The sequence below is a fragment of the Phoca vitulina genome, unplaced genomic scaffold (genome assembly GCF_004348235.1).
Source record: "Phoca vitulina isolate PV1807 unplaced genomic scaffold, GSC_HSeal_1.0 scaffold89, whole genome shotgun sequence".
Classification (NCBI taxonomy): Eukaryota; Metazoa; Chordata; class Mammalia; order Carnivora; family Phocidae; genus Phoca; species Phoca vitulina.
Genome location: NW_022589792.1, coordinates 2,985,212 through 3,107,107, shown reverse-complemented (window position 1 = coordinate 3,107,107; position 121,896 = coordinate 2,985,212). Strand labels below are relative to the sequence as shown.

Genomic DNA, 121,896 nt, shown 5'->3' with positions numbered 1-121,896 from the left:
GTGGAAAGTATTTGGGGACCAGGCTTGGGGGCGGTGGTGGTGGCGCCCCCGGCGGAAGCTGCCCCTGATTCATTCTTGGAGCATGGGGTTGGGGGGGCAGCAGTACGCCTGCCTGCTCTGTCTCATGCCTCCACGCCCTGTCTGCCGAGCGTACTCCAGCATACACGGACACATACATACATGGACACATACATACATGGACACATACATACATGCACACACACGGACACATACATACACGCACACACATACACGGACACATACACACACACATGCACACATACATGCACGCACACATATGTGCACGCACAATACATACACGCACACATACATACATGCACACATACATACATCGGTGTGGCTCGGGGCCTGCTTTGCTCCCTCGGCCCAGGGGCCCATCTTCTCCCCAGGCTTCCAGCTGCCAAGAACTTGGCCTTCCCTGGACACCACCTCTTGTGAGCCCGAGAGGCACACCATTGGTAACGGGGGCCCTGGCTCCTGGGTACCTGCGTGGTAGTGCCCCATCCATGAGAGACCCAGGCCTTTTGTGCCTTTAGGGATGGGGAGTGGCCTTGGCCCCGGCCCGGGGCTCTGTGCAGGGGAAACCCCACAGGAAACGGGCCTGGCCAAATGGCCGCCCTTCCCGTTCTCGTCCCTGGGACACGAATGTGCTGTCTCACTTCCGGAGGCGGCCCAGGGAGGCCGGCCGCCCTGCAGGGCCTTGTCTGCTCCCGGTTGGTGCCCCCAGACCCTGAGGGGACAGGGTTGGGCTGGGGCCTGCTGGGAAAGCCGGTGGCCAGTGTGTGTGTGTGCGTGTATGGGACGGGTCGGGGAACAGAGCAGGACATCTCTCTCCACCTGTCTCCCAGTGGTGGGTGCCGCCGGCTCTGGGCACCGGGGTCCCGCCAGTGTTTGGAGTCCTCATTTCTACCATCTTTTCTGTTTCTGCCTGATGACAACAGCCCAGCCCCATCTTAATTACACGTATCACTTCTGAGATCCTTACCGTGACATCCCTGCTTTGCAGATGGGGAAAGGGAGGCCCAGAGAGGTTGAGTGACTTTCTAGGAGTCACCCAGCTAGGAAGCTACAGAGCCAGGGTTCAGATCTGCCCAAATTGGCTCCAGAGTTGGGGTGTCCTAGCCACAGGGCTCTTGCCATTAAGGAGATCTCCATTTACTGAACATAGGGCGGCTTCATGGGCTTGTGACCATGCAGCTCACAGGGTCTCTCTTGCTTAGAATGATCTGAAGCCTGGATTAGTGTTCTGCTGTCAGCGTCTTGACATTCTTAACTTGTGAAGAAGGGGTCCCACAATTTCATTTTGCACTGATTCCCGAAAGTTCTGGAAGGCGGTCCTGGTGCTGGGCACTTGCTGAAATGACATACGCACTCCCGGTGAAACTTCCCTGTGCTATGCAGTTGAGGGCCTTGGCTCTGTTTTACAGATGGGGAAACTGAGGCTTGGAGGGCATTTGGGAAACTGCTGAGTGGGGATTTGCACCTTGAGCCTGGGTCTGGTGCTCTTGGGGACGTGTGTGCCCAAGGGGAGAGCTGGACACCCACTGCAGGCATCTGCTCTGCTGGGGTGCAGGCTGAGGCCTGGCTACTGAGGAGACGGGGCCACGGGGGGAGGCCCTGGTGGTTTCCTCCTGCCCTTCAGGCTTCTAGGAAGTGGCGCCAGCTGGGGTGAGATCACTTCCTCACCCGCCTGCCCGCCACCCCCTCGACTTCCTCTCCTCATGGCCCCATTTAGCCCGCCCAGGGCTCGCTGGTGGGGGGGGGGGCGGGAAAAGCGGGGGGGACCTGGCTCTGGGAGTCCCTGCAGCCTCCTTGGCCCAGAGGGATTTGGGCATCTCTGCCTCTGGGACTGAGGGCAGGGCTGCGGTGGGGGCGTGCAGCCCGATGGTACAGCATTCTCTTCGGCGGCTGCTGCGTGCGGGGAGGAGGGCTTCCCTCCGTGGGCAGCAGCAGGCGGGGGGACCCGCAGGACAGACAGCTTCAAATCTCATTACCTCCTTTGCTCTCTCTCCCCCCCCCAGGTGCCAGCCGCTGGCCCCACCCGGTGCCCCCCCACCCCTGTGCCACGGCCGGCTGGGGTTCCTGGGGATGGGATTTGCTGCCTGTCACAAATCACATTGCCAGGGATTTCCAACCGACCCTGAGCCCTGCCTCTGGGGCTTCCACCACCACCACCACCGCTGAGGACACTGCCCGAGGATGGGGGCGGGCGTGGGTGGCACAGAGGCCCCTGCTGTCTGCGTCCGGCCTGGGGAGCAGGGCTTAGCTGCTTGTGAGCAGAGTCCACACCAAGTCGTGTTCACAGTGGCTAAGTTCCGCCCCCCGGGACCCCGCCTCCTCCGGCTCTGCGGCTGTGCCTGCCTGTCCCACTGTCGGGGCCTCCCTGGGCTCTGCCTCCCGTGCCTACTGAGCTGAAACACAGTTGATTTGTGCAGACTGGCTCAGTTCAGCAGGAACAGGAGTCGAGCCCCCTCGGAGCCTGTGGCGCCTGCCTTCCTTGGGTGGGCTGATGCCTGGGGGGTGCGGGGGGAAGACCCAGACCTGTGTCTGGAGGAGGGACTTGGGGAGGGATGTAGCCTGGAATGGGGTAGGTGGACCCAGCTGTCTGCTGCAGGCCCCCTCCCCCAACAATGTACTTGGGGAGGGCCTCCCCCAGCACAGTCCTACCCATAGCTGGGCTGTACTCCTGGGGAGAACGGGCAGGTGGGTGGTTGCCCTTCCATGAAAAAGGGAAAAGCTGTGTCTGCACCCCCCAACCCCCCACAACCCTCCCAGCCTGGAGCCTTTCTCTCCCAAGCCTGGTGGGGCATGGGCCAGGCCTGTACCTTCCCAGCAGCCAGTTACTCAAGAGGAAGCTGCCTTAGGTCCCCAGACCGTTAAATGCCAACTCCAGCTTCCGGAACCAGGCTGGCCTGACCTGAGTGTGCCTGGCCCCTTCTCACTGAGCCCTGCAGCTTCCTAACTCGGGGGGAGGAGCCCTGACACCCTCCTGGCACATGGGGCGGGGAGCAAGGTCCCTGTGAGTCCAGAAAGGACACAAACGGGCCTTTTCAGTCCTCAGGTGGTGCCAGGGTGTCCAAGAGTTGAGACTGTCCAGTATCAGATGGGATGGGGCTCTTTTTGGAGTGAGACTGGGGAAACAGGGAGCAGCCCCCTAGGGCGTCAGGGCTGGCCCAGCATTCCTGTCCCACCTGGGGTAGCGGCGGACATAAGCTTGGGGCAGGGGTCTGTGTTGTGTGTGGCTCCTGTCGTCCAATTAAAATAAAAGCTGCCCCCTGCCTCATTCCTGAAGGTCTGATAGTTTGTGAGTTTGTGGTTTACTCCTTCCTCCCATCCCTGCAGTTTTGGCCTTTTGGGTGGGGAGGGTTGATGGCCCTGAATTTACTGTTCCCGCACCCTGAGTTCCTGACCTCACAGGATCTTCATCTCTGTCCCACCTGTTCTGAGGAAAGCCACAATTTCGTCACATGGGCAGAGAAGGCTGGAAGGGTGACCTTGAGGGGTGTCCTGGGATTAGGGGGTGACCCTGAAGGAAACCCTGACTTTCAGGGCTGATGCAATGACAGAGAGCACTGTTCTGGGAAGGACCTAGATGGGGTCATCATGAGGAATGCCCCAAGCCCAGGACATTGACCCGAGTGTTCCTGGCCCCAATGGGGGGGGGGGGCGTCAAACCCAACCTCTGGTGGCAGCCAGCGGTGACCCTGAGGGAAACACTGGGCATTCAGAGATAACTGGGACCTGAGGGTCCTGAGCTAGTGATATTTGGGGGTGGCTGAGACATAAGAGAGAGCTCTGGCCTGAGGAAGACTTGGGGTGCTGGTATCTGAGAATGCCGGCAGGGAACTTGGGCTTGAAGTGTGCATGTGTCACGAAGGAATCCCCAGGCCCAAGGGGGACATTTTTGGATGACTTTGAGAGCTGAGGGGCACAGTAAGGGGGAGAGGCCCAAGTCCGAGGACGGCGTCTGCAGGCAGCTGAGACTACAGGGTGAAGGAAATGCCAAGCACGCCGGGACTGCCACCTCTACCCGAGCAGGCCTCCAGGCGGCGCAAAGGAGCACGCCGGCCAGCTGGAGTCTGCCGGCACATACCTGCGGGAACGGGCGAGGCGGGGCGGGAGATGGGTCCGTGTCCAATTGGCCCTCTTTGGCGGAGGGCGTCGCCACGAGCCAATCGCTGTGCCCAGCGCAGCCGATACTCCGCCCACGACTGCGCGCGCCGCCTTGGCGCCCTCTAGCGGCCAGCCCCGCCCCTCCGGGAAGCTTGTCCTCGCCTGCCCCGGCCCTGACGGCGACCCAGACACACTTTGTTCACCCATCTGTCACTCTCCAAAGACAGGCAGATCCCAAGGGAGGTCCTGCTTCTCAGGGAGCCAGGGAAGGAAGGCAACCGAGGGCCTTCTTCGCAGTCCCCCAGGCCACACCGCTTCCTCTATTTGGGGACTCGAAAACCTCATCCGCGGCGTAGGAGTCCCGGGCCGCACCCGGGCCGCGCCCCTCACTGACCACGCCCACCCTTTCTCGCCAACGCCAGAGCCCGCCCACCAAGGCCTAGCCCAAGCCCAGGATTCCCATCTTTGTTTGGTGGGGAGGGGTATGTCTTCCCCTCCCAGGTGCACCCATTAACTGACACGGCCCCGGTGCTCAGCAACTTGGGAGACAAGTACCCCCAGTAGCGGTGTCTGGAGCCAGGGCACCCCCTAGTGGCCGTTGCCAGCACTGTAAGGACCGTGAAGCCTGAGGTGGCCAGGGTCAGTTGGCTCCAGCATAGTAAAGCTCTGTCTCTTCCTAAAATTGGTACCCTTTCCTTAAACTTTGGGACCCCAGTTTTCTCCTCTGTAAAATGGGAAGGATATTCCTCCCGACTCGTAGGACTGTTGGGACAGGCGTTGTAACAGGTGACAGGTATAAAGCACTCCTCTTGGGGGTCAGCCCTATCTGATAGTATCTACACTAGAGCCACTGGGTGAAACCAGCAGTCTGCACCCTTCCATCCCTCTCTTGAAGTTGTGCCCCGAGCAAGCAAGGCTGGAGATTTTCTGTGGAGGGATCAGGGAGCCCTGGTCTGGGGTGGGGGAGAGGGGACACACCTCAGTCTCAAAAGCTGTGTTCAATATTTAAAAAAAAAAAAAAGGAGAAAGGAAATACAATATACAGTTCAATAAATAGAAAAAAAGTTACAAAATGACATGATTTTGTCCTTAATTACAAGAGGAGAAAAGACAGAGGGGGGTGATCGGGGTGGGACACTCTCCCTCCTCGTCCCTGGGCCAAGGTGGGGCAAGGGAGACCCAAGAGAGACAGCAGCTGCGATTCAGAGCCACAAATAGGAGAAATAGAGGGAAATATGGAAAGGGAGAGTAAGATGAAGGGGTGGAGCAGGGACATGGAGGAGGAGAAAGGCAGAGCCAGAGACAGAGCCAGAAAATACCAAGATGCCAACCTCTCTCCTCTCCAGATCTGGGGTGGGGGTCCCTGGCTCTCCTGGGCTTGTCTCCCCCCAACACCAGGTTTGGAGGACAGCATGAGCCTGGCTCAGTTCCTGAGTTGTATGTCCAGTGACTAGCAGGTAGGGGGAGGGACAGTAGTGACCCCTCGAGCCCACACTGGGACCTTGGCATCCTCGGGAATGGGAGTCCTGGCTGGACTGGGGGGGTGAGGTATGTGGCTGAGGCCTGAGGCCTCTTTAAATCCTTCAGTGGGGATGAGCCGTCGGTCCCAGCTGGGCAGCCTGGCACGGGCATAGGGCTGCGGAATGGGGCCCCTGAGGCAGTGAGGGGAGGGTATAAAAGGAGATTTAGATGCCCTAACACAAGTCCCCTGGCCACCCAGAGTGGGGTGTGGGGAGGGTCTGCTACATTGACTTTAAGAGCCAGTTTCTGGAAAGTCCTGCCTTGCAGCCCCCACCCCCACCCCCAGTCCAAGCCGGGCCTGCGAGTTTGGGGAGGGAGAGCTTGCCTATTGCTTTTGGGGTGCCCAAGGCGGGGTCATACCAGCTGCCCAAGCACACACCCCCTTCCAGGCCTCTGTGTGGTGGTATGGCTTCTGATCCTTGTGTCTCGCACACTCGCTCACACACTCCTAGGCACGCATGTGGCAGGACATCACCCCCCCCTCCCCGTGGTCCCCCCTCCAGCAGGGTTTGGTGGGGATGGCAGGTAAGACCACCTAGCTCCGGCCGGGCTCCTTCCCTGACTTAATACTGAAATGCCACATGGGCCCCCAGTGTTGAGGCCCCTGATGGAGAGCTGGCGCCACAGGAGCAGGGACCAAGGGGGTCCCCGCCGCGGCCTGCTGCCCCTCAGCCGAAGCGCTCCCGCACCAAGAGCATGAGCTTCTTCTTGCCCTTGTAGGTCTGTTTGAGGTTCTCCAAGAACTGGGCGAACTGCAGGTGCCCGTCAGGCGCCAGCAGGAAGGTCTCCCGGGCCTGGCCCAGGAACTCGATGAAGTCGCCATAGTGCCGCGGGCTGATGTGCGTGAGGCGGGAGTGGCTGGTGGCGATGTAGGCGGCCACCGCGGCGTCCAGGAGCTGGCAGAGCGGAGCCCGGTCGGCACCCAGCGGCTTGGCGGCGCGGCGGGCCCCCAGGGGCCCCAGGCCAGGTGCCGCGAGGGTCCAGCGGCGCAGGATGTCAGAGAGCATGGGGGCGCAGTGGATGCTGCGGATGATGAGGGGGACGATGGCGGAGAGCTCGTGCCGGCCCAGCGAGTGGCTGAGCGAGCAGGCCCAGAGCACATCGTTGACGGCGGGGTGGCTGTCCTGGTTGAAGGCGATGCTGAGCTGGGCCAGGGCCAGCGCGGCCAGCTTGTAGGCCCGCAGCGGCAGGCCGCGCTGCTCCATGTAGCGCGCCACCGGGAAGAGGTGCGCGTGGCCCAGGCCGCCGGCCGCCGCGTCCAGCACGATCTGGTAGGCGGCCTCGAAGGCCGCGCGGTTCTTCTCACACAGCGTGAGCGCCGGCAGCGCGCAGTTCTGCGGGTCTTTCATGGCGCACTGCAAGGCCAGGGTGCGCGCACAGGCCCAGAGCTCCTCCCGCCGGGCCGCGTCCAGCTGCAGCCGCGACAGCGTGGCGTGCGTGGTGCCCGTCACCGCCACGATGGTGGCAGCCTCCACCGGCGTGAATAAGGAGTACCAGTTCTGCATGATATTCATCAGGGCTTGCGGGCCTGGGGGCGGCAAGAGGGCAAAGTTGGCCAGGAAGGAGGGCAGGGGCCGCTCGGGTGTGCCCGGGTTTGCCCTCAGGCCGCCATCCCCGCCCGCTGGGGCTGAAGACACAACCCCTCTGCTTCCACCCCCAGCTCGACACAAACCGCACTTCATCTTCCAAAGGGGGGTGGGGAGAATGCGTGGGGGGTCTACCTATGCTTCAGGGCTCCTGTCCCTTCTCCAAGCCACTTCAGCCTGGCCAGCTTCCAGGCCTTCGTCCAGCTCTGTCCCCCCAGCCCGCCTCCCCACCAGCGTAAGCCCTGACCTCGGGCTGGAGCCAGGGAAAAGGCTCTGCTTCTCTCTCCACAGGGAGATGGGTGGCAGGTTCCCTCGGGGACTCACCGATCTCTGTGGCACAGCTGACCAGCCACCGCACCATCTCCCGCCGCCGCCAGGTCATGGTGTTCAGGGTCATGCGCATCACCTGCGGCCCGGGAAGGGCGAGAGAAGGGGATCACCCAAAACCTCGCGCTGGCCTACAGAGGGGATCAGGGATCCTGAGGGGCCCAGGAGACTTGGGCGTTAAGGGTTGAATCGGCGGTGAGCCACGTGATCCGGACAAGTGGCCTCACCTCCTGGGCCTTCATTTTCCTCCTCTGTAAAATGGGGATTGAAAACCTCTACCTCAGGGCTCTAAGAATTCAGTGCAAATTTTCAGGTAAAGATCTTGCACAGGGTGGCTCAGTTGGTTGAGTGGCTGCCTTCGGCTCAGGTCATGGTCTCAGGGTCGTGGAATCGAGCCCCGCGTCGGGCTCCCTGCTCAGCGGGGAGTCTGTTTTGACCTCTCCTTCTCCCTCTGCCCCTCCTGCTCATGCTCTCTCTCTCAAATAAATAAATAAAATCTTAAAAAAATAAAAAATAAAAAATAGTTGTTTTAAAAAAAGATTTTTTTTTTTTTAAAAGATTAAAAAAAAAAAAAAGATTTTATTCATTCATTTGACAGAGAGAGAGAGACAGCTAGAGAGGGAACACAAGCAGGGGGAGTGGAAGAGGGAGAAGCAGGCTTCCTGCTGAGCAGGGAGCCCGATGCGGGGCTCGACCCCAGGACCCTGGGATCATGACCTGAGCTGAAGGCAGACGCTTAACAACTGAGCCACCTAGGCGCTCCCTTCCAAAAAAAAGATCTTGCACAGTATCTGTTGCTTCTAAGTGCTCAGCCCATGCCAGCATTACTGTTACTGCTATTATTGTGGGTGTTATCCTGAGGCTCCGTGGTGCCTACCCCAGACAGCAATCCAACCTGCCCCTTCTCTCTGGAAAGTTCCATGCTTCACGTCAGCAGATTTCCCCCTGTGGGCCCCAACAAAGCACCTGCCCTTCAGGCCCCTACCTTCTTCAGGTCCTATCCCCAATAAGCACCCTCCCTGTGTGCCTCCCCCTCAGGGCCTGTCTGGTGGACTCTGCCACTGGAAGCTCCTAAGGAGTGGGTCACCTCTCTCACCTCTCTAAAGGATCCCTCCCTCATCTCACCTCCCCCAGACCCCCTACAATGATTCCACTTCCCCACAGGAGATTGTTCGGGACTAATTCCGCCTTCTGCAGGCCCCCTGAGGGCAGGTTCTACCCGGGAAGGTCCCACCCCACCCTGCAAGCCTGCCCCAAACTGTTCTCCATTCTTACTTTACTTTGGCCACACTCTTGAGGCCCTGCCCCCTCCGGGTCCCATACCCTGCAGCTGACTCCTCACCTATAGGCAGCACCCATGGTGGTCTCTGACTTGCCCCAGCAGGACAGCCCTTGCCGGGCCCCTGGCGAAGGCCCCAGCTCCCAGGCCCTGCCTCAAGGACTTTCAACCACAGACCTCATCTGCAGAGGCAGCTTCTCGCCTTCAGGACCCTCCCCCTCAGCAGCAACCTTTCCTTCTAGACTGGTCCCCCACAGGCCCTGCCCCCAAGCAAGCTCCTCATCCAGAGGCTCTGCTCCCTGGGCTTCAGCCCAACCCACCCAGTGGGCACACCAGCTCCAGGCCCCACCCCAAGGCCAGCACCCTAGGCCCGGCTTCTTCCTGTGGCCCACCCACTCACCTACAGGACCCGTGCCCCGCATCCTCCTCCTCAGCCACACCCCCAGGAGGGGATGCTCACCTTCAGACTCTGCCCTGGAGTCCCTCATTCACAGGCCCATCCCCCACTGGTGACCCCAGTCCCCCATTCCCGGGACCCTTACTCCCAGAGCTGCCACTGCCGCTGAGGCCTGTCCTCAGGCAGCATCCCCCCTCTGACCCTCACCTGCAGGCCCAGTTCCAGCGCAATGCCCAGCAGCGTGGTGTCGGGAGGCGCACTGGCCGGGGTGGCCGTTTTGCAGGCGTCCTGTGCCAGCTTGAAGAGCAGGGCAGGCGAGTGGATGTTCTGCTGGATGGAGCCCAGTACCGCATGCAGCCACTTGGGGTCTCCTGGGGTGCAGGGAGGGAGGAGGGCACGGTCGGCACACCGGGCACCAGCCCCTGCTGCCGCCTGACCTGTCCACCCAGGTTCCTCCACCCAGGTGCCCACGTGTGAGGAGGCAGAGGTAGCCGGCAATGGCTCTGGGAAGATCCAGACCACTCTTGCCACTCCCTCTCTCCTCTCCTCTCCCCACCACCCAGCAGGAGGAAGCCACCTAGGGACCCCTAATTGTCAAGGGCAGTGATTCTGGTCCCAGAACACCAGGGTTCAATCCCCGTCCCGCCATTCACTAGCTATGTGACGCCAAGCGAGTCGCTTGACCTTTCTGTGCCTCAGCTGCCCGATCTGTAAAATGGGTCATACTAGCGCAAGGGTACCTGCCTCCCAGGGCCACGGTGAGCCCGTACTCGAAAGGCTTTCATGGGTCAAGAGCATACAACTGTGAGCTTTGATTGCTCTTATCGTTGGCCCAGAGCCTACAGTTCTGTCACTTCGCTCCTGCGCTCCTCAAACATTCTAGGCACGGTCCAGCCTCAGGGCCTTTGAACTGGCTGTTCCCTCTGCCTGGAATGCTCTCCCTGCCTGGACAGAGCCCTCCCCAAATTCACGGGGAAGCCCTCATCCCCAGCATGATGGCATGAGTGTCCTGAGAAGAGGAAGAAATCGGGAGCGCTCTCTTTCTCTGCCTTGTGAAGACACAGCAGGAGGGTGGCAAGCCAGGAAGAGAGTCCTCCCTGGGAACCCACCAAGCACCCGGACCTTGGACTCCCAGCCCCAGAGCAGAGCTGTTATGGCGACTCAAGGTGACAGGGACACCAGATGCAGGCAACAGCTCCGCCCTCTTGGCTTAAGTGTTCATCTGCTTTTCCTCCTCCACGGCCCTTATTCCCTGCTTGCTCACTAAGTGACGTCACTAAGTGTTTGGCCTTGTTTAGGGTCTGTCTGCCCCCCCTAGAATGGAACACCACAGGGCACAGGCCTTGGAACAGTGTTGGTCACTCCTCAGCACCTGGGACAGTGCCTGGTCCATCTAGAAAGTGCTCAAGGAAGACAGAAATTTGATGAAAGGATAAAAAGGAGAGGGAAGGGATGAGGGAACAGAGGAAAGAGAAGGCAGAGGACAGGGGAGCGGGGGAACGGGACAGGGGGCAGCCTCTGTCCTCACCCTTGGCAGCTGTCAGCATGGCAGAGGCCAGCTCGCACTGGCGCGTCTCCAGGTGGCCAAGGATAAACCAGCGGGGGAAGCGGTTGCTCATGATGGAGTCCAGCGGGGTGGGGTGAGCTTCTCCGGCTGGAAACGCTGTCTCCAGTACAGGCAGCCTGGTGGGAGTGGAGGGGGGAGAAGCAAGCCCATGCTGAGAGGAGGTTGGAGCCTCCTGCCTCAACTGGAGCCTCCCTGCTTGGGCCAGCAAAGCCACGGGCACGCAGGAAGACGGAAGATGTGTGTGCCAGATGTTCACTGGAGTACTGTTTGTGCTCACCACCTGGGGGTCGATTAAATAAACAATGCTCTATTCATGCACCAAGGGCTGATAAAAATGTGAGGAGATTGTTTGTGTCCTGATGCAGCCCCCCAGTAGTCCTTCTGTCACCCCCCTTCCCATTCTCACTCTGCTCCAGCCACTGTTCCCCTCAACGTCCCTCAAATACAACCAGGCACAGTCCTACCTCAGGGCCTTTGCATATGCTATTCCCTCTGTCAGGAACACTCTTCCCCAGACATCCTTGCAGCTTCTCCCTCACCTCCCTCAAGTCTCTCTTTTTAAAAAAAAAAAAAAAAAAAGATTTTATTTATTTATTTGTCAGAGAGAGAGAGGGGGAGGGAACACAAGCAGGGGGAGCAGCAGACAGAGGGAGAAGCAGGCTCCCTGCCAAGCAAGGGGCCCGACGGCGAACTCGATCCCAGGACCCTGGGATCATGACCTGAGCTGAAGGCAGACGCTTAAAGACTGAGCCAATCAGGCGCCCCTCACCTCCCTCAAGTCTTAACTCAAATATTTTTCAGTGGGTTCTTCCTTGACACCCCCACATGTGAAATTCCCACTCCCAACTTCTCCCACGCCTTCTTTGCTATAGGTCACCACCTGACACACAACATAGTTTACCTATTAATTTAATACTTATTTAAAATAACTTATTATTTTATCTCCCTCACTAAAGCGTCAGCTACATGAGGGCAGGCATTTGTGACTATTCTGTTCACTGCTGGATCTCCAGCAGCAGTACACAATGGGTGGATGGACAGCAAACATTTTTGGAATGGCTTTACACACCCACTAGGGGTATATTGCTAGACGGCCCACTCTATGGGCCGTCTAGCCCATATATATGTATTTTATATGTAGAAAGTTCTTCAAAGTTGTTAGATGTGATCAACAGCATGCAATAGGAGTTAAGACTATTCTGGTTTCAAATATTATCGAAATTTCCTCGACATGTGACTCTGGACACACCTTAAGCGTGTTTATGTGTAAAATGGGGTAAACATGCTTATTTCTCTAGGTTGGTAAGATTACATGAGGTAGGGGCGCCTGGGTGGCTCAGTCGGTTATGTATCTGCCTTCGGCTCAGGTCATGATCCCGGGGTCCTGGGATCGAGTCCCGAGTCGGGCTCCCTGCTCAGCGGGGAGTCTGCTTCTCCCTCTGCCTCTGCCCTGCTCGTGCTCTCTCTCTCTCTGTCTCTCTCTCAAATAAATAAATAAAATCTTAAAAAAAAAAAAAGATTACATGAGGTGATGTGAGTCGTGGATTTGGACCAGGGATCAGCACCATTTTTTTTTTTTTTGCACAGGTTTGGACAGTCAATATTTTCGGCTCTGTGGGGGGGCCATTTGGTCTCTGTCACAACCATTCAATTCTGCCATTGCCACGCAAAAGTAGCCCCAGACAATACGTAAATGAATGAGCGTGGCTGTGTGCCAATAAAACTTTATTGCTGGACACTGAAACTTGAGTTTCATATTACTTTCCATGTGTCACAGAATATTCTTTTATTTCTAAACACTTAAAAATGTAAAAGCTTGATCTGATCTCATGGGTTTAACACGTGGCAGGCCACATCTGGCCCAGGGGCTGTCATGTGCTGGTTCCTGGCTTAGAAATCACAGCTCTTCACAGATTACTCTTTCCAAATATTCTGGAAAGATGCACCCTAAATTGTTAATAGGTATCTCTGGATGATGGGATCAGAGACCGGGGACAGAATTCACCTTGTTGGGCATGATGTACTACCCAGGGGGGCCTTTAAAAATTCTGCTTCTGTGGTCAATTGGTACATGAAAAATGATAAGGTTATTCACAGCAACGTTTTTGGGGAAATAGTGTCAATTGTCTATCAACTCTAAATTGGTTCTTTTATGATACATCCTTATAGCAGTTCACATGCTATTTGATACAACCAAACCTTTAAGATGCCAAGTTCAGTGAAAATAAGGAGGAAGGAACAGACACAGGACGCATCATGGGTGTAAAAGGAAGACCAGCCTTCAATTTCCAGATTATGGATTTGCAGAAATCTTGATTCTTGTGGGATAGATAAGAAGAAAGTGGTGACACTGCTTGTCTCCAGAGAGATTTGGGTAAGCAAGGACAAAAATGTTTGGACAAGAACTCTGAATTCTGTGCCATGTGGATCTCTCTCAAATTCAAAATAATAATATACATGTTTACTTAAGAATCAAAAACACAGGGCAACCTGGGATGCCAGCCTGGGGGAGACGGAATCAACCAGCTTGTGAGTTTCTGGCGGGAGGATGGGGCTCCAAGGGTGACTGTCACCCTCCAATCCTGCCCAGTCCCCTGGGCCGAGTCCCCAGCGGCCCATTCTCACCTCATGGCTCTCAGCGCGAGGCGGTAGGCCAGGTCGGGGTCGTGGGGCAGCAGCGCGGTGAACAGGTATCGGGCACAGGTGTGCATGGGCACGCTCTCCCGGAAGAGCCCTTCTCCGAATCCGCTGAAAGGACCCCCTGCAGGGGCATCCTGAGCTCAGCTCCCCCCGCGAGGGCTCATCACCCCCCCCCAGGTCTCCTCACACCCCAGGCTCTGAGGAGGGGATGGGCTGGTCCCCAGGTAGAGCGGCTGGGTTAGGGGCTAGAGAGGTGGGCGGGGGAGGTAGTGCAGGGCTGAGACAGTAAAGCCCTGGAAAATCCGAAGAAGAGACCCTGGGCACCCCTTGGTGGGGGCGCAGGATGCAGATGCAAGGCGGGGCCGGAAGGTAGAGGTGGGGCTACACCTGCTCCAGGGGTGGGGCCTCACAAGGACCAGGCTTCCTGACGCCAAAGGGGGCAAGGGGTGGGGCCTCCCCCCCCCCACCCCCACCCCCAGCCCTATTGGCAGCAGGCACTTTCTAGGGCTGATCTCACCTTTAAGGTAGCAGCGAACTGTAAGGGGCAGGAGACGCGGCCTCCTGATCCAGCAGCCACCAGGCCACTAGAGGACAGGGGCAGGACCCCCCCCCCCACCCCCGGCTGGGGGCGGGGCCTCACCTTCCAGCAGCAGCCCCGCCTGCTTGCGCAGCACCTGCACCAGCCGCTCGTCCAGCTCCACCTCCTCTAGCAGGGCGAGCAGCTGCTCCTCGCTGCGCACCACCTTGTCCTGTGCGTACAGTCCCTCGGGCAGGGCCCGCTGCTGCCCCAGGCCCAGCAGTGCCACCTCAAGGGCCAGCGCCAAGTAGGACTCCCCGGGACTCCCGGGCACCGGCACGTGCTGGTAGGCCGCCTTCCGCTTCTCGGGCCCCGAGTCTGTGGGAAATGGGTTCCAGGGCTGCTGGGGGCGGGGGGGGGGCGCCCCCTCCGGGGACCCCGGGGGCTCTTCAACTCAAACACGGGGACTGGGGGGTTGGGCTTATGGGGAACCCAGCAGCTCCCAGCACTGACCAGACACCTTCTACCAGCAGAGAGGTGGGTCTGCGGTGGCCTCGCTTTCAGGAGAAGTGAAGTCTGTTGGCTCCTGGCACTGGCCAGGGGGTGTGGCCAAGTGTAGAGACGTCACCAAGGATAAGAGTGTGGCCCCACTTTCTTGGGGTACTGGGCTGGGGAGGGGGAAGGGGAAATGTCCCATTTCCTCCCAGGGGCCCCAATGTAGGTACCTGGGTAAAGGGTGAGGGTCTCCTCCTCCAGGCGGCAGGCTTCCAGGAGCGCCCTGCAGAGGCAGCCAATGGGGTCCAGGGGGTGGCCCACCCAGCCTTCCGTGTTGGTGATGCAGCTGTTACCTTTCTGCAGCAGCTCTGCAGGCAGTATAAGGGGCTCAACGCCTGTCCCCCACAAGTCTAGGTAGGGGGGCTTCTCTCCTTGAACCCCAGCCCAGCCTCCCGGTGCCCGCCCACCACCTGCCCACCAGGCAGCCATCCTCTCTGCCCAGGAGCTCTGCAGCAGCCCTCACCTCCACAGTCTTGGCCTCCTGTCCCACAGCCAGACCCTGGCCTGGCAGGGACACAGGGGTGAAACCGGGCACTTCGGAAAACAACCACTCACTGTCTTTCTCCTCCCTCCCACCTCTCGAGCCCAACTGGCTTTCAGGGCCCCATGTGGCCACCTGCCCCATCTGAAAGCCCCATTCTCCAATCTCCTCCCATGAGCCGTGCCCTCTCCTGCCTCTGGGCTCCTGCCCCTGCTGTTCCTTCTACCTGGAACACTGTTCCTCCTTCCTCTCCTCCTGGGAAGCTCCTGTACATCTGTAAGATCTCAGCATAGCTCTCACCTGTTCTGGGGGGCTTTCCCTGTGCCTCTAGGCCGAGGCAGGACTCTGCTGGGGTCCCAGGTCCCCCAGGGTTCCATGACACCTGGGGTTCAATTTCCTGATAACTGACCCATCACCCAGACAATGAAACTGGTGGCCTCCCTTCTGCCTCCCCATAGCTTATCCACAAACATGTTCTTTTTTTGACCCATACGGTCTGGCTTTTTTTTTTTCTCTAACACAAATTTGACTTTGTTTCCCATGTTTAAAAATCAGTAAATTGTACATTGCATAATGCAGATTTCTGGCCTGTCTTGGAAAATTGGGAGATCTGGCCACACTGCGTCCCTGTTCCTGAAAGACTTGTGACTGGCACCCGCCCCGTACCACAGGGGCTGGAAGCTTGGAAACTACAAGTCCCAGGCTCCTTTGTGTGAGGTACGGAGGCTGGGCCAGGAGGCCCTGATTCTCCTGCAGCCTCCGTGAGCAGGTGTGTGGCTATCTGCAGGGCACAGACAGGAGGTTTTGCCAGCAGGTTCTGAGTATTCTCTTGGGAGTGGCCCCCCAGCCAGGGCTGCAGGCTGCTGAGCTCACTCACTGTCAGCAGTTTGCTGCAATCCCTGTGCTTCTGAAGTTCAAGTTCTTGAACCTGAGCAGTGGCTTCTCTGATTTTCAATCCTACAGCCCTTCCGGTACTTTTGTGAGCCCTCAATCCCCCGTATTAAGTTCTTTTTGGCTCAAGACTCCTTCGGGTGGCCTGGCTTTCCTGATGGGACCCCGAGTCGGCGTCTGTGCCTACGGCCCAGGGGAGCAGGGCGGTCGTGGCACCCACCTTTTTTCTGCTGCTTGTAGCTCTCGAGCTGATGCCGCCGCTGTAGCCGGAGCGTGTTGATGATGGCACCTGCCAGCCGCAGGGCCTGGTGGGGGTATCCGTGGGCACGCAGGGTGTCCACGCGGGCGCAGGCGGTGGGGAAGGGCTCGCCCAGCCACAGTGGGCGGCCCTGGGGGTCAAAGGTTGGCTTTTCACTGCCCATGGTGCCTGTGAGGCTGGGGCCATAGGAGTCGCTGGCCAGGATCCTCTGCAGGTGGGCGTCACTCCAGTGCAGCGACCCGGCCTGGAGGGCGCGGCCGAAGACGGTGTGGCGGGAACCTGCGGCCGCCGCCTCCTCTTCCTCCTCCTCCTCCTCCGGGCCTGCGGGAGGGGCGCCCACATGGCCTGGGTAGGGGGCCCTAGCGCTCGGGCCGAGGCCAGCTCCCCTGACTGAGCACCAGCTTGGGACTAGACCCTGGGCACAGCGATGGCAGTGTGTCATCTGCCCAGATCCTTTAAACAGCCTTTCAAAGATGCGTGAGCGCGTGCTGTGTGTGCATGTGCGTGTGCATGTGTGTGTGCGTGTGCGCGCGCGCTGCGTGTGCATGTGTGTGTGTGTGTGTGCGCTATTACAGCCCTTCGTGTCAAATGACAATGGAGGGTGAATAACTGTCCGTATGTCTATCCATCCTGCCCCCTCCCCAGACTTCATCCCTCTCTTCCTCCCTCCGTCTCTCCCCATACCCCATTCCTCTTTCTCCTGTCTCTCTCTCCCTCCATCTCTGCCTCTCTCTTCTAAATATCTTTTTCCTTTTCTCCCAGTGCCCCCCACCCCATCCCCGCCTCCACGGCCAGGAGGAGGCTGAGTGGGGAGACCAGCCCAGAACTACCGGCGTCTTAAGCCTTTCCCTTCATGCACCTCGAGCTGCCCGCCGCCCTGGCCTGGGCACTCACTCCCTCCTGGCGGGGAGGACAGGCAAGGGCCGGGCGCCCCTCTCCTACCTGGGCTGAGGGCCACGGTGGGCTGCAGGCTGGGCCCATCGAAAGAGTAGTTGCCCTCTTCCAGCGGGCACACGTCCAGCTTGTCCCACTTGCCAAGCAGCTGGAGCCAGCTCACCCGCTCCTCTGGTTTGCAGTGGGGGCTCAGGACGACACACACCCACAGGGCCCCTGGGGACGGAGGGTGGCCGGTGAACGTGGGCATGAGGGAGGCTCGACATTCACGCCAAAAGTAGCCACACACACGTGTGGAGTACCTAGTGTGCGCTGGGCACTGGCCTCTGTTTACCCCTCATCTCGGGCCTTGGAGGTTGCAACCGATAGTCTCTTCACGTTACAGCACAGAGAGGCAAAAGCAGTTGCTCAAGGTCACACAGCTGGGGAAGTGGGAAGGCAGGATTCGACCCCAGGCTGTCAGACTCCTCTTGCTGTTTTTTTCCCCTATAGCACTTACCACCCTGTATTACAGGGGTCAGCAGACTACTGCCCGTGCATAAAACTGAACCTGCCACCTGGTTTTGAATGGCCTGCAAGCTAAGATTTACTTTTCCATTTCTAAATGGTTGAGGAAAAATACGTCAGAGGAATATTTTGTGACTTGTGAAAATTACATGAACTTCCCATAAATAGAGTCTCTAAATACGATTGTGTTGGAATGCCGCCAGAGAAGCTATGACAGAGACCAACGGCCCACAGAGTCAAAGGGACTGACTACCGGCCCTTGCAGAAAAGGACTCATGCGTCTGTAGTATTTTTTGTCCGTCTCCGCCGCCAGGTGTCAGCTCCGCAGCTCCGGAGCGCAGGGGGTCAATCCCTTGTTTCCTGCCCAGGCCCCCACCCCCCACAGTGCCTCCAGCATCAGAGGTGCTAGCGAACACGGAAGGGATTCGGGGGCCAGAGGCTAATGTCGGGGTGAGCACGACCTGGCAGCCAGAGCCCGCCGGGCGCCGAAGCCCCGCTGCGCGCCATGCGCCTCGGGCCAGGCCTTACCCAGCTCGTCCCACAGCTGCCGGCACTTGTCGGTCATGCCCGCGCCCTGCTGCCGCCACAGGGCCAGGCGCGGGTCCTGCAGGAACTGCTCGGTCATGAGGATCAGCATGCGCGCCCCGTTGGAGTCCCGCATCCGCAGCATCTCCCGCACCTGTGCCGAGATGGGGGCAGGGACGGCGTGGTGAGGAGGGGGCGAGGTGCCAGGGCCTTGAGTCCCGGGCCGCCGCGTGCCCGCCGTGCCCGCCGTGCCCGCCAGCACCTTGCCGAACATGGAGCGCAGCTGCCGGCTGGCGCCGTAGTAGCCGCCGTTGGACAGCAGCTGCTTCACCTGCTCCTGGATCTGCTCCTCGTCCAGGTGCCAGCAGTTGGCGTCCTCGATGCCTGCGCCGGCCGTGGGGTCCGGGGCACCTGCGGGGAGGGAGGGACAGTGAGGCTGGGGTTTCCAATCTCCCTCCGGCCCCCTCTGTCCACCCCCGCCAGGCCACGTTGATCCCGATCAAAGCCCCTCCCACCGGAGCCCGCCAGCTCCAGCCAGCTCCGCATTCACCTGCCGTCCTACTTGACCATCCGTGGGCTCAGCGCATCCGCTTTTCCACACCCGCAGGTCACCCCAACACCCCATCATCCACCCATCGCCATCCTCAATTATCCACCACTCATCCATCGCCCCCACCCTCCATCCTCCCCCATCCTCCCACAGCCTCTTGTAGCTCCCAACCCTCCCAAGAGCTCCCAGTCTATCCCCCACTCATACCCCACCCCTGACACCCCCATGGGCCACACATACCCTTCATGCCCTCTACCCACCCACACTCAGGCTGGCTCCTGTGCTCTTGGGGCACCCACACCCTGGGGCTGAAGCTCCCCGTGCCCGGGGCCAGGTCAGATCCAGGATCTGCCACTTAGTAGGTGTGTGACCTCGACTTCAGGCAAGGGCGCCCTCCCCACCCCCACTCAAGGATCAAGGGGACCTGAGGATGCCGCCACCATCAGGTCCCCGGGGGGCCCTTACCGTGCACCAGGTTGATCTCGGAGCCCAGCAGGAGGATCTCGTCAGCCAGGCGCTGGGCGGTGGGCAGCACCTCGGTGTGGTGGGCGCTGATGAGGTACTGCACGAACTTCTGCAGCTGGTCTCTGTTCATCTGGGACAGCGTTTCGGAGATGGGCAGCCGCAGCTCCACCTGGCGGGCATGCCGAATGCGGTACAGCGACAGGGCCACCACGTGGGCGCAGTAGAAGAGGTCACGGTTGTCGCAACCACAGCTCACAGACGTGATCTTGCAGCGGTCAAAGCTGATGGAGACGTGGTAAAGGCGCTCGGGCTCTCCGGGGCCCCCCAGCTCCCGGATGTTTCCGCTCAGATGGAACCCTAAGACCAAAGCCAAGCCAGCCACCGCTGTGTCACCCCAGGACAGGGGTGCTCGTCCATGGTGCACGGCAAGACCCAAGTGCAAATCCCATGGAGTAACCTAGCGCGCAAGCCACTTAATCTCTCTGTCCAATGGGAACGGATAGTGACATCTTCCTCATGCGTCTGTAAGAGGATTTAATGAGCTAATATTTGGTAAGTGCTTAGAACCCTGTAGGCATACAGTCAAATGCTTGCTCCTGTTCTAATTCTGAAGAATATCATAGTGATGATGCTGAAGGTGGTTTTCTCAGCCCTTGGGTTACTGTGAATACGGCCTGGGCTCCAGGAGTCCCGTAACTTCCTGGGAAGATGCCCAAGGCCTGTGACACTTGGGGGTGAGGGGCTGATATGGCAGGCGAGGGGCCAGGCCACTCCATCACCCCTCCCTGGCCCCTGGGGAGCCCAGATGCCAGGCTTACCCAACTGGTTGGGCAGCTCAGGCCCCATCTGGCCCTGACTGCGTCATGCAGAGAGAAGGCAGCTTCCTCATACCGGCTGAAGATAGCCAAGCCTGTGGTGGGCTGGGCCATGTCCAGGCAAGGGGGCCCCCAGGCTGACAGGGTTCAGGGAGGGTCATCTTAGCCAAGCCCCTGCCTCCAGCTAGGAGGTGTACTGTTCCTGGGCTTACTCGCTTTCTGGCTCAACCTCTACTTGTCCCCTTCTGAGCCCCACTCCCTGGGGTCTAGAATCCTCTTTCACCTCTAGTTCCAAACCTCTGCCCCCTACCCTCCCTCACCTGGACCCCACTGCCTGAGGTCTAAGACCAGCCCTCATAGCTGATCTTAAACTTCTACTCAAGGCTCCCACCTAAGCCTTGATGTGACACCATCCCTAAACATCTGATCCCAACTTCCACCCGAGTCCCTCTGCCTGAGGTCTAAGACTACTTCTCACCTCCGGCTTGAAACCTCGGCCCCACAGCATCACTGGGTCCCTCCGCCTGAGGTTTGAAACCTCCTCTCACTCTGGTTTACAAATTGCTCCTCAGCCCTCCTCCCAGCGTCACCACCTCTACTCCCGCCCACCAGTCAAGCTGTCTGAGGACTCTAGGACCACCCTTGCCTTTAGCTCAGAATCCCGTACCCAACCCCCATAGTGGCCCTCCACCTAGGATCTAGAAATAGCCTCAGTCCTCCGCCCTTAGCTGGCTCTTGCCACCTAAATTCTGACACCTCCCCTCCCCTGCTTTCTGGATCACCATCCTTCCCCCGAGCCCCGTCTAAGCCTGCGGCCTGGGGTCTAGGCAGATCTCTGATCCTAAGCTCACAATATCTTGTAAAACCCTCTCTGGGCATTGAAGCCAGAGGTCTGGCACCTCCCCTCGCCTTGGCCCAGGCCCCCCCTCTACTCCCTTCTCCTCCACATCTGCACTGGACCTCCTGGCCTCCCTGGCAGAGATGGGGGCAAGCACTCACCCACTTGCAGCACTCGGTCTACGGCCCCGGTCTGCAGCAGGTGCAGCCCGCGGGTGAAGGGCACCCGGGCATCATGCTCGCCCTCCGGGGGCTGGTAGCCCAGGGACGAATACATACAGATCTCCCGTTCGCTGCGTGGGAATGACCAGAACACAATGCGCTTCTGGACGGGCTCTGGCACCCGGGAGAACCGCTCTTCCACCTGTGGGAAGGGCGGTGGCTTAGAAACCCGGCTTGAATCCTGGCTTTGCCACTTACAAGCAGTATGACTCTGGGCAAGTCACTTTGCCTCTCTGAGCTTGTTTTTTCAAGTGTGAGGTGGGGATGTTAACAGCACCTGTCTCCTGAGTATCGCGCTTGCAATAACACCTGGCCTGTACTCAGTGTTCTAGAACTTTCTGCTACTTCCCTCCTGGATGTCAGGTCTGAGGTCCTGACGTAACATAGTCTCACCTCCCAGGCTTTGAAGGGGCAGGAGAAAGGGAGACAAAAGTGATAAGAATAGTGATGAGGCCTCCACATTCTAAGTCTACACTATGCTAAAAGCTTTGTGTATGTGATTCTCCATAATTTTCATAGTAACATCTCAGTGATACTAGTTATCACCGCATTTTGCAGCGTGGATAGTCTGAGGCTCAGAGATGGGTTGAATTCACTTGCTCAGTCTCAGCTGGCAAGCTCGGACTCCCAAGACAGGCTCCGTTCTCAGCCTCCAAGGGCCTGCAGGAAGGGAGGGATGTCCTCACCACCCCTGTGGGATTTGGGCAGTGAACCAAGCTGGTTGAACCAATGTTCCAATCTGGGCTTACTACTCACTGGCTGAGTGACCTTGGGCAAGTTTCTCAACCTCTCTGTGCTCCAGTTTCCTCAAAGTGGGAGGGAGAACAACAACTCCAAAGGGCTGCAGAGGATTCCAGGAGCTTCTGAGGGCCAAGAGCTTTCCTAGCACCAGGCCTGATCAGGGCGGGTACATGGGAACCATGAGAGATGGTTTCAGGATTATGCTGGGTGTCTCACGCACAATAAAGGGGCAGCGACCTCCCAGAGGTCCCAGGCCTGGGTTTCTGGGGGAAGTGGGAGGACCGTGACTGGCTCAGGCCTCAGGGACAGTTGGCAGATGACTAAGGAGGGATTTTCCAGGCCGTGAATCAGAGCCTGCCCCATCCACACTTGGCCCAGACTCATCGGTCCCAGCAGGCTTCCTAACTCTGGAGAGGCCAGGGAGCAAAGAACCCCCCCCAAAGCCAGATAGAGGACAGAGCCTATGGGGACTGCAGCAGGCTTGGTCAGAGCCAGGCCACATCTCCATTCCCCAGGGGCACACTCTGAGGCTGGAAAAGGGGACTCCAGCCGCCCCATCCCTGAGGCATTGTGGCAGAAGCCCCAGAAACTACAGAGGTGGGATTCCAGGGGCACCTGTACAGGTACTATGACCCAAGCCTTGCCCTTGCTGCCGACCTATGGAAGGACTAGAATGGCTGGGGGACAGAGGGAGGGTGAGCATCGGGGAAATAGGAGGAATGTAGGAGGGTACCCTAACACTGGAGGGGTTGGGCAGCCCCAGGTGGGAGGTGGTCCCAAAAGTACTGAGGGAGGGGAGCAGGACTCCAGGGAAGGATCTGGAGGAGGAGGGGGGTTCCCCAGGGGACAGGTGGATTCTGGAGGCATGGATCGGGGACAGAAAGGAGTATCTTGAGGCTGGGGTCTGTAGAAATGGGGGAGTTCTTTACTGGGGGTGTGGGGCAGAGATCTGGAGTCTCTAGGGGATGAGATGGGGGTGTCCCCCAAGTGGGGGTGGCTTGTAGGAGTTGGAAAGAGGAGTGAGGATTGAATGGGGTGCCTTAATTGGGAGCTGAGGATAAGGTGGGAAAAGAGGGTACCCAGGGTTGTGCGAGGACCCTGGGGCAGGAGAAGAAGGAAGTGTCCTGAGCTAGGATCTAGGGCGCTGAGGGCATCCCTGTGTCTTGTGGGATGGAGGGCGGGGATGGCAGGAGGAATGGGGGTGGGTCACAGGGCTTGAAGGAGTGAAATGGGAGGATGAGAGGGTGTTTCGGGGCGGACTTAAGGATCCTGGAGGGGATCTCTGGGGATGTCTCGTACGCGGGCAGGTCCGGAGGCTGGGGGTTGGGCAGGGGAGGAAAAGGCAAGTCGGAGAAGGGGTTGGGGGTGCGTCCCTCCCCCCCCCACCCCTCGTCACCTGCTCGAAGGCCCAGGTCTCGGCTACTCGCTTGGCACTGAGGTCCAGCAGCGCCTCGGGCCGGCCCCGGCCGCGCACGGCCCCGGCCCCGGCATCGCGCTCCTCCGGTCCCGCGGGGCAGCCCCGGCTCCGCTTGGCCGCTGGGGGGTCCATCGGCCGGGCCGGGGCCGGGGCGGGGCCTGTTGGGGGGTCAGTCCGATGCCCGCTTTGCGTCACCTGCTCCCGCGCCCCCTACCCGCTTTCCAGTGCGTCTTCCGCGCTCGGCCGCCCCGGGACCCCAGCCGCACCCACCCCCGCCCGGCGCCGGGCCGGCCGGGTGATGCGGCCCCTTTAAGACTCTTCACAACAATGAAGCTGCCTCAGTCGCCGCTTTATCCTCCGCCGTCGTCCCGCCCCCACCGCCCGTCCCCATTGGACCCCCCTCGGCCTCCGAGAATCTCCTCCGCTATTGGCTACACCGCCAGACTCGTCCCAAGTTCTCGTTGTTCACTCGCTGGATATGCTGCCTGTCCTTGCGCGGAAGCCCAATCAGAGCGCTTATCGGGCCGGGCTGTCAATCATGGGGCGCCGGCGGCCAATAACAGTGGGAGGACCCCCGCGGCGCAGGCCTTATGCGGAGTTTCGGGGAGGGCCCTGAGTTCATTCACAACATTCCTCTCCCGCCCCCCTCCGGCTGGACAGCGCGCCCCGGGCAGCTGGGGCTGCGCCCACACACGGCTTTGTTTACTGAGGGTCGCTTCCGGGCTCCGCAAGGGGACAATCAACACGGCTCGGCCGGGGAGCGAGACTGAGCGGCGGGATTCCAAGGCAGCAGCTCCGCCCCTCCTCCCTCTGGGCTGTGTGAGGCGAGAAACTCTCTCAGCCTCTCTGTGCGCGGAGTCAAGTTCTGATGTTTGGGGGCGTGGCGGGGATCACAGGCCCCTCGGTAGAGCTCTTGGGGGCTACAGACCTGTTCTGTAGCAACAGGGCCCAACCCATGCCCCAAGCTGAGAACCCTCAATCCATTCTGTGCCCTGAATATTACGTTGAGTCATATGAAATTGCTGATTTTCGACCTACTATGATGGCAATTTCATAAGATTCAACTAATACTTGTCACATCCGATCACCTCCGATTGTTTTTCTGACCCATTTTGTCCAGGCCAGCCTCTCTTGCCCGGAAGCCGCCCGTGGTCTTGATCGCCGGCCCCGCCCCCCCCTCCCGCCCCGCGGCCCACGCCGTCCTTCCTCTCCCCCTGTCCTTAGAAAACTCTACATTTCCTCTTAGCCATACTTTTCTCCAGGATCACTACATTTCTTTATCTAGTTCAGCAGTTGCTTAATTGCGGTCTCTTCCCTCTCCACGGAGACCCCCAGTGGCTGTAGTATGTGTAATCGGAGCATTGCTATAGCTCCCGCACACGAAAAGCGCCCGGCATACAGCAGTCACTCAATGTGTAACTTAGTGACTGAACCAACTCATACTCTGCTCCCACTCCGCTGAAACGTCTACAAAGCAGGAACAGCCCAAGTTGGTCCTAACGTGGCCTGATTGCTGCCCCCAGTCTCCCTACCGCGTCTGGAAACTCGGGCTTTTTCCTTCCAGGAATTTCCAGCTGCACTTTCTGGCGGGTCCCCAGCTCACCATTCAGGAAACTCCCTCCAACCTGTGCTGTCCAGTAGGGTCACCACTGACCACAACTGGCCTTTGTGTCCTTGAAATGGGGCTGGGCAGAATTGGGTTATGCTGTAAATGTAATTTTCAAGGACTTAGCTGGGGGAAAAAAAAAAGGTAAAATAGCTCATTAAGAATTTTTGATATTGAAAAAAATTTTTATATTGATTACATGTTGAAATGATAATATTTTAGGTAAGTTTGGGTGAATAAAACACATTATTCTCATTAATGCCACCTGTTTCCTTTTATGTTTTGTATTTTATGTGGTATCAGGATGTTTAAAGTTATACACGTGACTTGCATTGTAACTTCTGTTGGACAACGGCGGTCTTGAGACACAGCCTGCCACAGTGACAACAGAAAGGACGCGGAAAATGGCAATGGTGTACTCACTGCTCCCACGCATTATCACGCTGAAGCCTTCCACCAGTGCTGCAAAGTGGGGATCACAAGCTCCATTTCTCAGATGAGGAAACTGAGGCTTGGAGAGCAAAGTGCTTGCCTGAAGTCACCCAGACTGGGAAGCCCTAGACTTATGCCACGTGCCTTTCTTGCAAAGGATTGGAGGCAAAGATGGACCGATGGGGAAGGAGTCACTGGGGTGTGGGGAGAGGCAGGGAGGACTTCAGCAAAGCCCGTGTGTCAGCCGCTCCCCTCGCCAACAGGACTGCGGGGGCGCCCTTACCAGCAGTCCTCTTCAGCATCTGGTGCGTGGCTATATCCCCTAAGCCCGGGTCCCGGTCCCCGAGGATGCTTCAGTGGGTGTCCCGAGATGTTGAGGTCACTCAAGGCTGCTCTAGTCGGTTGACTACTCTAGGAGGAACCGAGACTGGGCTATCACAGAGTGAGGATGTTTATTGTCTAACAATAGATACTAACACTGTCATCATCCCCATCTCCTGGGTGAAAAACAGGCATAGAAAGGTCAGGTGACATGCTCGAGGCCCCCAGCAGGGGAAGGATAGGGCCAGCATTCAAGCCCTGTGGGTGGGCTGGTTCTGTCGCAGTGGCTGGGAATCAAATGCACAGTGTTTGGGAAGCACCAACATTCTATTCCATTTTCCCGATTTTACGAATGAGGGGAATGAGGCCTGGAGAAGGTCAGAAAGTTGCCCAAGGCCATACAGTGATCTCCGGAGAATCTATGAGGTCAGAAAGGCCCCTGGGAGTCTCTCTCGGCCAGCTCTCCTCCTAGGAGAGGTTGGGAGCAGGGTTCCAGCCATCCACATGTCCTGCCTTCTCCATGCAGCCAGTGAGCTTGGGCTGCAGGGAGATGGAAGCCGCACTTACCCCGCCAGGCCTCTGTGAGCTCACTGTCTAGGCATCCACAGCTCCTGATCCCAAACCCACATGTCCTTGAGACCCATGGGAAATAGGGTGGCCCTGGAGGCTCAGTTGGAGGGGAACAGGGGCCCCCCAGCTCTGTGGCCACCCCACCCCAATTTCCAGGGTCCCTGTCTTCTGCCCGCTGCCCCCCCCCCCCCCCCCCGCCCCCCACACAACCCCTGCCCTTGCTGACTCAGGCGGGAAACCAGCCCGGGCAGTTTCGCTTCCTGGTTCTGATGCAGCCCCTCTGGCCTGCCCAACTGGCAAGATTTACCTCTGTCACTTCTTTTTTTCCCTTTTGGAACACAGGTTCATGGGCTGAGCGGCAGGACCCTGCCAGGAGAAGTGGGCATTCAGGTGGAGGGGGATGGTGGAAGCAGGAGAGGAAAGGCTTGGGAAGGAATAATTGTGTCTCAAAAGCCGTATTTAGTGGCTGCCCTGGCCCTGCAGAGAGGGCCAGTGTGACAGGCAAGACAGGACAGGCTGAGTGGCTAGTCTTGGGCTCCACTCTTTGGACAAAAGCAGCCCTTACAGCCCTCAGGCTCCAGAATTCTCCACACTGAGCGAGGGGTGTTAGGATCCCCATTTAATAGATGGGCAAACAGAGGCTCAGAGAGGGGACAGGACTTGCTGAAGATCATGCAGCCAGGAAGTGGCAGAAACTGGCACTGAACTCAAGGTGTAGTTATTTTCCAAAGTCTGGGGCTCTTGGCTTCGGCACCATTGGTGGGCTTTTATGGGCAGGTGGAAGGAACAAGCAGAGGGAGAAGTCATGCGGGCCGGGAGGCTCTTTGGGGAGGCCGAGGGGATGGGGCCAAGGGGGAACAAGTGGGTTGACATTCCAGACCTCATACCTGTTGCGCCTGAATGCCTTTCCTCGCCCCTGGGGTCCTCCTCCAAAGGGCTGGTGTCAGAGGGACAAAGGAGCCAGTTTACAGGAGTCCCTGGCCCGCCTGGGCGCCGCCGGCCCCACGGGTTCCAGGCACCCTGTCCCAGTCCTCGCTCTTCTGAGATTCCAGAAAAAGGTTAACAAATAATTTCCAGAAGAGGGAGAAATCATGATTCCCGTAGATACATAAAGATGGACACGTGTTAACGTTTTTATTGAACTCATGTGGGAACCAGGCAGATGTTACACGCGGCTCAAAAGAGAATCTGGAGAACAGGTACTTTTACATTATCAGACTATTTGTGCAAATAAACGTGCAGATGGGGGCAAATTGTTTTTTTCCATAGGGGAGGAGGGTTGTCATCGAAACCTCTGCTGGCCGGGATGGAATTTGCATGTCTACAGATAAGTGGTTTTATATCGCTATCAATTGCTTACAATTTACAGAGCTGAGAGTTCAAGGACAATGCTATGAATCAGATAACCCGGAAGGGCGTGTTGTATAGAGATGATGCACTGAATAATCAAAACTGATTCATTGAAATGCAAAATTTTCCTTGCAAAAAAGGGGAACAATTCATTACTTCCTTCATTCAATGAACACCTGTTCATTAAGCGCCTCCTGCACACTGTCCTTGGTGTTGGAGACACAGCAGTGAACAAAGATGCAAAGACCAGTCTAGAGCGAGTGCCGAGTGACCACTCCTGGGGCTGGAGGTTCGGGAGGGCAGAGGAGGGCTCTTGGAGGTGACATCCGGGAGGGGGAGGGAACCACAGCAGGAGGCAGGACAGAGAGGAGGTGGGGGTTTGGAGAGGGCAGCCTTGGCGGGTTTTCCTGGTTTTTCTGTTTTCCCCACTACAATGCCAGTTCTCAGCTCTCCCTAGCTGAGGTTGGCACGGGGCAGGCGTACAATAAATGCCCAGTGGGCAAAGGGGCTCCATCTCAAAAGGCAGAAGCCACTAGCTGCCTGCTTAGGGGAGACATTGCTATGCTGTGGGCAGATGGCACGGGCGTCGGGGCTGCCCGAGTGGGGCTCAAGGAAGCGCGCGTGCGCGTCACACCCCTGAACACAGCCCTACCCTCCAGTCCTCCAGCCCCCCTTCCCCCACCCCTGCCCCTGCTGAAACCTGAGCATCGGGCCTGGGGAAACCCCAAGCCAGTCTTTCCATTGAATTTGGGCTCTGCTGCCACAAGTTCTGATTTTTCAAGATATAAATAGGATTTTTTTTGGTGTGAAATTGCTCACATATAAAACCCACCATTTAAAGACATACAGTTCAGGGGTGCCTGGGTGGCTCAGTCGGTTGAGCGTCTGACTTTTGATTTCAGCTCAGGTCATGATCTCAGGGTCATGGGCTCGAGCCCCAAGTGGGGCTCCAAGCTTGGTGGGGGTCTGCTTGGGATTCTCTCTCCCCCTGCCCCACCCCCCTGTGCTAAAATTCATCTTAAAAAAAAAAGTGTACAGTTCAGTGGCATTTCACTGTTTTGCAACCACTACGTCTGTCTAGTTCCAAAACTCTTACTCCAGAAGATGACCCCAGCATCCATTAGCAACTCCCCCTCCCCCGGTCAACCATGGACCCCCATATCAAGGTCTGTTCTCTGTGGATTTGCGCTTTCTGGACATTTCACATCAATGGAATCCTACAGCACATGGCCTTTTGTGGCCGACTTCTTTCACTCAGCATGTTTTCGAGGTGCATCCATGTTGTACCATGTGGGCGCTTTGTACCTTTTTACGGTGGAAGCACACTCCTCGTACAGACACACATGCTCCCCACCGTCTGTTGGGGCCACCTGGGTTGCTGCTATCTTTAGGGGACCGTAACTAGTGTGGCTGTGAACGTTCATGTACGAGCTGTTGGTCGAGTCCCTGTTTTCAGTCCTTTCGGGCATGTGCCTCGGAGTGGAATGGCTAGGTCAGGCGGTAATTCTAGGCTAAACTTAACTGAGGAGCCACCGAACTGTTTTTCACAGTGGTTGTCCCCTATCTTGTAGAAAAATTTTAGTAGTTCAGAAATTTTTTGACCACCACTGTGTGGGACCCAGAAAAGCCGACTGCGGGGGTTCGCTGGCTGGGGGCCAGTCACTCACAGCTGTGGCTGCCTGTACCCATGGGTGCTGCCACCTCCCCCCAGGCAGCAGCTCAGCGTCACCCCGACTACAGCCTTGTTCCTGAGCCGTGACCCGCTCCCCACACCCCAGCAGGGGGAGGGCAGGAAGGCTGTCAGATTCTTGGCTGATTCACAGGCACGACTGCCAACGGGGAATGACGGAGGGGCCCAGGAGGGAGCAGGAGAGGGTCTCGGTCTGGAGGAGACAGCGGCTGGTCAGCGGGGAGCGGGGACCCTGCTGGTGGCCGTGCAAATCCCTGCTCGGTAATGTTGGCGACGTGACCTAACCGGGCCATCACAAGGGAAGCGCTAGAACGGTGCCTGGACCACTGGCGGTGCTACATAAATACAAGCTGTTAGGGCTTTCACGATCAAGGTGGCCCCGAGCAGTTCCCAAGTGCATTCTGGTTGAACTAGCACTGAAACCCCACCAGGTGCTGTCAGCATCTGTCCTATGGATGGGAGAGTCACTCCCGAAGACGCCTGGCTTGTCTCCGGTAGAGGTGCTGACCTGGGCATGCAGGCAAGTGAGGGGGTTGGTGGGAGTCACCCAGGGCGGGAGGGGTGAAAAGACTCTCCTCCGGCTCCCGGGCTGAAGGTGCAGAAGCCCATTAGTCCCTCCGTGGGCACATGGCTGGTCTCTGGTGGGAACTGCTGGGACTAACCTAGTTGGGGCACCTGGTCCCCAGCCCCAGCACTGGCCCACTCACAGGAGCATGGGAACGCAGGAGGAATCACAGTCACGTTTATTGCTCTGGGTTAAACCAGGGGAGACAAGACCGGAGGAGGGGGACAAAGGAAGCCGGTGAACATTCCTTCCCCTCTGGAGTCCTTGGCACCCTGGGAAGCTGACCAGTGCACTCCAGATCTGCTGATCACCTGCTCATGGGCTAGGCCCCCAGTGCAATTTGAGGGGCATGCCACCCGAGGCTGCGGGGAGCACGGCTCCTTCTCGCAGTGCCGCCTGTGGAGGCTGCGGCGATGGCCTCCAGTGGGCTGGTGTCCTTAGGAAGGTGTCTTGGCAGAGGAGGAAGAGGCTGCCTCCTTCTCGGCGGGAACCTTCACCAGCGCCAGCTTCTTGGGCAGGCTGCTGCTGGCTTTCATTACCACGTCGTGTTCGATCTTCTTCCGGATCCCGACCTCCAGGTCCTGAGCGGGGGCAACCACAGGGCAATGAGACTGGGACCTGAGGTGGAGGGAGGGGGGCGCCTGACCCGTTGCCCTCTCTCTGGCAAGAGTGCACAGAAGGCTGGATGAGCAACTCCCCCTGAAACAGCACCTGAGGGTCTGGAGTTTAAGTCTTGTCCTGCACTCTTTAAGGTGTTACACACAAAAAATCCCGTTCTCATCTCTGGACCTCAGCTTCTACACCTCTACTCATCTCCATTTTACAGATGAAGAAACAGGTTCCTGCAGTGAGGAGGCACTTGCCCAGGCTTCCCCAAACAGGTGAAGGATGGGAGACTGGAACCCTGCACGCCCAGAGCGTTTGGTCTCAGCTTCCAGGCAGCAGTCCCCTCCTGGCCCATGTCATTTCCGCCTGGCAGATGGTGGAACTGGAGCTCCGAGACACAGAGATGTGAGCAAGCAAAGGCACAGGGGTTTGGGTCCAAAACTGGTAGTTTAATCATATTTCCCAAACCGCCCTGTCCTGCCTTGAGTTCCAAGGACCATGACCACCATGACTGTCACATACCTGGGTGCAGGGGACACAACAGCAAACAAGACACAGAAAAACCTATGCCCTCTGAGAGCTGGCACTCAGCCATACCCGTGTGTATGGAGACGACATACACGCCCATGACCCACGAGGTTAAAGTGAAGGTAAGTGCTGCTATCCAAGAAAGAACATGAGACGAGTGAGGGATGCGTGTTATCGGGGACAGCCGCTCAGGAGCACCACCTGCAGTCAGACTATGAGAAAGGGAGCCGTGTGGATTTCTGGGAGAAGAATCTGGGCAGAGGAAACAGCCAGTGAAGTGCTGAGGTGGGGTAAGAACAGTTAAGGGGCCAGTGAGCAAGGGGGAGAGTGGCAGGAGATCAGGAAGGATGTCCCTGCACTGGTCCAGGGGGTAGCTGATGGGATGGGACCAGGTAGGGGGGAAATGGGTGGATTCTAGATTAATACTAAAAGCAAAAAGGATGGGACTTGACCCAGATATGAGAGAAGGGGGGAATCAAAGATGATCCCAAGTATCTGGAAAGACAGAGTCTTCCTGAATCAAGACTGTGGCAGGGTCATGTCTGGGAGGCTGAGGGGAGGATCAGAAGCTTGGTTTTGGATATGCTGAGTTTGAGATGCCCATGAGACAGCCTGCCTCCCGCTGCCAGATGGAGGTAGGCAGATCACTGGGTACCCAGGTCTCAAAAACCGAGGCTCTGAGGAAACGAAACGATTTGCTCAAGATTACGCATTAGTTAGTGTGGAGTACAATTTGAACTCAAATCTGACTCCAGTAAAACCAGTTTCAAATCTCTTTAAACTTCTCTGTAAACTCAGCCCTACCCACCTATATAAAGAAGCTACATTTAAACACAACCACAAAAATGACAACCAACGCAGCTAACGTTCACTTGTGTCCTGTGCTGTTCTCGGCGCTTTACAAGTGCCCCATGGCATTAAATCCTTACAACCCTGGGAGAAAGGTGATATTACTATGACCATTTTACAGGTTAAAAGACTCAGGCAGTTAAAAGACGCACGCAGCACTGCCCTTCTGCAAAGCTGGGGTTTCTACTTTGCCACGCCACCTCCCCTCCCCACTTCTATTAAAGAACAGTAACAGCGAGAGCAGCTAACGTGCGTTTAACACTTTCTGCGCGGCAGGCCTTGCTCCTTCGAGGCCCGCCGAGTGTGGTATGTGATGTTCCGCTACCCACGGCACAGGGGTCGAAACTGAGACTCAAGAGATCTGAGTTGTCCAGGCTCCCCCACCGGGTCCAGGCACCATCCTCCGCCCCCCACGGGCCTCCAGGCTCCTTCCCTCGCTGCTCGCACGCCCCCACTCACCTTCTTGAGCTTTCGCTGCTGCACGATGCGCGACTTCTTGGGGGCGATCACACGACCTGGGAAGAGACGCGCTAACATGAGGCCGGGGAGCTCCAGGCCCTCTTCGCCCCCCAGATCCCTGACAGCTCCTCACCACCCTTCCTCGGGCCCCGGTTCCGCTCTGAGGCCGCTGCCGCCGCTTTGCTCTTCCCCGGCTTCCGCGCCTGGAACTTGCGCTGCCCCTGCGCCATGATCTGGCATGCGCCGGAAAAGGCGGGGTTGTAAGCAATTGCAGCCGGAAGGCGCAAGGCGCGACGGGATACAGCGGGGGCCGCAGGGCGCAACGGCTCACGGGACACAACGTGGCAAAGCATTAAAGAGACAGGCGCCCATAAAAGCAGATCTTACGCAAACCTTCGCAAAAACTTCCAAGTAAAGGTTATAATGATAAGATAACATTTACTGAGGGCTCATTTGTTTTGTAAAACTTACTTTTATGCCCTTTGTACATAAAATTTACTCTAGGGTGAGGTGACTGAGGCACTCAGTGGTGCAAACTTTAAGGGTGCCCAAAATTCAGTATCAATATAAATAGTATTCTCAACATTTAAAAATAAAATTTTAGGGCGCCTGGATGCCTCAGTTGGTTAAGCAACTGACTTCGGCTCCGGTGGTGATCCCGGAGTCCTGGGATCGAGTCCCGCATTGGGCTCCCTGCTCGGCAGGGAGTCTGCTTCTCCCTCTGACCCTCTCCCCCTCATGTTCTCTCTCACTCTCTCAAATAAATAAAATCTTTAAAAAAAAAAAAAAAAAAAGAAGGGGGCGCCTGGGTGGCTCAGTTCGTTGGGCGGCCGCCTTCCGCTCGGGTCATGATACCGGAGTCCCGGGATCGAGTCCCGCATCAGGCTCCCTGCTCAGTGGGGAGTCTGCTTCTCCCTCTGACCCTACCCCCTCTTGTGCTCTCTCTTTCACTCTCTCTCTCTCTCAAATAAATAAAATAAAATCTTTAAAAAAAAAAAAAGAATTTTAGGGGTGCCTGCTTGCCTCAGTCAGTGGAGCATGTGACTCTTGATCTTGGGGTTGTGAGTTTGAGCCACATTTTTGGGTGTAGAGATTACTTAAAAAAATCGGAGGTGCCTGGGTGGCTCAGTTGGTTAAGTGTCCAACTCTTGATTACAGCTCAGGTCATGATCTCAGGGTCATGGGACTGAGGCCCATGTCGGGCTCCATGCTGAGCATGGATTCTGCTTGGGATTCTCTCTCTCTCTCTCTCTCTCTCTCTGCTCCGACCCCCAACTTGCGCTCTCATTTTCTTTCTCTACAAAAAATAAAAAATAATTCATGAAGCTATTATTTATTTATCTTGATTACTGAGCCTTTTGGTGTCCCCTCTAAAATTCTGTACCCCAGGCACTGCCCTAGTTCTAGCCCTGAAGCAACCTAAGAGGGCAGTGCTAGTATCGTCCCCATTTTATAAATGAGAACACCAAAGCATGGAAAGGTGAAGTGACTTGGCCAAGACCATACTGTAGAGAAAGGGGCTGAGCTGGGTTTTGAACTTGGGCAGACTGGCTCCAGTTAAAGGGCTCTTAAGAGCCATGCAAAGGCCCTGTGTGCTCTCCCTACTCTAGGAAGAAGGGTGGTTGGGGGAAGAAGGTCAGTTTGGGGGCAAGCCATTCATTAAGTTTATTATAAAACCTAAGGGAATGGGGGCAGACTATGGAGAGTCAGATTGGTTACTTCTGGGGTCCATCTAGGGTCCCTACCCTCAGGAGACGGTGGTGTTTAGGGCTGCCCGGAGCTCCTCAGGGGCAAAGACCCCCAGCTCTGTGATGATACCGCCAGTGATGAGCTCGTGGGGGGTGACATCAAAGGCAGGATTCCAAACCCCAATGCCTGCAGGAGAGAAAGGGGAGGCAAGAAGGCAGGTATTTGGCTCTGAAAGTTCTCAAGCCCTTGTCAACTGTCTCCTCCATGGTGGTTCATGAGTTGGGGAATCCTTGACAATCTGGGGATGCTCACTCTGTAAGTGCATGAAGGCATTACATGGGGCTTTAGCACCCAGTAACTAGTTTAGACCCCCACCCCCCATTCCTGGGCTGTCATTGTCCAAGAAAGCCACTTTTGCCGGCTCCAAGGGTCTCTGTAAGAAGCTCTAAGAACCCACCTCAGAGCCTTTGCACGGGCAGTCCCCTTTGCCTCCAGTAGTCACATGACTCACTGTTTCATTTCCTTCAGGTCTTTACTCAAATGTCACCTTCCCGGCGAGGATTTCTCCAATCACTGTGTCTAAATCTCCCCGCACCGACACTTCCCATGCCTGTCCTTGCCTTGTTTATTTCTCCTGCGCTCGCACCCGCTTCTAACATACACTGTGGTTTTGTTATTTATCTTGTTTGCTGTCTAGCTCTCCCACTGGATTGTCAGCTCTGCGAGTGCAGGGGCGTTTACATCTTTTTCACTCCTGTGTCCCCGGCACCCTAGCACAGCACCGAGAATCGGCCAGGTACTCAAAAATATTTGCTGAGAGTAACAACCTTTTACACGAGAGGCTGCAAACTGGTGGCCTCAGTTTTCTCTGCTCAGTGATTTTGGCCAGTGCTCATTATGCCTCCAGGAAAGCAGGGGCACCAAAAACAAAATGAAGGAAAAAACTTTATAGAATTAATGTATCTATTTTTAAAACGCTGTAAGGAATTGGAGCACAAAACAACAGAATGTTGGGACTTCCCTCTGCTTAGCTGTGATTTTTACCTCAGCTCCATACTTGGACTCTGGGGTAGCGGCCCCACAGTATTTTTGGCACTTAGGGATCTTAACTGGTCCTCTTCAGAAAAGATTTCAACCATAATTGTTACCATCTAATGAGCGCTAAGCAAGGGTCAGGCACTGTCCTCCACGTCACGTGGGTGAATTCACTGACAACCCTGAGGTTTGTGAGCTGGGCTGTAGTAAGCGCTCATCTTACAGATGTGAACACTGGGGCCCTGGGGGATGAGAGAATGCAGACATCTTGCGCATGGCAGCCAGGCGGCGTGGGGAAGCCGAGAACATCAGTGTCTCTCCTAGGCACTAGGCAAGGCAGTATTCTCATTTCTTCTTCAGGGAGGAAACCCAGATGGAGAATAGCAGGACAACTTGCCTTAAGTCTCCTAACTCATTAGTTGTACACTCTGACCTTGAATCTGACCTTCAAGGTGCTTCTGTTCCAAGAAATGGCTGGAAAGAACTGCTTATGCCCCAGAAGGCTGATTCTACCCGAAATCCACCGGCCCCCGTGAAGGGGCCACGGTGCCTAAAGGGGGGTGCCCAGGCGCTGTGGTGATCCCTCTAAGGGGACAGCTTACCAGGGGCTGCAATCCTGATCCCCTTGACATCGGTCAGTTCCTGCCCTGGGCGCTCCTCGATGACGATCTCCCTGCCCGTCTCCAGACGGAGGTCACACGAGGAGCTGGGTGCAGCCACGTAGAAGGGGATGCCGTGGTGCTTGGCGGCGATGGCCAGCTGGTAGGTGCCCACCTTGTTGGCCGTGTCACCGTTGGCAACCACGCGGTCGGCTCCCACGACGACAGCTGGGGAGCAAGATGCTGGGGTCATAACCTGGTCCTGGATGCCCAGAGCCCCAGCCCCCGGCGCCGCGCCCGCGCACCTGACACGCCCCGGTGGGCCATGGCAGCTGCCGCCATGCTGTCCGCGATGAGGGTGGCGGGGATCTGCTCGTACACCAGCTCGAAGGCGGTCAGCCGGGCTCCCTGGTTGTAGGGTCGGGTCTCCGTGCAGAAGGCATGATCCAGACGGCCCAGGGTGTGCAGTGAGCGGATCACACCTGTGGGGCCCGGCCCACCAGGATGTCAGGATGAGACGGAAAGCGACACACAGGCAGGGTGGCTCGTTGTTGAGAAGCACAGCTCAGGGGCGCCTGGGCGGCTCAGTTGGTTGAGTGTCCGTCCCTTGATTTCGGCTCAGGTTGTGATCTCAGGGTTGTGGGATCGAGCCCTGTGTCGGGCTCTGTGCTGAGCGTGGAGCCTGCTTGGGATTCTCTCTCCCTCTCCCCCACTGCTCTCTCTCTCTCAAACAAATAAAATATTAAAGATTTTTATTTATTTATTTATTTGACAGAGAGAGAGGGAACACAAGCAGGGGGAGTGGGAGAGGGAGAAGCAGGCTTCCCGCTGAGCAGGGAGCCCAATTGGGGCTCGATCCCAGGACCCTGGGATCATGACCTGAGCTGAAGGCAGACGCTTAATGATTGAGCCACCCAGGTGCCCCCAAATAAATAAAATATTAAAAAAAAATAGAAGCACAGCTCACCAAAGCCTCACCAGGCACAGTCCCATCCCCAGGCCCTTGCAGTGGCCGTCCCCTCTGCCGGGTACATGGGTGCTCAGAGAACATCTTCTCGGTGAGGCCTTCCCTGATCCCTCGATCTCACCCACCAAACCCCACACCTCTGACTCCTTCCCGGCTTTCTCTTTAGTACTTACCACCTTTGAACACAGCACACATATTTATTGATTGGTTGTGTTTGTTTCTCCTACTTTCCTAATCCTTGGGGCAGAGATTTTGTCTACTGTGTTCACTGGTGGGTCCCCAGTGTCCAGAACTGTGCCTGGCACACAATAGGGGCTCAGTAAGTGCTGAGTGAATAAAGAAATGCGTGTATGCAGGAACGGTGGGGCACTCTGGTTCTTAATCGATGTTTGTTTAGTGAATAAATCGGTGTCTTGCCATCAAGGCCTCAGTCCCCAGGCACAAAGGCAGTGCCCAGGTAGGTAGTCAAATCTCTTGGTCAGAGCAAATCCCAATCTTTCTTTTGGGGAGCCCCCCCTTCTCAGTCCTCTTGGAGTTCGCATCCTGCCCATTCTCTAGGCATACGGCTTGCGCTGGACCCACTGATTGATCCTGGATAGGCCAGTGACCCCATCAAAGCCCCTGAGATACGAGGAGACTTTTCTGGCACTGTCAGCTTAGAGACTTTTGGCTCTTCATGATCTGAACCCTAGCAGCCTCCCTGCTGACCTATGGAGCAGAGAATGATGCCGCCATGGAGGGCAGAATTTAGGAACGGGGACAGATGGATCCTGATGCCACTATTTGACCCCCGGATCCAGCCATGCCTGAAGCTAACACCCTAAGCACTTGTGTACAAGAATAAATTCACATCTTTTTGGTGGGTAAAGTGGTTAGGGTTTCTTTCTCTAGCATCCAAAAAGGCCCCTTCCCCATTCCCATGGATGCCCACTCACCCAGAGCTGTCCCATAGCCAGCAGTGGCCAGCGCACCAGTGTTACAGTGGGTCAGCACGGTCACCTTGCCACCCCCAGGAGCTACCCGCTCCAGGAGGTGGTGGGCTCCTAGGTCCCCGATGCTCCGATTGTCCTTGAGGTCTTTCTCCAGCATGTCCTCAGCGCAGCGGATCACTCTGGGGCCGACAAGAGGCTCTCAGCACCAGCCACCAGGCCTTGGTGCCCAGGCTGGCCCCTCTTCCCTGGCCAACACTCCTGTGCAGGAGCCCTCTTACTCAAAGCCCCTCCAGGCTGTGGGGCCTACACCCTTCTGTTATTGTCTCCTGTCACACCACACGTGTGTGTTGCTCACACAACACGTTTACCTCATGTGTGTGGGAGAGCACAGCAATGAACAGGACAACAATCTCTGCCCCTGTGGAGCTCACAGTAGGGTGGGGAAAGCAGGTGGTGAGCAGTTAATGAAGTGAAGGAGAAGACAGCCGAATCAGGGGACAGAGCACAGGAGATGAACTGTGTTACATGAGGCGGTGGGGAAGGCAGAAATCTGAAACCTGCTGGAGAATTAGCTCTGTGGATAGCCGCCTGCAGAGAAAGCATATGCAAAGGCCCTGAGACAGGAGTAAGCTTGGTGGGGTCAAGGAACACGGAAGGTAACCACATAGCTGCAGCAGAGGAGAGTGGAAAAACAAAAGGGCAGGGTGGGGATCAGGACAGGAAACAAAATTCCTCAAAAGCAAAAACCAGGAGAATGCAGTGGCTCGGAAAAGGACCTCTAAAGCAGATGGGGCTGGGTATGTTCTGGGGAGGCAGAGTGAAGGGGCTGAGTGCAAGAACCTTGGGACCCAGCTGCCCGGGGTGGACTCTTAGTCCTGCTCGTGTGGCCTTGGACTGATGTGCCGTGCCTGCCTCAGTTTCGCTATATGTAATACGGGTCGCTCTGCGAAAAAATGAGTTAATAGCTTCCACATACAGCAGTGCCTGGCACAAGGTCCCCCTACCTCTCCCGGACCGCCTCCTCCGTGGCGCCCTCGCGCTCAGCCTCCAGGGCTGCGGTCTCGGCCAGGTGGCGGGCAGCGCGGGCCATGTTGACGGCGGTGGGCCGGGCGGTGACCAGGAAGCTCAGCGCGTCGCGCACGAAGGCCACCAGCGCGGCGAGTCCCGGTCCCCCCGCGCCCGCCTGCAGCTCCACGGCGAGGCTGAGGCAACCCACGAGCGCGATGGCCGGGGCGCCGCGCACCTGACGGGGGGGATCCTGGGGTCAGGCGGGGGCGCCCCCACTCCCACCCCGGCCCCGCCGCTCCGCCGCGTGGCCCCACCTTCATGGCGCGGATAGCCTCCCAGGCCTGGCGCACCGAGCCCACTGCCTCGTAGCGACTGTGCTGGGGCAGGAGCAGCTGGTCGAGGATCTCTAGCGAGCCCCGAGAGTAGCGGATCGCCTCCAGGGACATGGTGTCACCGCCTCGCTCACGGCCACTCAGGAAGCAGTCGGGGCGACCCGAGCACGCGGGACGCGCCCGGAACGCGAGGAGGGGGCGGGACCGGCGCGCCCCTCCCCCAAGGAGGCGCATGCGCACAGCAAACCCGCAGGACCCGCGACTAATCCCACCTTACTTTTCCCGGTTAAGTCTGGGCAGTTAGTCGCCTCCTGGAAACCACCGATGGCACCGTTTATGGGGCAACTACTGGATTCTAGGCCTTGTGTTTAGCCGGCGAGAATTAGGGCCTCATAGCGCGATTCCCCCAAGTCACCCTTAGGCGCCTTTGGCCAGAGCGAGTGCTGAAGGTGGTCTCAAGGAGAGAAAGGCCCGAATTGGGGGGATTCCAAGGACTAAGGGGTCTTACTGTTGCCCCGAAACCTTCCCATCCCAGCAGAGAGCAAAGGCTGGTGAGCTGGGGACAGCCATTGGGGCTACCATCTCCCCCCAAGGGACAGGCACAAATAAGAAGTTGGCCAGAACCTCAGCCCCAAGAGGGCCGTGTGTCTGGTTCACCACTGTATCCCCGGGACCTAGGTTAGTGCCTGGCATACCGCAAATACCCCATCAATACTTGTTAAATGGGGCGCCTGGGTGGCTCAGTTGGTTAAGCGACTGCCTTCGGCTCAGGTCATGATCCTGGAGTCCCGGGATCGAGTCCCACATCGGGCTCCCTGCTCGTCAGGGAGTCTGCTTCTCCCTCTGACCCTCCTCCCTCTCATGCTCTCTGTCTCTCATTCTCTCTCTCTCAAATAAATAAATAAAATCTTTAAAAAAAAAAAAATAAAAAAAAAAAAAATTTTCAAAAAAAAAAAAAAAAACTTGTTAAATGATCTTCCTTTTCCACGGTTTCGGGGGAGGGGGCAGGCAGCATCTCTGGGTGGATGCCCTGCTGTTTCTGAGCCCTTTTCTGCTCAGTTTGCCAGTTCCCTTCAAAAGATGCATCATGGTAGGGAAGGGGAAGGGGAGCTCGTTCACGACCTTCCAAGGCATCCCCACAGGCTGGGGATAATGAAAACCCCACACTTGCATACTCCAGGCCCAGGTGCTTCAGGCACCACCTATGTTCCCAGCCCCCAGCCTTCTCTGTGGGGTTCCTGCGGTCTGGTTCCCTTCCCACCCTTCACCCTCAGCCTGTGCTGCCTCCTCTGGGAAGTCGGCTCGGATTGCAGACCAACCGGAGCCTCCACCTTGAAACCCTCATCAGGACGGGTGGGGATCATGGCTGGGGCCACAGCTGCGGCAGCAGCATCACACTGGCTGATGAGAGTCCCCGAAGCTCAGGTGGGTGGGGGTGGGGGAGACAGCCCCTGGGCTCATCTAGCAACCTGAGGCAGGGACAAAGAAGCAGCGCTTTAATGTTGGGATGTTGTCCCACAAGGCACAAACACCCTCTCCAGGACCAAATAAATATCTTCCCTGCTGCGGGAAGGCGAGGTCTGGGGAGGGGCAGCGTCTGAGCTCTCCAAGGGCTGGTGGGCAAGCAGGGCTGCAGTCTGAGGCGCCTCCTGGGCCCGTCGCAGCCTCTGGAGCAGGTGCGGTCCCCAGAACTGCTCACTCGCTCTCGGAGTCAGAGTAATCAGCCACAAGAGAGGAGCTGAGGTTGCACGGGTGTGGCGTGTCCTGGGGGGTGGCCACCTCCTGAGAGGAGCCTGGTGGGGACTGGGGCCTGTCCTGACACTTCCCTTCCTGCCCCCGAGGCCCCCTGCTCTTGGGGGTCTCAGCTGTCTCTGGAGAGCAGTCTCGGGGGCATGTGGGCCCGTCCTGGGTGTTCCCCTCTGGCACCCATGTTTCCCCAGGCTTGGGGGTCTCCGCTGCGTGCTGGGGTCTCTCTGAGACCTCCCGGGACCGCCGTCGCACGATGCCCAGGTCTCCTACAGTGATGGGAGAGCAGACGAGTGCTGATCTGCGGTTCTGGGCCAGCTTCTTCAGGACGCTGCCGGCTTTGCTGCTGCTGGTGGCGGGTCCCGGGGTGGAGGGGAACCAGGAGCGGCTGATGATCTCTGTCCGCTTGAGTTTCTGCTTGTCCTCGTAGGCTGGGGGTTGGGAGGGAAGAGAGGGAAGGAGGTCCAAAGCTGCCCCCTGCCTTGGCCTGCCACGGCCCACTCGTGACCGGGGACCCCCATCTCTGCCTGCCCAGTACCCACCCCCCGCCCCTGCCTGCTGGCTCCCCACGCACAGTCCAGGGTGTGGAACTTGAGCAGGGCGGCCAGCCTGCGGTCGTCCTCCGTCTCGGGCACCAGTGGGATGGCCAGGCTCGCCTTAGCCTGCAGCGCCTGGTCCCTCTCTTCTTCTTCCTGCATGGCTTTTTTCTTTTCCTGTGTGGCGGGGGACGGGGAGGGGGAAAGGTATGCTGGGTGTCAAAGACCTGCCTCTTCCTTGCCCGCTGACCTGGGCTGTGTCCCTCTGCTCAGCTTCCTCCTCTTCAAGCTCATTCGAGGAAAGGGCCTCCCACAGGGCCCAGGATGCAGAAGTCACTCGGCAAGTGCAAGATGCAAGCGTCATTAATACGCGCACTGTTCAGTCCTCTGCTCATCCATCCCATGAATATTCACAGAACGGCCAGCTTGTACCAGGCCTTGTTCTAGGCACTGGGGATACAGCAGTGAGCAGACACAAACCCTTGGCCTCACGCGGCTGACATTCTAGTGGGTGAGAGAGACAAAGTGGCGAGGAGAAAAAGAATGCTGGGAAGGAGGTAGGGAGTGAGGGGTTCAACTGTAAATGTGGTGCAGGACGGAGGGAAGGGTCAGGCAAGGTCTCCCCGAGAAGGTCACGTTTGAGAAAAGATGTCTGAATGAAGGAGTTAAGTGCATATCTGGTGGAAAAGTGTTCCAAGGTAGAAGGAACAGCCTGTGCAAATGCCCAGAAGCAGAGGTGTGCTTGGAGTGGTTGAGGAACAGTGAGGAGGCCAGTGTGGCTGGAATAAAGTGATTGAAAAGGTGGAGACAGTAGGGAGGGGGGAGGTGAGATCATTCGGGCTGTGGGCCATGGGGAGGACTTTGGCTTCTATTTTAAGTGGGAGCCATGGAGGATTCTAAGCAGAGAGATGTGAAATGACTCAGGTATTCACAGATGCCTCCTAGTGGCCATGTGGGGAACAGATTGTGTGTGGGGGTGGGGTGTGGGGGCGAGCGCCTGGAGACCAGGGCTGAGAGACTGTGCTGGTCCAGGCAGGAGATGATGGGGGCTGTGGGAGTGGTCAGACCCTGAAAAATTTGCCAACAGGAAACAGGGGTGAGGGGGAGTCAAGGTCAACTCCAGGTTTTGGGGCCTGAGCCCCTGGAAGGACAGAGATGCCTCCATTGCCGAGAAGGGGAAGATGCGGGTGGGTGGCTTAGGGCCAGATGGGGGCTTGTATGTTTGAGGGTCCTTATACACCTCATGGGGAGATGCCCAGAAGGCAGGGGACACAGCTCAGGGCACAGGCTCGGCTGGAAGCATATGTTCTTGATAACAAATAATTAGTAAGAAAACTAGCAGTTTTACTCTTAATAATGACCACAGAACAATCAGCAAAGGAAGCAGGAAGGGACAGGAGCTGTAGGATGGTGACAGTCTGCGCTCTATGGGGGTTGCTGGGGAAGCTCCTGCCTGCCTGGGGGGGCACAAGGCGCCTCACAGAGTGAGGGAAGAGGGAAGGTTCTCACGTCCTGCAGGATTTTCTGGTGCCCCGCCAGATGCCCGAGAGGGTGAAAAATCCATTCATGGTACACCCATCTGACCCTGGGCCCTGACTCCCTGTGACGTGGCACCACCCGGTCTCTTTGGTACAACTTCAGAAGCCATTGTGGTCACTGACAGCAGGGCCCCGGGGTGTCCTCGAGCCAGGACTGTGTCCCTGGGGACAGGAGTCAGCGTTTGCCCCTGTACCCTCAGCGACTCTCCACGCCAGGGCAGGGGTCTTGGCCAAACATTCGTATACTGAAATATGCACGATTACATTTCATTGTAGGTGACTTTCCCTTAAAAAAAAAATTTTTTTTTTTTTAACCACAGGGCACTGCAGAGTTGATTCTGGCAATTACGTAGGGGTGGGCTGATGATCTATGGACTTCGTTTTGGGATAGATGAGTGGATCCATGAAATATGTGTTACGAGCTGAGCAGTAGGTAAGTGCGTGGCAAGCTGGGGCTCCCCATGGGTGCCCTGAGGTAGGGACGCGGTGAGATGGGGAAACTGAGGCTCAGAGCTAGGATGTGGTGTGGCGAGGGCTGCCCCTGCATTCTCCCCCTTCCAAAGTCGGCAACCCCCGCTCCCTTGTGGTCCCGCCCCCACTCACCCGGAACCTCTTCCGCAGCATGCTGTTGAGCGCGAAGTCATCCTTCCAGGCGCTCTGGGCCTCCTGGATGTGGCTCAGGGTGGGGAGGGCCTTCTTGAGTGTGCTCCGGTCAGCCTCGCCGTGCTCCAGGCGGAACATGGCATCCGTCTCCAGTTTCTGCTTCTTCTCGTGCTCTGTAATAGCCAGAAGGCGGCAGGGCCTTCAGGCTCCCGCTCGGCCTCATGGCTGGCCTTGGGGCCCACGCCCTGTGCTCACCTGTCGTCAGCACCTGCTCATTGTCCACCATGTCCCAGCGCTCCTCCTTGCGCTGGGCGCCGCTCACAATCACGTAGTCACAGTTGGCGGGGTCCGTCTGCATCTCGATGTAGTTGACACAGAGGTGACATTTCATCCGGAACCTGGGTGGGCAGAAGGCGGAAGTCAGGCCACCCGTCACCCCTGCCTGCTTCCTTCTGTTTGTGCGCGTCACGCGACAAGTGTTCACTGAGCACCTACTACACACCAAGCTCTGCATCTGGGGTTAGGGCCGTGGGTGAGACACACTGTCCTATCAGCCCAGAACTGACTTGCTGTCTGGTGTTTGTTCATTTTTCACTCACGTATTCAACAAACCCTGCCGAGGCAGGCTGGGCGGCAGCTGCTGGGGACACAGCAGTGAAGGATGCCAGCCTGCTCTTGGAGGGACTGACATTCCAGCAGGGGCCACACTGGCAGCAAATGCACGAGCAACCAGTGTCAGGTGGTGAGCGCTGCTTTGGAAAAGGCCTCTCTCAGAGGCGGTGTTGGAGCAGAAACCCAAGGAGGGGGTCTTTCTGGGGTGTGTGAGGGACCTCGAGGGGGAGAGGGGGGGGAGGTGAGGATAGGGAGGGGACCAGGCCGAGCGTGCAAGGCCTTGTGGGCCATGGGGAGGGCTCAGGCTTTTACTCTGAGAAAGGTGGGAGCCATGGAGGGTTCTAGGCAGAGGGGATGTGCCCTGATTGACAGACCGGGACAGTTTCCAGGAAAGGACCGCAGGAAATGGCCATCACGGAATGGCTGACCTTCTACTCGGACTCCTCTGGAGCCCCCCTCGCCCTGCAGCTATCTGATGCATCCCTCTGAGACACCAACCAGGCCCCCTGTACCTGTAAATTGGGGTTGTGTAGTAATTGCCAACCTTCTTCTTTTCTGCATTGTAGCGAACACCTGGGAGGAGAGGGAGAGAATGGAGGCTCAGCATCTTTTCCCTGGGTGGGGGGCAGAAAGGGGTGGTATTCCTCCAGAGACACCTGTGGAGGGCCCTAAAATTCAAGGTGGGAAAGAGCCACGTCCAGGCTCCATGACAGGTGCTCAAGCCGCAGAGGAGGGTGGGTGGCCAGCAGGAGGGTCCAGGTTCAAATCCAGACTCTTACCACATTCCAGCTAGGCGACCCTAGGCCGGCTACTTTGGCCCTCTGGGCCTCAGTTTCCCCATCTGTTCAATAGGGAAGACTATAACACCTACCACGCAGCGCTGTTGTGAGAATCACAGAACTAACAGTACTCACAGATCACTTAGCATAAAGCCTGGGACGTGGCAGGTGCTCAAGAAGGGTTGGCTTTTATTATTAACGTCTTGTGTTTTTTGTTTTTTCACTAATTAGATGATATATACTCTTGATCTGCTTAATATTGCTCACTGGGTGAAAACAGCTTAAACTACAAAAATAGAGCTTGGGCTGGTGGGTGGTGTGGCCTGAGTTTTCCTTTCCTGGTGGCTGCTTCGGTTCATGGCCCTGAGGGTGGCCTGCCTCTGGTGTCAGGCTGCACCCTGTTTCTGTCCCCTGAGCACCTGGTGGACTTCGCTGCAGATGCCCCTGGCTGGGTCTGATCAGGGGGACCTACTGGCGAGGAGAGAGTGTCACTCATCCTCCTCAGCAGTGGGGTGGCCCAGCCCCTCCTTCTGCTCTTCCGTGGTCCCTGTGAGAGGGCTGGACCCTTGTGCCAAGAGCCACCACTCCTATTTACAGAGCGACCTGCTGTCCTGGGCCAGGCGCTGCATGAAGAGCTGAGGGTCCCTGTATCACAGAGTTGGAAACGGAAGCCAGGTGGGTCAAGTCACTGGCCTGCGGTCTCAGAGCTGCCCATGGGACCACGGGCCCATGTCTGTCTGTCCGTCCGTCCATCTGTGGCATGGACAGGGGTCCAGACGCTAAAGGTAACAGCAAGGGCAGTGGCAGTTTGAGTTTATGAGCCCTCATGTGTGCTGTGTGCTACGTACTTCGTATGCCACACAGGTGGGGCGCTCATACCATCTGAATTTATGGCTGAGTAAACTGAGGCACACAGAGACCAAGTCACCCACTGAGGGTCCCCGAGCTAGGAAGTGGCAAAGCCGGGCCTCCTCACTGCTCTCCACAACCCACCGGTCACTGGGATGCCTATCTCCTCTCCAATTCCTGATCAGGGGCCCCTGGTGGAGACGGTCTCTCACGGGCCCGGCAGGGAAGGGGCTCGCCGTCTGCAGGGCTGAACGATCGGAGGTGGGGTGAGGAGCGGAAGGGCAGGCGAAGCTCACCCATGCCGATGTGGTTCTTGCAGCCATCACACCAGATGTTATAGGGCATCTCAAACCTACGCAAACAGAAAATGGCTGATCGGCACCTGTCTGCTTGGGGCCTGCCTGGGTCTGCGCGCCCGTGCCTCCTGCCACAGCCCGCGGCGTGGGGAGGACAGAGAGCGGTGGGCGTTCCTACAGCCAGGCCGGTCCTGTCATCCTGCTCTCCCGCGGGCTCACCCCGTCCGGGTGAGTCTCCGCCGGTGTGGCCCTGTCTTCACGCCTCACCCTGTCAGCTAAACCAACTGGAGCAGAGGGGGAAGCGAGCTGAGCGGAGCAGTGGCCCAACCAGAGCGTAGCTGGGTTGCTGTACGGTCCCTGGATTTCTTTCCACGGTTCTATTTGCGACACTGATCTGGCCGTCCGTGTGCAGGAGTGACAGAGCTTCCATTTTAAAATACCACGAAGTGATGAATAATGAGGTGAAGTAAAGACCCTGTGGTACGAGCGGAGGGCCCCACAGACAAGAGTGGGAGCAGGTGGCGTGCACAGGCCTGTGGCGGCTGAGTGTGGCGGGCTCTGGGGCTGGAGGTGCGGAGGCTGTTCCGGGGCGCCCTTCAGCTCCGTGCCTCCCGAGGTCACTGCTGGCGCTCGGATCTTGATTCTTCTTCCATCGACATTCCCGCCTCCCATGATTGTCGTTGGATCCTCCGCTCAGGCCCAGGCTGCACCGCAGAGACGGAGGTCAGAGTCCACAAAGCAGACAAGGGCTCGTCCTTCAAGGCACCACAGCCTGGCTTCTGCTTCCTGTCGTGGCTGGGCCACTGGGGAGCGGGCCACACACCAAAGGAGAGCCCTGCGGGAAGGGCCACTGTCCTGGCTCGATGGCAGTCACGGCTGGGATTCTTTATCCTCCCCATATCTGTGCCCTTTGCAGTGTGACTCTGCAATGCTTCCTGTCAAGAGGTGGATGAATTACCACGCCCCCACCCCCTGCAACACGACTGGCTTTGGGCAATCACTGAGCCGGAAGGGACGGCGTGCCTGCTCCGGGGCTTGGCCTCAAGAGTCATTGCATGCCTGTGCTCGCTCCCTTCTGGAACCTGGGCGCTGCCGTGTGAACCAGCCCAGGCTAGCTAACCGGAGGATGAGACACACGTGGAGCAGAGCCCAGTCGTGCCGGCCCAGCCAGTCGCCAGGCAGGCGACCCCTGAACAGGTGAGAGAGCCCAGCCCGAGTCAGCCAAGTCCAGGCAAGGCCAACAGAGGCGTCCAGCTGAGCCGCACAATTGTGAGCAACACACACTACGTGTTTATCATTTGGTTACACGGCAATAGCTGATGGATAGAGCGACTTCCCGCTTTCTGGAATTAAGACCCTGCCACACTGGACAAAATCAGGGGCGCTGAATTCCCCTAGAGCCCGATGCCAGGTGGTGCAAAGCGCAGGGGTCCCCAGGTGGTGCTGGGGCCTTACCTGATGATGAGGATGCCCTGTGACAGCTTCCGAGCCCGCTCCCGCAGCGGGTGGCTGCTGTGGTACTGGTTCAGGGAGCCATGCTGTGGGGGGGACAAGGGAGCGGATCAGCACAGCCACGCCGGCTCTCCCCGGCCGAGAGGCCGCCTGCTCGTGTCCTGCGGCAAGTGCCAAGAGCAAAGCGTGAGGCACTGAGGCCTTGGGGAAGCAAGTGGGGTTGGAAGCAGGAATACATGAGTTTGAATCTTTGCTCTTCCATTTAGGAGTTGAAAGAGCTACGTGACCCGGGGGAGTGATGTTGCCTTTTGCCTGCCGAGCCTCGGTTTCCCCCATCTGTCGACTGGGGACGGTGACTGTAATCGCCTCTGGTGTTGTGGGGACGCTGAGGTGAGGGGACAGCACTGGTCAGCGCTTACTGGGCACTTCACGGGCCTCATTTTGTTTTTTTCCTTTGTTTTTTTTTTTAAAGGTTACTTTAAGATTTTATTTTTAAGTCATCTCTCTGCCCAATGGGGGCTCGAACTCACGACCCCGAGATCAAAGAGTCACAGCTCTATGGACTGAGCCAGCCAGGCACCCTGCGTCATCTCGTTTTAACCCCTTAAGGATCCTGTGACGTGGGGCTGATTTTTAGTTCCCCCTTTTGACATATGGGGAAACTGGCACAGCAAGCCCAGTCACGTGCCCGGGATCACATAGCCGGGACAATCTGTCCCCAGGCCCTTACACAGTGCCTACAATGTGGGACCACAGCTGTGAACGAGATGGATGGACATCTCTGCCTTTAGGCAGACGTTCTAGAGGGGGAGAGGGACGATATCCAAATGAAATGATAGTGCATCAGGGAGTTATAAGGGCTACAAAGAGAAATAAGGCACTAGGTGATGCGATAGAGGACGAGATGGTGGTCAGGCAGGCCCTCTGTGGGGAGAGACCTGAAGGGAGGGAAGGAACCTGTGGTCAGAAGGGATTCCAGGCAGAGGGAAGAGCCGAGGGAACAAAGAGGAAGCCAGAGGAGGTGGACCTGGAAGAGCGAGGGGGTCTGACACAGAGCACGTGTGCTGGACCTCCTCCTGACCTTCGCTGCAAACACGCCAAGCTGGGCCCGGAGTAAAAGGTCAATGATGACACAGCCACATTTACCACTGGGAACAAAGACTGTCCTGAGCCCCATGTGACAAGTGCACGGCAGTGAGCCCTCAGAGGCCACCCACGCTCTGCAGCCACGGCTCTGACCCCAGGGGCGGATGATGTGCTCTGCGGCCCCTGCTATGGAGTCTCTTTGCTAGTGTGGACACAGGGAAGGGAACCTGCCCTTACCTTTTCAGGATTGAAATCCGGAGGGTAGTACTTGTTTACACCTTTCCTTTCACCCTGGGAAGCAGAAGAGAGACGTGAATCAGAGAGGGTGTCCTGGAGGAGACCTCGTCGTGCAGCCTCGAGGGGCAGGACCCAGACGAGGAAGCCTGAGGGACATCCTAGAGAAGCCCTGGGCTCTGAGGGTCCGAATGGAGACTGTGACTTGGGAACTGGCGAACCACCATCATCACTGCGGAAAACTCCACGAGAACCAGACTCTCCTAAGGCAAGGGCGTTCAGTGTTTTGGGGACCATGACCGACAGCAAAGCCACATTTAACACTACCACCGAGCACACGCACATGTAATAGAGCGAAGCCCGGTGTGGGTTTTGTGAAAGAACACTTACCCCGGCTGGGAGGGTCTTGCTTTTCAATGCTGGCAGCCCCCCAATAAACTGACCTCATCACCCACCAAAGCAGTGGGTCTCAAACCTGGCTGAACATTACATCCCGCTGAGGAGTTTCTAAAATACTGATGCCTGGCCCCCACCCCTAGAAGTTCTCCTGACAGGGTCTGCTCTGGGGTGTGGTGCCGGGACATGGGGCTTTTAAAAGGCATCTTGCAAAACAGGTGTTTGAACAAATCCTTGTGCACGCATGCCCACAGCAGCACTAGTTACAACAGCCAAACGGTGGAAACAACTCAAATGTTCATCAGTGGATGAACGGATACAAAGAATGTGGCCGATCCAGATGGGGGAATATTACTCAGCCATAACATGGAATGAAGTTCTGATTCCTGCTGCAATATGGATGAACCTCAAAAACATTAGGTTCGGTGAAAGAAGCCACACACGAAAGGCCACATATTGTATGATTCCACTTACAGGGAATGTCCCAAATGGACGAGTCCATGTAGACAGGAAGCAGGCTGGTGGCTGCCAGGGGCTGGGGGAGGGGGGCTGGGGAGTGACTGCTCATGGGGACAGGATTTCCTTTTTGGGGAGAGGGAAACGCTTTGGAACTAGATAAAGGTGGTGGCTGTGCCACACTATGAAAATACTAAATACCACTAAGTCACACACTCTACAACAGTTAATGAATTTCACCTCTTTAAAAAACAAAATCAAAAGAAAAAAGAAAAGAAAAAAGCTGCCTGGACGATTTTAGTGCATGGCAAAGTTTGAGAACCACTGCACCAAAAAGATCATGATCCAGAGTTTGGAAATACCACCTTACAGCTTGGGGACAGGGAGGGAAAGAGCTACTTTGGGGGCCTGACGAAGACCAGAAGAGAAACCCAATGAGCACAAGGCTGTCCACTCACCATCTTGGCAGCTGCCTACTGGTCCTCGCCCTCAACACGGCTGATCTGAAAAGATGAGACACGGATTGTGCAGTGTCAACCCCTGCCCAGTCCTGCCCTCCCGGGGAGCCTGGTGGAGGGGCCACGGCTTCCCGGAGAAGATGCTGTGGGCTGTGTGTGATGTCGGCAGCTTAGACGATCCTCCAAAGAGCGGTGTTTGTCTGTTTAGAAAGATAGTGTCCTGTTCACTCTCCATCCAACATATATTTCACACCTGACACTTCTCATCCTTCTGTGGCCTCCATCATCGCTTACCTGGACCAGCGCAGCTGCCTCCTCCCTGGTCTTCTGGCTCTGCTCTTGACTGCCCCAGTCTGTTTTCCCCACAGGGACCAGAAAGAGATCTTAAAATATAAATTCTCCTGCTTAAACCCCTCCAGTGATTGCCATCGGTTGGAGAATCAAGTCCGACCCCTCCCCATAGCCTGTGGGGCCCCTGCCTGCCTCTCCAAGCGTGCCTCTTACCCCTCTCCCTCTCCCTCACTCTGTTCCCGTCGTGCTGGCTCCCTGGCTGCCTTCAAAGCCTCAGCAGGTGCAGGCCAACTGCCTTGAACGCTCTTCCACCAGCTGTCTGTTCTCTGTCACAGGCCTCAGCTCAAACATCATCTCTGTCAGAGGCCTCATCTGACTACCTGATCTAAAGTCGCTTCTTCCCTGGGGTTCCTATCACATGGCCCTGTGGCGGTTTACTCGTCTACCGTCTGTCTTCTCCGCCAGGTCACACTGTGCTGTAACTCCAGCACCTGGGACAGTGCCTAGCCCCTGATAAATGCTGACTGTGTGAACCACTCCCCTAAGACAGCGCAGGTGACACGGGTATCAGACACACGGCTCCTTAAGCTGGGGGTGGGCGACCTCCCTCCTCCTGTATGTTTGCAGGAGAGACTTTTAGGTCAAATAAAAGGAAGTTCTACTTGACACCAAAGAGAGACGCTACGAGGGACTGAAGCGTATTCTAGAAAGGAGACTGGCGAATTTTCTCTATCAAGGACCAGATAGTAAGTATCTCTGACTATGCGGACCCAACTGCCTCTGTCCCAATGACTCAACTCTGCCGTCATAGCTAGAAAGAGGCTGCCGACAATATGTAAATGGGTGTCAGCTGCATTTCATCAAAACTTTATTTATGGACACTGAATTTTGAATTTCACGTGGTTGTTACCTGTCACAAAATATACTTCCTTTTGCTTTTTCCCAACTACCTATGAAGTCAAAACCATTCTTAGCTGTCAGCCCGTACAGAACCAGGCAGTGGCCTGGTTTTGGCCTGTGGGTGTAGTCTGTTGGCTCCCTGTGCTAGAGTCAGGAAGTATCTAATTGTTTCTGCCAACTAGCTGTGTACTGTCTACCAGTTACTGCATGCCAGGCGCTGTACCGACTCCGACATCACTGCCTCGTTTCGTCTGTTTTATGTCACTATTATCCCTAGTTGATGAATGAGGACATGGGGGCTTAAGAAACTTCCCAGGATCAGAGGCAAAGCTGGGGTGCAAAGTTCCAGATGTACACTGTTCTGCCATGACCCTGAACATCCATTCACCTCAGATCCTCCAGCTGTAAAGTGTGTCCCTGGACCCGATTTTCCCAAGGTCACTTCCAACCTAAAAATGCTTTTGCCAACAAAACAGCGAAGCGCTCACTCAGGCTTTGGGGCACAGTTCCCTGCGCCTGCATCCCAGCTCCACTCCTTCCTAACTGGGTGACTTCAGCCAGTGTCTGAGCATCTCTGAACTTATATTTCCTCACCTGTAAAGAGTCTGTGATGGTGACAGGACTTTCTGGGGTTGCTGTGAATAAAATAAGACACTGGGAAATGTTTGCAGGGTACCCCATTTTCAGGAGCTGGGGCTCTTACAGGGGTTTTACCACCGCAGTGACTGGCACAGGTGGGGCTACAGGATGAATGTATAGAAATCTCTAGTTCTTGGTGTCAGGAGTAATTATAAACCCCACTGGCTTAGGGCACAGTGCTTGGATCCCGACTCTGCCTGCTAGCGTTTCGACTTTTGGCAAAGCATTTCTCTCTGAGCTTCAGTCCTCTCATCTATAAAGAGGGTTTATAAAAGTATCAACCTGATAGGGTCGCTGTCAAAACTCAGTGAGTTGAAGTACTTAGTCCAGCGCCTGATGCAGAGTTGTATGTTGGTACCTTCGATTATTTCTCATGCCAAACCGTTTTACAAGCATCCAAATCTTCACCATAACCCAGTGAGGTAGGGGCTCACTGGTCCCATTTTTCAGAGAAGAAAACCTAAGGGCCCTTCAGGCATAGTATGGCCCGGGGCTGGGACTGTAGTCGCGGCCGGGGCCCGGGGATTTCAGTCGGGGGTCGCGGCTGGGACCGTAGCCGGCTCCGGACATGGGCCCACAACCGCAGAGCCCCGCGGCCCCCAGTGCGCTCGTCCCCCACCGGGCGGCTCCGAGATCGGGTGAAGCAACGACCAGACCCCGGGCCCTCACCGGGCCTGACCGCCCCTCCGCCCGCGCGTACTTACCTGCCCTCCTCCTGACGTCACGCCGTGCCAGTGCCCGGAAGTGAGTGCTGGGCGCGCAAGGGGGCGTGGCACACTCTCCGCGTAACGCGGACGCTGGCGCGAGGCGGGGCTAAGAGGCAGCGCCGCGCTGATTTGATTGGCTAAATGCCAAAAGGAGTGGACCAATCCGAGCTTTCCCTTCCCAACTGTGGGGCATCACGCTGCTTCCCAGGCCCCGCCCGCCCTGCCTGGCCCAGTGCGAGGCCAGGTTTCCGGGGAGCACTCTCAGCCTGGGCGAAGCGGGAGATCGAACCTGCTCGTTACTTTTGAACGGCTAGCGATCTAAGAATTATTTTTCCATTTTTATTTTTATTTATTTATTTGAGAGAGAGAGAGAGTGCACAAGTCGGGGGGGGGGGATGTGGAGGGACAAGCAGACTCGGTGTTGAGCACAGAGCCCCAAGCGGTGCTTGATCTCAGGACCCTGAGATCAGGACCTGAGCTGAAATCAAGAATCCCCCACCTTTAACTGACTAAGCCACCGAGGCTTAGTCCATTTTTTTTCTTTCTTTTTTTTTTTTCATTTTTAAACGGTTGTGGGGGAAAAAAATCAAAAGAATTACCTTTTGTGACTTGTGAAAATACTATGAAGTTCAAATTTTAGTGCCCATAAATAAAATAGTATTGGAAGACAGCCATGCCCATTCATTTACCCAATTGTCCATGGCTGCTTTCCCACTACAAGAGCAGAGTTCAATGGTTGCAATAGACAGCGTGTGACCCACGCAGCCTCAAAAATTTACTATCTGGCCCTTTGCAGAGGAAGTGGGCGGGCCCTTGCCTTGGAGTCTTCAGACCAGCCTGGATGTGCCTTCTGCACAGGGGAGTGGCTTTTGAGTTTACTTTCATGCCCTGTAGGGCCCAACAGAGTCTGTTTCTTCATTTGGTCATTCAACAGCCGTTTATTAGGTGCCTGTTGTATGAGATTCAGAGAGCAAATGATACACCCTTTCCTCTGTTGACGCAGACACTTCAACTGGCAATTTATCAAGGGCAGTGCGAGAAATGCTGACAATACTACTACTACTACTACATTATTTGCTGCCAGGCCCTGTTCTAAAGCCCACACAAGTTGGCTTTCATGTGATCATGGTGCTGCATATTGAGTGCTCATAATTCTCCAGGCATCGTTCATCATTGCTCACCACTCACTTACATGTATCATCTTGGGGAATGCTGCTCCTAGGAAATGGATTCTCTAGTTTTCCCATTTTGCAGATGAGGGGACAGGCCCAGAGGGGTTAAGTAACTGGCCCAAAGTCACACAGCTAGTGAGGGGTGGAGGATTTGACTTCCATCTGCTGATGGTACCCCTTGTTTCTTTGACCTCTGAGCTGTGCTGCTTTGGGTTGTCTGCCTTAAATCTGAGGGCCATGGGAACTCAGAAGAATCTTTAACAAGAGTGGAGTGTTTGGGGGTGAGAGGAGTGAGACGGGACCCCTGGGAAGGGTGACTCCTGAGCTGGATGAAAAGGAACGAAGCAGAGAAGGGGGGGCGGGGCAGAATAATGCTCACAGATCCTGATGGACAAGATGGAGCTGCAGAGCTGCAGAAGCAGGCTCCCCACTGAGCAAGGAGCCCAATGTGGGGCTCCATCCCAGGACCCTGGGATCATGACCTGAGCCGAAGGCAGATGCTTAACCGACTGAGCCACCCAGGCATCCCCCACATCTGGATTTTGCTCGAATCCTTGTCCTGCACTTGAATGAAGAAATAGTGTTGGAAAAGCCATAAAATGCCACCTTGTAATATTTAGAGGAGGGGATATGAGAATCTTTGGTTGTCAAAGGACATGGGGAGCCTCTCTTACCACTCACATACAAAGCAGGTGATGGAACCCAAACGTCAGCCTGACGTATGAAGAGACTGTTCTATAAAGATGTCAAACGCAGGCCAGTTCCTGTGGGGCCAAGGGAACCGACTTAGGGAGAGGAGGATAATTAGCTAGTCTGGGCAGAGTGGCAGGAAAGGATCTGAATTCTAGCTCAGGGGACCTCATCTCCGTTTGCTTAAACATAAAGTGGAATATCTTGGCTCTGCCCATAGAAATGAATGTAATGAGGACCTGCGAATGTATTTGTAAAACATTTTGAGTAAGAAAAGAGAATGCTGTGGGCTGGGAAGGGCATTCCAGAATCATGGTGCAGCTTTTGGGGACAACAGCAGAAGGACAGAAGAGGAGGAAGGCGCTAAGCATCAGGAAGTTCTTGACATAAAGCTGAAGCCCATTTCCCTGCTTTTGGCACCCACTGGCCCTATTTCTAAGGTCAAGGGGCACAGAGGACTTCTTAGTTTGGGGACCTGGGGCAAGTTGTTAACTACTGTATGGCTCAATTTCATTACCCAAAGATGGAACTAATGACCCTTAATTGGTTGGAGAGGTTTCATAGGATAACGTTGGGAAGGCATTTAGCATGATGCCTGGTCCTTCATCTAGATTCCATGGATGCTGAACTGGAAGTCTTTGGCTTAGCAAATAGGTTCCCTCCTGACTTTCGCATTGTGTAAATTTTTTTAAATTTCTTTTTTTTTTATATTTTTATTTATTTATTTGAGAAAGAGAAAGAGAGAGCACAAGCAGGGGGAGGGGGCAGAGGGAGAAGCAGACTCCCCACTGAGCAGGGAGCCTGATGTGGGGCTCGATCCCAGGACCCCAGGATCATGACCTGAGCCGAAGGCAGATGCTTAACCCACTGAGCCACCCAGGCGCCCCTCGCATTGTATAAATTAACTGACGTTTATCGAAATTTAAATGAGAAGACCAGTACTTCTAACTTTTGGTCTTCTGCACCGAGGACACCTTGAGGTTGAGTCACTGCTTCAATTCATGATAGTAAACATTGGTCTGTAGGAGAAATGGCCCCAAAGAAAAGAATTGTATCCAGGATATCACCTTTAAGACTACGATTAGGACAAACTAAAATTTTTTGAAAATGTGTGGGAGTTAGGCTTGATATAACCGTTATGTTCAGATAATTGAAATATGAAAGGGTTGGAGTCCCCCTCCCTGTATCACCCCCTGAGCCAAATACAGATTTTTACTACAGATGGTTCTTCTCCTTAAGAAGTCGTTGTCCAAAAGAAATGAATATTATTGACCATTTTTAAAAGGAAGTCTGTCCCTTGATTGCTTCTGTGATGGATTCTAATAAAAACATGAAGATGCTATGAAATAGGATCGGACCCCTTGGGATAGAAAATGGCAGCATGAAGTTTGCCTGTGAAGTTCCATTTCCAAATGACATTTCTTCATTGCGTCCACCTGTTTTGAATTGTCTGCGTTAAGGTGCTGTTTTCAAACAGCAAACCACAAACATATGGAACAAACTCCTGGGATAAGACCAGGTGCAACATGGTGAGGGCGGGGTGCACGAATCAGGTTTAGGGACCGCAGAACTGCCCCCCACCTCCACCCCCAGCCCCATGTAATAAATCCCTTCTCTGGCCACCAACAGCACATGTAAATACAGCCCTCCAGAAAGGCGCTGCTCACACAGAACGGACCCAATGAGGCAGGAGATGCTTTGTCAAATGAATACTGGCGAGGGTAACAGACAGAAAAAAGGTATGAAATGAGGGGAAGGGGTGAAAAGAGAGGGAAATGTCTAGTACACCGATACTTTCTAGAACATAATTTCAAACCCCAAGCAAAAATGTTTAGATCACCTTTATTCATTACTTACCCAAATAAGCCAGGTACTCTTTGTTCCTTCCTTCCTTCGACAGGTATTTATTGAGTGCTACTAGGTGTCTAACATGGTTCTAAGCACTGGGGGTGAAGCGATATGCAAATCAGTTTTCTTTTCTCTTGAGCTTACATTCTGGTGGGTTCAGGTTGCATTGTCCTGGGCGGACCATTTTCTAGGAACAGGATCTCAATTCCTTATTTCAAGTTCCTGTTCTTTGAGGAGAGAAGGTAGAATCTTCTGACCCATTACCCAACCCGGCCACTGCAGAGTACATGGAAAGGTAGGTGGGTGCTGAAGAGAATTAGCTAAAGGGATGATCTATGGCTTTTTGTATGAATCCTAGCTAGGTCAGAATAATTTATGTGGATGCTTGGGACATTCCTATAATTTAGCACCACATCATGGAGCATTTTACAAGGCCGGTGTTTAATTTCATTTTATTTTTCCTCACGGAAACACCAGGGTGTCTTGTGCTTAAATACCGCAATTTCCCATTAACAAGCCCCTGCCACTGCTGTGTTAAACACCACCATAATTTACTTGTTAGAATCAGGAATAATAATGAATTTGTCTGAGTGGTAGCAACAGCCTGGAAAAACTGACTCTGAAAGATGTGTCTGAGGGACCAGGTCGGGAGGGGAGGCTGAGAGAAGTAACAAAAGACATTTGGAGGTGAAGAGGACACCGGGAGGGGAGGGAGGCTGGTGGCTTTAATAACTCCAAGGGGCGGGGAGGGGTGGGGGGGGGTGGGGGGAGGTGGAGTGGGGATCTTGTCAGAATCTGAGCACTTCCTCCGGGGGCGCCTCTGTGGCTTAACTGGTTAAGCATCCGACTCTTGATTTCAGCTCAAGTCATAATCTTGGGTCCTGGGATTGTGCTCTGGGTCATGCTCCACACTCAGCAGGGAGTCTGCTTGTCTCTCTGCCCCTCCTCCCAGCTCACACACGCTTGTGTTCTCTCTCAAATAGATAAAATCTTAAGGAAAAAAAAAAATCTGAGCACTTCCAGGTCCTTAGAAATCATCTCACTATTTTCATCTGACAGAGGGGAAAAATGAGTCCGAGGAGGTTAAGTGACAAAGCCATAGGGCCTGTAATGGCAGAAATGGGGACAGACCCAAGGTTTCCAATTCTGGCCAATGCTTGGTCCGCTCAGTTGAACTGTCCATGACAATCATCTATTGTTTCATAAACTCTAATTGGACTAGTTTCCAGAAAATCTGGCTATTTTAAGAATCTGCATATCATTTAGAGAGAGAATTAATATAGCATATACTTTGGAGCACAGAACAATGGTGAGAGAATTTAAAATCTATTTAGTGAAAACTAACAAATATATCTGCTTTTAATTTTTGGCTCTGGTCAGTGGTTCTCAACTGGGTTCTTGCCCCCCAGGGGACATGTGGCAGCATCTGGGGATACTTTTGGTTGTGACGTCTTGAGGGTTGTAGCATTTATGGCATCTAGTGAGTAGAGGCTGGATATGCTGCTGAACACCAACAGCTTACAGTGCACAGGGCAGCCCCATCCCCACCCCCTCAAAGAATGATCTGGCCCCAAATACCACTAGTGCTGATGTTCAGAAACTCTGCAGTAGAGGCACAAAACCCAGAACGGGAGCTCAGGTTGGAAGCTCAGGTGGGCTATCTTGACCATGGTGGGGGTGCCAAGAGGGCTGAAGAATTTGTCAGCAAAGCACTGTTTCAAAGGTCAGCATCTTTGGGCTCCTAAATCCAACACTTTCCCCATCCTGATTATGGTCCAGATGGTGTCCAGTGCATTCTGGGCTGCTTTTTCCTGCTCTTCTCCCCACCCCTGCCAAATCACAAAGGCTCACCCCACCCCCAGATTCTCCAGTGGGGGTTACCCTAAGGTGGGTATCTTCCCCTCCTAGGCCTGCCAGACACTAGCTGAATCCCTTGGGCGGGTCTCTTCACTTTTCTGCGTCTCAGTTTCCTTCCCCGTAAAATGGGGAGAATGATGACACCCACATCCTAGGGCTGTTTGGGGAGGGCCCTTCACCCCATCACTCCCGCCACAAAGGCCTCGCGAGCGTTCCCCACGGAGCCCGACTTGCTCTCAGTTTTCTAAATCTTCAGCTTCTGAGATAGGGGCTGTGAACCCACATTCTACAAATGGGGAAACTGAGGCTGGAGGGGGTCACCGAACTGGACCACGGTCTCACAGCTTTGAGGGAACGGGCTGGCCTGGAAGGCAGGGGTCTTCTCCAGAGCTCCCCGAAGGGCGCTCAGCACCAAGGGGGCGCCCAGACGAGCTGCTTCTCTCTCCTGGGCCCCTGCGATCCCACTTCCCGGCTGGGCGAGTGTCCCGGCGGCGGGGGCGGGAACAGCCTAGCTGGGAGCTAGGGGCCCATGGCTGCCACCGAGGCGCATGCGCGCGCACCCCGGGCTCAGCCCTGACGCCGGCGCGGTTGTCCGGGCAACGGGGGCGGGGCGAGAAAGCGGCTGAGTCCCCTCTATTTGTTCTTTAATGGTCGGTCTTTTGCCTAAACTCTGCGAAGCTTCTCCGGGTTGTTCCTCGTCCCTTCGTTCATTAACTTAAAATTGGACAAGAGTTGATTTCCTATCCCCAGGAACATCTGCAGTTAATTAAATGACAACCGCGGGCGGGCGGATCCTGGCCAGGATTAGGTGCAGGGGGAGACCACTTTAAGAACTCCCGGAGTCCATCCCATTCAGCTTCACATGTCACTTTTTCTTTCCTCTTCTGCCTTTGAGTACTCTATAATTTATTAACGGCATCTATAATTTATCTGATTTCTCCGGCCAGATCGTGCTTAGACCAAATCACGAATCTGGATTTTGCAGAAATGACTTAGTGGTGACTAACTCCATTAGGCAAGCAGTCTCTGCAAAGAAGTTCACAGCGAATTTCTTTAAATAGAAAACGTCCTCAGTGCCTGACTATTCACTTTATATAAAATTCATTTAGATAAAATTCAAGACCTCTTCCCCCCCCCACTCCCTCCCTCCCCTTTTTGCATTTAGACATAAACCACTGTATGTGGTTCGCTGTGCAGTTGTGCCTGGCTGAGGGCACGAGAATCCCTCAGGACTTCAGGGGCTGAAATCCAGCGTAGCTGTGTTCCCCAAGTTGGAGGACAGTGCACCTTCTAGCTTGTCTGTCAGAGTGGGTGCCTTTTTCTATTTGCATGAGGTTGGGAAATTTCTGAATGTGCCTTGCTGCACATAATTTAACAGTAACCAGTTGCATGGCTTTGGGCTTTACGGAATGCTTATAACAAGCTTTTTTAGTGTGTCATTCCATTTAATGCATGTCACAGATTTCACGTGGACTCAAATCTTTGGTTAAAATTAAACACAGTGCAGGGGCGCCTGGGTGGCTCAGTCGTTAAAGCGTCTGCCTTCGGCTCAGGTCATGATCCCAGGGTCCTGGGATGGAGACCCGCATCGGGCTCCCTGCTCGGCGGGAAGCCGGCTTCTCCCTCTCCCACTCCCCCTGCTTGTGTTCCCTCTCTCGCTGTATCTCTCACTGTCAAATAAATAAAATCTTAAAAAAAAAAAAAAAATTAAACACAGTGCAAAGAGAGTCTTGTAGGGGTGGGTAGTAATTCTCTTTCCGGGCTCTGGGGCCTTAGATTCCTTCCATCTTGTTGTTCCTCTGTCCCCTAGGGGTGTCCTCACCTACATGGGAAGACCTTGTTTGCCTCCATTTCCAAATTCCAGCTAACAGAAAGGGAGAGGAGGAAGTTAGGGCAAGTAGCTTGTGTTTAAGGAGATGACCTCCAACTTTCTCTCATGTTTTCTGGGATCCCACTGACTCGAACATAGTCACATGGCCACACCTGGCTGCAAGGGTTCCTGGGGAATGTGCTTTCCAGCTGGGGGCCAGGCGTCCCCCCTCCTCTACAATCCAGGAAGTTCTATTACTAAAAGGAATAAAGAGAGAGTGGAGTCGGGGGACAGTTTGTGATTGTAAGCCCCCTTGAAGATGACGACTGGGTCATCAAATTTTTTGAAGAAAGACAGCAGACATATGGTGCTTGGCTTTTGGTTGAGGAAGAAAGGTCCTGTTATAATTGATAAGCAGCACTGCATAGTGGAGAAGCCGGGATTCAAACCTTGCCTGTGCCACTTACTGTTTCATCCCAAATTATATCACTACTCAGCCTCAGTTTTTCTCATCTGCAAAATGGCTCACATACCCACTTTTCACAGGGTACAGTGAGGGTAAATGGGAGAAACATATGGGAAACTCATAGCACAGTGCTCAGAACTTGTGATTCCCCCACCCCCAACCCTTAGCTATGGTAAAAATATCTCACCTGTTCCTTCACAATACACTCTTATTTCCAGCAAGCTGCACAAAAGTATATAGCCAGAGGGAAAAGAGGCAAGAGTGCTCAAATGTTAGTGTCAACACCTAATTGCTATTAAAAAAAATATATGGAAACCATACCTCTCATTTAACCTTTTGCGAGCAAGAGACTCTTAATTTTAGGGGTGCTTGGGTGGCTCAGTCATTAAGTGTTTACCTTCAGCTCAGGTCATGATCCCAGGGTCCTGGGATCGAGCCCCGCATTGGGCTCCCTGCTCCGTGGGAAGCCTGCTTCTCCCTCTTCCACTCCCCTTGCTTGTGTTCCCTCTCTTGCTATGTCTCTCTCTGTCAAATAAATAAATAAAATCTTAAAAAAAAAAGAGACTGTTAATTTTAAAGGAAATAAAATTTAAATGCTGTCTATTATAAAAATTGATACAAACATCAGGCAAACCAACTTGAGGGATATTCTACAAAATATGTCACCAGTAATCTTTTTTTAAAAAAAGATTTTATTTATTTGAGAGAGAGAGAACACACACGTGGGGGGAAGGGCAGAGGGAGAAGCAGACTCCCCGCTGAGCAGGGAGCCCAGTGTGGGACTCGATCCCAGGATCCGAGATCATGACCTGAGCCAAAGGCAGATGCCTAATCAGCTGAGCCACCCAGGCACCCCTGTCACCAGTAATCTTAAAAAAGCCAAGGAACTGCCACAGATTGGAGGAGACTCTCAGTACTGTCTGTGCAACTATTCTGAAAAATCTAGTGATTCAAAATAAAAAGGTTTTAAAAAGTGATACACCGGTTTGATTTATTCAATGATTGCCTTTCCCCCCTCTTTGTGACAAAGATGGCAGCTATCTTCCAAAAAATCCCAAAATCTGTTTTGGTTTGCTTTGCTTCCATAGTGGTGGTGATGTTGCTGCTTACCTGGCAGGTGGCCGTGGGACACTTGTCTCTCCAGTGGAAAATGAGCAGTGGTGAGTGAGGTGTAGCATGTCTGGGTGTGGACTTCAAAACACCAGGCATAATGTTCCTCTGTGCTTTCTTCCCTTTTCCTGGAGCTAGAACACGGGTAGCCCTCCAGCCCAGCTTCAATCCTGCAGTGGGGACAGTGCCCTAGGTGACAGCTATTATGAGTTGCATTGTGTCCCTCAAAAAGATATGTTGAAGTCTTAACCCCTGGTACCCGTGAATGTGACTGTGATTTTGTCATCTAAAAAATGGGTATTTGGTCTTTGTCCCCGGTTCCTGGCACAGAGCTCCTAAAACCTTTATAGTTTCCTGAGTGATAGGGGTGATAAGAGCATCTCTTGTTAGAATATTTGGTTTTAGTCCCTCGTTCCTGACATGAGACCCATCTAAGACCTGTGGCATCTCCAGATTGGTGAATGTCTTCTATAATCTAATGAGATGATTGGTGGTTGGGGGCCCCTAGGTAGCTTCAGGATGGGGGCTGTTTGCCAGAAAGACTAAACACATGATTAGAGAGGGGGTTGGAACTATCAGCTTCATCCCCCTGAATTCTGGGGAAGGAAGAGGGCCTGGAGGTTGAGGCCATCACCAATGGCCAGTGATTTAATCCATCATGCCTATGTCATGATACCTCCATAAAACCCCCGAAATTATGGGGTTTGGAGAGCTTCTAGTTTGGTAAGCACATGCATGTACCAGGGGGGTGGCACACCGTAACTCCACAGGACATAGCCCCTGCCCTTAGGACCCTTCCAGACTTCACCATGTGTACCTCTTCATCTGTGCTCATTTGTATCCATAATATCCTTTATAGTCAACCAGTAATAGTAACTAAATCATTTCCCCCGAGTTATATGAACTGTTCCAGCAAATTACTGAACCCAGGAAGGGGACCACAGGAACTCCTGATTTCTAGACAGTTAGTCAGAAGTATGGGAAGCTTGGGACTTGTGATTGGCATCTAAAGTGGGGACAGTCTTGTGGGACTGAGCCTTTAACCCATGGGTCTGATGCAAATTCTGGGTAGTAATGTCAGAATTCAATTGAATCGTTGGACACCCAGTTGGTGTCCAGAGAATCAGAAAATTGGTTGTTGGTGTGGGAACTCCCTCCCCTCTCTCGGTAGTGACCTTATTTGGAAATAGGGTCTTTGCACATATCATCGAGTTAAGATGAGGTCTTTAAAGGGGGGACTCTAATCCAATATGACCGGTGTCCTTATAAGAAGACCCTACAGAGAGAAACAGAGAAGAAGACCATGTGAAGCTGGAGGTAGACGTTGAAGTGGATGTGGCCACAAGCCAGGGAACCCCCTGGGGCCACCAGGAGCTGGGAGAGGCCAGGAAGGATCCTCCCCTAGAGACTTCGGAGGGAGCATGGCCCCGCCAACACCTTGATTTCAGACTCTTGGCCTCCAGAACTGTGAGAGAAGAAATTCCTGAGGTTTTAAGCCACCTAGTATGTGGCACTCTGTTACAGAAGCCCTAGGAGTTGAACAGAGTAGCAGAGCAAGGAAATGGAAAGAACATGGGTCCCACGGGACCAGAGGGGCGCTGCATGCACACTTGTACCATGCGCCTGAGGGTGGTCACCTGACATAGATGCATACTTCTACGTTCTTTAGTTAGTTTTTTTTTTTTTTTAAAGACTTTATTTATTTATTTGAGTGAGAGAAATCACGAGCAGGGCGAGGGGTAGAGGGAGAAGCAGACTCCCCACCAAGCAGGGAGCCTGATGCAGGGCCCGGTCCCAGGACCCTGAGATCATGACCTGAGCCGAAGGCAGACGCTTAACTGACTGAGCCACCCAGGCGCCCACTTCTACCTTCTTTAAACTGCCATGTTTTGGGGGGTGTCTGTTATAGCAACTTAGTTTTTCTCTTTCTTTCCTTCTTTCCTCCCTCCCTCCTCCCTCCCTCCCTTCCTTTCTTGGCTTGTTAATGAACATCGTGACACTGAACAAGGAAGTTTCTTTCTCCATCTGTTTAGAAAGTGCACTTTCTCCTCTCTTGGAATATACCTCGCTTACTACTCTAGCTTTGCCACTGACTGCTTCTGAGTGTTGCTTTCGAGGGAGAATTGTAGAAGTTGTAAGAGATAGATGTGGCAGGGTTGGCATCATGTAACACCAATCAGATTACCATTTTTTTTGGGGGGGGGAAGGTCTTGGAGAAAACAGCATGAATCAACCTCAATTATTTGTAAGTAAAATTAGAGTAGTTTCAAGCTGTCACTTTTCTCTGCCTTACACACGTTATTCAAATAAGTTGGCAGAAGAATGCTGTTTGGGTTTGTATTAGGGAGTTATGGGGATATAAATCTGGGTCTAAGTAGGTGAAATTTAAAATGGAGAATCCTTTAACTCTTAGAGGTGGGGTAGTGCGGTCATCAGGAGGGCACATGCTGGTGCTGGGCCATCTGGTTCGTGCTTTATCTCTTCCATTTCCTGGCTGTGTGAGCTTGGGAGAGCTCCTTAACTTCACTGTACCTTGTTTTTCCTCGTCTGTTACATGGGGATTCGCTTAGTTCGGGTCCCATTGAGACAAAGACTTGGTTCAGGTTTGTTTATTTGGGAGGTGCCAAAGAAAAGTTGCATGGGGGCAATGTTAAACAGGCCAGGAAGACTTTATTCAAGACTATTGCAATCAGGGAGGGAGAGAGATTGAACCTGACTCCAGACACAGCAGGGGCAGCTGGGGATTTATAGCCAATGGGCAGGGCAGGGGAATCAGTGGATGGACAGTTACTAGGAGGAACTTGGTTAGGTGTCAAGGGTTGGGGGATTCTTACTAAATTGGGCTCAGCAGGCCAAGGGCGAGGCCTAGTCTGGAAGAGAGCTCAGAGAAACCTCCCTACAGTTTGGTTAGGGAGTGGTCCTCGTCAGAGGTGACCCCAGGGAGCAGGAGTGAGAGAGCTGGGAGACTGTGACCAAGAAGGAGGAAAAACCAAGAGAAGGCGTGTCACTGGGGTCACTGCTGTGGGTCACAGGATAAAGATTTCTCCCAACAGTGTCTGCTTGAAAGCTGGAGGCATGAACATTTATCTGCTGGATCACATTCTCCATTGGTTGGAGGTTGGAGGGTTGAAACCTGGAGTCTTTCTTTTTAAACTTCCTGTTTTGAAATAATTTTAGATTTATGGGAAAGGTACAAGGTTAAGTCCAGAGAGATCAGTATGCTCTTTAACCCCGTTGCCCATGTGTTAACATCTTACATAACCAGAGAACGTTTATCAAAACTAAGAAATCAACACTGGTGTAACACGACTAACCAAACTATGGACCTCCTTAAGAATTCACCAGGTGGGGCGCCTGGGTGGCTCAGACGTTAAGCATCTGCCTTTGGCTCAGGTCATGATCCCGGGGTCCTGGGATCGAGCCCCGCATTGGGCTTCCTGCTCTGTGGGAAGCCTGCTTCTCCCTCTCCCACTCCCCCTGCTTGTGTTCCCTCTCTTGCTGTCTCTCTCTGTCAAATAAATAAAATCTTAAAAAAAAAAAAAAGAATTCACCAGGTTTCCCACTAGTGTCCTTTGTCTCCTTTATCTGGTTCAGGAACCCATCCAGGACATCACGTTTCACTTAGCTGTCACATCTGTTTGTCTGCCGGTCCATGAAAGGCCTTCAGGCTTTACTTGTCTTCCGCGATCTTAAAGCATTCTGACCAGGTATTTTGTAGAAAGTCCCTCCTGCTGTTTTCTCACAGTTATATTGAGGTTGTGCCTTTTTTTTTTTCTTTAACACAACTGCTAGCAGAAATATGATCGTAGTTTTATACCTGGAAAATCAGTTTTAAAAATTGCGATTAAATAGACATAACATAAAATTGACCGTTTTAACAATTTTTAAGTGTCCAGTTCGGTGACATTAAATACATCTACACTGTTGTGCAGCCGTCCCCACCATCCATTTCCAGGACTCTTTTTTTTTTTAAAGATTTTATTTATTTGACATAGAATGACACAGCGAGAGAGGGAACACAAGCAGGGGGGAGTGGGAGAGGGAGAAGCAGGCTTCCCACGGAGCAGGGAGCCCGATGCGGGGCTCGATCCCAGGACCCTGGGATCATGACCTGAGCCGAAGGCAGACGCCCAACGACTGAGCCACCCAGGCGCCCCCTCCAGGACTCTTTTCAATGGAAACTCTGTTCCTATGAAACACGTACTCCCCATCCCCTTCTCCCTACCCCAGCCTCTGGCACCCACCATCTACTTTTTTGTCTTTTATATAAAGGCCCAAAATCCCATGCACAAGGGCTCCGCCCTCCTGACCACCTCCTAAAGGCCTCACCTCTGTCATCACCTTGGGAGTTAGTTTTCAACATGCCCATTTTGGGGAGACACATCCAGTGAATGGCAGTCTGTTTGAATGTATCCTATTAGGGGACACGCATTATGCTGATGTTATCTGTGATCATTACACCCATATTCTCTAGCACCCCACTTTTGGGCTGCCCTGTGGAGTTGGAAGGGGTGGGAGGAACAGGTATAGGTGTGGTGCAGACTTGAAATGTGATACTGTCAGCAAGAGGTGACTCAGAGCTTGTAGGAACTGTCCCCTACACTGAAAGCCCAGGGGACTGAGAGGAGGGGACCCGAGCCACCAGAGGGTCTCCTGCAACAGAGATAATGATGCAACAGCCCATCAGCTCATGGTGTGGTCAAGCTGAAGTGGATTCAGGTGGTGCTTGGCGCTCCATGGGGGTTAGCCCAGTGCTACGTACGAGATTACAACATCAGGTGGTACCTGTCTCAGATCCTCAAACTGGGGACCCCACCAGCTTGCCCAGTGGCAGCACCTTTATTTCTTGGCAGTTCCTAAGACCAAGGAAACTAAGCAGTCGCAGTAACACCCAGACCAAACCTTTTGTGTCCCTCAAGAAATAATTCAGAAATAACAGAAGTAAAATGATCGAAGCTCCAGGATCTAAGTGCCTCCAAGCTTCTGCTCTTGCCTGGTAGTAGCGTCTGTTCTCCATACAGCAGCCAGAGGGAGCCTTTGTTTTTCCTTTTTAGCAAAGTTTTCAAATTTGTAGATTTTTTTTTTTTTGCTTTAAAAATAAAAAAGCGAAATTCACAAAACATAAAATTAACCAGTTTAAGATGAACAATCCAGTGACATTTAGGACATTCACAGTGTTGTGCAATCACCACCTCTACCTAGTTCCAGAAAATTTTCATCACCCCAAAAGAAAACCCTGCACTCAGTAAACAGGTTGAATGCAGTAGCCAGAACCCCTATAGTACAGGGGTTCCCTGGAATGTGTTGTATGCATAGGGTTGGGGTTGCATCTTTTGCCATGCCCTAATACTACTACTCAACTTTGCTTTTCTTTCCCTTCTCACTTAGGTGCAAGCTGAGCAATTAATTAATTACTTTACCCATTGATTTGTTTGTGCACAATCATTTATTTTGTGCAGGCATTGGACCAGATGGTGAAGACACAGGGATGGAAAAACTTGCCCTTGCCCTCAAGGTAGTTACACTTGATAGAGGAGACAGATGAAGCAATTAAAACATGGTACATACCAGAGGCTGGCAAACTATGGCCCTAGGGCCCAAACCGGTTCCCCACCTGTGCTTGTAAATAAAGTTTTATTGGAACACAGCCATGCTCATTTATTTATGTATTGGCTGGTTACTTTCACACTACAAGGGCAGAGTTGAATCACTGTAACAGAGACCATCTGGCCCAAAAAGCTGAAAATATTTACTCCCTGGACCTTTAAGGAAAAAGGCTTGCCAACTCTTGGTATATATAACTATGGCAAATTTAAACTGTGGACAGAAAGCCTTGGAGACTGAGAAGGGGCAGTTAGCTGGAGGTGGGAAGAATTGCAGGGGTAGAAAAAGCTTGCATTGCTAAAACTTAGGTCCACAAATACATAAATCTTAAGCATATGTCTTGATGATTTTTACACATGTACATACCCATGTAACCACCACCAAGATCAAAACAGAGGATTATCTGCAGCCCCCAGGAGGCTCTCCAAACCGTTCATGCAAACCACATTGTGCTGTTAAGTCGCCTGCTTCATCCAGCTTTTCACTCTCAGGCTGCTGCGGTGTCGTCCCAGCTTGCTCGCCCTCCTGCTGCGTGGAATCGCACCACTGGATCGGATGCTCACGCCTGAAAACTCGGAGCCCCTACGGTTCTCACCAGGTGGACTCGGAGCTGTGCTGGGACTCTAGCACATGGCGCCCACAGGAGGGCACAGGAGATGTGTCACGGCAGCTGGATTTTTAGACGTCGCTTCAGGAGGAAACCTTTTACTTACTCCTTCCTTCTGATTGGCTCCATGAGTGTGAGTTTATTCACCAACCCTACCTGGATGATGATGATACTGGTGATGATGATGATGATTTTACATTTTATTTGGAAGTAATCTCAGACTTAAAAAAACGTTGCAGAAATAGTACAAGGAGTTCCATTCAGGGGTATATACCCCACAAGGTTGGAAACAAGTATATTGGAAACAAAAATGGGTACACAAATGTTCACAGCAGCGGTATTCACCATAGCTGGAAGGTGGGAATGTCCATCAATGGAGGAGCAAAATGTGGGAGATCATACAGTGGAGTGGAATATTATTCAGCTATGGACACAGGCTACAATGTGAATGAATCTTGAAAACATTGGGGGTGGGGGTGAAAGAAGTCAGACATAAATCTCACATACTTGAGGATTCTCTTTTTTATGAAATGTCCAAAGTAGGAAAAGCGATAGAGACAGAATGTAGATAGTGGTTGCCCGGGGTTGGGGGAGAGAGGATGGGGAGTGACCGCTTAATGGACACAGGGTCTCCTTTTGGGGTGATGGAAATGTTCTGGAACTAGACAGAGGCAAGACTGCACAATGTTGTGAGTGTACTTCGTGAATTGCACACTTTGAACTGGTTAATTTTATGTTATATGAGTTTCCCCTCAATAAGATAAAAAAGATAGCACAAAGAATTCCCATATATCATTCACCTCGGTTTCCCAAATGGTAACCTCCTACAAAACTAGAGTATGAGAATCAAAATCAGGAAATTAATATTGATGAGATACTCATATCTAGTGGACAGATGGGTTCAATCCCAGTATTGTCTAAGAGAGCTCGGTCACAGTGGTGTCTACTAGGTTTCTCCACTGTGAAGTCTGTAATATCTTAATGGTCCTGTGGAGAGGGAGAGATGCTTTGAGATTTTGCAAATATCCCATTTCTCATTAAACTTCCGACCGCTAATGTTAGCATCTACTGATGGTTCTTGCCCGAAACAATGATTGCTTTCTACCTGGATTTTTTTTTAAAGATTTATTTATTTATTTGAGAGAGAGCGAGCGAGTGAGAGAACAAACAATAGTGGGGGAGGGGCAGAGGGAGAGGGAGAGAATCCCAAGCAGACTCCCTGTTGAGCATGGAGCCGACTCCATCCCAGGACCTTGAGATCACCACCGGAGCTGAAACCAAGAGTTGGATGCCCAAAGGACTGAGCCACCCAGGTGCCCCTGTTTTTTTCTTTTTTTATTGTGATAAAATATACATAATATAGAATATACCATTTAAACCATTTTTAGGAGTATAGATCAGCGTCATGAATATGCTCATATCATCATGCAACCATCACCACTATCCACCCCCAGAGATTTACCATCTTCCAGACTGAAGCGCTGACTCCCTTTCCCCCCCCCCCTGCCCCTGGGACCCGCCGTTCTCTCTTCTGTGTGTATGAATTTGACTCCTCTAAGGACCTCATGTAAGTGGCATCATGCAACGTTTGTCCTTTTGTGTCTGGCTTATTTTACTTAGCATAATATACCTGGATTAAAAAAATTTTTTTTAGCAGAGAAATTGTATTTTTATTCCCTGTCTTAGAATGAGCACAGGTGGGATGGGCTGGCCCCTAGGTATGAATTCATATCATGAAGATTTCTCATGTTTTTTCATGTCTCCTTAGCAACTCTGTTCTTATTATCTCCAATACCTCTACCCACATGCTGGAAGAACAGAAAAGATAGGTAGAAATAGAGGGAGCACATTTATTCGCTCTCTCTATAAATTTGAATTAGCGCACTATTTCCAGAATAGAACTAAACACTTCTCCTTTGCCCTGGGATGAGTTAGGGATTTGAAATGCTTTCTTTCCCAAACCCCTTTTTTTTGCTTGTCTCATCATGACTGTTTCTTGTGATCTTTCTGCAACATTTGACGTTATGATCACTCTTTGCCTTTAAAAGTGTTCTCTTCCACAGTATGGAGGTTCCTCAAAAAATTAATAGTAGAACAACTTTCTGATTAAGTAACAGCACTACTGGGCACTTAACCAAAGAATACAAAAATACTAAATCAAAGGGATACATGTGCCCCTATGCCAAATTATGGAAGCAGCCCAAGTGTCTACCGACTGATGAATGGATAAAGAAGATGTGGTATAGATATAAACAATGGAATATTACTCAGTCATAAGGAAGAACGAAATCTGCCATTTGCAACAACATGGGTGGGTCTAGAGGGTATAACGCTAAGTGAAATAGGTCAGTCAGAGAAAGACAAATACCCTGTGATTTCACTCATGTGTGGAATTTAAGAAACAAAACAAATGAACAAAGGAAAAAAAAAAAAGAGAGACAAACCAAAAACCAAACTCTCAACTCTAGAGAACACAGTGGTGGTTACCAGAGGGGAGGTGGGTGGGGGGATGGGTGATACAGGTGAAGGGGATTACGAGTACAGCTACCATGATGAACACTGGGTGTTGTATGGAAGTGTTGAATCACTATATTGTACACCCGAAACTAATATTGCACCGTATGTGACCTACACTGGAATTAAAATAAAAAATAAAAAAATAAAACCAAACAAAAGCGTCTCTTCTATCGTGTCTTACTTTTGTTTTGCTGACAGTTTATTTGGCAAGTGGTTTCAGGAAGTAGTAGCAGGGGAGTTGACAGAGGGAGGCAGGTCAGGAGGGAAAGTTAATATGGGGCATTACTGTGTCGGTTCCCACTGGGGGTACCTGGTGAGGTCACACTTCATGATGGTCCCCGGTGGGATGGGGCAGAGTCTCATTCACTGACTCTCTCTCTCTCTCTCTCTTTTTTTTTTTAAAGATTTTATTTATTTATTTGAGAGAGAGAGCACAATTGGGGTGAAGGGCAGAGGGAGAAGCAGATTCCCCGTTGAGCAGGGAGCCTGATGCGGGGCTTGATCCCAGGACCCTGGGACCATGACCTGAGCTGAAGGCAGACGCTTAACCAACTGAGCCACCCAGGTGCCCTCATTCACTGACTCTCATTGTTCCCTTGCTCTGAGTTCCCTCCTGGGGCCTTGATTCCCTCTGTGTCTCTGGCAGCACCTACATGGAGAGTAGCCTTCCGAGGCTTCAGAAAAGCTTTGAGGCAGGAAAATGAGTTACCATGGAGTGCCCCTGAGGTGGGAGGCATTATGGATGCACAGAACTATGGTGATGTTCTGCCATTTCTGTGCTGAAATTGGAGGTGGTCCAAGAGGCCAGGACATGGGGCCAAAAAGTGCCTGCCTCATCTTTTCAACTTACTATCTGTGCAGGGTTGAATAGTGTCCCCTCAAAAGTCATGTCCACCTGGAACCTCAGGATGTGACCATAGAAACAAGGTCTTTGTGGATATAATTAGTTAAGATGAAGCCATTTTGGATCAGGATGGGCCTCGTATTTGTCACAGTTCTCCAGAGAAACAGAACTGATAGGACCTCTATCCATATCCATCCCTACTTCTCTCTCTATATATATATCGACAAATATCTGTATCTATCTAGGAAGAGATGTAGTTAAGGTGTTGGCTCACAGGATTATGGAGGCTGAAAAGTCCATGATCTGCTGTCTGCAAGAAGGAGACCCAGGAGCTCCCCACATGGTGTTGCTTGAAGGCCTGAGAGCTGGAGAGCCGATGTGTGCGTTCCAGTCTGGGGCTGAAGACCTGAGAACCAGGAGCACTGAGGGCAGGTGTCCCCGCTCAACTGGTCAGGCAGAGAGAGGGAAAGAACAAGTGAATCCCTCCTTACTCCATTTTTTGGGGTTGGGCCTTGGCTGTTGCAAGTGGGGGTCTGCTGGGTGACCTTGGTTCATGCTTAAGCTTCTCTCTGCAGTTGGGTTCAGCTCTGCTCTGCCTGTGTCTATTCTGGGGCCTGGGCCAAAGGAGTAGCCATTGCTGCGGGGGAGGGGGGGAGCTCTCCCTGAGATCATGATGGAGAGGAGAGGGCAGGTGGGAACACCTCTCTAGAGGTCTAGGCTGAAGCTGACACAGGATTTCTTTTACTACATTTCATTGACCAGAGCTGGTCATGTGACCCAGTGTCAGGGTGTATTAACCATGTCTTTTATTTTCTGTATTGTGATGCTCTGACATCTGGGGCCTTGCTGACCTGGGAGGAACTGGCCCTCCCAGGCGTAGCCAATTCTTGGAAATAGCAAACAACTTGCACTTAAATGCACCTTTCATACGTGAACCAACCAGCCCAGAGCTCACGTCCCAGCCCCCTCCTCTGTTGGGCTCTCACACTCTGGGTCCCTGACCATCTGCCCTAATCGCCCCAGGGCCAGGTTTCAGACAAGAAGGGGGCAGCCCCGATGCCCCACAGCCTGCTGAAATTATTCAAACCTGCCAACCCCCAACCTGTTTACCTTGCCTCACCTGTTTCTTCCCAGAAAAATCACAATCACACTCCCCATCCCTCTGCCTCCTGGCTGGCCCTGGTCCTTCCCCGTGTGACCCTGCATGGCAGGTGCGACCTCTCTTCTTGGAAACTTCGAGTAATAAACCATCTTGTCAATGGGAATCATCTTCTGATCTATTGGCCTTACTATACATTGAGCTTCCTCTTTTTTTTTTTTTTTTAAGATTTTTTATTTTATTTGAGGGAGAGAGGGAGTGAGAGAACAGGAGCAGTGGGGAGGGGCAGAGGGAGAGGGAGAAGCAGACTCCCTGCTGAGCAGGGAGCCTGAGGACACATCGCTGGATCCCAGGACCCTGAGAACATGACCTGAGCTGAAGGCAGACATTTAACTGACTGAGCCACCTAAGCGCCCCTAAGCTTCCTCTTAATACGCTACATTTGAAAACACAAGGGGCAGGGCCTCTGCCTCTAGTGAGTGACAACAAAGCCCACGGTGCAGGGTGTGGGTCAGGGGAGGGATGAAGTGGGGACCAACGATTCAACCGACCGCACTGGTCACTAGTTTTCTTTCCCTCACTGGAGAGGAACCGGGAGAATCCACTGTGTTTTCCAAAGCTTAGCGTAACACCCAGAACACAAGCACTCTACAGCTGTATACCAGACAAATCAATTAATAATAGGAAGCCCAACCGTCTTGGTGCCCTGAGAGAGACTTGGATCAGGTGCCGTAGCTTCACAGACAGCTGAGAAAATTGGCTTGGTCCCCCAGCTGGGTGTTTGGACCCAGATATGGGAAGGGAGGAAAGGGTATGTTTTCTTGCAGAGCTTCTGCTCCCTCTCATTTTCTGTCTCCACTTGACATTCAATCACTCCGGGATGTCACAGTCCCCACCCGGCGTTTGTCTGGCGCGCTGTGAAGGGCATTCTAAACGGCTCTATTTTGGGATGCTGGCGGCATTGCCTTCCCACCCCTCAACTCCCTCCACCCAATCTGTTCTCACAGGGGCAGGGAAGTTTCTATCTGTCGCGAGTGTTGTCCGGGGCCCCCGTGTTGTCTTGCAGATGCCTCCGCGTGGACATCCTGTTTTACTTCCATTTTTTTTTTCTTGCCAGCTTCAAAATATTCGAACAGCCCACGTTCCCAGATTCCCATCTATGCTAAGGTTCCCTGGCTCCAAAGCAGCTTCTGCAAATCTTGAAGGAGTTCCTGCTTTCAGAGGAGGAAGGCAGCTCTCTGTTTGGGAGCACACAATAGTTGTGGGATAGCTGCTTGCAGGTGGAGATGAAACACGTGGATCATCCGTGGCTCGTGTGTGGCGGTAACCAAATATTTCCTGAGAGTCTCCGATTTTCTTCTATTTCCTTTATTAGGCTCTAACAAGGGGGACATTTTGATAGCCAGCTGCCATACCTGAAATAATCAAAATTTGGGGGATAGACCGGGTGACTTCTTTTTCCATCATTTTATTTTGAACATGTTCAGACCTATAGGAAAATGACAAGAACAGTACAGCAAACACCCACAGACCCTTCGCCTAGACTCCCCAGTTGTTAACATTTCTCACGCTGGGGTCATCTCTCTGTGTCTCTGGCCATCTCCCTGCCTCTCTGTTTCTCTCTATCTATACACACACATATATGTATGTCCGTATACACATACATAATACTGCCACTACTCATTATTATTGTAATGATTATTATTTTCCTGGGCCCTTTGAGAGTTACAGACACCCTGACTCTGTGTTCCCAAATACTTTACTGTGCATCTCCTAAGGACAAGGACAATCTTTTACGTAACTACAATATAATTATCAACTTCGGGAAATTTAAGATTAAAAAAAAAAGATTTATTCATCTCAGAGAGAGAGAAAGAGAGAACAGGAGGAGGGGCAGAGGGGGAGGGAGAGAGAGAATCTCAAGCAGACTCTGTGCTGAGTGTGGAGCCTGATGTGGGGCTCGATCCCAGGACCCTGAGATCATGACCTGAGCCGAAGGCAGACGCTTAACCGACTGAGCCACCCAGGCGCCCTGGGTGATTTTTTAAAAACTTAAAGTTTGCAGTGTCTATGAAGGTTGCAGAAATAGCACACAGACCACACATTCCCTTTCCCCACGGTCTGGATGGCCAGCATTTCTGAGCTGTTTGAGAGCTCATTGCAGACACCATGCCTATTACCCTGTAATACTTCAGGCTGGGTTTCCGACGCCCAAGAACACTCTCCTACAACACTGTTGCATGACTGTCAAAATCAGGAGGGCAATTTTGCACCAATATGACCATCTACTGCCCAGGCCCCATTCCCATTTGACCGATGGCCCCAACAATCAGAGTTATGTGTCTCATTTAGGTGTTTGGGTCCCTTTTACCTCTTTTGGCCTCGGATGATCCCTTAGTCTCTCCTCATCTTCCATGACATTGATTCTTTTGGACAGTGAAGATCAAGTACTTTGTAGAATGCCCATCAGTTTGGGTTTGTCTGATGTTTCCTCCTGATATATGTGTTTCTGGCAGGAATATCACGGGAGTGGTGCTGTGTTTGCCTCTGGGCATGGCTGGGGGCTTGTTGGCTATTGTGTGCCCTTGGGTTTTGTCTGAAGTGGGTATAAATGAAGATAGTGCTAGTTTAACTATGAACCCAAAGAGCCTTATCTGGGAAGTTTACTGAGATGGGGGTTTGGTAATCTGGAAGAGATATTTAACTCAGTTGTTCTCAACCTGGGGTGGCTTTGCCCCGTGGGGACATTAGGCAAAGTGTGGAGACATTTTTAATTGTCAGGAATGGGGGCAGGTGAAGAGGTAGTGGAATCTAGTGAGTGGAGGCCAGGGATGTTGTGAACATCCTATAATGCTTGGGCCTGTCGTCACTGCAGAGAATGATCTGGACCCCTCTGTGCCGAGGCTGAGAAACCCTGGCCTCTGATTATATGAAACCAGCAGAGCTGTCGTGTCCCCAGGAAGGCCCAGGTGTGAGTACAATTCCATGAGATTCAGGTTTAGTAAAAATACAGAAGGTTGGAGAGCGAGGCCTGTGTGGTCTGAAGAGGGAGAGAATTCTAGATGACGGAGGAATGGGGTTCAAGCTCAAACAGGATACAGTAGAGAGGAAAAAAGAAATGCAAACCTATTCAAAAGTAAAAAGCCAACTTCGAGATATTCCAAAGTTAGATATTCTGAAGCAGGTCTTTAATTCATTTGTTCATTCATTCCTTCAACTAATATGAGCCTACCATGGGCCAGGTATTTTCTAGGGGCCTGAGATACAGGGGTGAATAAACAAAGCTCCTAGCCTCATGGGGCTTCAATTTGAGTGAGGCGGAGGATGGACAATAAATATGAAAAAATAAGTATACATATGTTAGAGGTGGCAAGTGCTATGGGAAAAAAGAATCTGGAACTGGTAAATGGATCAGAGTGCGTGGGGGGTAGGTTGCAGCTTGGGTAGTCAGGGTGGACTTCATTGAGAATGTGAGAACTGAGTAAACTTGATGCAGCTGAGGGGGGAAGCTGGGAGGAAGAGCTTTCTAGGTAGTGGGAACAGCAAGTGCAAAGGCCCTGAGGCAGGACTGTGCCTGGCAGGTTTGAGCAACAGTGAGGCCACCATGGCTGGATGGGAGGAGCCTGGGGAGAAGGAGGAGATGAGGGCAGGTTGGTGACGGGGCAGATGGTGCAGGAGCTCGTGAACCATGGGAATGGGCCTATACCCCAAGAGAAGTGGGAGCCATGGAGAATTCTGAGCACTGGAGGGATGTGACCTGACTCAGGTGTTCACCAGCATCCTCTGGCTGCTGCAGGGGGAGCAGACTAGGGGGCAAGGGTGGAAGCCAGGAGACCTGGGCAGAAACAAGGCACCAGCCCAGGGGGGACATGATGGAAGCTCAGACCAGGGTGTTAGCCTTTGGATTATTTTAGATCACCGGCCATTCACATTTTACAGTTTAGTATAATAGCTGCATTTTTATGCACCACAAATTTATTGGCATGGTTTGGGCAAATGAAATCACGTATGCAGAGAAAATCAGGCAGTTAAAATGAAGTCCAATGGTGCTAAATTTAATATATGTACAACTTTGGGACTGCGCCAGGGCTGTTATTATAATTATTTTTCTTTTGCAAAAGTTTTTTTCTTCCTCATCTTGCCCCAGGCACTTAAGCATTTACATGAAATGTTTGGGTGACAACCCCTCATATTCTAATTTGATGAATGTGACCTTTCAAACTGAGGACACAACAGCAGACAGGAGAGAAAAAACTCGAAGTAAATTTGGATATAATCAGTTATGTGCACGGAACCATTCCCATACTGAGGACAGACCAAACATAAGCAAACAGGCCATTTGTTAATTTCAATGAGTTTTTTGGCAGAAAGAGGCATGAGGGTGTTGCCAAAATCTCTGCCAAGTTTAAATTTAGGACAGCAGGTTCCCTAGGAGTGAAGTTTTTAGAATCCTTGCTCCCATTCACACTATAACCTTTCCGTGATTTTCAGGGATGGCTACACGAGGGGAAATTATTCCCAAATTTTCTTTCTGCTCTCCTTTCCCAAATTAGCCAGACAGAAATTACAATCAAGAGATTTTTTTTTTTTTTTTTTGATGAGAGAATGGATTGCAGAGACTTTTCCATCCAGCCTTCCAAATGGGGAAACTGAGGCCCAGAATGGAGAAGTGACTTATGTGCATCACTCTTAGGAGAGGCTCTTGGCTACATCCCCCTTTAAAGAGATCCCTTGGAGGTCATTGTGTAACAAATGATTTTTCCTCTCTCATGAAAACAAATGGGATCCGCAAACTGCTGTCCACTGATCTTGGTTCTTCACTAAGTTCTGTGAGTTTTTCTTGCATAATGAATTATACAAATTGTAGCTGTGGAAAATGAAATGTACTGTCTGTAAAATGTCCCCAAGAGTTCTTCCTTTGTCCAGAAAGCAGGCTCGAGAGTCAGCGTAAGGCTCCATGCAGTGGCAATAACAAACAAATGGGAAGCTTTAGTGGCTTCCCCCAGAACAAGTCTGCTTCTCATTTCTGTAAAGCTGGTTAGCAGGGCTCGCCTCCAAGCAGTGACTCAGAGAGCCAACCTTCCTCCATAGGGCACCAGCACCACCTCTCACATGGCTCTCCTAACCACCTCGGGACACATGCACCTGCTCTTCACTACTTCCGTCCCAGTCGTGATCATCTATTGGCTAGAATGAGTCACATGGGCCTGTCCCAGCTGCAAGGGGGTCTGGGAAATGTAGGAAAACATAGGGGTGAGCGCCAAACACGGCTTTTCTTTCTATTAGGGAAAAGAGAGACCTGCCTTTTAGTACCTTGACTATGACAAGAGAATTGTGTCTGGCTATCTCCAGGGTAATGAAAGAGGTCAGAACACTTTCCCTTTTTGAAAAACAGACATCTAAAGATGCCACTGCTCTTAACTGTCCATAGCAGGCAAACCCCGCATCTCTCACAAGACCAAGTAAATCACATTTGTTTGAGGCTGGTATTCTGCTCAGATATTTGAAACCTCGGCTTCGAGCAGAGGGTGAACACAGTGACGGCAGGTCAGTCCGGACAGACTAAATTTTAGGTTTGTCTCTCTCCTATACTATCCGTTCAAGTTATCTATTGCTGAGTAGGAAACTCCTCAAACTTAGTAGCTTAGAGCAATCGCGATTGTAATTTCTCACGATGCTGTGGTTGACTAGGCTCAGCCAGTCAAGGAAATTATGTGGAGTGAAAAAAGCCAATCACAGAGGGGTACATATTGCGTGACTCCATTTATATAAAATTTGTGATATAATTGTAGAGATGGAGGACTGATTAGTGGCTTGAGACTAGCAAGACAGAGTCTTGTAGTGATGGTACAGTTAAGTTTCTTAATTGTGCTGGTGGTTACACAACGCTGTGCATGACAAAATTGCATTGAGCTACACACACCCCAGACACACACAAGACACGGGTACACACACATTCATGAATGCATATGTAACTGATGAGATCTGAATAAGCTCTGCAAATCGTAGAATGATACCAGTGATGTCAATTTCTGGTTTGATGTTGTATTATAGTTATGCAAGATGTTACCCTGGGGAGAGGGTGAGTGAAGTGTGCATAGAACCTCTCTGTACATTTCTTTGCAACTTCCTGGGCATCTGTGATTATTTCAAAATCAAAAGGTTAAAAACATAGGTGGTTGGGTTCTAGAGCTTGTCCTTTTCTGCAATGATTTAATCATGAGAGCCACATCTTCACCACCAGCACCACAAAAACAGACAGAGCTCACTGAAGAATGCAGCAGACGGAATGCAGTGACTGGAAGAAAGTTTGTCTGAAAAAAAGTTGAAATATTAGTGTAATGGGATTGTGGATGTTTTTCTTTTTACATTTTTTTCTTCTTTTTTTTTTTTTTTCCCCTCCAGCTTGAGTTCTTCCAAAAGCAGATTCCAAGACAAGGATTTGAGGTCAAGTAGTTTATTTGGGATAAAGGGTGTGTTTCAAGGAATTTCCTGTGGAGCAACTAAAGCTTCGTCCTGCTGGGGACCTCTGGGAGCCACCATAGGGCACATGCCTCAGAGCTGCCCCCATTAAAGTGCGAGAGACCTGGGGTATTTACCCACCAACTCCGTTAGTTACTGCTGGAGAGCTGCTCCTCGGGGGCATTAATTCTGTGGCCTGTGTGTGGCAAACAGGATTCAGAGGCAAACAAAAGCCCCCAATTTGGGCAGCTGGAAGACAGGCTGGTGTGCACTAAGGGGTAAAGACATGGGGCATGGGATAGAATCCCTGTGCAAGAAATAAAAACCAGAAGGAAAATGCAACATGCTTAGTGTACAGAGACTGCTTGCTTAGTACATCCTCAGTATCCGTCTTTTATTCTTTGTTCCAGCAGAAACCCCCTCACCCTATGCAGACATTTGTTGGGGATGACAAGGTACTCTGCTAAAAAGAAAATAAGAAACAAAAACTAAAATCTACATTTCCTAACCTTTAATAAAGATAGCAGTGGCCCGATGAAATATAAGTGGAAGTTATTGAGAGGAGCTTCTAGCAACCCTTTAATGGTAATGCCTCAGTTGGGAGATGTCTAGCCCCTTCCCTCTTAATAGTGCCAGAACACGGATATGATGGCTGGAGCTGTAGCATCCATTTTGTGGCTATGAGACACATCCTTGAGGATGGAAGCCCAGGATGAGAGAGCAGAAAATTAAAAGACCCTTAGGTCCTTGATAACTGTGGAGCTGCCCTACCAGCTGTGAGCTGCCTACTGCTGTAAACCGACACAAGAGAAAAGTATCCTCTCTCTTATATAGTCACTGTTTTATTTGAGTTTTCTGATCTATGCAGCAGAATCAAATTCTAATCGGTAGACTTATTCACATACTGAAAGGGGAAATGACTACTACTAAAATACTTCCTCCTCCCTCCTCCTTCTCCTCCTCCTCCTCCTTTGCTCAAACGTGCTTTGAAGGGTCTGAAGCCTCAGTTGCTTCTTCGGTGAGACCCTGGTGATTGGTATTGGCTTTGCTGGGTTGTGGCGAGGATCAAGTGAGATAAATCTACCCGAAGCACATAGAACAGTGTCTGGTACCTCGAAAGGACCCAGTAATTGTCATCGCTTACTATTCCAGAGTGGAATAAGTCAATCAGAAATCACACTTCCTGGTTATGGGATGCTTCTGAGGGTGCTATGCTCCATGTTTTGACTAATGCATGGCTCAGCATGACTATCCCAAGGGAAATGATGCCCCATTTTGCTTTTCAAAAATCCCTGGTATTTGGTTATTTTTCTTGGTATGTCAAACAGTCTGTTCATTTAGTTGCTGTGATTGGAGCTGAAAGAAATTGGGTTTAACATCTGTAAGCAAGGTTTTTATGACACTGGCTTTTGACCAACAGAGTAGAATGTTATCTGAATTGTGACAAGTGAGAGTCCCTTCAATCTAGTTCGTGTATTCTTTTGACAAAATTCTTTAGTTTTTGAAAGCCCCTTCCTTGCTTTCTAACAGGAATAGATATTCTAAGCTCTTCTTGTTTTTTCCAGGGCACAGAGGTTTTTTTGTCTTTGTTATTTCCTGTATTCCCAATGCCCAGAACAGAGCCTAACACTGAATGAATGAATGAATGATTGCATCTCACTCATTCCTCTGCTTCTTTCCTAATAACTTTCTTTTTTTTTTTAAGTTTTATTTATTTAAGTAATTCCAACATCCCATGTGAGGCTTGAACTCACGACCCCAAGATCAAGGGTTGCATGCTCCTCCAACTGAGCCAGCTAGGCGCCCCCCTAATAACTTTCAGTTTACACCATCTATCAAGTCAGAAATTGGAACTTGCACATTATAGGGATGCTCACAAACCCCTCTGAGGTGAGACCTCCCACGGACATCCCTTCTCTGTAGCTAAGCCCAGTCTGGTCATAACTCCTGGATCTGTTAAAAATAGCTCAGTGCAGCCTCAACCGCTCCCAGCATCCTGGCTATTTTTAGGAGAGAGGAGGGGGTGAAGGAAAAATGTGACCAAGAGTCACCTCCAGGGAGAAGCCTCCCCTTTCACTGCTCAGGACACGGGGCCTCGCCCACTGCCCAGAGATGCCCACTCCTGTGAATGGCCCAAGTCTGAGAAGTAGATGGTCACATGACACGGTTTCCTTCAATACTGGATTCTGAATGCCTGGCAGATTTCCTGCTCTGCTGGAGCTGCAGAAAAACACAGTGCTCTAGGGTCACATCGGAGGCTCTGTGCAGGCTCTGAACTTTCACTACCAACTGCTGAAGAACGGTCAATCTACAACTCAAGGAATATATGGATCAGTTCATTCATTCAGTTCATTGTCGCAAGCGCTGTTCTAGGTTCTGGTCTTCCACAGGGACTGAAGCAGACAAACATTCCTGCCTTCATGGGGCTGGCATCCCAGTTGGGGACCCAACAATATAATAAGGAGGTAACCTATACAGTCCGCCAGCTATTGTTAATTGGTATGGAGAAAAATAGTGCAGGAAAGGTGCATGGGCAGTGCTGGGGCGGGGGGTTTGGACGAACCACGTTTCCGATACTCTGACATTGGGGGCCTGACTGAGCCTGGACAGACTGCCCCTTGAAGGGTCAGCCAATTCCTGGAGCTAGTAAAGGGCTCCAGTCCAGACTCCACATCCCAGCAGTCTCTTTTGCTGGCTCTCACGCTCTGGGCCACTCTCCACCTGCTTTATTAACCACAGGAACCAGACAGCAGACAAATAGGGACAGTTCTTATGCTCCAGAACCCACTGAAATTATTCAGACCAGTCAATTCTGAGCCTGTCCACGCTGCCTCACCTGTTTCTGTCCACAGGAACCACAATAAAGGCTCCCGCCCATGTCTCTCTTTGCTCTCTCTGCCTCCTGACTGGACCCACTGCTTCCCGTGTGGCCCTACATGACACCGTGTGCCTCCTCCTTGTGGGAATGGAGAATAACAAACTATCTTTTTTGTAGCAGCCGTCTCCTGATCTGTTGGCCTCACCATACCTGAATGAGAATAAAACCCACATTTTAAAACTAGGGTTTGTGCAATTTTAGATGGGGTGGCTTGGTATGGCCTCACTGACGTCTGAGTGAGGAAGTAAGCCCCATGAATATCTGGGAAAGAACATTCCAGGCAGAGGGAGCAGCAAGTGCAAGGGCCCTGAGGCTGGACCAGGGCCAGCATGTTTGTGGAACAGTGAGGAGGCCAGTGTGGCTGGATCAGAGTGGACGAGGGGAGCAGTGGGAGGAGGTGATGGCAGGGATATGAAGAGGCAGAGTGTGCAGGGCTTTGTGGTGCGTAGGGAGGGCTTTAGCTTTTGCTTGGAGGTGGTGGGAGCGGTGGAGTGTTCTGAGCAGAGGACAGACGTGATCTGACTCAAGTGCTCCCAAGCACCCCCCAGACTGCTGTGGCGGGAAGAGGCAAGGGTGGGAAGAGTGGTCCTGGGAGCCCAGGGACCAGAGAGGAGGTGACTGCCCTGGACCAAGCAGGAGATAGTGGGGCCTGGACCAGGATGATAGCAGTTAAACAGGGACTATGGACATGGGTATGGGGGTGCCCCTGAAACCTGGGGACAAATATTTTTTTCCTTTAAATTTCTTATTGTTACTTTGAAAATTGTCTTTGGGAGAAAACAGATTAGATGCCCCATTGGGCTGGCAGGGGAAAGGAGTCAGGGTTTTTGTTTGTATGCAGCAGAAATGGATTCGGTGGGTCTTACATTTAAAGGATGGGTTATATAGAAATAATATCAGAGGTGCTCAGCGTTGACCAGAAGCTGGAGAAACAGGCTTGGAGGAAAGAGAGAAACTGAAGGAGCTCTGGGAGTCTAGTGGGCACTGTGAGGGTTGTTCGTTGCTGATGATAATGGTGCACGGCCGTAAGCCTCAGTAGATACTCCTGGCCACCTGTGTCTGCATCTGCTTGCCCAAGGGCCTTGTCTAAAGCTGCCAAAGGCTGCACAGCAGGCCAGAAGTGCCTGTGAATAAACAGCTACATCCCACTCCTGCCACTGTCAGCAGCCCTCAACCCATGACTGATAGCTGCTGGTAAGTCAATGCCCCAGCTCCCTCGGCCTCAGGTGGGATGACTCTGAGGGCTGTGTACTGCCTAGTCCCACAGCATTCCCCAGCAGAACTGAGCACCAGTGGCCTGTGGGGTAACCTGTTTATCAGTGTACCTGTATGGGCTGCCCTTACCTTTCTGTCTCACACCCCCAATCCCGGACTGACATTTTCTGGGGTCACCTCCCAAATAAACGATTTACCCATGAGTCCTTGGGTCAGCGTCTACTTCTGGGGGGACCCAAGTGAAGACAACTGCATTCCATGGCAGAAGCCTCCAGACCCAGGAATTTAGAATCCACTTTGAGAGGGAAGGGCTGAGAAGTAGTGTCAATATCAGCATCTAGAAGTTTCTCCCAAATTTCCCCATTGCCTGGAGACAGCCGCCCTTGAAATAGGAGCTGGGCACAGTGGGTTTCCCCAGGTCTGGGAGCACAGCTCTGCTCCGAGTTCCCCTTCTTTCTATTAGTACTCAACTAACACTGGACATGGTGAGGAGCGGTTGGGGAGCTCCCAGCCAGGGTCGGTGCACCCCTTCTCCTGGTCAATTATGTATTGTCACAGGATGCTTGTGCACATTCAGGCTGGATAAAAAGTTTGTAGGAAGTTCATCCTCAGCATGTCTGTTAGATGAGCCTTTCTCCTTGGGGGCCAGCAAGAGGATTCAGAGACAAGGTCACATGGAAGACAGCTCTGGCCACATGCTACCCCATCCCTGCCCTTCAGACATTCCCAAGTGACCTTGGGCCACTCACCCTGGAGTCAAAGCAATGAGCCAGGGCAGGGGTTGGCCAAGCGTGGATCCCATGTCTGCCCCAGGAGGGGATGCTGGTGTTGGGACAGCTCTTGTGCAAAGACCACTTTCCGAGGGGAATCCTCCCCCACCCATGCAGAAAGGGAAAAGGGGTGCTAACAGGAAGGTAGAAAGTTAGATGCTGGATAGCCAGAAATACAGCCAAAGTCAGCTCTCCAGACGGAATGAGGTGCTGTCACCTTTGTGATTTCTTTGTTGCATTTACAACGTTTTACAGAGATAGCAAAAAAAAAAAAAAAAAAAAAAAAAATTCGTATCCTGCTCCAGTGATGTCATTGGTGTTCCTCCCTCCTTGGACCACCTTGGAGGTCACTTGCAAGCTGTTCCCTTTTACATCAACAACTGCCTTCAGCCCACTGGACTAGTTTCCTAGGGCTGTTTTAACAATTGACCACAAACAGTGTCTTTAAAAACAGAAATCTCTAAGTTCTGGAGGTCAGAAATCCAAAATCAAGGTGTTGGCAGTGTTGGTTCTTTCTGGATGCTCTGAGGGAGAGCTCATCCCATGCCTCTCTCCTGGCTTCTGGTGGTTTCCAAAAATCCTTGACATTTCTTGGCTCGTGGCCTTATCATTCTAACCTCTGCCTCTGTCATCACGTGGCTTTCTTCTCTGCACATGTCTCTGTGTGTTACCTCCTCTTCTTAGGAGGACATCAATCATTGGATTTAGGGTTCACCCAAAATCTGGGATGATCTCATCTTGAGTCCTTAATTACATCCTAAAATACCTTTTTCCAAATGAGGTCACATTCACAGGGTTTGGGGTATGGACATTAAGGCCCTCGTTCTCAGCCGGCGTGGGTATTATGGTCTGAATGCTTGTGTCCCTCCAAAGTTCATATGTCGAAGTCCTAACCCCTGATGGGATGGCATTTGGAGGTGAGACACTGGTGTGGGGTTAGGTCATGAGGGTAGAGCTCTCTTTAATGGAATTAGTACCCTTATGAAAGAAACCCCGGAGACCTCTCTCTTTTGCATCAACAGCTCTCCTTTATACCAATAACTGCCTTCAGCTCTCTGACTGTATTAGTCCATGTGGTGAAGACAGAGCAGGGAGTCCGCTGTCTGCAACCTGGAAAAGGCTCTCACCAGAACCTGACTATGCTGACACCCTGAGCTTGGACTTCCAGCCTCCAGAACTGTGAGAAATAAACATCCACCCAGTTTATGGCAATTTGTTATATCAGCCCAAACGACTAAGAGAGTAAGCAAGTCAGAAGTGCTGTAAAATTATGCCTCCAGAGTGGCCCTCAAACAACGTGGGACAGGTGCTGATGGAGAGCTATTCCTTACTTCTCAGTGGGACACTTCTGAGGGGTCTGCTACATAGTCTCTCAGAGCGTCCTGGCAGGATTGAGCCCTCATTGCTAAGAGGGGGGACATGCTCAGGGCTCATAGACTCTAAGATGATTCCTAATGGTGCCTGCCTCCTGGTGCTCACATCTCATGCAATCCCTTTCCCTATAGGGTGGATGTACTGGCTTCTAACCAACAGGCTGTGGCAAAGGTGATGGGATGTCTGTTCCATGGTTATGTTCCATAGAGAGTCACCTCTCTAGCAGGCTCTCTCTTGCTGGCTTTGATGAAACAGTCACTATGGTGGGGACAGCCGCGTGGCAAGGAACTGAGGACAATGCTAGTCAACCACCGGGAAGGAAGGTGGTTGAAGTCCTCAGTCTAGCAGCCTGCAAAGAACTGAATCCAGCCAACAACCACATGATCTTAGAAGTGGATCCTCTGCCAATCAAGCCTTTGGCTGAGACTGTGGTGCTGACATCATTGCAGCCTGTTAGAGAACCTGATGCAGAGGGTCCACCTAAGACATTCCTGGATTTGTGACCCTCAGAGACCATTAGATAATAAAGTGTGCTGTTATTTTTTATTATTTTTTTAGAAAGATTTTGTTTCTTTATGTTATTGTAGAGAGCAGGGGGGATAGAGGGAGAGGGAGAGAGAATCCCAAGCAGACTCTGCGCTGAGCATGGAGCCCAATGCATGACTTGATCCCACGACCCTGAGATCATGACCTGAGCCGAAAGCAAGAGTTGGATGCTTAACTGACTGAGCCACCCAGGCGCCCCTAAAGTGTGCTGTTTTAAGTTGCTAGGTTTTGGGTAATTTGTTATACAAATGATATGCTCATCATCACACCTTTTATTGACTTCCCTTCTGTATCTTGCTTCTCTGCTCCTTCACCTTGCTTCCTGGGATCACCTCCCTGTAAACTACTTGCACTGAAATACTTATCTCCAGGGCTGCTCTTGAGGAGATCCAGACTAAGACACATTTCATTAGGATTATGGGCCATCTACTTTTGTTTGTAGGAAAGTCGGTGCATGTTGGAAAATGTGAAAGAACAGAAAGTGTCCTAAAGGTTTTGCTAGTGTTCAGTGTAAGTGGATTCGCACCCAGCATCTATCCCAATGTCCTGATATATTTTCTTGTAATGCAGAGGCTAGACAGCAAAACATGGCACCTCAAAGAATCCCTTGCAGCTAGAATGCTGGAGGTGAATCACATCCAACCAACTGGAAGCTCGCTAGGTTTGGAAGTGTGGTGAGTTGGAGGCCAGCTTTTCACTGCTTCAGCTGTTACTACTACTAAGGATGATTGGCGAGACCTTGGTTTTCCATTTTTATTTCCTAGCAGAATTCCAATGCCCAGTGCCTAGCTTTGGGAATTTCAAGAGAAGTTTTGGTCCAGCTTCCTGGTCTCTGAATCATGACCTGGGATTGTGGTTTTGCAGTTAACATTTTGGGAAGTGGCTTCTGATAGATACCCTTCTGTGTTAATTAAGGTAACAATAGTTGCTGTAACAGCTATGTTTTAGGGCATCAGAAGGATGATTTTTGCTCATGTGAAATCAGTGGAGTGTTTGGTAAATGGTTTCCCTTGTGGATCTGAGACATCCAAGATGCAGAGGTCAAGATGAGATTAGCCATGTGAGAGGTTTGTTAGGGATGGTGATGATGTGGGGAATCGAGTGAACAGTGACCTGACTTTCTTTCCCTGGGAGTTTTCCCTTGCAGCCAGAGTCTGTTTTACCTGCACTGTGGCAGCCAGAAATGCTGGGGGATTAAAGTCTCCCAGGAGCAGCCTTTTAGTAATGACTGACAGAAGGCAGTGGGTCAATACCCCAGCTCCCTCGCCCCTCAGGCGGGCATACTCTCAGGGGCATGTTCTACACTGGCTCCCAGACTTCCCCAGAGGGATTAAGCTCTAGTTACCCACATGGTAACTCTCTGGCCAACGCATCCTTTACTGGGTGCCTTCTCTCTCCATCTTATTTCCCTGTTTTCTAGTGATGCTTCCTGAGGGCTCCTTCCTAAATGCTTGACTTATCCTCAAATCCTGTCTCAGGGTTGACTTCTGGGGGAATTCAAATTAAGACACTCTCAAAATAGATTGAATATATTAAGTCTATCCAACCTGAACTTGGTTGTGTGTGTGTGTGTGTGTGCGTGTGTGTGAAGAAAGCACAATTTGGAAAGGCAAACACCTTACAGAGAGTTGGCAGTGTCCCAACACAAGACTTTGTTTGGATGTCTCCTATAGCACCTGGAACAGAACCCCCAGTTGAGCCATGTATCTAGAAATGGTTGAGTTGATTTGTGACTTGAAGCAGGGAAAGAAAACTAAAGAATTGCATTTGCTATCAGCTCAGAATTGCTAACTGTTCCTTTTATATTTTGAAGTGGGTCGAGGAGGAGTTGGCAGCTCCTCATTTCCCCTCAGCATGCAGCCGGATAGCACTGCAGACATTTCTGAGTGCAAAGAGCAAATGCACACCGATTATGTGCCCACTGTTAGCATCCAAGAACTTCCGTTTTCTGACCCCACTTGGAAAATGACAAGGCTGTCGATATCTGTAAAATCTGAACAATTTCTTTGCTAAACACAACTTCAACTGGAAGAAAACTGTAGATTTTCTTCCAGCTCAGAAGCACCTGCAATACTTCGCACCAGACCTGGCATAGCTGCTCTAGGGGATGATGGAGTGCTGCCTGCCCTCCTGAGTCATAGGCTCTCTGTAGGCACACACCATGGTCAGGGACTGCCAGCCTGCTGATAGGAGTCTCATTGCCCCTATGCCAACCACTGACTTCCAGAGCCCAAGTCCTGAATCACTGCTTCTTCATGGGGGTTGGTCAAGAAATAGATGCAGAAATTGGATTCTTTTTTATTGTACAGAAGTTGGCTGGCTTTCAAGGCAAATGCTCTTAAGACAAATGCTTGACTGGGCTTTGGGTGGAACTTGCTTGTGTTTTTGCTCACTCTCAGAGATCAAGCAGGGGACCAATCTGGGCAATCAACCAGGTGCTGGCAGTACTTTGGGACCATCTGAATGAGGAGGGAATCAAAGCCCTGTGGTCACCATTATGGATTTTGTGAAAAATCCAAGAACTCTTTTGGTTAAATTGCCAGGCTGTGAGAGATCGGAGACTAACTCTGTGCAAATTTTTGAGTCTAGCAGAAGACTTCTGCAGCCTGGTGTGGAGTGACAGAAATCTGTAGGTACACAATTAAAATTTACTTTCCTCGGGGGTGCCTGGGTGGCTCAGTCGGTTAAGTGTCTGCCTTTGGCTCAGGTCATGATCTCAGGGTCCTGGGAGGGAGCCCTGGCTCAGGCTCCACGCTCAGTGGGGAGTCTGCTTCTCCCTCTCCCTCTGCCCCTCCCTGCCACTCATTCACTCTCTCTCTCAAATAAATAAATAAATAAATAAAATCTTTTAAAAATTTACTTCCCCCATTAAAAGAGATTTATAAGGTGTTTCTCAGTGATACAACACCAGAGTAGCAGGAAGTACTCGACCCCAGCTCTGTGTGCTCATCCCCCAGCTTCTTCAAGCTTACTTGCTATCTGTTCACACCTGTGACCTTCAGAGGGTCACTCATGTGCACTGGAGCCAACTTGCTCATATGGAGGGCCAGAAGTGCTGGGGAGTTTATCTTACCTTGCCCCGGCATCCTGGGTGGCCAGTTTCTGTTGGGTTTAGGAGGCTGTTATAGACTGAGTGTTTGTGTCCCTGCAAAATTCATGTGTTGAAGCCCTATCCCCAATGTGACTGTATTTGGAGATAGGAACTTTATGAGGCAATTAAGATTGAATGAGTTATTAAGGGCGAGGCCCTGGTCAGATAGGATCAGTGTCCTTATAAGAAGAGAAAGAGAAACTCGAGCTCTCTTTATGCATGCACTGAGGAAAGGTCATGTGAGCACACAATGGGAAAGCAACCAAGCACAACCCAAGATGGGAGCCCTCGCTAGACTTCCACCCTGCTGGCACCTTGATCATGGACTTCCAGCCTCTGGAACTGTGAGAAAATACATTTCTGTTGTTGAAGCCCCCCAGTCCATGGTACTTTGTTATAGCAGCACTAGCAGATGAATACAGGGTTCCAAAGCCAAGCTCCCTTGCCTGAGGTATAATTTATGCCCTAGAACTCTCCGCTGGATCAGTCTGAAGTCAGAACTGCACTTGACATTGCATATTTGTGTGGCTTCCTCCCTTTGCCTTCCCTGATGCCCCACTCCCTTCACAGTTATCTGGGAGTGCTTCTTCTTCTTTTTTTTTTTTATGGGGGGTGGGTGGGAAGGAAGAGGCAGAGGGAGAGAGAGAATCTTAAGCAGGCTCCATGCCCAGCTCCGAGATTGATGAGGGGCTTGATCTCAAGATCCTGAGATCATGACCTGAGCCTAAATCAGAAGTTGGCACTTGACTGACTGTGACAACCAGGTGCCCTGAGAGCTTCTTAATAAATCACTTGCATCTGAATTCTTGTCTCCAGTTCTGCTTCTGGGAATATCTGACCTAAGAAATTAGTGATGCGGAACTTCGCCAAAGGTAACCTGAGTACTGAGTTGAGGACACAGAAACTGCTGGGAAATGAATTCCACTTGCAGAGATTTGGTAGTTTCTATTAGTGGGAGTTCCTTGGGTCAGATTAAGCAATGTCAGCTGCTATAGTAGGCAATTCCTGAAATCTCAGGGGCTTTACACAACAAAGGTTTATTTCTCATTCACCTGCAGTTTGAGGTAGGTTGGGCAGCCCCATCTTCCATCTTGTAGCTGCACCAAATGGAACACATGGTTTCTGAAGTTACTGGGCAGAGGAGAAATACCAGTTCTTAACTGCCTCAGTCTGGAAATGACATGCATCATTTCTGCTCAGTTCTTTATTTGAAACTAGTCATCTGATCCTAATCAGAATGCAAGGGGTAGGGGCACCTGGGTCGCTCACTTGGTTAAGTGTCTGACTCTTGATTTTGGCTCAGGTCATGATCTCAAGGTTGTGGGATTGAGTCCTGAGTCAGGCTCCATGCTGAGTGCGGAGTCTGCTTGAGATTCTCTCCCTCTGCCCCTCCTTCTGCACGCTCTCTCTCTCTCAATAAAATCTTTTAAAAAATGCAAGGGGTATTGGGAGATGTAGAGGAGCACATGGGCTGTTGGGGAACCAGTTTGTTCTTTTTTTTTTTTTTTTAAAGATTTTATTTATTTATTTGAGAGAGAGAGAGAATGAGAGACAGAGAGCATGAGAAGGAGGAGGGTCAGAGGGAGAAGCAGACTCCCTGCCGAGCAGGGAGCCCGATGCGGGACTCGGATCCCGGGACTCCAGCGTCATGACCTGAGCCGAAGGCAGTCGCTTAACCAACTGAGCCACCCAGGCGCCCTGTTCTTTTTTTTTTTTTTTTAAAGATTTTATTTATTTGAGAGAGAGAGAGAGAGAGCATGAGCAGGGGGAGGGGTGGAGGGAGAGGGAGAAGCAGACTCCCCGCTGAGCAGGGAGCCTGATGTGGGGCTTGATTCCAGGACCCTGGGATCATGACCTGAGCTGAAGGCAGACACCTAACTGACTGAGCCACCCAGGCGCCCCCACAGTTTGTTCTTACAGTGGAGTTGCACCTTATATAATGATTAGGTTTCTGAAGGCAATGAAAAAAGCAAAAGCTGCATGTGACCCAAATTGCCTTTCAAAATCTTTTAGGAACGCAACATCAGTATGATTTGTAGGCTCATATTGTCTTTCATTACAGAAAATAATAACAGAAAATGTCTTTCTTCCACATTTGCAGGCAAAAATTAATAAATGCTTCTAAAATTTTTGAAATTTTGCTAATTAAAGTGAACTAAAATTGAATGTACTTTGTGAATTTCAATGACAAGGCATATGGTTTTGCTTGAATAAGAAGCTGAATTAAACCCCAAATACATGAGCCATAAATATTGACAAGTTAGACTTCATCAAGATTAAGAAATTTTCTTTTTTTTTAAAGATTTTATTTATTTATTTGACAGAGAGAGAGATAGCGAGAGCAGGAACACAAGCAGGGGGAGTGGGAGAGGGAGAAGCAGGCTTCCTGATGAGCAGGGAGCCTGATGTGGGACTTGATCCCAGGACCCTGGGATCATGACCTGAGCCGAAGGCAGACGCTTAACGACTGAGCCACCCAGGCGCCCAAGATTAAGAAATTTTCAGGGGCACCTAGGTTGCTCAGTCGGTTAAGCATCAGGTCATGATCTCAGGGTCCTAGGATCAAGCCCTACCTTGGGCTCTCTGCTCAGTGGAGAGCCTGCTTCTCCCTCTCTGTCTGCTCCTCCCTGCCACTCATTCTCTCTCTCTCTCTCTCAAATAAATAAATACAATCTTAAAAAAAAATGATTAAGAAATTTTCTTCATCAAAAGAGCCCATTGAGAGAACACAAAGTCAAACCATGGAATTGGAGAAGATAATCTGCTTTGCGTATACTCAAAGGACTCATATTCAGAGTATAAAGAATTCCTGCAAACCAGTTAGACAATACATGAATAACAAAATGGGCAAAAACCTTGAACAGGCTGGGTCATTTTGCTTTAGGTTGTGGATTGTCTGGATTTAGTTGGTGCCACGTTGAGGACTGGGTTTACTCTTCATGTCTGTTAATTCTGTGGCCCAAGATAAAGCAGAAGCAGCTCCCTTTGCTATGTTCTTTTCCTAACAAAAGAATGGAGTGTAAGAGCTAAATTAAATCATACAGGAACATTTTAAACCTTTGTTCATATCTGCTAAGATCCATTGGCCAAAGCAAGTCATCTGATCAAGCCTAGTGTCAGTGAATTGGGGAAATATACTCCACCCACAGTGGAAGGGCATTGTATGGTCACATGAAAAGGGTGTATATGTACTGAATTTCTAGAAGTGCAATCCCATCTACCTTAGCTGTCATGGTTAGGTTATGGGAGGGAGGGGGGGAGGTCCTTACCCAATGGACCACAGATGTGAGAAATAGTATGAGTTCTAATGACATCTTTGACAGCTCTGGATCCAGTCATACTTGCAGCTGGATTCAACTTTGGCCTTCCCAGAGTCACCAACCTATATATCTCCCTGCTGCTTCCCTTTATGATAAAGCTATTTTGAATCAGGATCCTGTCACCTACAACCACATGATTCCTAACATACACTCTCCCTCATAGTAAATTAGAGTGCTCATTTCTTCTCACCAACAACAGCACTGGGTGTTAATATTCTTTTTTGGTTTTTGCCTGTTTTCCAGGTGAAGAATGGCACCTTGTTTAAACTTCATTTGCCAGTAATATCAAATATCTTCATATACCTACTGACCATTTGTATTTCTCCTTTGTGAACTGAATTTGGCTTACTTTTGGAATGTGCTGATTTTTCAAGCTGGAGTTGGGGTGGAACAGGGATACATTTCATAAGTGTTTTGGGTGCTGAAATGGTTTTGCTGTTGATTATAATATCCCTCCAGGCTGAGAATGTTTCTACATTTATGGAGCCAATGTTTCTTGTTGAAATGAGCACAGACTTGTGTCACCTTTTCCAAACAGCCTCAATGAATGTTATTTTGGGTTAGAGAGCAAGAGTAAGACAGAGGGTGAGACTGCTGTCACAATTTCCCCAGAAAGTGGTATCATATATCACAATTTCATGGTGGCTGCCCTTTGGAAGCGTGACACCTTCCTGGGAGAAATCTAATGCTTGAAAGAGAATCTGCCTATTAAAAAAAACCTGAATATATGAATCCAACTAATTTCCAGAAGAGGGGAACAGCAAAGAAAGAGGAACATTTTTTTTTTAAAGATTTTATTTATTTATTTGACAGAGAGAGACAAAGTGAGAGCAGGAGCACAAGCAGGGGGAGTGGGAGAGGGAGAAGCAGGCTTCCCGCAGAGCAGGGAGCCTGACGCGGGCCTCGATCCCAGGACCCTGGGATCATGACCTGAGCCGAAGGCAGACGCTTAACGACTGAGCCACCCAGGTGCCCGAAAGAGGAACATTTTTTAGGAAACAATCATTGTCATGTGTGAGATCTGAGACTAGAATTTGGGAATCTGGACACTTAGCTCCTAATTCTTAGGGGGAGTCAGGGGCGTGAACTGGTTGAAATCCTGGCTCCGGAAAGTGGGTTCTGTGGCTTTAGCAGCATCAGCAGCGCCTGGGAACTTTCTAGACCTGCAGATCTCCACCTCTGCCTTGGATTACTGAATCAGAACTTCCTGCGTGGGCTCTGGAGCATGATAAATGTCAATGAATTTCAGCCTCTGTTATGCATCATTTTTACTGTGATATTTCTCAGTCCAGAGACACTTTCAACCTGCAATCTGGCCACACAGATTGTGATAGATCACAGGTTGTGACATATCGTTGCCTCTGCTGTTTGGCCAAGGTGGGTATCCCGTTCTTTCTAATTGGTCAGGAGGGAGATGGATAGTACTACAGTCACCATGGGATTTAGCAGCAGTAGTGTATTTAGAACACTTCCCCATGTGTGGGAGGCTGATTAGCTACATTTGCTAAGTACCTAACAGCTGCTATTAGCCTTTAATGATCTTAATTCCCAAAGTAGCTTGGTGGCAAAAAGAGCCATTCTCAGATTTTTCCCTGCCAAGGTTCCCAGGGGACAGACATTTGCTTTCAGCATCTGTGTGTTAGAGACCTGAAAGGAATGTTCTCTGGATCCTGAAGATTTCTAGCCAAGGGGGTTAGTAACAAAGCCCATATTTGGCAGAAAGATTAAACCCTTAGATTGAAATTGCTCTGAATTTATCCCATGGGCCAACAGAGTATGTTCTCTCAAAGCGTTTGCCTTTAGAGATGAACCAGGGAGAAGGTTTTTGTTCTATGTTCAAGAGCAATTTGCCTTCTTTGTACTAAATTCCAATCAGGTGTTTTGTGAGCTTTCTTGATCACAGTTCTGGGAATGCCCTTGGCATCCCCCCAAATAATTACTTTGCAGGGGAATGCAAAGTCACCTTTTTGAAAATGGATTTTCTTAAGATTTTTGGCTAAAGTTTTAAAACTCCAGCTGTACAACTTACTAGCTGTGTGTCACTGGTCACAACACTTAGCCTTTCTATATCTTAATTTTCTCATTTATAAAATGAGATTAACACTAGTAACTATAACAATAATAGGATTAAATGGGTTAATGCAGGTAAAGTACTAGAATAGTGCCTGCCATATCATATGCAAACATTAGCTGGTATGATTTTACTATTAGTGCGAACAATTGTAAGTAAGTCACAGCATGCTCTTCCTTACCCCTCCTTCCATGGCAGGCATTGCCATTGACCCCAGGAATCCCTTCCCACTTCATACTTTTCTTAGTAAAACTCACTTGAATTTTGGCGGAGGGCATGGTTATGCAGCTTCTCTTGCAGCTATATAAGGCCATGCAACCAAGGTCCTAGCAATAGAATATAGCAGAAGCAATACATAAAGTTCTGTCTTGCTTCTGTAAGAGGAAATGCTTGTCCTCCACTTTTTCTCCCCCGCGCACTCTCCGTGACAGCTGGAATAAGGACATGGTGATAGGCCAGGCTGGGCATGTGGATAAAGACAGACTCTAGAGATGGCAGAGCTATGAGATAGAAGTAACTGGTCCCTCAGTGATCTTGTACAGTGAAACCATTTGCCTGTGTCAGACCTCCTGCCCATGTCTGGAGTCCTAGGTGAGAGAGAATGAAATTTGTTTCTTACTTGAACCATCGTTTTCCTGGGTCTCTTTGCTTCCATATCTTGTTTCTATGCTCAGTAACACATCACTTACAATCTGGGCATTAGACTATATCTCAGGGAAATGGATTTAGTCCCTAACCTGAGTCAAAGTTTGTTTAAAAAAACTTAGAGTTTATTGGTCAGTTAGTAGACCCTAGAAACAAGTGGGTCTGGTCCCAGCTAGCCTATGAATACAGATGAGGCTACATTAACATGAATGCCTGGATTTCAACAACTCCTTATTTTCTGCCCGGAGGACCTCACCATGTCCTCTCCCACATTGTGTTGCAGAATTCCGAGGGACTATTTCATTTGTGTCCGGCAAAAGTTTGCTCACAACAGGTTTAAACAGCTGTTAAAGTCTCAGTGGTGGCCACCTTGCTACCTTCTCTAGCGCTTTCCACGGGTGCTGTTCTTTTGGACTCCAGGGCCCTGCGATCCTTGCTGATGGCCTTCTCAGCTCTCATGGCACCCAAGCTGCCAAGGGTCTTTGAGTGGGGTAAAGGCTTTTCCTCCAAAGCTGTCAAGATTACATTTCAGTGCAGTATGCCTTCCATCACTGCTGTTGGAAAGTCTGCTCATTAGCGCTGACATTCCTTTGTAGGTGATGTGTACTTTCTCTCTGGCTGCTTTAACGATCTGTCTTTGGTGTTTACAGTTTCACCAAGATGTGTCTAGCATACATTTATTTGTTTTATCCCCCTTGGGATAGGTTATGCTTCTTGAATCAGTGGACTTCACATTTTTCATAAGTTTTGAAAAAATTTGCAGTTCTTTAAGTTTTGCCTTTCCTCTATTTTCTCTACTCGATCCTCCTGGGTCTTTGATTAGATGTACCCAAATCAGCTGGGATGAAGTTTCCACCATGCCACAGAATGGGGGTTTGAACTAGTAATGAAATTGTTACAAAAAAATAAAATTACATCTTCTCTTAGGTATTTACATTGGGAATTGAAATTCACACTTGCAAATTCTCAGGGGTTCAACAGAAGGAAGTCCAGACTCTGAAACCAGGGGTTGGCAAACCATGGACCACCAGCCAGATTTGCTGGCTGCCTGTGTTTGTGATTAAATTTTGTTGGCACACGTAAAGTTTTGTTGGCCATGCCCACTCACCTACCTACGATCTATGACTGTTTTTGTGCTACAACGCCAGAGTTGCAAGGTAGATAGGATAGCCTGAAAAAACCAAAATGATTTATTATCTGGTCCTTACAGGAGTTTGCCAACCCCTGTGTAGATCAGCTTTCGGTCCTTCCATAATTTAAGACCAGTTTTTCAAATATATACTCCACTGCTCCACCGCATAAACTTTCCAGCATATTAAAACTGGTATGTACAAAGTCCACTGAGCCATTAGCTCTAATGTTTTTTTTTCGTCCCCAATACAATTAGAGGGGAATGAAGACCCCACCTGTTCCCACTTTCCAGTGGAAAACAATTGGGTGGTAAAAATGGAGTGTCATCCTAAAAGTTGGGGAATTGTGGGTACATTTGCTTTAACAATACAAGGGTAGATGATTCCTATTTTCACTCAATGCATACATGACTTAAAGTCTACTTATTGAAAAATTATAGACCAAACATACTGCTGATGCAAATGAGTGTTATTAAGCCCTGTAGGATTTGCCAAACACCCCACAACAAATTACATTGACAATAACAAGTTAAACCCACAATGATTTATCATTAGCTAAGCAAAAAGAGCAGCGTTTGAAAACCATGGCCAGGGGTGCCTGAGTGGCTCAGTAGGTTAAGCATCTGCCTTCCTGCCTTCGGCTGAGGTCATGATACCAGGGTCCTGGGATCCAGCCCCGCATCAGGCTCCCTGCTCAGTGGGGAAGCCTGCTTTTCCCTCTCACTCTTCCTGCGGCTCCCCGTTCCTGTGCTCTCTCCTTCTCTCTCTCTCTCCCCCTCCCCCTGTCAAGTAAATAAATAAATAAATAAAATAATCTTAAAAAAGAAAGCCAACTTGGGGCCACCTGGGTGGTTCAGTCAGTTAATTGTCAGACTCTTGATTTCAGCTCAGGTCATGATATCAGGTCATGAGAGCGAGGCTTAGGTTGGACTCCACGCTAAGTGTGGAGCCTGCTTAAGATTCTCTCTTGCTCTCTCTCTCTGCCCTTCCTCCCCCTCCCTAAAAAAATGGTGTGAGGCTTTTTTTTTTTTAAGTAGGCTCTACACCCAGCATGGAGCCCAACCTGGGGCTTGATCTCATGACCTGAGATCATGACCTGAGCTGAGATCAAGAGTGGGTTGCTCAACTGACTGAGCCACCCAGGCACCCACTCCCCCCCACCCCCACCAAAATAAATAAAACCATGGCCAACTCAAGATAACACAAAGATAAAACGTTCCTTTAGAACATTATGGAAATTCCTACCATTGGTGTACACGTGTGTAAAATGCATGGGGTAATATTTGGCTTTTAGGTGGAATACCAAATTTAAGTGCTCAGTAAACTATAGTGTGTTTCTTTTTTTTTTTAGATTTATTTATTTATTTGAGAGAGAGAGAGAGAGAATACAAGCGGGGGGAGGGGCAGAAGGAGAGGGAGAGAGAGAATCCCAAGCAGACTCCCTGCTGAGTGCAGAGCCTGATGCAAGGCTCGATCCCACAACCCTGAGACCACCACTGGAGCCAAAATCAAGAGTCAGAAGTCCAACTGACTGAGCCACCCAAGTATCCCTGAGTGTCTATGTTTTGAGGGGTCACTTGACAGTGATTCCAATTGTTCCAAACTCTTCCATACAGGTTCTAGATAGGCCTTGGCAAACGTGCTTTCAATTTCTTGTGTGCTTGTGTTTGTTACCTCGGGATGCCATAATAAAGTACCACAAACTCTAGGCCTTAAACAGAAATTTATTGTCTCACAGCTTTGGAGGCTAGAAGCCCAGTATCAAGGTATCAGCAGGGTTGGTTCCTTGACAGCCAGACTTCTAGGTGGAATACCAAATTTGGGGTAGGAGAAATTTATCCCATGTCTCTTTCCTAACTTTTGGTGATTTGTGGGTGATCTTTGCCATTCCTTGGCTTGTAGAAGCATGATCCCAATCTCTGCCTTCATCTTCATATGGCTTTCTCCTTGAGTGTGTGTGTCTAAATTTCCCCTTTTCCTAAGAACACCAGTCCTATTGGATTAGGAGCCCACCCTAGTCCAGTATGACTTCATCCAATCTTAACTAATTACATCGGCACCAACCCTATTTCCAAATTAAGATTCCATTCTAAGGTATGGGGAGGTTAGGACTCCAACATATATATATATATATATATATTTTTGGCAGGGGGTACACAATTCAACCTAGAACAGTGCTGCAGTGGGCAAAACATGGCAATTCTCGTTCATAATTCTCAATTCCATTTTTTTTTAAATAAGCTCCATGTCCAGAGTGGAGCCCAATGCAGGGCTTGAACTCATGACCCTGAGATCAAGACCTGAGCTGAGATGAAGAGTCGGATGCCTAACTGACTGTGCCACCCAGGTGTCCCAATAATTCTCAACTCCATTTAAAAAAAAAAGTCATCAAAATAACTGTGCTGTCTTCAGGACACATTTGAGGGAGGGGTCTTCTTTTGGGTAAAGCTTGAATCTCTCACCCACTGTTTTCTCTGACCTCCCATGTTTGCTTGGAAAGCCCTGTCCGCCTTTCATTGATGTGGTTCAATGTCAGTATATTTCTCCTCAAATGGGCAGGAGCCCAGTAGACTCCTCCAGGAATGCCCCTCCCAGAGCCAGGAATATAACCGCAGGTGATGGGGAGAGATTCCTTGGCTGAGCATTCAAGTTGCTCCTGGAGATTTTAAATTTTTGATTGTGGTAAAATACACATAATATACAATTTACCATTTTAACCATTTTAAAGTATAAGCAATTTAGTGGCCTTTTGTAGATCCACAATATCATGTAACCACTACCTCTGTCTAGTTCCAGAACATTTTCATCATCCCAAAAGGAAACTTGGCCTATTAGTACTCACTCCCCCTCCCGCTCCTCCAGCCCCTGGCAACCACCAGTCTGCTGTCGGTGTCTATGGATGTCCTATTCTGGACATTTCATATGAACGAATCATTCGCTGTGTGGCCTTGCATGACCGGATTCTTTCACTCAGCACATTTTTGAGTTTCATCCACGTCGTATCAGGTATCAGTACCTTGTTCCTTTTTACTTGTGGAGCTTTTTAAAGACATGCTTCCTGGCTGTGCTAATCTAGGCGAGTGTTCATCCAAAAATTCACCTGTGGATGAACACTTAACGTTGTTTTCAAGAACTGGCTCTCGTGAATAAGGCTGCCCTGAACATGGGGGTACAGATAGGTCTTTGAAACACTGATTTCATTTCCTATGGCTATATATCCCAAAGTGCGATTGCTGGTAGTTCTATTTTTAATATTTTGAGGAATCTCTAGCCTGCTTTCTATAGTGGCTGCCCCAGCTTACCTTCCACATCCTCACCAACATGTTATCTCTTGTCCTTTTGATGAAAGCCAGGCACTTTTCCTTGCTCTCACACCATTTTGGAGCTGCTGGAGAGGCCGCCCCTGCTCTCCCTGGAGATATCAATTATGTGAGTCATAAGCCCATTTTTTAATACCCCCTCGGTATGTGGATGCCATACCTTCATGAACTTCAAGATCAAAATCAAACTTGGAGTGAGGGTCCCTCTGCTCTCCAGGTGACTATAACATATGGTGAAGGAATGCTAGAATTTTTCTGAAGAAGCTTTGTTTCACGAGGATGTAGAGAGAAAGCAAAAAAGAAAGATAATTTAACCACATAAAAAAGGAAAACAAAAGATAGAGGTTTGCCATCCTTGGATTTTACCAAAGTTGGGCTGAGACTAGGTGGCACCCCTGACATGGGTGTGACCCCCTGCCCGGTTTTCTTACCATCCATCTTCTCCTGGACAAGGGGCCCTGAGTGCCCTGTACCACATGGCTCTGCATGCGGGCTTCGGGCTTTCATGGGAGGGAGAGAGAGGCTGTTGGTGCCCATGGATCTGGGAGGCAGGGAGGAAAGGGAGGAGTGGCATGGGTGCTGGTCCCAGGAGGGTCCTTGAACAGGTTCTGAGGCTACAAGGATGAAGAGAAAGCTGCTTTCCTGAGACGTTGGGAGACCCAAAGTGTCCAGTACACACTGCTCCAGGACAAGATGACACAGAGCGATCACAATGTTGGGGAGGTGCCTCCTGTTGTAGGAAACAGACCAGGGAAAGGATGCATTCTTAGGAACACTGTTGGTCCTACAAGACGTAAAGCACTTCCAAGAATCTCCCCTTGCAGGAAAAAACAGAAGTGTGAGCTGGGGTGGGAGAGGTCACTGATGGATGTGGATGCCACCAGTGTCCCTGCTCTTGGGAAACTGAGCATTGGTAGGGATTGGGGAGTCTGGGACTCTCATTCAGAGATAAGGGGCTCAAAGGGAGTCTGAGTGGTCCCAGGTCAGTGGTGGTTCCTGGCAGAAGCTCCTGGCAGAAGCATAGGAAAACCCACTCTGGAGGGATGCTTCCCCAATCTCAGATTTAGACCCACAAGACTCCACTCAACAAGACTGAGGGATGGGACTTGTTAATAGTGTAAAGAGCTGAATACCCAAGGAAGATTCCATGGCTGCATGGAGATCACTCTAGGAAAGCAGTGGGTGGGCCTTTTGGGAAGCATCTCTTCTAAGTTAGGAACAAGGCTTGGGTGACTTATTCTGTTGTCATTTAGTGCCTTAATATAGGGTTAGCCATCATCCTGGCTTGCCTTGGACTTTCCTGGTGTTAGCACTGCAAGCTCAGTGCGCCAGGACTCCTTCAGCTCAGGGCAAACCGGAATGGTTGGTTACTCTCTTCCTTAATGATTTCATCAAATCAGAAACCACAGCAAGTCAGTAAGTGTGTATAAATTGGTGAGTTCATTTTTTCTATAAATATGTATTGGTTCTTGGTGTATTCTGTTGGGGACACAGCAATGAACAAAGCCCACATGCTTTCTGACTCATGATGCTCACCTTCAAGGAGGACACAAATGGTGTGTAATTGCCAATGGTGAGTATCTCTGATGGAGATGCTGAGGGAGTAGAACTGGGGGCCTGATCCAGAATGAGGAGGTAGAGAAGGCCTCTCTCCAAAGAAACATTTTGATCCTGATGATTCCAATACCAGGACCAATGTGTGGGTTTCCCCCACATCACCAAGCAGTTCTATGACACTAGCTGGGTGTCCTACAATTCAACCCAATTCTTTTTTGGTTTGTTTGTTTAGATTTTATTTATTTATTTGAAAGAGAGAGAGAGCACAAGCAGGGGGAGCAGCAGGCAGAGAGAGAGAGAGGAAGAAGCAGGCTCACCAAGCAGGAAGCCCTATGCAGGGCTCGATCCCAGGACCCTGGGATCATGACCTGAGCTGAAGGCAGATGTTTAATGACTGAGCCACCCAGGCGCCCCAATTCAATCCAATTCTGACACTGTCTACTTGAAGACAGCTTTGGATTCTGCAGGTTACATCTCGGGGCTGTAAGATTGCCCTCACCCCAGACACCAATTGTGACATCAGGTTGGTACTGTGCTTCTGACCAATTGGGTATAAATCAGGGGTTCCCATGATCCCCTTCTTTGATGCATTTGCTAGAGTGTCTCAGAGCACTCAGGAAACTAGTTTACTCACCAGATTACTGGTTATTACAAAGAATTCTAAGGGTGTGAATCAACAGTCAGATGATGAGAGATGCACAGGGTGAGGTCCCAAATTAAGAAGCTTCTGTCCCCGTGGAGTCTGGAAGCATTGTGGTTCACTAACCTGGAAGCTCTCCAAACCCCACTCTTTTATGTTTTATGGAAGCTGCGTCACACAGTCGTGATTGAATAAATCATTAGCCATTGGTGATTGAACTCAACTTCCAGCCTCTTCCTTTTGTGGGGGCAGAGGGTGGGACTGAAAGTTCAACCCTCTGATCACATGGTTGGCTGCCCTGGCAACCAGCCCTCATCCTTAAGTGGTTTCCAAAAGCCAGCTCATTAACATAACAAAAGACACCTTTATCATGCTTATCACAGGAAATTCCAAGGGATTTAGGAGCTCTAAACCAGAAACTGGGACAAAGATTAAATATGTATTTCTTCTTATAAATCACAGATCCCAAGATTCCCTCTCTGTTTGTCAATCCCAGGAAATTCCCAGGATTTCCTGCCTGTTGATCAAGTACCTGGAATCGCCAATGGCCAGGTGCCTTATCGCCTCAGGAAATCCTCCTGTAAACTCCCCTTTTCCCCATGAGTGAGAAACGTGGTCTCCAAGGCAGCGAGGTTAAAGTTCTTTCTGACTGTAGATCACTTCACTGGGGGCTTCGTTCCCCAGGACAAGGGGAGAAAAAACCAAGACACCGCATACTGATTTCTGTACAACTCCCAGCAATTATGAATAGAGCCCCTCAGGGAAATGTTTCTCCCTTTTCATTGCTCTATAATAAATCCTCAAAAATATTGCCCTGAAGCAAGGTGGTATAATGTCTAAATTAAAGCTCAGTATTACGGGCGGCCTTACCATCTGGTGAAACTGGGAGGGGCTGAGATGGCCTGATCACAGTTCTTCTCCAACCTGACTCCTGCACTGAAGGACCCTGGGCCAAACAAGCCTCCTTATCAAACAGGCCAAGCACAGTGCCAGCCCTTGGAATTATCCAAACAAGCCAATCACACCCTCCTGTGGGCAGCAAGGGCCACCTCCACCTCTTGGTACTACAAAACTTGTCTCCCACAGCGCCTGTTGTTCACTCTATTCCCTAGGGCAAGCCCCCCCTTCCCCCAGTGTGGCCCTGCATGGCACATGGTGCCCATCTTTTCTCATTCTTATTAGTCACTAATGTGCCTAATAAGCCATTGCTGAATTCACCTGTGCAGTATTGGATGTTGTGTGCTTGGCCATCCCCCTACCCTAGGGCTGGAATCCCATTCCTCCCTCACCAATAGGGTGAAGGGGAGGTGATTAAAACAAGCAGTGGGTTTTGTCCTTCCCTCCTCCCCGCCTTCTCACTACCCAGCAAATCTATGGGAGAGGACACAGCCCTGTTAGAAACACTGTAGTTGTAGACTGACTGTTTAACAGGGATGGGACTGCCCCATGTAGGGTGGATAGTTTTTGTGACTGTGTGCATGTAGGATTAAAAAGCACCCCCAGGTGGAATCCTATTAGGCCATAAAAAGGAACAAACCATGGACCCTCACAAGAACTTGGCAGGATTTCAAGGCATTATGCTGAGTGAAAAAAGCCAATCTCAAAAGGCCACATGTGGTGTGATTTCATTTATATAACAGTCTTGAGGTGACAAACTTATAGAGATGGAGAACAGATTAGTGGTTGCCAAGGGTAAAGGAAGGGAAGTTTGTGATTATAAAGGGTTAGCACAAGGGAGTTCTTCTGGGGAACAGTTCTGTATCTTGATTGTGATGGTGGTTCTACAAATCTATACACGGGATAAAGTCACATGAAACACACACACACACACACACGGCCTCCCAGGCCATGTGCTTCCACCTCCCAAGCTGCAAAGCTTCTAATTTCTCAACTGCCCAATGTAGGATTGATTACACATTTACTGATTTTGATTGAAAAAAGTCTGTGGCCATATTTTTTCTACATCGTTGCGGCTCTGCATTTTTACAAGGAGCAAAGAAGTTCCATGTGATTAACACCTCAGTCAACAAATATTTATTGAGTACTGACACAGTGGGTGGACTTTCCATACCCCCTTGGCTTTCAACTTTCTTATACACATCAAAGGTTTTTTGCTGTCTGCAACTCTGACTCAGCCTGAGGGCTTTCTCCGGCTGTAGGAACTCATGCTGATCATATATGGGATTAGCTAGATGTAAATACTCCCATGAGCAGCCCTCATCCAGTGATGCATGGAGCTGGAGGATAAATACCCCAGCTCCCTCACCCCTCTGGTGCAATAACTCTGAGGTGCATCTTCTACACTGTCTCCCAAAGTTTCCCAGTGGAATCAGTAGTCAGTGGTAACCTGTTCACTAACATACCTGCATTGGCCTCCTTCCTTTTCCTATTTAATGTCCCTACTAATGCATCCTCCAGCTCTCAAATAAACTACTTGCTCTTGAATCCTTGTCTTAGGCTCTGCTTCCAGGGTATCCCATTCAAGACAAGGCACCATGCATGACATTGTGGTGCCTACTTGGTTAAGCAGAGGGGAAGTCAGATCTATGCACAATGGCAAAAGAAGTGTATTAAATTGCATTGGGTCTTTGCCAGATGCCAAGTATTTTTACCTCTGTTTTCCTCATTTTTCCCCAGTGGCAGATCACCATGAAATTTCAGCATCACATGTTGAAAAATGGAAGAACAGAAGTGCCTGGCTAAGAAACCTGGGTCCCTGAGTGACACATTGAACAGGGCCACCCATGAACCAGGACTTCCTTTTCTGGACTGTTTGCAAAAGAGAAATAAACATGATTTTCATTAGGCCATTGTATTGTGGGGCCTTGTTGTTTCAGCAGCTTATCCTGGTATCCTAATAAATACATTATCTGTAATGAGAGAATTAGAGATGAGGGAAGATTCTCCCTTTCCTTTTGGAATTTTGTGTACTGTTTGAGTTATATAAATACACACACACACACACACACACACACACACACATAAATGCCAATGGGATTATCTAGAAGGTTATATGTCAGTTTTTAGCTCCTCTAGCAAATGTTTTTTCAAGCATGGTATAATAAATGAAATCATGGTGTTCTGGGCTGAATTGTGTCCCTCCTCCCAAATTCATATCTTGAAGCCCTAACTCCCAGGACTTCCAGATGTGATTGTATCTGGGGATAGGGACTTTAAAAAGGTAATTGAGTTAAAATGAGGCTGTTTTAGGGGGCCCTTATTCAATCTGACTGGTGTCTTTGTTAGAAGAGATTTAGTCACAGAGAGACACCAGGGATGTGGCCACACAGAGAGGCGATCGTGTGTGGGCACAGAGAAGGAGGCCATCTGCAAGCCAAGGAAAGAGTCCTCAGAAGGAGCCAATCTTGCCAACACCTTAATGTTGGACTCCTGGCCTCCAGAACCTTGACAAAACAAACTTGTGTTGTTTAAGCCACCAAGTACATGATATTCTGTTATGGTAGGCCTGGCAAACTAATGCACATGGCTCACATTTCTTAGAATCATACACTCAATGAATTCAAAGACTTGAGGGAACCATAGGAACCCATTCTTAACTAGCACACTGTTATGAACTGAATTGTGTCCTCCCCAGATTGGTATGTTGAAGCCCTCACCCTTGATATGACTATATTTAGAGATGGGGTTGTTAAAGAAGTAATTAAGATTAAATGAGTTCATAAGGGTGGGGTCCTAAACCCATAGGACTAGTGTCCTTATAAAAAGAGGAAGAGAGGGGCACCTGGGTGGCTCAGTCATTAAGCGTCTGCCTTCAGCTCAGGTCATGATCCCAGGGTCCTGGGATCGAGCCCTGCTCGGGCTTCTGCTTGGTGGGGAGTCTGCTTCTCCCTCTCCCACTCCCCCCTGCTTGTGTTCCTGCTCTCGCTATCTCTCTTTCTGTCAAATAAATAAAATCTTAAAAAAAGAGGAAGAGACCCCAGGGTGTACATGCACAGAGGAACAGCTATATGAGGACACAGCAAGAAGGCATCCATCTACAAGCCAAGGAGAGAGGCCTCCCAGGAGAAACTGCCAACACCTTGATCTTGGACTTCCAGCCTCCAGAAATATGAGAGAATAAATTTCTGTTATTTATGTCATCCAGTCTATGGTACTTGACTATGGCAGCCCAAGCAAACTAGTATACATGCCCTCCATGCATCCTTTCAATTATCTTTCCTTTCCCATGGCTTTTTGCTTGGGATTCCATTTATTTCTGGGGAAAGCAGATTTCACTCTCTGCTCCTGGGTGGAACATGTGGCCCAGTTTAGGCCCATCAGTGTACTCCATCTACCTACCTATAGTCGTTGGCTCAGATATGGTCATGTGTTATAGACTGGCCAATCCGAGTGAGTCTCAGGACAGAGCTGGTATATAACCCTGCCTGGTTGTGGACAGGAGGCCTGAAGCTCTGGGGCAGCTGCAGCCATCTTGCGACCCTGAGGATGGATGACCAACCTTGAAACAAACACCATGGAGGGCAGAGCTGAGAGACTGGAAGAAGCAAAGCTGTTGTTGACATCCCTGCACTGGCACATCATGCCTCTCTTGGAAACCTACCCTACTTTTCATTTATTATATTTATTATGTCTGCTTGGGCTGCTATAACCAAATACCATTGATTGGGTGATTGCAACAATAGAAATTTACTTATTTTTTATGTATTTTTATTTTTAATTTTTTTTTAGTAATCTCTACACCCAACACGGGGCTCCAATTCATGATCCCAAGATCAAGAGTCACATGCTCCTCTTGACTGAGCCAGCCAGATGCCCCATGAAATTTATTTCTTACATTGCTGGAGGCTAGAAGTCCAAGATCAAGGTCCCAGTAGATTGTTTCCTTTTTTCTTCAGGGCTGTCTTCCTTGGTCATGGATGACTATATTCTCACTCTGCCCTCACAATGGTCTTCTCTCAGTGCATGCATATAGAGACAGATCTCTCTCTCTTTCTTTTCTTACAAGTCTTATTGGATTAGGGCCCCACCCTTATGATCTAATTTAACCTTTTTACCTCCTCAACGCTCTTCCACTGAATACAGTCATATCAGGGGTTAGGGCTTTAACATGTGAATTTTAGGGGGGCATAATTCAGTTTATGGCAGCTGATAATTCTCTTTAATGTTCAATTCAGCTTGAGATTTTAGTTATTCCCAACCAGAAGCCTCCTAAATAATGTAGCGGAGACTTAAGAGATTTTTAGTAAGTCTGAGCCTCATTTTCTTCATCTGGAAAATGCTTTAGACACAGGAGGTCCCTGCTGGCCTCCTACTGTTACAATGCAGAGTAAGTAAAATAATGTAGCTGTGAATATTTGGGAAAATATGATGTTCATGGAAGATATTTATGAAAATTAATATAGACAAGAAAGCTGCCAGCTGAGAGTCAGAGGTCGGCACAGCAAGGCAGGAGAAGAAAGGGGAAGTGACACTCTGTTTTCCCACAGAGACAGATAAATTGCGACATGAACACGCATACTTGGGGTATGCGTGCCTGACTCACAAACCCAAAAATAGACCTCCAGACCCTATATGGAGACAGGATAAATATAGCAATATTAGCTGTGAGTGACAAGCCCAATTAGAGGACAGAGAGATGATTTAGAAGGTCTTCGTGCAAAACATCTTGAGTAGCTATAAAAATATTTGATGTTTACAGCTCAAGTAAGGGATGAAAATTCAGAGGAGGTAGTTCATGATCTGCCTGTGTATCAGCTCGGTCACGAGTACTGTCAGTCCCTGGTCCCTCTCCTCTTGTTCACAATCATCACACCCTGGTCCAACTTCCAACAGTCAGCACCTGCTTTCATTTGCCTGGGGACTTTCTTTGGCCTTTGGGGTGCACACTGTAATCTACACAGTTAGGCGGGAAAGGCCAGGGAAAGGCCTTCAATGAATGGCTGTCAACCAGTGGTTGGTAGGAGGGGGTGGATAAATACCCCAGCTCTCTCACCCCTCAGCTGGGCAATACTGAGGTCTGTATTCTCTGCTGCCTCTCAGAGGTCCCCAGTGGGATTGATTTCCAGTTGCCCAACATAGGAACTTGCTTTCAACACACTCTGCACTCTCTACCTTCCTTCCCTGCCTCATTTGCCATTCCCCTCCTGATTCTCCTGGAACCACCTCTAAAAAAGAACAACTTTTGGGGTGCTTGGCTGGCTCAGTCAGAATAGCATGCAACTCTTGATCTTGGGGTCCTGAGTTTGAGCCCCATGTTGGGTGTAGAGATTACTTAAATAAATAAAACTTAAAAAAAATTAAAATGAACAACTTTCACTGAACAGTGTCTAAGAGTTTGTCTTTGAGGGAGTCCAAACTAAGGCACACACCCCGCTGCATCATGCCTATATTTTTGCCAAGAATAGTAAGTCCCTCCGATTTTCTGTAGTGTTTCACACTGTTCAACAACCTGCTTTCACATACAATGGGATATTATTCAGCAATAAAAAAGAATAAAATACTGATGGACACAACAACGGGGATGAATCTCAAATGCATTATGCTGAGTGAAAGAAGACAGATTCAAATGACCACATACTGTATACTTCCGTTTATAGGACGTCCTGGGGATGGAAAAACCATAGGGACAGAAAACAGATTGATGATTGCTAGGGGCTGGGGGTGCAAGAAGAGGTTAATTACAAAGGGTCATAAAGGAGCCATTTAGGGGGATGGAACTGTTCTGTATCTTGATCTTGGCGATGGCTCCATGACTATGGACACTTGTCAAAACTTATAAGACTGTACATAATAAAGGTTGAATTTGGCTATAGATAAATTATACCTCAATAAAAAAATTATATATATATATATACCTCCTTTAAGAACAGAGCATTCACCATCATTGTCTTATTCGGTTGTCATGACAACCCTGCAGCAATCAGGCCTGCTTACTCATTTTTTCAGCCAACTGTTTCGAGAGGTGCCTGCACTTTGCAACTCTGCTTCCTCCTCTCTGTTCACTCCAAACCTTGCCTCCCAACCCACCATTCCTCTCAAATTGTTCTTGCCAAGGTCACTGGTGACTTCATCTTTTGCTCAAGCCCATGGCTAATTTTCAGCCCTAACTTCCTTGATCATTTTTACCACTTGGCACTGTAGATAACTCCCACCTTGGAACTCGGCCAGCCCATGGCTTTCGAGATGCTGCTCCATCCCGCTCACCTTGGCTGTCCTTGGTGGCTTTGTTTTCTCCTTCTTCCCCATTTGCCTGCCTTTCCTCTACTCTTATTTCTTCCCAAACTCCCTAGGGGAGCTCATCCAGCCTTTTGGCACCAACTATCACTCATGATTTCCGAACCTGTTTTTTATCTTAGCTCCTTACTTCCTGTTCTCTTGGATTTCCAGTATAATGCTCAGAAGCTGCTTTTGCAGCCTGCAGAAATGAGATTAAATCAGGGAAGCTTTTTTCTAAAGTTTCCAAAACAAAACGTATAGCTCAGTGCTACTGTGATAGGTTTCAGCCCACTTACTTAACTTCACATTAAAAAAAAAAAAATCTATTCACCAGTTGACAGACACGTGGTTGTTTCCATATCTTGGCTATCATGAATAATGCTGCAATGGACGTAGGAGCACAGATATCTCTTCAAGATCCAAATTTCCTTTCCTTTGGATATATACCCAGAAGCAGGATTGCTGGATCATATGGTGGTTCTATTTTTAATTTTTTGAGAAAACTCCATGCTATTTTCCATAATAATATGGAACTTTTCTACCAATTTATATTTCTACCAACAGTGTGTAAGCTCTTTTCTCTACATCCTTGCTAACACTTGGTATCCCTTGTCTTTTTGATAATAGCGATGGCTCATAATCTTGACCTCCCATGGCTAAAGACACATTGAGGTTCTACTGGCTTCTGATGGCTTCATGATGACTGGTCCAAGTTCCTCTGATCTTGCATTATTTCCCCTTTACCATCATAATTATCCACCAGCATTTTGCTTAGACTAACTTTAGTTAATTTCTGTTACATACTTCCAAAAATCCCAAATAGATATAAGCATGTGTGTTTAGATTTTAAAATAATATTTAATATTTAATTATTATCTTGCTCTCCCCAAAGTTTATACCTAGCCCACACTGGATGTTATTATATATATATTTTAATGTGCAGGGAAGAGACAAACTTCCTTGTGATCCTCCTGGGCTGGTAAACAAGATTTTCCTGGTATCCACTCCCTAGGGTGTGATCCTACAAACATCCCAGATCTCTATAAGGAATGTCAATTCCTATTCACCATCCACTCACCAGGGACATGAGGCCTCGTCCCTCATCCCACAGGGTCAGTAAAATGCCCCACTCCTATGCTATACAAGTTTTTTGTGCTGCCATCTTGCATGCCTACCCCCTGGTTCTTGGCTATCTCTTCTCTGACTCCTGGGCAACCCTTTATTTCTTTAGAGCTCATTCATGCATGTGTATGTGTATGACATCATTAACCATTAAGACAATGCAAATGAAAACCCCAAAGAAATATGACCATACCCCCCAACTAGAATGGCTACTATCAAAAAGACAGGCAGTACCGTGTGTGGGTGAGGCTGGAGAAACATGCCCACTGCTCATGGAAAACAGTCTGGTAGCTTCTTCTGGAGTTAAATTTACACTCACCAGATGACCCGGCAATTCCACTCTTGGGTATTTACCCAGGATAAATGAAAACATATGTCCACACAAAGGCTTATATGTGAATGTTCATAGCAGTTTTATTCATAATAGCCAAACACCGGCAGCAAGCCAAATGTCTATCAACAGGTGAGTGGACAAACTGTGGGTCTGGCCATAAAACAGAGCACAATAAAATGGAACAGATACTGATAAACAGACCAATATGGATGAGTCTCAAAAGCATTATGTTGAGTCAAAGCAGTGAGACACAAAAGAGGACATATTGTATGTGTCCATTTAGATAAAATTATTGAATAGTTGAGTTTAAGCCATAGTGACAGAAAACAGACCAGTGGTTGTCTGGGGACAGGAATGGGAGCATTGACTGCAAACGGGCAGCAGGGAACTTCTGGAGTGATGTTAATATTCCCAATCTTGATGGTGTTGATGGTTACATGGTATATACGTTAGTCAAAACTCATCAAACTGGACACTTAAGATAGGTACATTGCGTCATAGGTAATTTGTACCTCAAGGAAGTCGATTACAATATGTTGTGCATTATTGAGCTTCCTTACTTGATATAACGAGAGGCTTTCCTCCACATCCTGTCCAACCTTTGGACTCCACCTAGAAGCCTTCAGTATGTCTTTTGCTAACCCAGAATTTCTTTCTTTATTTTTTTTTCTTGAGATTTTATTTATTTATTTGACAGAGAGAGAGAGCACAAGTGGGGGAGCGGCAGGCTGAGGGAGAGAAAGAAGCAGACTCCCTGCTGAACAGGGAGCCTGGTGCGGGGCTCGATCCCAGGACCTTGGAATCATGACCTGAGCTGAAGGCAGACGCTTAACCGACTGAGCCACCCAGGGGCCCCACCCCATTTGAGATTCTTAACCTATTTTATAAAGAGGAAACTGAGATTCAGATTAAGTAACACTTGTGGGTTGAATTGTGTCTCCCCCGTCTTAGTCTGTTGGGGGTGCTATCACAGAATATACAGATTGCCACAGACATTTATTGCCCACAGTTCTGGAGACTGCGAAGTCCAAGATCAACGTGTCGGTAGATTCAGTGTGCAGTGAAGGCCGGCTTCCTGGTCCATAGATGGCTGCCTTCTTGCTGTGGTCTCATGTGGCAGAAGGGCCAAGGGAGCTCTCTCTCTCTCTGAGGTCTTCTTTATAGGGGCATTAATCCCATTCATGAGGGCCCTCCTTCAGGACTTCATCACCCCCCAAAAGTCCCATCTTCTAATACCATCCCCTTGAGGGTGAGGCTTTCAGTAAATGAATTTTGGGGACATACATTCATTCTATAGCACCCCCCAAATTCATATATATTGAAGTCCTAACTCTCAGTACCTTAGAATGTGACCTTATTTGGAAATGGGGTCACTGTAGATGTAATTAGTTAAAATGAGGTGATTAGGGTGGGCCCTAATCCAATATGACCAATGTCCTAATAAAAAACAGGAAGTTTTAGAGAGGACACCATGTGAACATGAAGGCTGCCATCTGCAGGCTAAGGTGAGAGGCCTGGAGCATACTTCTCCGGCACAGCCCTCGGAAGGAACCAAGCCAGCTGACACCTTGATTTGGACTTTTAGCCTCCAACACGGTGAGCAAATACATTTTTGTTGGTTAAGCCATCCAGTTTGTGGTATTGAGTTCTGGCTGCCCTAGCAAATGAAAACAGCAGCTTAGAAATCATGGAAGTAGGAGGTGGCAGAGCAGAGGTCTGCACACAGCGAGGCTCAATGTCAGAGTTTGAACATGTCGCTGTGTGCCCTTCCTTGGTTTTAATGATTGGCTCATTCAGGCAAGGAATGAAGACATTTTATCTCACATTTTTGTCTCTTGCTTTCCTCTGTCCTGATTGCCCTTCCCTCTCTGTTACCTGCCACTGGACTCTGCCCAGGATAGATAAGCAGCAAGTCTCTCTTCTGGGCAGATGGCAGAGGCATTCACTGTGCTGATGGTGGATGGTGTTATATGTCCCATCATTGCTGTGTGTGCAGCTTCAGCTGTTGGGCTGAGAGAGACCTCTGCCACCCTGGAGGGCATTATAAGTTTGACCAGCTGTCTGCTCTTTTGACCGAGAGAAATATGATCAGGAGAACATAGTGTAGTAATGGCCCTTCTCTCTCAGGAGGGCTGGCTGAAAACCAGATGTCATGATGGATGTACATGTGTAGGGGGAACAGGCCCTAAGATTTATTGGGGGTTCCTTGGAGAATCTAATTTTCCCTTTTGTATCTGTTTCCTTTGGTGGTTGGAGAAGAAAAAAAAATCAGGTCAAGCAGATTGCTGAGAAAAATGACCCAAATCACAGGGATTCAGAAAGTGACTGATGATGAACTGGCAATTGAGAGTTGGTTAAAGAAGAAAGAGACGATGATGATGATAATGGTAGCAGAAGTTAACATATAATGCATGCTTGCTGTGTTCCGGTCCCATGTTACATTCTCAATCTGCATTTTTAAAAGATTTTATTTATTTATTTGAGAGAGAGAAAGAGCATGAGTGGGGGGAGGAGCAGAGGGAGAGGGACAAGCAGACTCCACGCTGAGCACAGGGCCTGATGTGGGGCTTGATTCCAGGACCCTGAGATCATGACCTGAGCCGAAATCAAGGGTTGGCTGCCCAACGGACTGAGCCATCCAGACGCCCCCTCAATCTGCATTTTTGATTTAATCTTTACCATAACTTCTCATGGTAGGCACTATTATCATCCACAGTTTATTGCAGAGTCCACCAAGGACCAAAGAGATAAGTTAGCCCGCGTACTAGCATGAGGCAGAATGAGGATTCAAATTAGCATTTGGAGGACTGCAGATGCCATGCTCAGAATTTTGCCGCCCCCATTGTTTCTGCAGATATATCTGTATTTCAATATTTGATTCAGATACATATGGTCATAGTATATATAGGGCATATTGGCACTGAAACAAAAGTTTAGTATCCACAAAGAATGGTACAGAAACATTGAACAGGACAAAAAGTCAAAATATTCACTTCAAACACAGGTTTTAGGGGGTAGATATTAAGTAGAATAATTATGGACACTATGTGTCATAATAGTGAGCACATAGGTTAAGCTGCTGTAACAAAGACAGCCAAAATACAATGGCTCATGCTAGACAGAAATTTCTTTTTCCATGGCGCCTGGGTGGCTCAGTTGGTTAAGTGTCTGCTTCAGCTCAGGTCATGATCCTGGGGTGCTGGGATTGAGCCCGGCATTAGGCTTCCTGCTCAGCAGGGAGTCTGCTTTTACCTCTCCCTCTGTCTCTCCCCGCTGGCTTGTGCTCTCTCTCTCTCTCTCAAATAAATAAATAAATAAAATCTTAAAAAAAAAAAGAAATTTCTTTTTCTAGCCATCAAGAAAAAAGAAATCTTACCATTTGCAATGACATTGATGGAACTAGAGGGTATTATGCTCAGCGAAATAAGTCAGTCAGCGAAAGGCTATATGATTTCACTCATATGTGGAATTTAAGAAACAAAACAGAGGATCATAGGAGAAGGGAGGGAAAAATAAAATAAGATGAAATCAGAGAGGGAAGCAAACCATAAGAGATTCTTAACTCTAGGAAACAAACTGAGGGCTGCTGGAGGGGAGGTGGGTGGGGGGATGGGGTAACTGGGTGATGGGCATTAAGGAGGGCACTTGATGTAATGAGTACTGGGTGTTATATGCAGCTGATGAATTGCTAAACTCTACTTCTGAAACTAATAATATACTATATGTTAATTGAATTTAAATAAAAAAAAGAAACTTCTTTTTCATGTAATAGCTTGGAGGTAAGTAGATGTCTTGGATAAGTAGATGGTTCTGCTCCTTTGAGATCATCCAAGACCCAGCTTCCTTCCATCTTGTGGTTCTGTCTCACCCAGGTTCTGTCTCTCCTCATGTGCATGGTTAAAGCTGGTCACCATTATTTCCATAATATAGCTCAGGGGAATATGGAAAGAGAGAAAGTTCAGGACCAGTGGATTCTCTTTAAGTAGGTGACCTGGTAGTTACATACATCACTTCTGCTCATGTTTCATTGGTGAGAACTTAGCCATACCTAGCTGCAAGGAATGCTGGGAAATGCTGTCCTTTGCCATGTGCCCAGCTAAAACTGTTTTACTCTGGTAGGTGGGGAAAATGGAATTTGAGAGACAACTAGTTGTCTGCCTCAACTGTTCAGATGGGGAATAATCTCTTGGTTATTCCCCAGTGGCCAAAAAAGTTGTATATATTCAGGGGTATATATGGACATGTATATGGATATATGTAGGGCTAATCTATAGGGCTGGTCTACTGGAGGATGAAATACCACATGGAGCAGAGATGAGTTGTCCCAGCTAAGCACCCCAGAATAACCAGCCTGCCAACAAGACATGAATGGGCTACATCATCCAGCCCAGCTATTCTGGAGCCTCAAATGAAACATGAGTGAGAGGTGGGAGAAAGTTCAGGCACCCTCTCAAGCTTCAACAACCTTGATGTCAGGAGACTAGCTTGAGGAAATGGGACTTTTCAACATTCAGGTGTTCTGCTTTCTTTTTATTCTTTGGTTTTGACATGACTCTCGAGTGTTCTTGGCTGAAGTCCAGATTGAATGGGCTCTCATAGTGGTTTTGAATTATACAAATAGGACTTTGGAGTCTAACATCCCATCTAACCTCAATGAGCTTCTCTCCTCCCACTTTCTCAAGTCCTGAGTAAGAAATATATTAAAAAAAAAAAAAAAAGGAGGTACAATGTTGACTGATTTTTGTCTTCTTTGAAGAGGCAAACTCTTTCTTGTAATCTGAGTCCAGAAGTTCCCTTGAGATAGATTTTGGGGGTACTTGGATATTCAGCATAACCACATGTGTCTGGCCCATAATAAGAACCAACTAGATGTTTAGTTGGTGGGATGGGTCAGAAATAGATATACTGGAGAGAGGGAGAGAGAGAGAGAGAGAGAGAGAGAAAAGAGAACCAGGTAGAGGTGAAAGGAAGCCCAAGTAGCCATTTTTGTTTTTGGACAAGGACTTATGAAAGCTCTTGATACAGGAAGTTTGACAATTCTAGGCTCAGAGCCATGCACTCACATACTCACACTCACATGCTCACACTTTCCTGGAGGTGGGTAAAAGATGGGGCAAGGGATACTGACTGGCCATCATGTGTTGGTTGTATTGGTTGTATGGGTTGTGCACTGCACAAATCTAGGGGCTACCCTAGCAGTATACAGCAGACCTGGTATGATGCCAATCTCTTTCTTTCCTGTCTCTGATTTCAGTTGCCTCATATCCTGGAATGGAGATCTCAAAACAGTGGTTATGGAGTAACCGGTTGGAGTAGCTCATGATCATCTTGTGAGTGATACATTATTGCCATGCTGAATATTTGGTTATTTCCTACTTCCAGGCTGTATGGATGCAAATAGCCACACATTATTTGCACATTTTCCCATCACTAAGTGGAGCCCATTTCCTCATGCCCATGAAGGAATGGGTTGGGTCATGTGGCATGCTTTGAACAATAGTATATGGCAAAAATGATGGCATGAGAGTTTCAACTCTAGGCCTCAAGAAGACTTGCAGCTTCTGTTCTTGCTTTCTTACAACTCTTCTGCCACCATGTAAACAACTGGGCTAGTCTACTGGTGGATGAGATACCACATGGAGCAGAGATGAGTTTTCCCAGCTAAGAACCCAACCACTAGACATGTCAACCTCTAGGCATGAATGAGAACATAATAGATCACCCAGCCCCAGCCAAACTACCAGGAGACTATAGAGATCAGCTGACCTGGCCACAATCAGATGAACCACTGAGTTAATCTAAAAAAATTGAGACAAATAATAAATCTTTTATTGTTCTAAACCACTAATTATGGGATGTTTGTTACACAGCAAAAGCTAACTGATACATGGACATGGAGGAAGATTACTCTTGTCTATGCTCTTAAAGTTGAGTGTGATTGTCTGATTTGCTTTGGCCAATGACAAATGAGCAGAAGTGATAGGAGTCATTTCTATGAGGGATCACTTAAGAGTCAGGGCACAATTCTCCATCTCCCTCTTCATTGCCAAGGTAACCAACATTGTTCTAGATGGTGGGAGCGTCAACAGTCTGGGAACTTGAATGACAACGATGTGGAACAGAATATAATGTGCAGGATATTTTACATGAGTGAAAATGCACTTCTACCATTTTGGCCACTGAGATTTTGGAGATGCTTGTTATCGCAGCATAACATAGCCTGTCCTGATTAATACTACTCAGTCCAAAAGCCTGAGATATCCTCTGTCCCATATGAGCTGCAGTTTGCATGGATCCTGGTCCTGGAGGGAGCTTTACACCATCTTTTCTTTCCTCTCAGAAATTACAGGTTCTTCATTCCCATCATCCCTCAGAAATACACTTTATCTTCACTTAGCAAAACTCTTTTTTTCTTGCCTTAAGGAGGAAGGAGAGGAAACTTTTTTTGTTATTTAAAGAGACATAGAGCAAAGGAAATTTGCTCATTCACTTGTTCATTTGACATTTTAGAAGAGCTCATTTTATTCATCCATTTACTCACTTCTTTATTCATTCAGCAAATATTTATTGAGCACACACTATATGCTACAAACAGTTGTGGGTGTTGGAAGTGCAGCTGTGAATGAAACAAAGCTCCTGTCTCATGGAGCTTGCATTCATGCATAATCAGAAAGCTATATAATACAATATCAAGTAGTGTTAGATGCATGAAAGAAAGGACAACAGAGGAAAGCAGGGTAAGGGGTAGAGAGTGACTGGGGATGTTTTTCAGATAGCGTAAATAGAAATGGCTTCTCTGAATGAGTGACATTTCAGCAGAGACCTGAACAAAGTGACGAAGTGAGCTGGGGGACTATCTGAGGGAAGGGAATTCTAGGCAGAGGGAACAGCAAGTGTGAAGTCCCTGAGGCCTAGTTTTGTCACTCAAAGTTCAGTGGGGAGAGAAGGGAGAAGTGCATTTAGTGAACATCTCCCATCTCCCAGAAACGTTATTAGGTGAACTTGCCACACTTAAAATCACTGTAGCAGAGACTGCTGAGTGTTCACCAAAATCCACATGTCCTGGTCTTCCTTGCTGTTGGGGGCAGCCAATCCAGTGGGAGGTAAGTGAAGGACCATTTTGTGTACTTCTACTGGACCAGTGGACCATTGTCCTCCCAGTTCCTTGACTGGATCAGATTGCCTTCTGAAATGCTTCTCTTCAGGCATCATTTTTGTGAGAAGAATTAGAAAACTAATTGGAATTATGGAGAAGGTGCCCAGACTTTGGCTACTGGGCTGACTTCATTTTCTTTTTACTTTGAATTCAGTTTGGTTCTGCTTGCATTTCACAGTTTGTGTGCTTCTTCCCTGGGTCAGTGACTCAGTAGATGGTCACAGTTACGGTTGCATTATAAACACCCCAGAGCTCAGTAGTTTAAAGCAATGGTTATATATCCCCTTACACCTGTGAGTCAGCCAGAGTTGGCTACTCTGGAGAAGACTCAGCTGGATGACTCTGCTCCATATGTCTCTCATCCTCCTCCTGGGACATTTGTTGTCATGGCCAGAATAGAAGTGCTAAAGGGCAGGTGGGAGCACTTGAGGCCTCTTAAGACCCAGGCTTGCAACTGGCTCAATGCTGCTTCTGCCCACAAGCCACTGATCGAAGCAAGTCCAAAGCCAAGGGTTGGGAAGGTACACACCACCCACAATGAGAACATGGCAAAGATAGGAATACAGGAGTGAGTGAATAATGGGGGTCAATTGTTCCATCTATTAATGGTCACCAACTCTTGCAAAAGACACAAGAGTTTAAAAGATGGTTGACTCACGGCGCCTGGGTGGCTCAGTCGTTAAGCGTCTGCCTTCGGCTCAGGTCATGATCCCAGGGTCCTGGGATCGAGCCCCACATCGGGCTCCCTGCTCTGCGGGAAGCCTGCTTCTCCCTCTCCCACTCTCCCTGCTTGTGTTCCTGCTCTCGCTGTGTCTCTCTGTCAAATAAATAAATAAAATCTTTAAAAAAAAAAAAAAAAATAAAAAAAAAAATAAATAAAAGATGGTTGACTCAGGATGGTCTCATTCGCATGAGGGAAAAAGCAGAACTTTTTGACATTTTCAAAGGACTTTAAAGGAAACCAGGATGGCTATTTATGTTCATCATGATGTGACTCATACAAGTTGTATAATTTAAAAATAGGAAAAGTCAATGCTAATTACACAGACTTATAGCTTTCGGCATAACAATAATAATATCTTACATTGCACAGCACTTTAGAGTACGCAGTGCACTTAAATATTGGATGTCTCAGTACATACTCAAAACAAACCCCCACAGTATTATTCTCCTAGTTTTGAACAGGAGGCAATTGAATCTTCCGTGACTTGCCCAAGGCCACACAGCTTACCAGTGCCAGAGCCTGGAATTAAGAAAAGCACTTGATATGTGGCAGAAGCTAAGGAATTTCCATACATCAGAGGTTAGCAAACTACAGCCCAGGGGCCAAATTCAGTCTGTAACCAGTCTTTATAAATAAAGTTTTATTAGTACACAGCCATGCCCATTTATTTACACATGTGGTGCTTCTATAGGCGGAACTGAGGTATGTCACAGGGGCCATCCGATTGACAAAGCCTAACATATTTATCTGGCCCTTTATAGAGAAAGTGTGCCATCTCTTGACATACACAATCTCACTTTTTAATTTAATGTTTTAATCTGTACTATACTCACATGTTTCAAAATCCTTTAAATATAAAAAGGTAAGCAGAGAAAGTCACCTCCATCCTTGTCCTCTCAGGAAGGGTCCCCACCCCCACGAGAGCCCCTGTGATTTGTTCTCAGGCCTTTTTCCAGAGATGGTTTTAGCATGCACAGAAGCAAAAATTCTTCTTTTCACTTTTCAAAGGGATTTCGTGTAATTCTCACAAAATCCCCAGAAGGTAAGACGGATTAGCCCCGTTTTACTGATGAGGAGACTGAGGCTTGTCTGAGGTGGTGGGCTGGCAGGGTGGAGTGGGGCCCGTTTGTTGTCCCAGACCATGGGACCCCAGGGCTTGTGATTTCACTTTGCAGGCCAGGGGCTCACCTGAACTGGGGGCTGCACTCACCCACAGGGGAGCCCCCCACCTCCTTCGGGTGGTCCCAACCACCACCACGTGATGCTTTCTCCCTATTCCACCCCACCCCCATCTCTTTAAAAGTGAAAATGTCAAGCATACAGAAGGCAGGGAGAAGAGAATGAAAAATACAATAGGCTCCCTGTCCCCATCAGCAGCTTCCTCAGCATCATTCTGCTTTTTGTGTTTATCTTTCCCTCCCTTTTTTGTTGGAGTTTTTTGGAAATTCCTATCACAGAAAATTAACCATTTTAAAGTGAACAACCCTGCGGAGTTTAGTACACTGCTAATGCCATGCAATCACCCCCCTCTGTCTAGTTACAGAACACTTTCATTCCCCTCCCAAAAGACACCTTGCATTCATGACAGTCACTCCCCATCCCCCGCTCCCCTTGCTCCTGGCAACCAGAGATTTACTTACCACCTCTATGGATTTGTCTGTTCTGGATGTTTTATATAAATGGGATCAAATACTCTGAGACCTTTTGGTGTCTGGCTTCTTTCACTGAGCATCGTGTTTTCAAGGTTCATCTGTGTTGTAGCATGTGTCAGCCCCTCAATCATTTTTCTTTTCTTTTCTTTTTTTTTTTTACAGCTGAATAATATTCCATTGTATGGATGAACCACATTGTCTTCATCCATTTGTCCCTTGATGGAAGTTCTGGTTGTTTCCTGGAAACAACCTCTCATCTCTCCCATAAATACTTCAGTATGAATCTCTAACAAATAAGGACCTAAAAACCCAACACGATAAAAATACTATTAACAGACCTTTAAAAACGAACACTAATTCCTTAGGATTCCCTAAGACCCAGACTGAATTCCATTCTCCCTGTCTAAACCACACCACTTTCTTAGATATAGGTGGTGATCATTTCACAGTGTATACAAATATCGAATCATTATGTTGCCCACCTGAAACTGATACAATGTTCTATGTCAATTAGACCTCAATTAAAAAACAACAACAGTGCCGATTTCCCCAGGAAGATAGATATCCCGACTTTGACTCCACCTTAGGAAAAATGTGGGGTCCCTCTGTGCCCCCAGAAACCTCTTAGAGGAAAAATATAACCCTCACTAGGAGGCCCTCTTTAAATAGAATCGCGGGAGGGTTGCCTCAGTTGTTAGAACCTAAGTCTTTGCCTGTGGCAGACAAACCCGGGAACTTGCAGTCAACTGCTTTTTTTGTTGTTGTTGCTTGGAAAGGCTGTTGTCCTTCTTTCTGCTTTTCTGTTCAAATAATACAACCCCTCGGGCTAAGAAGAGGTGGGGGGTGGGTAAGGGGAAGCTGTTTGGAGAATGAACAAAAACCACTCAGGGAGAGGGTTAGCAGCTGTCTTCTAATGACTGTTTTTGTGTGTGTGTGTGTGTGTGTGTGTGTGTGTGTGTGTGTGTGTGTGTGTGTGTGTGTGTGTGTGTTTGTAAGGGCATCAATAATTTAGGTTGCTATTGGCGGAGGGCAGACGGCTAAATTCTAAGCGTGTTTCCACAGCCTGCTGCCTCACGCCTGTTCTACACGCCCCCTCCGCAGACCCCCCAAGTGGAAGACGGAGAGCCCTCCTGTTACCATCTTTCCTCTGTTCCTTAGGAGAAGCCCATCCGAAGGGAGGTGGACTGGAGGATCAACAGCATCCTTCTAGAAACTAGCGTCCTGCTCCGTGCTGGGAGGTGGCCGTGCGGTGTTCAGGGGCTCGGAGAAGAGAGCAAGAAATTAATTTTCCCCTGAGGAGCAATGGGGGGGCACGTCCTTGGCTGGATCTTCCTCCCGGTGCTGGGTCCCCGTGGAGCACTTTGCCGGGAATGATCAGTTGCTGATGAGCTGTCGGTCCTCCCCTCCCTCCTCCCAGAATCAGGGAAACCTCCTCCTCCTCCTCTTTACCCCCCTGACAGCTAGCACAGCAGCCCCACTTGGTGCCTGCCTTTGTGGGGAGCCCTCAGCTCAGAACGCGGCTGCTCCTGGCGTCCCCCCTTCTTTCTCCTCTTCTCCTTTCCATTGGACGGGCGATGGGTGCGTGGGCTTCCGCTGGCTCGGCTCCCCAGGCGCTGGCACGGTGCGACCCTCAGGACAGCTGGAGGACCCGCTGCGCTGGCCACTAGCCGCCCCGCCGGAGCCCCGGAGCTCATGCGATACCGGTAAGTGAGCGTGTCTTCCAGAGCTGCGGATGCCGGGGCTGAGTCCTGCGGGGCATCTAATCCTTACTTCCTAGCTGCAACATTACCTCCGTCTGCAAAAGTGGAAACGTGATGACCTCCCTCATCCCCTTCCTAAGAATAGTATTTTGGGGGGTGGGGGAGAGACTGTTTATTTCCAGATTTTCCTTGTTTCTGTCTTAAAAAACCGCTTCCCCTTTCTGAATAGTTTCTCTGCGCGAGAGGTGGGGGGCAGACCCCTCATTTCCAGCGCGTACTTGTTTCTTAAAAATCCATTCTCTTTCGACTGCGCTTGGCCACCTTGTAGCGCCTCTGTCTTTGCCACCTGCCCTGGGCTTGTGCTATTTCCCAGTGATTAGTTTCTGATCTAAGCCAAATTGTACTTTTTATGTCCTCCGCCCCCACCCCGCCTTCACTCAAGTCTACAGGAGCGGCTCTCCGCTTTGAGACCCAGGCAGGCTGGACAAGGGACCCGGCTCGGGATCATGCGCGCCTCCCCTCCCCCATCGCTTCTGTGTTTGGGGGTCCCCCCGAAACAAAAGTTGCCTACGCCCCGTGTGGCCCAGCCTTGTTTTCTGTGCTCAAGGCTGCGTGAATGCGTTGGAAAACGGGAGATGGCAGATGGAGTTTAGGCTGTTGAGAATAATTACATCGTCTTAGCAAAGCGCTTGCTCCGTTTAATATTTAATATTCTCCCCTCCCTTGCGCCAAATGACAAGCAGCGACAGCTCTTGTCACCCCTCTAGACCAATCCCTCCCTTTTATTTTGGACACAGTTGACTCTCGGGGTGGCTGTCGTTCCTCAAGAAGTGAGAGAGACTGGCAGCGGGATCCTTCTCCCTTCCCTCCTGCTCTAGCTGCCGACAGTCACAGCCTCGCAGGACACGTGCCGCGGCGACCCGAGGGGGCGGGAGGGGGAGGTGGGCGGCTGGGCTCCTGCTTCGGGGGCCCCTGGGAGACTGAGCCCCGAGAAGGAACTAGAATAGATTGTAAACAGGAGGACGGAGCACCTTTCTGGAGGCGGCAGCCTCGCTGGGGCTGAACCGACAGGAGTGGGGAGCCCATACCTGCGCCCCCTCACTCCTTAGCTCTGAGCCAGGGCCCTGGGGATGGGTCTCCACCAGG

At 50.6% G+C, this 121,896-nt stretch overlaps 5 protein-coding genes across 14 annotated transcripts in view; 1 reads left to right on the top strand and 4 right to left on the bottom strand.

The window, feature by feature from the left end:
- Window positions 1-5,173: 5,173 nt before the first annotated feature.
- Window positions 5,174-23,463, bottom strand: ZSWIM4 (zinc finger SWIM-type containing 4). The gene is made up of 14 exons (XM_032396176.1): window positions 23,107-23,463; window positions 20,910-21,111; window positions 19,096-19,452; window positions 18,343-18,491; window positions 18,084-18,234; window positions 17,097-17,264; window positions 16,116-16,475; window positions 14,694-14,831; window positions 14,092-14,346; window positions 13,437-13,572; window positions 10,773-10,927; window positions 9,452-9,615; window positions 7,566-7,647; window positions 5,174-7,183 (listed from the first exon to the last, which is right to left on the bottom strand). The coding sequence occupies exons 1-14, from the start codon at window positions 23,257-23,259 to the stop codon at window positions 6,324-6,326; spliced, it is 3,330 nt and encodes a 1,109-aa protein (XP_032252067.1). The 5' UTR covers window positions 23,260-23,463; the 3' UTR covers window positions 5,174-6,323.
- A 4,919-nt stretch (window positions 23,464-28,382) lies between these two features.
- On the bottom strand, window positions 28,383-32,391 carry CUNH19orf53 (chromosome unknown C19orf53 homolog). The gene is made up of 3 exons (XM_032396070.1): window positions 32,237-32,391; window positions 32,104-32,159; window positions 28,383-30,242 (listed from the first exon to the last, which is right to left on the bottom strand). The coding sequence occupies exons 1-3, from the start codon at window positions 32,331-32,333 to the stop codon at window positions 30,099-30,101; spliced, it is 297 nt and encodes a 98-aa protein (XP_032251961.1). The 5' UTR covers window positions 32,334-32,391; the 3' UTR covers window positions 28,383-30,098.
- Window positions 30,207-39,394, bottom strand: MRI1 (methylthioribose-1-phosphate isomerase 1). Its single transcript, XM_032396069.1, has 8 exons — window positions 38,648-39,394; window positions 38,330-38,568; window positions 37,329-37,504; window positions 35,732-35,908; window positions 35,430-35,654; window positions 33,849-33,978; window positions 32,104-32,159; window positions 30,207-30,242 (listed from the first exon to the last, which is right to left on the bottom strand). The coding sequence occupies exons 1-6, from the start codon at window positions 38,897-38,899 to the stop codon at window positions 33,851-33,853; spliced, it is 1,197 nt and encodes a 398-aa protein (XP_032251960.1). The 5' UTR covers window positions 38,900-39,394; the 3' UTR covers window positions 30,207-30,242; window positions 32,104-32,159; window positions 33,849-33,850.
- Window positions 39,395-39,738: 344 nt separating this feature from the next.
- Window positions 39,739-52,290, bottom strand: CCDC130 (coiled-coil domain containing 130). Of its 4 annotated transcripts, none has more exons than XM_032396179.1 (11): window positions 51,492-52,231; window positions 50,001-50,059; window positions 49,707-49,906; window positions 48,400-48,453; window positions 47,080-47,162; window positions 45,625-45,680; window positions 44,213-44,273; window positions 43,344-43,486; window positions 43,089-43,261; window positions 40,986-41,124; window positions 39,739-40,842 (listed from the first exon to the last, which is right to left on the bottom strand). In XM_032396179.1, the coding sequence occupies exons 3-11, from the start codon at window positions 49,707-49,709 to the stop codon at window positions 40,361-40,363; spliced, it is 1,194 nt and encodes a 397-aa protein (XP_032252070.1). In that variant the 5' UTR covers window positions 49,710-49,906; window positions 50,001-50,059; window positions 51,492-52,231; the 3' UTR covers window positions 39,739-40,360. The 4 variants fall into 4 exon arrangements, with proteins under 4 accessions (XP_032252070.1, XP_032252072.1, XP_032252071.1 ...); XM_032396181.1 differs by having other exon boundaries at window positions 51,819-52,231; XM_032396180.1 differs by lacking the exons at window positions 50,001-50,059; window positions 51,492-52,231 and adding an exon at window positions 52,241-52,290.
- Window positions 52,291-120,526: 68,236 nt separating this feature from the next.
- The window catches only part of CACNA1A (calcium voltage-gated channel subunit alpha1 A), a 282,305-nt gene continuing 280,935 nt past the window's right edge, over window positions 120,527-121,896 (top strand). For 6 of the 7 annotated variants that reach the window (XM_032396091.1, XM_032396095.1, XM_032396096.1 and 3 more), the window contains exon 1: window positions 120,527-120,753. The gene's annotated coding sequence lies outside the window, so the exon portion shown is untranslated. The remainder of the gene's footprint in view (window positions 120,754-121,896) is intronic. The other variant, XM_032396101.1, reaches the window with a different exon arrangement.

Coding starts and splice junctions, on each gene's coding strand:
- ZSWIM4 (XM_032396176.1), bottom strand. CDS start 23,259: ATGGACCCCCCAGCGGCCAAGCGGAGCCGGGGCTGCCCCGCGGGACCG. Junction 21,112..23,106: donor AGACCTGGGCCTTCGAGCAG/GTGACGAGGGGT, acceptor CCCTTCCCACAG/GTGGAAGAGCGGTTCTCCCG. Junction 17,265..18,083: donor GCAGCTGTGGGACGAGCTGG/GTAAGGCCTGGC, acceptor CTCCGTCCCCAG/GGGCCCTGTGGGTGTGTGTC.
- CUNH19orf53 (XM_032396070.1), bottom strand. CDS start 32,333: ATGGCGCAGGGGCAGCGCAAGTTCCAGGCGCGGAAGCCGGGGAAGAGC. Junction 32,160..32,236: donor CCGGGGCCCGAGGAAGGGTG/GTGAGGAGCTGT, acceptor GTCTCTTCCCAG/GTCGTGTGATCGCCCCCAAG. Junction 30,243..32,103: donor AGCAGCGAAAGCTCAAGAAG/GTGAGTGGGGGC, acceptor GCCCCCGCTCAG/GACCTGGAGGTCGGGATCCG.
- CCDC130 (XM_032396180.1), bottom strand. Junction 44,274..45,624: donor CAAGAACCACATCGGCATGG/GTGAGCTTCGCC, acceptor CTCTCCTCCCAG/GTGTTCGCTACAATGCAGAA. Junction 43,487..44,212: donor TACACAACCCCAATTTACAG/GTACAGGGGGCC, acceptor CTGCCCACCCAG/GTTCCGGATGAAATGTCACC.
- MRI1 (XM_032396069.1), bottom strand. CDS start 38,899: ATGCGCCTCCTTGGGGGAGGGGCGCGCCGGTCCCGCCCCCTCCTCGCG. Junction 37,505..38,329: donor GAGGAGGCGGTCCGGGAGAG/GTAGGGGGACCT, acceptor TGTCGGCCCCAG/AGTGATCCGCTGCGCTGAGG. Junction 33,979..35,429: donor GATCAGGATTGCAGCCCCTG/GTAAGCTGTCCC, acceptor TCTCTCCTGCAG/GCATTGGGGTTTGGAATCCT.